This window comes from Acinonyx jubatus, chromosome E3 (assembly GCF_027475565.1).
Source record: "Acinonyx jubatus isolate Ajub_Pintada_27869175 chromosome E3, VMU_Ajub_asm_v1.0, whole genome shotgun sequence".
Lineage (NCBI taxonomy): Eukaryota > Metazoa > Chordata > Mammalia > Carnivora > Felidae > Acinonyx > Acinonyx jubatus.
The window spans coordinates 20,346,896-20,488,830 of record NC_069398.1 but is presented as its reverse complement, the minus strand read 5'-3'; the positions used below and the strand labels follow the sequence as shown (position 1 = coordinate 20,488,830).

The following is a 141,935-nucleotide window of genomic DNA, read 5'->3' as shown; positions in this document are numbered from 1 at the left end:
ATGTGGAATTTAAGAAACAAAACAAACAAGCAAAGGGGAAAAAAGAAGAGAGAGACAAAGCAAGAAACAGATTCTTAATTATACAGAACAAACTGATGGTTGCCAGAGGGAAGGAGACTGGGGGGATGGGTTAAGTAAGACTTGAGGGTTAAGAAGCTCACTTGTGATGAGCACAGGGTAACATATGGAAGTATTGAATTACTATATTGTACACCTGCAACTAATATAACACTGTATGGAATTAAAATAAAACTAACTGGAATTAAAATAAAATCTTAGAAAAATATCAGGCTTTGTTCATTTTGGGCTTTGAAAGAAAGTGTCTAGCTACATTGGACAGACTTCCCTGGACCAGAGTGTGCACCTATGGTGGGTCTTCTATATTGGATGGTAAGTCATCTCCTATCTAATTGAGTCTTCCAATCATGGGTCTTCCTTTGGAAGGTGACTAATGGATTAAATCAAAACCCAGAGATGGCTGATGAGGGAAATCAGAGAGGGAGAGAGAGAGAGAGAGAGAGAGAGAGAGAGAGAGAGAGAGAGAGAGATAAAGACCCCCAGAATAACAGAGTAGCTGACAGGCTATTAGAATTCCTTACAAGAAGTCTCCCAGTTTTCAGGTTGCCCAGCTCTTCCTTGTAAACTGAAAAAGCCATACGAAATCAGTCAGTCAAAAAGAAGGCATGGCCTTTCCCATTGCCAAGCCACTCTCCATGTAGGGGTGGGGAGAACACAAGGATACATCAGGAGCCAGGCTCTATGCATGCAACTATGCACATACTGTAAGGGCGGTGTTATTACTCCCATTTCACAGATGAGAAAACCAGGATTCAGAAAGAATAAACAGAAGTGGCAGATTTCAGATGTATACAGTTAACACCTTGAGTTATAAATACAGTATCTGTTTTTATATCATTCTCCTCCACCACTCTGTGAGCTAGTTGATGTGAAGACCAGTCCTACTTAACTTTGTGTTTCCAGCTCCTGACACAAAGCCTAGCACACAGTAGGCTTCTACTAAAGTCTGCATCTATTAGTCAGTAACTAATAACCCCATCACTAATTGACTAACTGACATTAGCTAATTATCATATATCCCAAACAGATATATAATCAAACCGAATACATACATCCAATTTCTAATAACCCGTGAGAATTTTCCCTTGGCCCTGCTGCAACTTCTAATGAATCCTGGGATCCCATGGAGCTGTCTAGAGACTCTCAGTAGAAGAAAATGCATTACCAAGAATGTCAGTCCACTGTGCTAGGACTTCCAACTTCATTTCAATGCATTGTATGCCTAAATTATTCAGGTCATGGAATAGTTAAGCAGATTTCTTTTTACCTAAAATTATCCCTCCTTCCACTCCCCACACACCACAGAGCCCATCAAAATTGTTGTATACAATTTGATTCTTTAGGGATTGTCCCCAGTGAGAAGTATGATTTTTTTAGGTCCCAAGAAGCAAAATGTTTCATGGCCATCTGATAGGTTGTGTTTTGTGCCTTGCTGGAAACCAATTGCCCAGCTGTTCCTTAGTGTTGGCTCATTGCTCCTCTATATCAGAGCTGATAGCTCTATTCCTTCACCATGGCCAAGAATTCCCAGAGTGCACCATTTTGTGTACTATAAATCATTAATATTTTAAACTAAATGCCTGTTGCTATAAAGGTCCAGTAAGTATGTTTATAATTTTTCTGGTTTTGTGACTTTTAAAGAAACCCAAAACCACAAATAAAAACTACTTTATTTTGTTTTGCTTTATGATCAGCTACTCTTAAAAGCAGAGATTGATGCCTCTGCATTAATTTATTAATTTAATAGAAAGTATTATCCCATATATTGGTTTATTTGGCCCTTGGAACAACCTGGGAAGTATTATTATCTCCATTTTACAAGTGAGAAGTCAGAGGTTGAAAGAGGTTTTATAATTTGCCCAAGGTCACACAGCTAATAACTGGCAAAGCCAGGACTAAATCTAGGTCTTTGAATAGCAAATAGCATTCTCTTTGCATTGGAAAGAACCTTAGTGATATTTAATTCTGAGCCCAAATGAGAAACTGTAGCTCAGAGAGGCTGAATGACCTTCTGGAGCTCATCTGTCTGGCAGATTTGCTCACAGCAGATGAGGAGCATTCAGTCTCCACTCTTCACATGCTACCTTAAGGATCCACCATGTTCAAAATCACACATATACCTCAAGGTATAGAAGTGATTTTATTATTAATCATTTAGTAATTAGGCTGAGTAAACTGAAAAATACTGGTCACATTCCTTTTTCACAAACCTCCAAGAGACTCTCCAAATAGCTGTGCTAAAATATTGTACTGAAGAATGCTTAAAAACAGGCTGAGAACATTTTTAGATGGTTCTGTGATATTCTTATGGTGCTCAAATAGTATGTATTTTTCTGTATTTGGCCAGTGAAATTGATGCTATAGGGATTCTGTGACTGCTATGCCTGGTGCCAAAGTAGATATGCCCTACGAGAGCAAAATCCATGGACATTCAGAAAAGGAGGGACCTAAAGAAACTTCTCTGATAGAAGTACAGTGAGTATTATTTTGGTGTATGCTATGGAAATTCAAGAAACATCGTATTACTCCATTTGTCCTAAATGTTCACTAAAGCACTTACTTTGTGCCAAGCACTGACCTAAGAACTTTAAATGTATCAGATAAATCCTATTTGCCCCTGTTGCTCCCTCTCTTGAGTCATACAACAATGTTGGATTATTTGGCAGGGGTTTGGGCAGTGTGGCTCCCCAGCCACTAAACTCTTTAGCTTCCACAACACCCATGCCCACTGCCAGCTCTCTGGGCAGGCTGGACTCTCTCTGGAATCACGTGGCAGTAAAGCACAGGTCCCAGACCCTAAATGAATCCAACCCTAGAGGCCATCCCCAATACTCCAAATCTTGAGTTTACCATTCTACTTCCTGCACCCTCAATGCAGTCTCTTGAACTGATTTGTACTCCCCCAGACAAAAGCCTTATGGCTCCTGGGTAAGGGCTCCTGGAGCTATAAATTTTATTCTCCACTTGGGTTGTCAAATTGAGCAAACATAAATATAGAATGTGCAGCTAAATTTGTATATAAGATAAACAACAAATAATTGCGGGGGGGGGGTGTACTTAGACTAAAGAATTATTACTAGTTTATCTGAAATACAAATTTAACTGAGCATCCCATATGTTATCTGGCAACCCTACCTGCACTCTCTCTTTCCCCAGCTTTGCAACATAAAAGCCATCAGGAACTCTCTAAGGATTGGGAGCCCAAACTCAGAACACAGAGGCTACTTGGATAGAGAAGCAAAGAATGTAAAAATATCTCACCTTTGTTTGAGTCTCCTATGGCAGTGAGACTAAAGCACAAATGAGTAGCTCAAGGATTACCCTGCCACTGAAGCAAGGTGATAGTTAACAGCAAGATTTTTAGAATACTGCCTCTGTGACAAGGCAAATTTGGGATTCAAACCTAGAGTAGATTCTTGGCATTCACAGGGTCCAGTCCTGAGGCCTTCACACGCACCCCCACCCCCAGGTTCATGAATATAATGTTGGTGTAGTTCAGTTGAAAATTTTAAGTCATCCTTCAGGCTCTTAATGATCCCTATATATTCAGGATTCGAGAGTCAATTATAAAATAGTCTTCTGGCTAAAAAATGATGAGATGCCTCTTAGCTTTTCCTAGATTTCAGTCACCAGATCTACCACTGACTTTCATTTCAGGCCATTTTTCATTAAGAAATACGTTCTGATATTGTACGGCTCATACATGAGTCTGGGTCTGGCCACAGCCAGCGAGTCCAGGGCTGAGGCATGAGCCGAGACCTCTCAGGCTGTGCAGACAAACGGAATTCAACCAGTAAGCAAAATGGGAACTCAGCTTATAGGAATTACAATCAACACCTCAAGAGGCAATAACGGATGACTTGGACATTGTGGTTTCACTTCCAAGTCTACACAAAGAACTAATGTGCCCAATTTGTTTGGATATGTTGAAGAACACCATGAAGAGCAAAGGAGTGTTTACATAGGTTTTGTGCAGACTGCATTACCACAGCCCTCGGAAGTGGCAATAAAGAACGTCCTACCTGTAGGAAAAGGCTAGTTTCTAAAAAATCACTAAGACCAGACTCAAACTTTGATGCACTCATCAGCAAAAGTTATCCAAGTTGTGATGAGTGTGAAGTTCATCAAGAGGGAGTATTAGCTGGGATCAACAAGCAGTAATCAGCAGGCACTCAGTCACAACACTGAGGAAGGACAGAAGATACAGGCCAGGAACAGACTACAGAGAGGCAAGAAACAACAGATTGAAGATAGTAGTGGAGCAGAAGACACTGGTGACAGTTCTCACTGTAGCAATGCTTCTGCACACAGTAATCAGGAAGCAGGACCTAGTACCAAACAGACCAAAACATCTGATGATTCCCAGCTTGAGCTTGATAAGAGCAGTGCAACAGTGGCAATTGATCCAGTAATGGATGGTGCCAGTGAAATTGAGTAAGTATTCAGGACTCCCCCCACACTAATGGAGAAAGATAATAGTGCACAGAGAAGATACCTAAAAACTTCAGGTGATGCCACTGTTGATCACTTAATCCAAGTCTCTGGCTGAGAGGTTAGATGTGGAAGAACTTCGAAACAAAGGAGAATCAAAGCAGGTGACCCTTGATACAGCCAGTGAGAAGAAGTAGACCATTTACATAGCAACAGCCAGCGGGCAGTTCACTGTATCAAATGGCTCTTTTTCTTTGGAATTGGTCAATGAATAATACTGGAAAGAGAACAAACACATGGGACTTTATTATGCACCCACAAAGGAGCTTTTACAAGTTGTATGTTTTCACAAACTGTGATTTCATCTGGAACACCCTTCTGACCCAGAAATTTTTCATAGTTCTGTATTCTTTTTTTTTTAAAATATTTTAAGTAATCTCTACACCCAACGTGGGGCTTGAACTCACAACCCTGAGATCAAGAGTAACATGCTCTATTGACTGAGCCAGCCAGGTGCCCCCACAGTTCTGTGCCTTAAGTGATGATTCAGTTGGCTATCCTTTTCCCTCCCCTCAAGATTTTTCTTAGGCTTACAGAATGTTAAGTAATATGTATTTTGACTTTTTTCCCTAGAGTCTTATATATTTATAGTTTCCTATATAAGCTGTAGTGTCTTCATGAAGACCAAGGCTCAAATTCACTGTGCCTAGGGGTGCCTGGGTGGCTGTCGGTTGAGCGTTCAACTTCCGCTCAGGTCATGATCTCACGGTGGCTTGTGAGTTTGAGCCCGGCGTCGGGCTCTGTGCTGACAGCTCAGAGCCTGGAACCTGCTTCATATTCTGGGTCTCCCTCTCTCTCTCTGCCCCTCTGCTGCTCATGCTGCCTCTCTCTGTCTCTCAAATATAAACGTTAAATTTTTTTTTAATTCACTGTGCCTAAAAAACAATTTTCATAAGATTATTATTTTCATGGTATTTTCTTTCATACTATCTCATTTTTTAAAAAGGTTCTTTATGAACTTAGTGTCCATTTGCCATGCAGTGTTATTTTTTTCCATTTTTTCTTTCTAATTTTGGAATTTCTGATCTTGGGAAAGAGAAATAAACAAAATGTCAAGTTCTATGACAACTTGGTTCATTTACAGATTTCACGGAAGAAAGGAAAATTAAATTGGTCTTATGTAGTCTTCAAGTTAGATTTAAAGAGGACTTTTTTTGTATTAGCTTTTTTGTTACTTCAGTCCCTTTATTATATGTATTTGATGCTTTTTCCTATTAAAATACCAGAGATATGGAGATATTTTGCACTTCATCCTTTTTTTTTTTTTAATGTTTATTATCTGAGAGAGAGAGAGAGAGAGACAGCAAGCAGGGGAGGGGCAGAGAGAGAGGGAGACACAGAATCAGAAGAAGGCTCTAGGCTCCAAGCTGCCAGCAGAGCCTGACACAGGGCTCGAACCCACAGACCATGAGATCATGACCTGAGCCGAAGGTGGCTGTCCAACTGACTGAGCCACCCAGGTGCCCTGCACTTTATTCTTTAATGAGAAGATATGTTCAAAGTTTCCCTTATTCTTTTCTTATTGGTAACCATGTAAGTTTCAAGAATAATGTGGCACATGGAACTAACAATTGGAAAAAAAAATAGTTTGTTTCTGTTTGAAAAGCGTATTCAGCATTTTGGGTGGTCCTGTAAGTTTAGAAATTTGGTGCTGTGCTAATCACACTCCAGAGAAGCAAGTTAATGGGGCTTGAGATTTGCCCTAGTGAAAGATAATTCTGTGGAAGAATGTCAGCAAGTTGGGTAAAGTCATTCTCCTTTTCTTAATTTAGTTTTATATTGAAGGACAGTGTTGGGCATTTGGCTTTATGAAGACAGATCAGAAATAAGATTGCCTGTATGTTATTTTTTCATCATTGTCCTGATTCCAGGTATGTTTCCAAGTTTATATTATCACAGTATTTATGAAGACTTGTTTGCATTGAGAAATTAACCCCAAAGGGTTTTTTTGTTTTGTTTTGTTTTTGTTTTTTCGCCAGAAGTGAGTAGTCCTCCAGTATCATTGCATTTAAATAACATATTTAGTCATTGTAAATATTTATTTGTCATTTTTGACAGATTGGGGCCAGCTTCATGTTTTAAGTCTTCAGCCCAATATGAAAACTTACTGGCTCATTAATTTTTTTAACGTATTATTGAAAATATTTAAAATCTGTTTTTATAGTTTTATTGGTAACCTGTGCCATGAAATTTGGTGACCACCAAAAATCAAGGGAAATTTTTCTATTCAATTCCTTTTCTGGTGTAATGTTAAATTATATGGATTATTATTTTTTAATTTTTTAATACTTATTTACTTTTTTGAGAGAGACAGAGCCTGAGGTGGGGAGGGGCAGAGAGAGAGGGAGACAGGGAGACACAGAATCCCAAGCAGGATCCAGGCCCTGAGACTGTCCGCACAGATCCCGACACGGAGCTTAAACTCACAACCCATGAGATCATGACCTGAGCTGAAGTTGACGCTTAACTGACTGAGCCACGCAGGCGCCCCTTAAGTTGTACAGATTATTAATGCATGTCCACTGAATATAACCCAGTTTTGTGATACAGCTGCTTAGATTTTATTGGTGACATTAGATTAGTGGATGCATTAAATAACTAAATTCCCATTGTGATCAACTGAGAAAAAAAAAAAAAGAAATACCACTTGACACCACTAGGATTACTATGACAAAAAAGACAATAACAAATGTTGGTGAAGAAGTGGAGGAATTGGAACCCTGACACATTGCTGGTGGGGATATAGAATGGTGCAACCATTCTGGAAAACAGTCTGACATTTTTTTCCTAAGGTTAAATATACGGTCACCACATGATGCAACAGTTTCATTCCTAGGTTATACCCAAGAGAATAAAAACATATGTCCACACAAAAATTTGCACATGAATGTTCATAGCAGCGTTTTGCATAGTAGACCAAAGGTGGAAATAAATCAAATGTCCATCAATGATAAGTGAATAAACAAAATGTGGTCTATCCATACAATGGACTATTATTCAGCCATAAAAGAAAAGAAATACTGGTATATGGCGCAACATGGATGAATCCTGAAAATGCTATGCCTAGTGAAGGAAGCCGATCACAAAAGACCACATATTGTACAATTTCATTCATTTGAAATGTTCAGATTAGGCAGATCTATACAGACAGAAAGTAAGTTAGTTAGAAAGTAAGTTAGCCTAAAGCACAGCACAGAGGAATGGGAAAAATAGGAGGAAAGGGACGGCAGGTTTCTTCATAGGGTAAGATGGTAGGTAAAAATTGATTGTGGCAAAGGATGTACAACTCTGGATATTCTAAAAACCACTGAATTGGACACTTTAAATAAGTGAATTGCATGGCATGTGAATTATAGCTCAGTAAAGCTGTTGTTAAAAAGCAGAGCAAATTTTTATTGTTTGTGACCCAGTTTTAAGAAGAGTAGAGAAAAACAAAAGAGCACTGAGATGTAATGCTGGGTGGCTAGTTAGCTAAGTCACTAGCTAAGTGGCTTCTGAAACTTACAACTAGTAAAATTACAACTCTGGAAGGCAGTCATTGCAGAGTCAAATTATGAATGCTAAATCCATTACAAATGCCGGCAGTCTACTTTCCTTCTGTGCCTTCTCGTGAAAACAGTTCAAAGCGCCTAAATAGCAAGTAGTGTGAAACAATAGCAGCTGTTTATTAAAGGCTATTTTTTTAAATGACATCTTCTTCAATAATGATACCTAGAATGTTCCATGCTAAAGAAGCTGTAATTTCACATTTGCTCAAGACTTGATTTGATTTAGCCCGTATGACACAAATCTTGGATAAAGCATGCAAACAACTTAATTTCATTTCCTCATTAACCAGAACTGATGAGGGAAAAATTAATGAGAGAACCAATGAGATGTTATAAGCTGTTCAAAGAATCCCCCGTACCACATATATATAAGATTATCAAGAATGATGAGATATAATTGGTTAAATCAACTACATGGGAGTCTCCTAAGTCTTAGCCTCACAAATCCAACTGAGTGGCTGTGGTGTTGCAAGGGCTGCTTAGCTGAAAAGGGACTGGTCTGACTTGAGATTTCTTTAATCTAGCTTCCTGTAGTTGGTAGGTTGGGAAAGACAGTATTATTTTCAAAAATCATTTAAGAATTTCACAAGACTAAAACTCAACCTTGACCTCATCTTACTTCACACTCCACATCCAGTCTGTTAGGAAGGAAATCCTGTTGATCTTAAAAAATTATCCAGGATCTGACCACTTCTCTGACCTTGGTCAGAACCACTATCATGTCCCACCCAGATATTGCTATGGTCTCCCTGCTTCTACCCAAATCTTCCTGCAGTCTCTTTTCAACTCGGCAGTCAGAGGATCCTTTTAAATCAGGAGACAGATTGTGTCACTTCTCTGCTCAGAACCCTCTTGGGATTTCCATCTGAAAGTGAAAGCCAAAGTCCTGGCATTGACCTCCAAGGGCTCACATGATCTGCACTGATCCCTGCTCGTCAACCCTCTAGACTTCTTCCCTACTTCTCTCTCACTCTCTCTGCTCCGTTGGCCACCTTCCTGAGCCTCAGACACACCTGACAGCTCTTAGGGCCTTTACTTTGTTCCTTCTGCCTGAAATGTTCTTCCCTCAGTTAGTCCGCTGGCTGGCTCCTTCACCTCCTGCAAGCCATTGCTTCATGTTCACTTTATTAAGCTTAACCCATTCTATTTTCTATTACTTTCTGTGCTCATTCCCACTATTAATTTCCAATTGCTGCTGTAACAAATTACCATTAAAAAGTTGCTTAAAAAAACACAAATTGATTATCTTACAGATCCGGGAGGTAAAAAATCCAAATTAAGTCTTATAGGACTAAAATCAAGGTGTCAGCAGGGCTGCATTCCTTCTGGAGTCTCCAAAGAGAATCTATTTCCTTGCTTTTCCCAGCTTCCCGAAGCCTCCTGCATTCCTGGACTCATGGCCTTTCCATCTTCAAAGTCAGCACCATGGCATTTTCAAATCTCCCTCACCCCGCTTCCATTGCCACATCTCCTTCTCCAACTCTGGCTCTCCTACCCTCCCTCTTTCCCTTAAAAGGACCCTTGATTACATTGGGTTGACCCAGATAGTCCAGGATAAACTCCTCATATAAAATCCTTCATCATATCTACAAAGTGCCTTTTGCTATTTAAGGTAATATATACACAGGTCTCAGACATTAGGACATGGGCATCTTTGGGAAGCCATGACTTTGTCTAGCATTAATGATTCTCTTACCTTACCCTAGTTTTTCTTTTTTCCAAAATACTTATCAACTTTAACATGCTTTACCTATCTACTAGATTTATTGTTGGTCTGCCATAATGTGAGCTCCATGAAGACATGAATCTTTGTGTCTTTTTTTTTTTTTAACTGATATACCTCTAGCAACTAGAATAGTCCCTGGCATATAGTGGATGTTCAATGAATATTTGTTGATTGAAAGAAAAGGAAGTACTCATCTAGATAAATCAAGAAGAGAAAATATCTTTGTTTATCTTTCCAAACATGTCAAACAGGAGAGGAAACAGAAGGAGCCTGTTCCACAGCAGCCAGCTTTCTGAACCGATTTGTAAACATGGAAACCTAGAGGTTCTCCACCTTCTCTGTGTACAAACATAACCTGAGAGACTTATTTACAAATTCAGGTTCTCTAGCCCCATCCTTCCCAAGTCCAGATTTAGATTTGTTAAGTCTTGAGTGGGGCTCAAGCCAACCCCACTGGGCTGAGGGCTATAATCCATGTTGGGCAAACATTGCTGGTGCCTCCTTGATAAACCTTCCAAAGCAGAGGTTCTCAACCTTTGCCTGCACAATGGAACTTCCTAAGGAGATTCATAAACTATCAATGCCTATACCCGATCCCCAGCAATTCTGTTACTTGGTCTGGGGTGCAGCACGGGCACTGGGATTTTTAAAGCTCCTGCTTATTTCTAATGTGCATCCGTGGTTGAGAACCACTGTTCTGTAATAATCAGACTCACTCATATTTTACATGGCTGCCCATGATAAAGACTATATTTCCAAGTCTTTCTTGCAGTTACATGAGGCCAAATGAGATTTGGACACACCAGGCAACCTTCCTCAAAAGATGGCACATACCCCTCCCTCCTCCTTTTTCTTTTCCCTCCCTCCTGCTACTTAGGATGCAGATGTTGCCCTCTTGAACAAGACCACATGAGTGGAGCCACTGGATGGAAGGAGCTTAGGCAACAAAAGCAAAAACAAATGGGACTACGTCAAACTTAATAACTTCTGTGCACCAAAGGAAACAATGAACAGAGTGAAAAGGCAACCTACAGAATGGGAGAAAATATTTGCAAATCATGTATCTGGTAAAAGAATATATGTCCAGAATGTATAAGGACCTTCTAAAACTCAACAATAGAAACAAAATAACCTGATTATTAAAAGGGCCAAAGGACTTGAATAGAATTTCTCTATTCTCTATTTCTCATTTGAAGAAATACAGATGGCCAACAAGCATATGAAAATTCATCATAAAAGAATTGCAGATCAGAACTACCATGAGATATCACTTCACACACATTAGGATGAAAATAATAGAAAATAACAAGTATTGGCAAGAATACAGGGAAGTTGGAGCCCTTGTGCACTAGTGAGAAAATGATGCAGCCATCATGAAAAGCAGTATGGAGGTTCCTCCAAAAAATTTGAAAAAGAATAACTAGGGCCACTTGGGTGACTCAGTTGGTTAAGCATCCAACTTTGGCTCAGGTCATGACCTTGTGGTCATGAGTTCAAGCCCCATGTCAGACTCTCTGCTGTCCATACAGAGCCAGCTTTATATCCTCAGTCTCCTTCTCTCTCTGCCCCTCCCCCCTCAAAAATAAATAAATTAAAAAAAAATAACCATATGGCCTAGAAACCCCACTTCTGGGTATATATCCCCAATGTCCATCAACAGAAAAATGGTAAAAAAAAAAAAAAAAAGAGAGAGAGATACCTACAATGGAAGATTATGCAGCTTAAAAAACAAGGGAATTCCCTTACATGCTACAACCTGGATGAACCCTGAGAGCAATATGCTAAGTGAAATAAGACAGTCACAAAAGCACAAATATTTTATGACTCCATTTATATAAAGTATCTAAAATAGTAAAAATCATAGAAACATTAAATACAAAGATAGCAGCCGGGGAAAGTGGGAGGAGGAATTAGTTTTTAATGGGTCTACAGTTTCAGCTTTGCAAGATGAAGTTTTAGATATCAGTATATATTTAACACTAATGAACTGTACACTTAACAGTGGTTAAGATGGTAAATTTAATGTCATGTGTTTTTTTTACCACATTTTTAGAAAGCTTTGAATCTGGTTTTCTGAATCATCCGTCACTACTGATGATTTCCTTTATTTTTGGCCTTATTCTCCTGGAATTCAATGTTTTTCTTCCATATGACACAGTCTCTATCATTAACCACCCCCCCACCCCCACCCCAGTGACACACATAGCAGTTCATAGGCAAGCCTAGTCAGCTCACTCTAGACCATCTCAGACTCCCTGGACCCCTGGTTCCTGCATGCTGGGTGAGAGGATGGGTACTGTCTGCAGCCCCCTCGTTTTCCCATGTCCAGCATCTCCTCCAGTGCCCACTTGTGAAGGTGATAGCTTCCTGGATTCCATTCTCCCTAGTTTGCTCTACCATTCCCTGACAAAGCTTCAACTGCTTGCTCCCTATCTGCTTCCAAATCCATCTCTGTAGCACCTCACTCATTTCCGGATGCCTTCGAGTCTTGTCCAGATAGATGCCATGCACCTGCAAGGTAACAGCCCACCAGACAGACTCATTGCATGCACCCAAAACAGATTTATTTTTTCTCATCAAGACTTCTTACTCTTTCCCCATCCACATCAAATCAGTCATCACAAACCTCATTGATTGTACCTTTCAAGGCTCTGTGGGTGCCCTCTTTTCAATTCCACTGTTATCATCTGGGCTCTTGCAACTGAAATTGCTGAATCCAGTGTGCGGCAATTATTAAAATCTTAGTAACTAGTACCTAGCTATTTTTTTCCCTTCCTCTTTCTCTCCCTCTCTTCTTCCTTCATTTTTCTCTTCCCATCCAATCCATTGTCATACTGCCACCAAAGTTATCTTTCTAAAAACCAGATTTGGTTGTTACTCCAAAATCTTTAGTGGATCTCTGTGGTCTCTGAGAAAAAGTCCAATCGTAACATTGTATACAAGTGCTGCCTCCACCTGGCCTGTCTACCTTCTTCGCTGATAAGAGAGGCAGTGCCTGTGCTAATAAACACAGCAGGCTCTAAAGTTGGACCAGACCCCAAATTTGACTCAGTTTTAATATCTATATGAACTTGGGCAAATCACTCATTACCCCTAAGTCTTAATCACCTCATCTGTAAAATGAGGATAACTATGACACCTACCTATGGTTTTGTGAGGATGAATGAAATATTGTGCTTGATGTTATTGTGATTATTATCATTATTCTCTTTCCAAAACATTCCAGCTGCACTTAACTCATACCCTGAACAAAATGTCTTTCCAGGGCTGTTTTTTCTTCCTGATTGGCTCCTTCCACCTCCATTCCATTTCCTCTCTGCCTCCATACCTCTTTCCGACCTTTCAAAATCCACCTTGTCTGTGGAGCTTTTTCTCACTTCCCCATAACTTGATTCTCTCCATCAAGTTTCCCATAGCACTTGATACATGCACTATTATTTGATCAGTTCTGAGTCACTGCCCATCAATAACATCTTGTCTCACTGTGAAGCATAAGACAGAGCTGGCTGAAAGTAATAAAAGACAACCTGAGAAAAAAGAGGGCGTAAACAGACAAATATTAGCACTTAATAGTTTTAAATTGTATGCAAAAAGTTACCAAAATCCAAAGGCTGATGGAAAAAACTTGGGGAGGAAAATGTTACCAGGAAATATAATACAAGTTTACTTTTTAATTATGTAAAGAGCTCCTAGCAAATTTGAGGAGCTTAAAGGCCGACAGGGTTTGGTTCGTAAATGGTGATACATCTGCAAATAAAACATTATGTGACCATGAAAAAGATTAAGGTGAATCAGTAGGTGTCAGCATAGATGTCCATGACATATTAAAGTGTGAAAATATGAAGTGAGATCTACTTTATGTGTCTGTATCTGGAAGAATATGCCCCAAATTGTTAACAGTTATTCTGTAAATAAGAATATGGACCTAAGGAGTGAAGGAAAACTTTCACATCTTCTTTCAAAAGTAACGACTTACTATTTTTTATAATTTTAAAAAATTAAGTAAATAAATAGACCATCAGGGGCCCCTGGGTGGGTCAGTTGGTTAAGCATCCAACTCCTGATTTCGGGTCAGGTCATGAGCTCACAGTCATGAGATTAAACCCTGTGTCGGGCTCCACCCTGGGCCTGGTGGATTTTCTTTTAAGAAAATAAGAAATCTTTTAAGATTTTCTCCCTCTCCCTCTGCCCCTCCCCTGTTTGTGCTCTCTTGCATGCTCGCTCTCTCTAAAAAATAAGTGAATAAACCATCAATCTGGCAAAAGATACATCAACTATAAATAAATGGGGGGATATGGACAGATGATTTAGAAAAGAAATAGAGATGATGAATGAATGCAAGGAAAAATATTGAATTTTGGCAAGTAAAAATAAAGTAGTGATGAAGTGTTTATTAAAAATAGTCAAACAAAGAATAACCTACTAAATTATACTTCATGCTGGCAAAGATGCATTGAAATGGACACTTTCTTGTGTTTTTTGTGACATTTAAATTTTATGTAAGTCCTTAGGGGTAAATATTGGCAATTTGTATCAAGGGCAACAAGAATGTTCATGTTTTATGGTTCACTCACTTCTGGATGTATCTCACTTCAGAGATAATTCAACCTAACGAAAGGTCATATGCACAAAGACAATGAAAATTTGGAAGCAATTTGAGATAGAGTGGTTAAATAAAATAAAGGACAGTTGTTGTTGGGAATTAAACAATCTATGCTATTTACAGGGATCTAGTAAGAGCTCAGTACCTGTTAGCTGCAGCTATTATTATTATTATTACTATTGCTATCATTATGACAATGGTACTCACTATACAAATTGTGTCATTAAAAATTATCATTGCAAAACTAAAAGGCAACTGATGGAATGGGAGAAGCTGTTTGCAAACAACATATTAGATAAAGGGTTACTGTCCAAAATCCACAAAGAAATTATCAAACTCAACACCCAAAAAACAAATAATCCAGTGTAGAAATGGGCAAAAGACATGAATAGACACTTCTCCAAAGAAGACATCTAGATGGCCAACCAACACATGAAAAAATGCTCCACATCACTCATCATCAGGGAAATATAAATCAAAACCACAATGAGATACCACCTCACACCTGTCAGAATAGCTAAAATTAACAACTCAGGCAACAACAGATGTTGGTGAGGATGTGGAGAAAGAGGATCTCTTTTGCACTGTTGTTGGGAATGCAGACTGGTGCAGCCATTCTGGAAAACAGTATGGAGGTTCCTCAAAAAATTAAAAATACAACTACCCTACGACCCAGCAATGGCACTACTAGATATTTATCTAAGGGATACAGGTATGCTGTTTCAAAGGGGCACATGCACCCCAATGTTTATAGCAGCGCTATTGACAATAGCCAAAGTATGGAAAGAGCCGAAATGTCCATTGATGGATGGATATATATATCTCACATCTTCTTTATACACACACACACACACACACACACACACACACACACAGAGAGTGGAGTATTACTCGGCAATCAAAAAGAATGAAATCTTGCCACTTGCAACTACGTGGATGGAACTAGAGAGTATTATGCTAAGCGAAAATTAGTCAATCAGAGAAAGACAAATATCATATGACCTCACTCATATGAGGACTTTAAGATACAAAACAGATGAACATAAGGGAAGGGAAACAAAAATAATATAAAAACAGGGAGGGGGACAAAACAGAAGAGACTCATAAATATGGAGAACAAACTGAGGATTACTGGAGGGGTTGTGGGGGGGGATGCGCTAAATGGGTAAGGGGCATTAGGGAATCTACTCCTGAAATAATTGTTGCACTACATGCTAACTAACTTGGATGTAAATTAAAAAAAAATAAATTATTTTAAAAAATTATCACTGTTGGGGCACCCAGACTCTTGATTTCAGCTCAGGTCATGATCAAGCCCCACCTTGGGCTCTGTGCTGAGCATGGAGCCTGCTTGAGATTCTCTCTCTCCCTCTCTCTCTCAGCCCCTTTCCCCCTCAAAATAAAATAAAATAAACATTTAAAACAAATCATCATTGTCAAGCCTATGGAGCAACAAGTGTCCTACAGTATAACTATGTAAAAACATATAATATTAAAACACTGAAAATAAATATACAAAATGGTTATGGATGTGTTAGAATACCAGAGTAAGGGTGATTCTTTATATTTTTCTCATGTGTTCCAAACTCTTGGTAATATTATTATATATACACTATAATTTAAAAACAAATTTTAAAAATTTCAGCCTATTATTCATCAAGCCTCGAGTCCATATTTTAAAAACCATATATATCTCCCAAAATTAATACTATCAAAATGTTCAGGAGCTAGTAAAGAAACGTTTAGAGCTATATTGAGTTTGTCACACATTCAAATGTGACACTCATAATATGAAGGATAAAGTTACTTTCTAAGAATTACACCAGTAAACATTAACACAATGAAAGATATCTATGAAAAAAAGCCTAGTACACTTTTCAAAATCTTAATTGAGGCTTAAGAAACACCTGAATCCAAATAAGGTTACTAAAAACAAGTTGTAATGTAGGTGAAAAAAAAAGCTATAGCTGAATTAACTTACTGAAAATTGAACAGAGACTAGAATAGCAGAGACGTGTGGGCTACGTTAGTGGTTCAAACTTGAGAAATGCACTGACATCTTGTGAAGGAAAAATTATGACCCTCAACTGTTGACCTATTTTATTTTTAATATGATGTTACTTAAATATATACAAATAGAAAACTAGGTATAAAATGCCTTATTCTTTTTTTGTACCAATATTTATGTATTTATTCACACATTTGATAAAAATGTCACAGGTAGAAGTGAAGTCATCACAATGACATAAGTAACTGTATAGACTGACCCAAAGTACGGAGTCAAGTTGCCAAAAATCAGAACATGAGCAGCACACAGTTCCTTTTTTTTTTTTTTTAATTTTTTTTTCAACATTTATTTATTTTTGGGACAGAGAGAGACAGAGCATGAACGGGGCAGGGGCAGAGAGAGAGGGAGACACAGAATCGGAAGCAGGCTCCAGGCTCTGAGCGGTCAGCCCAGAGCCTGACGCGGGGCTCGAACTCACGGACCGCGAGATCGTGACCTGGCTGAAGTCGGACGCTTAACCGACTGTGCCACCCAGGCGCCCCGAGCAGCACACAGTTCCTTAACACCTGTGCACTGACACACTCTTGTCCACATCCATCCATGCCACAACAGTCACAGGCACTAAGTTCAGATAACCCAGAGAACTTCTCCCTGGCTTCAAGTCCTGGGGATGAGAAGAGAGAAATGATCAATGAAAAGATGCTAGAACTGCTCAACACATCGCTCTGTTCTGCCAACGACTCAGAGAAGACAAGACATGAAACTCTGGAGCAGTTATTTCCTTATAAATGCCATATTCTTAGGGTGCCTGGGGGGGCTCAGTTGGTTAAGCGTTGAACTCTTTGATTTTGGCTCAAGTCATGATCTCATGGTTCGTGGGTTGAAGGCTGGCGTTGGGCTGTGTGCACACACCATGGAGCCTGCTTAGGATTCTCTCTCTCTGTCTCTCTCTCTGCAACTCCCTCTCTCTCAAAATAATAATTAAAAATTTTAAAAAGTTAATGACTTATTCTTATAGCTGCTTATACAGTTGTAAAACCAAAGGAGATTTTTAAATTAAATATAATTATATGGGGCACCTGGGTGGCTCAGTCGGTTAAGCATCTGACTCTTGATTTCAGCTCAGTTTGTGAGACTGGGCCCCATGTCAGGTTCTGTGATGACAGCAGGGAGCCTGCTTGGGATTCTCTCTCCCTCTCTCTCTGCCCCTCCGCACTCACGTGCTCTCTCTCAAAATAAATAAATACTTTAAATAATAATAACAAAATTAAATATAGCTATACCAGATAAGTAAGATTCAAATGCATAGCATTAATTTAATATGATGGGTAATGTTTTCTAAAAAGGAAATTCAAATTAAACCCACGAGATACCATTTCCTACCCACCAGAATGGCTAACATGAAAAACAATGACAAGGAAGTCTAGCAATTGAAACAATTGTTGGCAAGGAAGTGGAGAAACTGAAACAATCATACATTGATGGAAAATGTAAAATTGTGAAACACTTCGGAAAATGTGGCAGTTTCTCATAAAGTTAAATATCATGTACCATATGACCCAACAATTTCACTCCTAGGTACTTTCCAGAAGAGAAATGAAAATATATGTCCACAAAAAGACTTATACAAGTCTTTTTATTCATACCATCTTTATTCTTAATAGCCAAAGATCAGAAACAACCCAATGTCCTTTAACAGGTGAATGGATGAACCAAGCATGGTATATTTTCATACAGCAGACTCAGCAACAGAAAGCCAAAGAATACCAAAGCCTAATAGTGCAAAGTTAGCTCCTGACTGTCAGAAATGACTTTTTCTTTTTCATTAGTGTGCAATCAAATACACCACAGTAGCTATCAAAACCCAATGAATGCACACAAAAGCTTTTTTGCATGTTATTGTACATAAACTTTACCTTAAAAATATATAAATATAAATATTAAGAAGGAGTATTACAGACAGTGAATGGAGCTAATAAGCTGAACGTTTGTGTGATTGTCGCTTGAGGACAAGTAATGCTGGCAACTGAAGGGAAAATAGGTTGCAGAATTCAAAGCAGTTTTCCACCATTTGACAAGGACAGTGGTGGACATTAAAAGTTTGGAAACTGTAATGAGGACTCTTGGGCAAAACTCCATAGCAAAGTTTCAGGATAAATGAATGAAGCAAGTGATAATGAAAATAGTACAACTGAGTTCCTGGACAATGATGGCAAGAAAAATGAAAGACAGGGACAGAGAGTAAAGAAGTTAGAGAAGCATTCTTGTGTTTAATAGGAATGACAATGGCTATGTTAGTGTGATAGAATTATGTCACATGATAAAACACCTTGGAGAAAAGTTAACAGATGAGGAGGTTGATGAAATGATCAGGGAAGCAGATATTAATATTGATAGTCAAGTAAACTATGAAGAATTTGCATAAATGATGTCAGCAAAGTGAGAATATTGTACAAAATGTGTTGAAGTTTCTGTACAAAATTGTTTGCTTTTTTCTTTGTAAAAGCTTCTTCATACTATCAAAAGAATATAAATCCGTAGTCATTAGATTTAGTCCTCTGTGTTTTTCTTCCTTATTTTACTATTATTGTCCTATACCTTATTTTAGAAAGTGCATCAGGGGCGCCTGGGTGGCTCAGTCGGTTAAGCAGCCGACTCTTGGTTTTGGCTTAGGTCATGATCTCACGGTTCAAGAGTTACAGCCCCACATTGATGTCAACTCAGAGCCTGCTTGGGATTCTCTCTCTGGCTCTCTCTCTCCTCCTCCCCCTCTCTCTGCCCCGCTCCCAGGCTCACTCACACTCTTTCTCTCCCTCTCAAACTAAATAAACAAACTTAAAAAAAAATAGAAAGTGCATCAAGTAGCATGTGGCTTACTAAATTAATGGTTGTCAAACTTTTTGGGTTCAGCATCCCTTTATGTTTTAAAATTTTATTGAAGATTTTTAAGGCTTTCTATTTATATTAATTATATCTATTAAAATTTGCCATATTAGAACGTAACACAGAATTTTAAAACATTTATTTGTTTATTACAAAATAATAATAAACTCTTACATGTTGACATAAATATTTTTAAAATACTTCCTCTTCTAAAACCAAAAAAAATAGTGAGAAAAGTGGTCTCATTTTACATTTTTGCATATCTCTTTAATGTCTGGCTTGGTAAAAGACAGCTGGATTTTCTTTAAAAAAATTTTTTTTTAATGTTTATTTATTTTTGAGAGAAAGACATGGAATGTGAGTGGGGGAGGGGCAGAGAGGGAGACACAGAATTCCAAGCAGGCTCCAGGCTCTGAGCTGTCAACACAGCTCCATGTGGGGCTGGAATTCACAAACCCGGAGATCGTGACCTGAGCCAAGTCAGACATTCAACGATTAAGCCACCCACGCGCACCATCGTTACTTGCTTTTTAAGCTTTCTTTAATTCTTAAAGAAAATCTAGTTATGGCACTATTGACAAACAAGTTATATATTTGATTTCCAACCTAAAAAAAAATCACAATTAGTTTTGTAAGAAACTGCCATACTGTCTTCCAAAATGTACCATTTTGTATTCTCACCAGCAATGACTGAGAGTTCCTGTTACTCCACATCCTCACCAATGCTTGGTATTGTCAGTGTTTTGGAAATTTAGCCGTTCTAATAGGTGTGCAGTCGTGTGTCATTGTTTTCACTTGCAATTCTCTAATAATATATGATGTTGAGCATATTTTCACATGCATATTTGCCATCTGTGTAGCTTCTTTGGTGAGGTGTCTGTTCAGATCTTTTGCCATTTTTAAGCAGGCTGTTAGTTTTCTTACTGCTGAATTTAAAAGGTTCTTTTAACTGAGGAGGCTCAGTCAGTTGAGCATCCAACTTTGGCTCAGGTCCTGATCTCACGGTTCATGGGTTCAAGCCCAGCGTCTGGCTCTGTGCTGACAGCTCCAAGCCTGGAGTCTGCTTCTGATTCTGTGTTTCCCTCTCTTTCTGTCCCTCCCCCGCTCATGCTCTATCTCACTCTCAAAAATAAATAAACATTAAATTTTTTTTAATAAATAAAATTTCTTTATATATTTTGGACACCTGTCCTTTAGCAAATATCAAGTTTTGCAAAGATTTTCTCCCAGTCTGTGACATATTTTTTCATTTTCTCCACAGTGTCTTTCACAGAGCAGGAGCTTTTAATTTTAATGAAGTCCAACATCAATTCTTTCTTTCATGGATCATGCTTTTGGTGTTGTATCTAAAAAGTCAATGCCAAGCCCAAGGTTACCTAGATTTTTCATCTATATTATCTTCTAACAGTTTTGTAGTTTTGCCAGAGGTTAGGGGAAGAGAAGGACAAATCGTGGAATAGGGGGGACTTTTAGGGCAATGAAACTATGCTCTATGATACAGTAATGATGGGCACATGTCATTATACATTTGTGAAAACGCACAGACTGTACTTACACAAAGAGTGACCCCTAATGTGAACTACTGGACTTTAATGAATAAAAATGTATCAATATTGGTTCATCAGTTGAAACAAATGTGTGACACTAATACAAGGCGCAAATGTAGGGGAAACAGTGGGAGAAGTGGTATATAGAAACTTTCTGTACTTTTCCATCAATTTTCCATAAACCTAAAACACTTCTAAAACTAAAGTCTACTAATTGTTTAAATTATAACTAGCCCCCAAACTACCACAAAACAGGCAAGTATTACAAAATGAAATTATTAAGGGTGCTTGGCTGGTTCAGTCAGTGGAGCATGTGGCTCTTGATCTTGGGATTGTGGGTTCAAGCCTCACGTTGGGTGTAGGGTTACTTAAAAATAAAAAATCTTAAAAAAAAAGGAAATTCAAGTGAGGTTTTGTTTGTTCGTGATTATCAGAACTCATACTTTATCAACACTGTGCAGAGACAATTCTTGAAAGCCCAATTTGAAAGGATCAACTTTTTTTATCCTCATGAAATTGTCCTATTCACTTCCAGATATGATTAGGGTTGTGACATATTGAAATCTTCGTGAACATTATTAATCCAATTAATGTTGGCATTGGGAACAGAGAGTTTATTCATGAGGTATTTACTACTTCATCTGCTGTTATGAACTGTTGCCAGTGGCATTTACAAAGCAAAGGCCTCACACCAGAACTACTTGCAGTGAAAGGTGGCATCTGGGGCGCAGGTGTTGAGGTCAGCATGCTGGGCTATGAGTGCTGAATGGCACACGTTTGTCCATCATTTTCCTCTAGTCAGCTATTGGGAAACTTTGGTTCATCCAGCTTGATAGGATAGGATAACACTCAGCTTTCACTTGGCAAGAACCACAAATGCAGGAAAGGCCATGAAAGCACAGGATGGTGCTTGTGCTTAAGAGAATCTTGAGCTTAGGTGAAGTTTTGTAAAAGGAGAATTAAATTGTTAAAAACTCATCCTAATCTGTCCGGCCTTGATTGATGGAGACTGTCTCCTGGTCATTAAAGAGGTGTGTTCTTTTTTGGGATAGAGATCGATCATGAAGCTTGTTCATGGCTTCTTTCTGATCAGCAGCTTAGTCTTCTAAGAACCTTTACATTGGGACAGGAATCCTTGGAGAGTGGAACTGAGTTTTGAGGCTACTACCAGGGTAATGTCCCATTTATAAATTAATAAATGGACCATCTGGCTTAAAAACCAAGGAGTTCTTTTAGAAAGAATCTTCCCTAAGACCCTACCTATGTTGGGAACATGAAAGACTAGAGTTCCTTGACCTATAATATCGTTGGCCACATTCTGTACTGTGGAGACCTCATCAAGGTAGAGCACTGCCAAAGCACCAGCCCACTGTCTCTACGGGTCATAATGTGAGTCTGTGGCTGTCATTTCCCCCAGGAGATGCTAGATTCCAGCTCTCCCTTATGTTTTGTATCCTTCACAGCTCCTGGCATAAGGCCTTGCAGCATGGCAGGTTGCTGAGTCAATGTTGATCTACTGCAGCTCTGACTTCAGATTCCATCAGGGCAGTTTTTGTTTCAGAAAGTAAACAGGAGAAGAGTGGACCCAGCCTGGCACTGGCCAATTTAGCAGTTTAAAGGTATAAGCTCTTCAAAATGTGGGCAATTCCTCTGATTTTCTGGGTCTGTCTTTGCTCCCAGGGCCCCTCAGACGAAATAAATTCACTTCTCCCAAGGAACTCTCAAAAACACACTCCCTACTGAGGGTGGATCTGTCTATATTTCTAGGACTCATATCTGAAATCCTCCTTTAAATCCTTCCCCTCCCTAGGCTACCTCCCACCCATCTGCAGGGGTAGCAAACACGGATCTCAGTGGGGCAGACAGCCAGTTTGCATGAGGGAAGGAGGCCTGTTAACATGGGGGCTGGTGTGAATTGTGACGAACTGAAAGGCACTCATATTTGCAAGTTCTTAAAACTGTCCTGGTCAAATCAAATGCATGAACTGGAAGTCCAGTTCAGTCACCTATAGCCAATGTGGGATGTTTGATCCTCACCGTATGGTATAAACTGCTTAGGTGTGAACAAAAGGGCCTTTCCCAATCTGGCTTCCCACAGCTTGCCCTTCGAGTCCAGCCACTCCCACCTATGTCCCTACACTCTGCTTACATGACATACTTTTATGCATGCCCTCCCTGGTCACCTTTGCATGTGCATTCTTTTGTTCCCCAGCATTTATCAAACACTAAAATAGGTGCTGAGGAAACAAACGTGAACAAGAGTTTCTGACCTCATGGAGTTTACAGGGTCGTGAGAGACATATACATTAGATAATTACCAGCCTGTGATAAGGGATATGAGAGCAGTACAGGGTGTGACTGAAACGTACACAAAGAGCACCTTGCCAGATCAGGGAGAGCAGGTTTGGGAAGGCTTTTCAGAGGAGTAGATATTAGCTGCAGCTGAAGGGGAGCTGAAGAAGCAAGGATGAGGGCGAAAGGGTAAGGGAGGGTGTAGGGAGAGGGCTTCCTAGAAGAAGCAGCAGCACTTGTAAAGGTCCCTAAGGAAACTGACATTCCATGTGATTTGAGACTAAGGATGTGAGAAGGGTGGCCTAAGATAAAAGTGGGAAGGTGAGCAAAGTCCAGATCTTCCCAAGCTTTGTGGCCAAAAAAAGGAGTTCAGATTTTGTCCTAAGGGCAATGGGCAGCCACCAACAGTTTTTAGTCAAAGACGGTTTGGACCCAAATTTGCCTTTTAGAAGAATCACTCTGGCTTCAGTGTGGAGGACAGGCTGACGTAGCAAGCCTGGAGGTAAAGAGGACAATTACAGGGTCATCATAATAAACCAGCCAGAGATGATGGAGGAACAACACTGGGGTGGAAAGCATGGACCAGACTTGGGAGACAGAAGTGACATACCTCAGAGATTGATTATGAGATTAGGAGGAGGTGTCAATGACGAACGTGGAGTGCCCTGATCTAGTCATCCTTTCAGCTTAATTCTCTCATTAGCCCTCATGGACCTTCCAGGCACCTTTCTACCTGCTGCCCCAGCACTCTGTCCCACTGCTAGTTTAGCACAGCGTATTGTTTAATGGTGACAGGTTGTTTGTCCTATTTCCTTGTTATGTTGGGCAGGGACCCTGTGTCAGTCAGGGTCAAATTAGGAGATGGAAGCCATACAGTAATTTTAACAGCTTAAGTTTAATGTGTAGAATTACACATTACACAAGAAATTTCAGTAAAGACAACTCTAAAGAATATAGGATCAGCAGATATAAGGTTCATCGACCACCTCTGAGGCTGGGGTAGAGCACTAGGCCTGAGAACCAGACCCAGTTGGAGAGGACGTGGCTGTGGAAATTGGATGGCACAGTTGCTTGGTGCTGTGCCAATGGTAGTTGCTGGAAATCTGCCCTCCAGAATTTGCTGGAAACCTACCTTCTGAGGTCCCAAAGAAAGCCATTTCATAGAAAGGTGTCTCACTGGAGGCACCCTCCTACAAAGCCAACTAAAGGGTGTTGCAGGGGAAAACTGCTGGGTGCTGCTTACCACTATTACTACAGAAGCCAGGCTCTGGAAGAACTACATGAGCTGCAGAGTTGTGGCGCTGGAAAAGCCTTCTGTGTTGCAGGAGCTGGGCACTGAGGAATCCATACATACTTCTGGAACCACTGAAATACACCAGAATAAGAAGGAAAACTCCTTGCTCATGCAATCCCTCCCCAGAGCCCACAGCTGACAAAGCTTAACATTGTGTCATCTGACAAAGGAAAAATTACTTTTTAAAAAAGTTTATTGGGGTGCCTGGGTGGTTCAGTCGATGAAGCGTCCAACTCCGGCTCAGGTCATGATCTTGAGGTTCGTGAGTTTGAGCCCCACGTTGGGCTCTGTGTTGACAGCTCAGAGCCTGGAGCCTGCTTCAGATTCTGTGTCTCCCTCTCTCTCTGCCCCTCCCCCACTCACACTCCGTATCTTTCTCTCTCTGAAAAATAAGTAAACATTTTTTAGAAGTTTAGTTATTTATTTTGAGAGAGAGAGAGACAGAGAGAGACAGAGAGAGAGAGAGAGTGTGTAGGTGGGGGGAGGGCAGGGAGAGAGGTAGAGAGAGAATCCCAAGCAGGCTCTTGTGCAGTGCAGAGCCCAACGCAGGGCTTGATCCCATGAACCATGATATCATGATTTGAGCCAAGATCAAAAATTGGATGTCTAACTAAGCCACCCAGGCGCCCTGGAAAAATTACTTTTAAATGGCCCAGCTCTGTTTTTGCACAAGCAAGCAATGAAGAGTGAATTTGGAGCCAAGAGGCAATAAATTGGTAAGCAGCACAGACCCCTTCTTGTTTATCCTCGCTGCTGGAGTACCACAGGGGGCTAGAAATCAACATGTCAAGAAAAGTTCAGAATGAAGAAATGTAAATTCAAGTCCTTTGTCTGTTTTGAAATTTTGTTGTTGTTGTTGATGAGTTTCATCAACTCATCAGAAACATGATTTGCAAATATTTTCTCCCAGTACCATAGGTTGCTTTTTCATTCTCTTGAGAGTGTCCTTTGAAGTACAGAAGTTTTCAATTTTGATGAAGTTCAGTTTATCTATTTTTTCTTCTGTTGCTTGTGCTTTTAGGGTCATATCCAAGAAGTCATTGCCAAATCCAACTTTTCTCCTATGTTTGCTTCTAAGAGTTTTATAAAGTCAGGTCTCATGTTTAGGTGTTTGATTTATTTTAATTTTTGTATGTAATGTAAGGTAAGGGGTCAACTTCATTCTTTCGCATGTGAATATCCTGTTTATTTAGCACCATCTGTTAAAAAGTACTTAACCATAAATGCAAGGGCTTATTTCTGGGCTCTCCATTCTTTTCCATTGATCTATATGTCGGCCTTATTCTAGTACCACAGTTGTTAAAAAAATTTTTTTAATGTTTATTTATTTTTGAGAGGACGAGAGACAGAGTGTGAGCGGGGGAGGGGAAGAAAGAGAGGGAGACACAGAATCCGAAGCAGACTCCGGCTCTACACTGTCAGCACAGAGCCCAACACGTGGCTTGAACTCATGAACTTTGAGATTGTGACCTGAGCTGTAGTCGGACACTTAACCGACTGAGCCAACCAAGGGCCCCCACAGTTTGTTTTTTTTTTTTTTTTGAAGTTTTGCTTATTTATTTTGAGACAGAGAACAAGACAGTGCATGTGAGTGGGGGGAAGGGCACAGAGAGAAGGAGAGAGAGAATCCTGAGTGCAAAGCCAGATGTGGGGCACAAACCCATGAACCATGAGATCATGACCTGAGCCAAAACCAAGAGTCTGATGCTTAACCCACTGAGCCACCCAGGCATACCACCATACTATTCTGATTACTTTAGCTTTGTAGTTTGTTTTGAAACAAGGGAGTGGGCCTCCAAATATTTTTTTTTTCAAGATTGTTTTGGCTATTCAAGATCCCTTCATATTCCATATGAATTTTAGGATGGGATTTTTCTACATCTGAAATAAAAATTATTATGTTGTGATGGGGATTGCATCAAATCTGGAGATCACTTTGGGTAGTGTGGAAATCTTAATTTTTCTATTTATTTACACCTTCCTTAATTTTCAGCAATGTTTTGTAGTTTTCAGTGTACAATTCTTTTGACTTCTTGGTCAGATTTGTTCCTAAGTATTTTATTCTTTTTGAGGCTATTGTAAATGGAATGTTCTCAATTTCCTTTTTAGAATGCTACCATTGCTGATGAAAAATGTAACTGATTTTTCAATGTTGATTTTTGTATCCTGGGATTTTGCTAAATTTATTAGTTATAGTGTTTGTGTGTGTGTGTGTGTGTCTGTGGGGGGGGGCTCTTTAGACTTTTCTACATATAAAATCATGTTATCAGCAAACAGGGATAATTTTGGGGTGCCTGGGTGGCTCAGTTGGTTAAGCATCCAACTTTGGCTCAGCTCATGATCTCCCAGTTCGTGGGTTCAAGTCCTGCACTGGGCTCTGTGCTGACAGCTCAGAGTCTGGAGCCTGCTTTGGATTCTGTGTCTCCCTCTCTCTCTGCCCCTCCCCCATTCACACTCTGTCTCTCTCTCAAAAAAAATAAATAAATAAACATTAAAAAAAAGAATGTGTGGTTAATTTCAACATATTTGTGAATTTTCACATCTTCCTTCTGTTAATGATTTCTAGTATCATTCCATTGAAATCAGAAAAGAAATTATGTATGATTGCAAACTCTTTAAAGTTACTGGGGCAGCTAGGTAGCGTCTCACTTCAGCTAAGGTGATGATCTTGCGGTTTGTGGGTTCAAACCCCACATCAGGCTCTGTGCTGACAGCTCAGAGCCTGGACCCTGCTTCGGATTCTGGGTCTTCCTCTCTCTTCCTCTCTCTCTCTCAGAAATAAAGAAATATTTTAAAATAAAATAAAATAAAATAAAATAAAATAAAATAAAATAAAATAATTTAGACTTATTTTCTGGCTTAACATATAGTCTATCCTGGAGAACATTCCATGGGCACTTGAGAAAAATGTGTATTCTGCTTTTGTTGGTTCAACTGTTCTATGCATGTCTGTTAGGTTTAATTGGTTTATAGTGTTGTTCAAGTCTTCTATTTTATTACTGATCTTTTGTCTGATTGTTCTATCTATTATTGCAAGTGGTCACTGATATGTCCAACTATTGTAGAGCTGTTTATTTCTCCCTTCAATTCTTTCAATGTTTGTTTCATATACTTTGGATTTCTGGTATTTTGTACATGTATGTTTATAATTATGGTATCTTCTTGCGAAGTTATCATCAATATAATGCCCTTCTTTGTCACTTGCAACAATTATTGACATAAGGTCTGTTTTGTCTCATATTAGTTTAGCTACCTTAGCTCTCTTCTTCTGGTTACCATACGTGAAATCTCTTTTCCATTCTTTCATTTTCAACCTATTTGCGTCAGATCTGAAATGAATGTCTTGGGCTTTTCCTCCTGCTCCTCCAACCCCAGTGCCACTCCGGCTGTACCACGCTGGCTCAGAGCTCTCTGCTCCTGTTGAACTAGCACCACTGTTGTCTCTCTCCAGCTGTAGACATCATTATCTACCAGGACTTCATCAGCCATGATGAGATATTCTCCAACAACTACAAAATCCAGATCATGGACAGGCTATGCCTGGAAGTGGAGGGATCAGTAGGACAGAGGGTAACACTGATGACTGGTTCATTGGTGGAAATGCCTCTGATGAAGGCCCCAAAGGTGAAGGTACCAAAAGGACATTAACCACTGGTGTTGATGTTGTCATGAACCATCACTTGCAGGAAACCAGATTCACAAAAGAAGCATATAAGAAGTACATAAAAGATTACATGAAGTCAATCAACGGCAAACTTGAAGAACAGAGGCCAGAAAGACTAACAACTTTTATGAGAGGAACTGCAAAACAAATCAAGCACACCCTTGCTAATTTCAAAAACTACCAGTTCTTTATTGGTGAAAACATGAATCTAGATGGCATGGTTGCTCTGTTGGACTATTGTGAGAATGGTGTGACCTCATACCTGATTTTTTTAAATGATGGTTTAGAAATGGAAAAATGTTGGGGTGCCTGAGTGGCTCAGTTGGTTGAGTGTCCGACTTCAGCTCAGGTCATGATCTTCTGGTCTGTGAGTTCGAGCCCCACGTCAGGCTCTGTGCTGACAGCTCAGAGCCTGGAGTCTGCTTTGGATTCTGTGTCTCCTGCTCTCTGCTCCTGCCCTGCTCATGCTCTGTCTCTCTCTCTGTCTCAAAAATAAATAAACATTAAAATTAAAAAAAAAAAAGAAATGGAAAAATGTTAACAAATCTGGCTATGACTTTTCACCTGTTGTCATAACTGGCTTCTGCTTTTCATCCACACAAACCAGGATTTAGATGAATAGGATTGATGTCATCTTGAGCACTTCAATAATTTTGACTTCAATTTATTTGGAGCAGAGGCATTGTTTTTAAGGAAAAAAAAAACATGTCATGTAGGTTATCTAAAAATAAAATGCATTTAGGTGTGCCTGGGTGGCTCAGTCAGTTAAGGGTCCAACTTTGGCTCAGGTCATGATCTCCAGTCTGTGAGTTTTAGACCCACATCAGACTCTGTGCTGACAGCTCAGATCCTGGAGCCTGCTTCAGACTCTGTGTCTGCCTCTCTCACAGCCCATCCTCCATTCTCTCTCTCTCCTCTCAAAAATAAACGTTTAAAAAATTTTTAAATAAAATAAAATGCACAAAAACTCAAATGTAAAATAAGTATCTTGGGATGCCTGGCTAGCTCAGCTGTTGGAGCACGTGACTCTTGATGTTGGAGTCCTGAGCTCAAGCCCCACATTGGGTGTAGAGATCACTTTAAGTATTTTTAAATTTTATTTATTTATTTTGAAAGACAGAGAGAGTGTGAGCAGGGGAGGGGCAGAGAGAGAGAGAGAAAGAAAGAGAATCCCAAGTAGGCTCTGAACTGCCAGCAAGGAGCCCAACCCAGGGCTCAAACTCATGAGAATCAGATGCTTAACTGACTGAGCCACCCAGGTACCCTGGGATTACTTTATTCTTTTTTAATGTTTATTTATTTTTGAGAGACAGAGAGACAGAGCTTTTTTTCATCTGGGAATGTCTTATTTATGCCCTCATTTTTGCTGGATATAGAGTTCTCAGTTGACAGCTTTTTCTTGTAGCACTTTAAATATATAAATCCACTGCCTTTGGACCTCCAAAGTTCTTGCTAAGAAATTGGCTGCAAATTTTATTGAGCATCTCTTGCACATGATGAATAATTTTTCTCTTGCTGCTTTCAAGATTCCTTGTCTTTTCTTTTGACAGTTTGATTTTAATGTGTTTTGCTGTAGTCTCTTGGGTTTAATCCTATTTGGAATCCTTGAGTTTCTTGGACTTGTAGATCCATGTATTTCCTCAAATTTGTGAAGTTCTTGGTCATTATTTCTTCAAATGATCTCTGCCTCTTTCTTCCTCATTTCTCCTTCTGGAATATCCATAAAGCATATACTGATCTGTTTGATGATGCCCCATATGTTTCTTCATCTCTGTTCACTTTTCTTCATTTTTCTCCTCAGATTGGATAATTTCATGTCCTATCATCAAGTTCACTGATTCTTTCTCTGCCTGATCATATCTGCTATTGAGCCCCCTCTAATTTATTTTTAAATTGTTATTGTAATTTTTTTAGCTCAGGATATTTTTTGGTTCCTTTTTATAATTTCTACCTCTTTTTTGATATTCTCATTTTGTTCACATAAACTATTTATGGTTTCCTTTAGTTCTTTGTGTTTCTATTTAGCTCTTTCAGTGTACGTTTTAAATGTTTATTTATTTTGAAAGAAAGAGAGTGGTTGAGGGGCAGAGAGAGAGGGAGAGAGAATCTGAAGGAGGCTCCACACTAAATATTTATACATAATATATTTATTATTATTTAAATATAAATTATTAAATATTATTATTTATTTTTGTATAAATGACAGCACAGGTCCTGATGCAGGGCTTGATCTCATGAACTGTGAGATCATGACCTGAGCTGAGATCAAGAGTCAGATGCTTAACCAACTGAGCCACCCAGGCGTCCCTTTCAGTGTACTTAAAGATAACTTTTAAAAAGTCTTTGTCTAGTAAGTCTGATGCCTGTGCCTTTTCAGGGGTGGTTTCTGCCAATTTATTTTCTTTTTTTAAGTGGGTCATGTTTTCCTATTTCTTTGTATGTCTAGTAATTTTGTTGATGTTGAAAATTGGGCATTTGATGGGGCGCCTGGGTGGCTCAGTCGGTTAAGCATCCGACTTTGGCTCAGGTCATGATCTCACGGTCCGTGAGTTCGAGCCCTACATCAGGCTCTGTGCTGACAGCTCAGAGCCTGGAGCCTGCTTCGGATTCTGTGTCTCCCTCTCTCTGACCCTCCCCTGTTCATGCTCTGTCTCTCCCTGTCTCAAAAATAAATAAAAATGTTAAAAAAATTTTTTTTAATAAAAAAAAAAAAGAAAATTGGGCATTTGAAAGAATCCATCTATCCTAGTCTTTGCAGACTGGTTTTGTACTAGAGCATTATTTCAGTAGTTATCTGGCTCTTTTCTAGGCCTTGAGATCAGCTGGAGATGAAAGCTCAAGATCTTCTCATGTCTCTTCTGAGTATGTGTCTTCCCTTGGCTTGTGTGGCTTTACTAATTTCCTCATATACATAGCTACTTTTGAATGTCTTAATTTTCCAGTCTCATCCAGCTACTCTTTGGGGCTCTAGATGGTCTGTTGGATATCTCCACCTGTAATCTCTTCCCTCAGGCACCTGTGGGTATATAGTTCCTCTGCAGCTTTCCTGAGCAGTGCCTACCACTTTTCCACCTGAGCTTTGGAGTAGACAAAACAGATATCACTCTTTAGGCCCCCAGACAGGTTATAATGTTACAATTAAGTTCTATTCTGCTCTTCTCTCTCTGGTTTGAATCAGGGAATTGAGGGCTGAGCTGTTGCCTCCTTCAGACCAAGATTGTTGCTGTACATGAAACGTGTGGGGCACAGCAAGTAAAAACAGTACATGGCACAAAAACAGACACTCAGATCAATGGAACAGAATAGAGAACCCAGAAATAGACCCACAAATGTATGGCCAACTAATCTTTGACAAAGCAGGAAAGAACATCCAACGGAATAAAGACAGTCTCTTCAGCAAGTGGTGCTGGGAAAACTGGACAGTGACAGGCAGAAAAATGAACCTGGCCACTTTCTTACACCATACACAAAAATAAACTCAAAATGGGTGAAAGACCTAAATGTAAGACAGGAAGCCATCAAAATCCTGGAGGAGAAAGCAGGCAAAAACCTCTTTGACCTTGGCCGCAGCAACTTCTTACTCAACACATCTCCAGAGGCAAGGGAAACAAAAGCAAAACTGAACTACTGGGACCTCATCAAAATAAAAAGCTTCTCCACAGTGAAGGAAACGAGCAAAACTAAAAGGCAACTGACAGAATTGGAGAAGATATTTGCAAATGACATATCAGATAAAGGGTTAGTATCCAAAATCTACAAAGAACTTATCAAACTTAACGCCCAAAAAATAAATAACCCAGTGAAGGAATAGGCAAAAGACATAAATGGACACTTCTCCAAAGAAGACATCCAGATGGCCAAGCAGCACATGAAAAAATGCTCCACATCACTCATCATCAGGGAACTATAAATCAAAACCACAATACCACCTCACACCTGTCAGAATAGCTAAAATTAACAACTCAGGCAACAACAGATGTTGGCGAGGATGTGGAGAAAGAGGACCTCTTTTGCACTGCTGGTGGCAATGCAAACTGGTGCAGCCACTCTGGAAACTGGTATGGAGGTTCCTCAATAAATTAAAAATAGAACTACCCTACAAACCAGCAATGGCACTATTAGGTATTTATCCAAGGGATACAAGGATGCTGTTTCAAAGGGGCACATGCACCCCAATGTTCATAGCAACACTATCAACTATAGCCAAAGTATGGAAAGAGTCCAAATGTCCATCAATGGATGAATGGATAAAGAAGATGTGGTATACATACATATATATATATATATATATATATATATATATATACACACACACACACACACACAATGGAGTATTACTCGGCAATCAAAAAGAATGAAATCTTGCCACTTGCAGCTACGTGGATGGAACTAGAGGGTATTATGCTAAGCGAAATTAGTCAGAGAAAGACAAATATCATGACTTCACTCACATGAGGACTTTAAGACACAGAACAGATGAACACAAGGGAAGGGAAGCAAAAATAATATAAAAACAGGGAGGGGGACAAAACAGAAGAGACTCTTAAATATGGAGAACAAACAGAGGGTTGCTGGAAGGGTTGTGGGAGGGGGGATGGGCTAAATGGGTAAGGGCATTAAGGAATCTACTCCTGAAATGATTGTTGCACTATATGCTACCTAACTTGGATATAAATTTAAAAAATAAAATAAAATATAAAAGTAAACAGTACAGGGGCGCCTGGGTGGCTCAGTCGGTTGAAGCGTCCGACTTTGGCTCAGGTCATGATCTCGCAGTCTGTGGGTTCGAGACCTGTGTCAGGCTCTGTGCCGACGGCTTGGAGCCTGGAGCCTGTTTCAGATTCTGTGTCTCCCTCTCTCTCTGACCCTCCCCCGTTCATGCTCTGTCTCTCTCTCTCTCTCAAAAAAATAAATAAATGTTAAAAAAATTTAAAAAAAAACACAAAAAAAGTAAACAGTACAAAATTTCCTACTGTTTTGAATATGGCTTTTTCTTGATTGGGTATTTAATTGGTTACCGTAGATATTTGACTATTTACCAGAAATCCTATAGTATTATTTTAGCCACTTTCTGGATTTTTTGTATTTTTTAAAAATATCTTGTGTGGGGACAAGATTTTGGAGCCTCCTAGTTCACTATTTTGCTCAAGTGACTTCTGCTGACTTTATTTTGCTCTTTCCTCCAATACCACTTCCTCAGAAAGAACTTCTGTGTCTAAAATGTCTCATTCAGGAGGTTTGGGGAGAGATGCGCACCTGGCAAGGCCACGGAAGCTCTGCACACTTCCCGACACCTGGCCCTCTGCATCTCCTCATCTGTCTGTTCCTGAGTTATATCTTGTTACAATCAACCAGTGATGTAGACCTAGTCTAGGATCCCATGTTACATGCTTGTCATGGCTGCTTATTTTCCTCCTGTGTGGGGAAGGTCCTACATCTTTCCTGATCTTCTGTGTCCTGAATACTTGTGAAGAATAATGATTTCCCAATTCTGGAGAGTTCACATGAATGGAATCATACTCTCTGTGGCTTTCTGTACCACTTTAACTCAGTGTATGTTTTCAACGTAGTGTGTATCAAAACTTGTTTCATCTTGCATTCAAACAATATTCTGTCATATGGATAGAACACACCGTTTATCCATTCATCCATTGATGGACATGTGGACTGCCCTGCCTCTTTGCTACTGTCAATGCTTCTCTTAACAAGAAGATCAAAACATATGTAGGAATTAGGTTCCTTTATTTGATTTTTAAACATTTATTTTTATTTCATTTCATTACTATTTTTTCTTCCTCCCAAATGACAAGACAGAGGAATTCATCTCAAAATAAAGACCAGGAAGAAATGAAAGTAAGGGATTTAGTCAATGCAGACATAAGTAAGATGTCTGAATTAGAGTTTAAAACAATGATTATAAGGATACTAGCTGGCCTTGAAAAAAAGCATAGAAGACGCCAGAGCATCCATTTTACACAGATAAAAGAACGAAAATCTAGTCAGGCTGAAATTAAAAATACTATAACCAAGATGCAAACCCAAATGACGGCCATGAAAACGAGGATGGATGAGGCAGCGAATTAGTGATAGAGAAGATAAAATTATGGAAAACAATGAAGCTGAAAAGAAGAGAGAAACAGAGGTGAGGGATCATGAAGGCAGACTTAGGTAACTCAGCAATTTATTAAAATGTAGTAACATTCATATCATAGAAGTCCAAGAAGATGAAGTGAGAGAAAAAGGGGCAGAAGGTTTATGAGCAGATTATAGCTGAAGATGTCCCTAATCTGGGGAAAATCCAAGAAGCACAGAGAATTCCCATTAAATTAAACAAAAGCCAGCTATCACCAAGACATATCAAAGTCAAATTTACAAAATACACAGACAAGGAAAGAATCCTGGAAGCAACAAGGGAAAAAAAGTCATTAACCTACAAGGGAAGGCAGATCATGTTCTCAGCAGATCTGTCCAAAGAAACTGGCAGGTCAGTTGGACACCAGAGTGTCCAAATATATTTAGAGTGTCCAAATATTCAGTGTGTTGAATGGAAAAAAATATGTAGCCACGAATACTCTACCCAGAAAGACTTCTTTCAAAATAGAAGGAGAGATAAGGAGTTTCCCAGACAAACAAAAACTAAGGGAGTTTGTGACCACTAGCCCAGCACTACAAGAAATCTTAAGGGAGACACTTTGAGTGGTGAGAAAAAAAAAAAAAAAAAGACCCAAAGCAACAAAGACTAGAAAGGACCAGAAAGCATCATTAGAAACACCAAATCTACAGGTAACACAATGGCACTGTATTCATATCTTTCAATAATTACTCTGAATGTAAATGGACTAAATGCTCCAGTCAAAAGACACAGGTATCAGAATGGATTAAAAAAAAACAACACAAGATCGATCTATATACTGCCTACCAGACACTCATTTTATTTTTTCAAAAATATTTATTTATATTTGAGAGAGCATGAGCCCAGGAAGGGCAGAAAGAAAGAGGGAGACAGAGAATCCGAAGCAGGCTCCAGGTTCCGAGTGGTCAGTGCAGAGCCTGACATGGGGCTCGAACCTGTAAACTGTGAGATCATGACCTGAGCTGAAGTTGAATGCTTAACCAACTGAGCCACCCAAGCACCCCAGGAGACTTATTTTAGTTTAGTTTAGTTTAGTTTATTTTTAGCGTTTATTTATTTTTGAGACAGAGACAGAGCATGAACAGGGGAGGGGCAGAGAGAGAGGGAGACACAGAATCTGAAACAGGCTCCAGGCTCTGAGTGGTCAGCACAGAGCCCGACGCGGGGCTCAAACTCACGGAGCGTGAGATCATGACCTGAGCCGAAGTTGGACGCTTAACCGACCAAGCCACCCAGGCGCCCCAAGACTCATTTTAGACCTAAAGCCACCTGCAGATTGAAAGTGAGGGGATGGAGAAACATCTATCATGATAATGGATGTCAAAAGAAAGCCAGAGTAGCCATATTTATATCAGACAAACTAGATTTTAAAACAAAGTCTGTAACAAGAGATGAAGAAGGGCATTACATCATAATTAAGGGGTTTATCCTTCAAGAAAATCTAACAATTATAAATATTTATGCCCCCAACTTGGAAAACGCAAATATATAAATAAATTAATCATATAAAGAAATTCATTGAGAACAATACAATAATAGTAGGGGACTTTAATACCCACTTATAGCAATAGACAGATCACCTAAGCTGAAAATCAACAAGGACACAATGACTCTGAAGGATACACTAGACCGGATGGACTTAACAGATATATTCAGAACATTTCATCCTAAAGTAGCAGAATAAACATTCTCTTTGAGTGCATGTGGAACATTCCCCAGAATAGATCACATACTGAGTCACAAATCAGCCCTCAACAAGTACAAAACTATCAAGATCATACCATGCATAGTTTCAGGCCATAACACTATGAACTTGAAGTTGCCACAAGGAAAAAAAAAATTGGAAAGCCCTCAAATACATGGAGGTTAAAGAACACCCTAGTAAAAAATGAATGGGTTAACCAGGAAATTAAAGAATAAAAAAGTATGGAAGCAAGTGAAAATGAAAACACAACAGTCCAAACCCTTTGGGATGCAACAAAGGCAGTCCTAAGAGGAAAGTATATTGCAATTCAGCCCTACCTCAAGAAGCAAGAAAGGTCCCAAGTACACAACCTAAACTTACACCTAAAGGAGCTAGAAAAGGAAGGGCAAATAAAGCCTATAGCCAGCAGAAAGAGGGAAATAATAATGAATAGAACAGAAGTAAATGATATAGAAACAAACAAATGAACAAACAAAAACAGTAGACCAGATCAATGAAACTAAGAGCTAGTTCTTTGGAAGAATTAACAAAACTGATAAACCCCTAGCCAAACTTATCAAAAAGAACAGAGAAAGGACCCAAATAGATAAAATCATGACTGAAAGAGGAGCGATCACAACCAACACCACAGAACTACAAACAATTATTAGAGAATACTATGAAAAATTATATGCCAGCAAACTGGACAATCTAGAAAAAATGGACAAATTCCTAGAAACTCACAAATGACCAAAATGGACACAGGAAGAAATAAAAAAACTGAACACACTCATCCATAAATAGCAAAAAAACTGAATCAGTAATCAAAAATCTCCCAACAAACAACAGTCCTGGCCCAGATGACTTCCCAGGGGAATTCTACCAGACATTTAACAAAGAGTTAATACCTATTTTTCTCAAACAGTTCAAAAAAATAGAAATAGAAGGCAAACTTCCAAACTCATTCTATGGAACCAGCATTACCTTGATTTCAAAACCAGTAAAAGACACCACTAAAAAGGAGAGTTACAGGCTAATATCCCTAATAAACATGGATGCAAAAATTCTCAACAAGACATTAGCAAATTGAATTCAACAATTCAACAATAATTAATCATTGGGGTGCCTGGGTGGCTCAGTCGGTTAAGCATCTGACTCTTGATATCAGCTCAGGTCACAATCGCACTGTTTCGGAGTTCAAGTCCCGCATTGGGCTCTGCACTGATAGTGGGGAGCCAGATTAGGATACTCTCTCTCCTTCTCTTTCTGCCCCCTCCTGATCACTCACACATACACACTCTCTCTCTCCCTCAAAATAAATAAACTTAAAAAAAAATTATTCACCATGACCAAGTGGGATTTATTCCTGGGCTGCAGGGCTGGTTCCATATTCATAAATCAATCAACGTTATACACCACATTAAAAAGGATAAGAACCATATGATCCTGTCAACAAATGCAGAAAAAGCATTTGACAAAATACAGCATCCATTCTTTTTTTTTTTTCATTTTTATTTATTTATTTTGAGAGAGAGACATGAACAAGGAAGGGGCAGAGAGAGGGATGGAGAGAATCCCAAGCAGTCTCCACATTGTCAGCACAAATGCGGGGCTCAAATTCATAAACCGTGAGATCATGACTCAAACCAAAACCAAGAGTTGGATACTTAATTGACTGAGCCACCCAGGTGTCCCCAGCATCCATTCTTGAGGAAAAACACTCAACAGAGTAGGGATATATGGAACATACCTCACGTCACAAAGGCCATATACGAAAGACCCACAGCTAATATCATCCTCAATGGGGAAAAACAGAGAGCCTTTCCCCTATGGTCAGGAACAAGACAAGGATATCTACTCTCACCATTACTATTTAACAGTACTGGAAGTCTCAGCCTCAGCAATAAGACAACAACAACAACAAAAAGGCATCCAAACTGGCAAGAAATAAGTCAAACTTTCACTATTTGCAGATGACATGATATTATATGTAGAAAACCCAAGAGTCCACCAAAAATTTGCTAGAATGAATACATGAATTCAACGAAGTTGCAGGATATAAAATCAATGTGCAGAAATCTGTTGTATTTCTATATACAAATAACAAAGCAGTAGAAAAAGAAATCAAGCAATCGATCTCATTGCAATTGCATCAAAAACTGTAAGATACCTAGGAATAAACCTAACTAGGTTTAAAGGTAAAAGATCTATACTCTGGAAACTACATAAATGTTATGAAAGAAATTGAAGATGACACAAAGAAAGGGAAAGACATTCCATGCTCATGGATTGGAAGAACAAACATTGTTAAAATGTCTATACTACCAAAGCAATCTACACGTTTAATGCAATCCATATCAAAATACCACCAGCATTTTTTTGCAGAGCTAGAACAACCAATCCTAAAATTTTTATGAAAACACAAAAGACCCTGAATAGCCAAAACAATCTTGGAAAAGAAATCAAAACTGGAGACATCATAATTCCAGATTTCAAGCTGTAGTACAAAGCTGTAGTCATTAAGACAGTATGCTATTGGCACAAAAACAGACACATAGATCAATGGAACAGAATAGAAAACCCAGAAATGGACCCACTATATGGTCAACTAATCTTCAACAAAGCAGAAAAGAATATCCAATTGAAAAAAGATAGTCTCTTCAACAAATGATGTTGGGAAAACTGGACAACCACATGCAAAAAAATGAAACTAGACCACTTTCTTACACCATACACAAAAATAAATTCAAAATGGACGCAAGACCTAAATGTGAGACAGAACCCATCAAAGTCATAGAGGAGAACACAGGCAGCAACCTCTTTGATCCCAGCCAGAGCAACTTCTTACTAGGCACATCGCCAAAAGCAAGGGAAACAAAAGAAAACATGAACCAATGGGACTTCTTCAAGATAAAAACCTTCTGCGCAGCAAAGGAAACAATCAATAAAACTAAAAGGCAGCCTGCAGAATGGGAGAAGATATTTTCAAATGACATACCTGAGAAAGGTTAGTATCCAAAATCTATAAAGAACTTATCAAACTCAACACCCAAAAAACAAATAACCCAGTTAAGAAATGGGCAAAAGACATGAATAGACACTTTTGTAAAGACTTCCAGATGGCCAACAGACACATGAAAAGATGCTCAACATCACTCATCATCAGGGAAATACAAATCAAAATCACAATGAGATACCACCTCACATCTGTCAGAATAGCTAAAATTAACAACCCAAGAAACAACAGGTGTTGGCAAGGATGCAGAAAAAGGGGAACCCTTTTGCATTGCTGATCGAAATGCAAACTGGTGCAGTCATTCTGGAGAACAGTATGGAGGTTCCTCAAAAAATTAAAAATAGGACTACCTTACAATCTAGTAACTACACTATTAGGTATTTACCCAAAGGATATAAAAATACAGATTCAAAGAGGTACATGCACCCCAATGTTCATAATGGCATTATCAATAATAGCCAAATTATGGAGAGAGCCCAAGTGTCCATTAACTGATGGATGGACAAAGATATGATACACACACACACACACACATTGGAATATTACTCGGCCATCAGAAAAATGAAATCTTGCCATTTGCAATGACGTGGATGGAGCTAGAATGTATTATGCTAAGTGATATAAGTCAACCAGAGAAAGACAAATACCATATGATTTCACTTATATGTGTAATTTAACACACAAAATGGATGAATATAAGGGAAGGTGGGGGAGAGAAGAGAGGGAAACAAACCACAAGAGACTCTTGACAGACAGTGCACATGAGTGAGGGGCAGAGAGAGAGGGAGACAGAGAACCCCAAGCAGGCTCCGCACTGTCAGCATGGAGCCCGACATGGGACGTGAACTCATGAAACTGCGAGATTATGATGTAAGCCAAAACCAAGAGTTAAATGCTTAACTGATTGAATCACCCAGGCACCCCATATCAATAAGAGACTCTTACTGATAGAGAACAAACTACAGGTTGATGGAAGAAGGGTGAGCAGTGGGCTAAATGGGTAATGGGCATTAAAGAGGGCACTTGTTGGGATGAGCACTGGGTGTTGTGTAAGAGATGAATCACTGAATTCTACTCCTGAAACCAATATTGCACTGTATGTTAACTAAAATTTAAATTAAAAAAAGAAAAAAAAAACAATAAAATGTCACATTCATGACATTTTCATGCTTCATATTTCTTAATTGCACTTATCACTGAGAGATCATATATTACATATTTTTTATTTATCTGCCTTTTCTAGAATATAAATTGCAGAGGAGCAAGGAACTTTATCCTGCAAGTCTGAAATGATACCAGGCACATGGTACATGTAAATATATTTTGAATGAATAAATGAGGCTTAAATTATTATTCAAATTTTGCTCACTTTCATTAATAGTTTTTAATGGTCTTGGTGGTTTACACATCCATATTTATTTATTTACTTAACAGGCATTTATTTTATTTTATTTTTAAATGTTTTATTTATTTTTGGGAGAGAGAGAGTGTGAGCAGGGGAGGGGCAGAAAGAGAGGGGGACAGAAGATCCTAAGCAGGCTCTTCGTGGCAGCTGAGAGCCAGTGCAGGGCTTGAACCCACGAGCCGTGAGATCATGACCTGATCTGAAGTCAGACACTTAACCAACTGAGCACCTAGGTGCCCCTATCATGCATTTATTTTATACTGACCGTGAGCTAGAGATGGGGGTGGGGAAAATGTGTTTCTAATCTTACAGAGGAGTTAGACAAATGCACAAGTAATACAAAGGCATGAATAAGTGGGAAAGGGCAAGAAATGTTGAATATAAGGCATAGCCAGGTCTGAGTTTGTGATGAGTTTCACTTAAGTCTTATCAGAAGGATCTCAGAGACCTGGAGCAAGCTCTGCTATGGCCCAAATGCAGAAACAGAGAGTCATTCCACCACAGGCCTTGAGGAAGTGACTTAGGACTTGGCTGAATCTCCATTTCTCCTTCTGTCTTATGAGGTACTTTCAATAATTCATTAGAAAGTAACGAGATAGAGTTTTATAAACTCTATAAACTCTTGTTATGCTAACAAGAGGGATTTAAGTCTGCTCCTGAAACATGGTTGTTAGTTGTTTATCCCCTGGGTCTGAAGTCAAACCACTCAACAAGATACAAAGTTCACTTTAAAATCTTACTGCAATGATATCATCAGAATTAATTCAGAGTCCTGCGACAAGACAGCACGACAGATAGTGGCACCAGCTTTTAAATATCATCTCAGAAGCTAGGAAGGCAGGGATGTTTAGCAACCTGTGAACTGACAAACAAGGAATTCATATAAAGAGGCACAGTAAAATGAAAGAAACAATTACTTAGGGGTCTGAAGATCTCACCCTTAGTCTGGTTCTGCTTTTTACTAGTTATATAACCTTGGGGAAGTTGTTAAACTGTTTCCTCATCTGGAAAATTGGGACAGTAATAGCTCACACTGTTCTTATAAAGATCAAAAACATAATACATGGTTTTAAGATTATTGTCTCTAGAGTGAAATATACCACAAAAGACTCTTAACTATAATGGGTTAATGGAGGGAGATAGGTGGGGGGTGGGCTAAATGGGTGATGGGTGTTAAGGAGGGCACTTGCTGAGATGAGCATTTGGCGTTGCATGTAAGTGATCAATAACTGAATTCTACTCATGAAACTTAACAAAAAAAGTCTCTAAATCCATTCTCTACACTAAAAAGATCAAGGACTCCTTGGAGAAATGGTTGATTCCAGGTCTGGGGCATAGAGTGTACATGATGAGCCTGGATGGACATCTTGGTTTACCAGAAAACAAGGGCATTCTCCATGACTACTAGGTTAATGCCAAAAGAACACAGGAATCACAGGAAGGAGCTCCCACTGGCCAAAGATGGAACAATTTGAGAAATAAAAAATAATAAAAATGAAGTTGATCAAACACATTGACTGTGTTTTTATAAGATTCATGAGTTTGGGGCACCTGGTGGCTCAGTCGGTTAAGCATCCAACCTCGGCTCAGGTCATGATCTCACCATGGCTTGCGGATTTGAGCCCCACATTGGGCTCTGTGCTGACAGCTCAAAGCCTGGAGCCTGCTTCAGATTTTGTGTCTCCCTCTCTCTGCCCCTCCCCCACTCACAGTGTGTGTGTGTGTGTGTGTGTGTGTGTGTGTGTGTGTGTCTCAAAAGTAAATAAACATTTAAAAAAAAAAGATTCGTGATTTATTCTCAGGAGAAAAAAAACATAGAGTCCATTAGCATCCTGAAAATCCATCTTTAAAAGGGAATTATGGGTACCTGTCTGGCTCAGTTGGAAGAGCATGTGACTCTTAATCTTGGGGTCATGGGTTTGAGCCCCACAATGAATGTAGAGAATAAATAAATAAATAAATAAATAAATAAATAAATAAATAAACTTTTAAAAAAATAAAAGAGAATTAAACATTTGTTTTGCCTTTCTTGTCAAAATATATTTCAGGGTAACCAAATAGCCTAAGTCCATGAGAGAAAGACATCTAGCAAATAAATGTGGAAGAAATGATTGAATTATAAAATTATCATCTCATACCCCCTAGTGAAATAATAGCAAATGAACATAATAGCAAATAAAGTAATGAACTATGGATGAAATCATTGGATAAAAGTTTATGTGGAACTTCACAATTTCAGGGAAAGATTGTTACCATATGAGCCCATTGATCAGTCACAGCATCACTAAAGTTGGGACAATGAACTATTGTGGATCTCCTGTTGTGATACCAACACACATTACTTCCTAGGAACTTTTTCTTGCCCCCCAAATGGAATCTGAATATAAACAAACTTCTAGATTCAACCTCAATTTACAGGAAATATGGAAGAGAGAGGAACAAGTTAAATGACACCACAAAGAAGCAGACACATCCACAAAGTGGGACATTTTACAGGATAACTGACCCAAATTCTTCAACAAGTCAATGTCAGGGGAAAATGAAAAGGACAGGAAGACTGCCCTAGAATACGAGACTTCCAAGCAAACTTCATGTATAGATTTTGTATGTATTCTGAGGTCTTTTAGACAATCAGAGTAATTTGATTCTGGACTGCGTATTAGATAAAAACAGGACCAGTTGATTTTGTCAGGTGTGAAAATAACACTGAAGTTTATGTAAGAAAGGAGTCTAGTTTTTTAGAGCTGTATACTGAGAAATATAGAAGTAAAATGACATAAGATCTGCAGCAGAGGAAAACAAAGGGATATATAAAGCAAATATGACAAGGGGCACCTGGGTGGCTTGGTCAGTTAAGCGTCTGACTCTTGATTTTGGCTCAGGTCATGATCTCAAGATTGGTGAGTTCAAGTCTGCAGCGGGCTCTCACTGACCGAATGGAGCTGGCTTCGGATTCTCTCTCTTCCTCTCTGTCTCTCAAAATAAATAAACTTTTTTAAAAATGTGACAGGCCTTGACAATTGTTCAATCCGTGTGATGGGATATGGGAGTTCACTGTTCTATTCTTTGCACTTTTAAGAATCTCTTAGTATTTTCATAACACAAAATCTAAAGAGTTTTTTTTAAGATCATGTATGGGGGAGTAGTAAAAGGATAAATATTAGTTTCTTTCCCAACAGCAAATGTAAGACACGTGGGTGGAAGAGAAAAATCCCCTCGGTGTTTTATTAAAAACACTCTCCTGGGACTTGTTCATTTAAAGAACCACCAAAATTGCCCTGAGAGCGTGGTATGTAGGCCACGCCCCACCAGGGATACGACTTCAGAGTGCGGAAGAAAAAATTCAAATGGGCAACAAACAACAAGATCAAATATCTGGGAAGCACCCCCCCCCCCGCCAACTTTTTTTTTAAGTAGGGTATTATTTTGATCTATTAAAAAGAAAATCCCCCAGGGGATAGCTGCAATTTTTGTGGGAAGACAATTATCTGGGCTACTTAAAGGCGTTCTTCGCAACAACTCCCTGAGAGAAGCTTTTAGAGACACACTAATTAGGTAATTAGACCTGGGAGTCGCCCCAGAGTGTAATGACTCCCGCTCCGCGGTGCAGCGGCGCCCCTCCGCTAAGAGGCCGAAGTGGCCTTTTCCGGTGCAGTAACCCTGACGGATTCCTCTCTCCTTCGCCCCTCTCCTGGAGAACCCTTCCCCGCCCAGGGGATCCCAGCGCAAGGTGCACTGACTGGCCACACCCTCGGCTCGCGCTAAATACCCTGCACCGCCACTCCCTACTCCCGGCTCTCACCCCAAATTGCCGGCGCGAGGTTACCTCGTGTATTGTAGCCTAACTGCGGCACTTGAGTAACCGCGGATAATCCGAAATCGCGCGCAGTTCCGGGTCTTATAGCAAGCAGCGTGCCTTTTGCTTTAATAATCCCTCGCTTAAAGCAATTAATTCACACTCCTTATCAAAAACGGGTACGGTGGAAAAGAAAAACATCTAATGTATATATGGCCCTTCAAGCCATAAATACTTTCAACATTTTGATGAGTTTCCTTTCAATCTTTTATATAGACAGATCTTTAAAAAATACGCTACTGGGATACCAGAGATATTTCTTCAAAAGTGAATCTTTCACTTTACATTATTACTGAGCACTTTCTGATGTCATCAAACAGCCTAACAAAATGTTTACTGCTGATGAAAGTCCTCGAGAGGAACACACATTTTCTTTAAGTAGTCCCTTGTTGACACTTGTAGTTTTTCATTCTTGACCGACATAAAATGTTCGGTCGGATTTTGCCCCTCTCGCCGCGGCGGCGCACAGACCCAGATAGACGAAGTGGACACTGTGACGGGGGCTGGAAAGCAGAGAGCCAAGCGCGACCACTTCCCGGCTCTGTTAGGTCATCAATAAGCTCCGCCCCCGCAGGCACAGCCAATCGAAACGCGGGGCGGGGTCTCCCAGAAGCGCGCGCGTGCGCCGGCCGGCGGCCATGGGGGACGACAAGATGGGCCCGGCGTTTCTCAACGCCCGGGCTCGGGTCCGGCAGCCTCCAGCCGAGGCGTGGCCGCCCGTGAGCTCCGAGGACGAGCTCTACGATTGCCTGGATTATTACTACCTGCGCGACTTCCCGGCCTGCGGGGCCGGGCGCAGCAAAGGCCGAACGCGGTGCGAGCGGGAACTGCGCACCAACTGGCCAGTGCCCGGAGGCCACGAGCGCAAGATCGCGCAGAAGCTCCTCAACGGTCCGCGCAAGCGTCGCCAGCGCCAGCTGCAGCCCCGGGCGCGCACTCGCCTCGCCTGAGCACAGGTGCGTGCGGGCTGCACCTGGCCAGGACTCTGGGAAGCCCCGTGAGCGCCCTGGCCACCCGGGTGCCTCTCGCGTCCGCCCTCTGTGACTGCACCCGGGCAGAGTCGCCTCCTTCCGAGGCTGCTTCGCGTTAGCGAGTCGTAGCTGGACCCCCAAAACACCCACCTGATCTCTTGGCTGCAATTAGTGTAAAACTCTACCTTTTGGAATTTTATAGTTGGGAGAAGAAGGGTCTAGGAAACGCAGAAACATCTTAAAAATATAAGAATTTACTTCCAGTGCGTATGCATGGGCTAAAGACAATAATTTATTTCTTTTTTGTCAGTTTTCTGCAGGATACCCGAAGGCCCTGATAAAAGTATTTTCTCTGACTCCAGCTGTAACTGTGGTCGTAAGGGGGAGAATCCGTGTTGGTCAACATAACTTCTTTCCGACATCACTTAAGTTTACCGCTCCAGTATCTTTTCCTTACTGATTGTTAATTAAGTAACATCCAAGTGTCCAAGTGGGTATGCCTTTTTAGGGTTTTTAATTAAAAGCAAGAATGGCATTTTAACTCTTCTGGGTTTTGTTTTTTTTCAGTTGCTACGGTAACTCGTTCCAAATATACACATATTTGAGTTCATCTTAATGTGTAATAGGGGGAGAACAAAGAGAGGAATGTGTGCAAGATTTCAACCCCCGTGTCATAGATGCAGTGTGCAGGTTTAATATTTGTTTGCCAGAATAGGAATATTTTAAGTTGTAAGAGTGTGTACTGAACAGTTGCTAGATTCTCCACACTGCTGATCCCACAACAGTCCTTTCAAGTGGACGCTGCTGTCTCCCATTTTGTAGAGGGGATTCTGAGGCAGAGGAGTTCAAATCACTCTTCAGAGGTCATGCAGCTGGTTACAAAGAAGACCAGGTATAGCAGATACTCAAAAGCCTTCATTCATTCCACCATCACAGTTTTCCTCTATTGTACACAATATTCTGTGGTGCAGTACCACCCACAAACTTCAGCTCCAACGATGAGAGTTGAGATGTGGTTTAAAAAGTATGCAGAATACATCAGGGTGGTTCTCTTTCTCTTCAGTCTGCATTCCTTAGGCCTCTGCACCCAATGGTGAGTCCTTGGTTAGGAGAGAAGGATGGTGCGTACTGGAAGGAGCAACCTGAATTTTAATCTTCTGGCTGTTCATCGCTGTGGCATTCAGCACGCTTCTGAGGTAACTACTTTCAAGTTAACACCAAGCCTCGAGTTTCTCATTTGTGAAATGGAATGATACTGGATTACCTTACCACACTGGATTATAGATTAAATATATAAAACATCTCACACAAGTATGTAAGAGGTACTCAAGAAATAGTAACTATTTTTAAGTTTACAAAACAGAATCCTTTCTCCTTCCTCTCTGGTCAGTCTTCAATTCTTTCATTCACTACATTCATTCTTTTAAAATGTCTCCAGATGGTGTGCTGTAATAGGAATTCTGGCTTTGGAGTCAAACACCTGTGTGAACTTGGGCAAATTGCTTAAACTCCAAGTATCTGTTTCCTTATCCACAAGATGGGGATAAAACAGTACTTAAAGAGTTCTTGGGAGGTGTGGGGTGCCTGGGTGGCTCGATGGTCTGACAAAAGCGTCTGACTCAGGTCATGATCTCATGATTCATGGGTTTGGGCCTGTGTTGGTCTCTGCAGTGTCACTGCTTGGGATACTCTCTGTCTGCCCCTCCCCCATGTTCCCTTTCCTGTCTCTAAATAAATAAACTTTAAGAAATAGTTTTTGTGAGGTGTAAATAAAATAATACATGTAAAGCTCTTAGTGCATGGTATACAAAGGCACTCACATGATTGTTGTATATGTGCTGCCTGAGTGAGCATGGCACTCACATCATTAGTAGTATTCCCACTGTCACCGTCTTAGCCTTCGATTTTTTTTTCCTTACCCCTATTCTGCTGTGTCTCACGCACCATATGCAGATTAATCTTCCAAAGACCATTTTATTTATTTTCAAAAAAAAATTTTTAAATATTTATTTCTGAGACAGAGCATGAGTGGGGGAGGGGCAGAGAGAGAGGGAGACATAGAATCTGAAGGAGGCTCCAGGCTCTGAGCTGTCAGCACAGAGCCCGATGCAGGGCTCGAACTCACAGACTGAGATCATGACTAGAGCTGAAGTCGGACACCCAACCGACTGAGCCACCCAGGCACCCCTCCAAAGACCATTTTAAATATATAAAAACCCTCAATGACTGCTCTAATCCTGTAGGATAAAAAGCCTAGATTCCTTATATTGTCCTGGAAGTCATCTCTTGGATTTTCTTAAATTTTGTACCACAACTTCCAAAAACATACTCTGGATCTTGACACAGATCTTCTGTCCTCCATATTTGATTCTGCTTTATTTCAATCTGTGCTGTCCTACTTACCATGCCCTTTTCCCCTTTGTAATTTTAATCTTTCTAAAACAAATTCCACCTGTACTTAATTTTAAGTGCCACTTTCTCCCTGAATCTTTCATCCACAGTGAATAGCCATTCCTTTGAAATCCTTAGAACTTCATAACCACTTAACCTCCTAACCACTTGTTTATATAGTATTTTGTATTTTTAGATCAACAGTTAAAAATTCAGTAACTGGTTCATTCTTTTTTTGTCTGGTATGTGCAAGGCACTGTAATCATATGTCTTTGTTAGCCAAAGGAAAAACTACATTTAGAGCGTAAGGACCTTAATGTCTTAAACATCTCAGTTCCTACACAATTCTTGCTGTAAAGTACAGCATACCCAGACAGACACAAGCCATGTTAAAGCAACACTCTATTAGATGTTCTAACTAGATTTTGCTCACCTTAGATACTAGAACCTTTACAGTTTAAATATAGTAACTGTAGAAATTGTGTATTAGTTACCTATTGCTGTGTAATTACTCAAAAACTTAGTGACTTAAAGCAACATATCTCAGTTTCTGGGATTGCAGAATTCAGAAGTGGCTAACAAGGTGGTTCTAGCTTAGGGTCATGAGGTTGGAGAGTAATTAGGCTCCACTTTTTGAAGGGAGTGTCTAAGAATCTGTGGATGTATTTTAAACCACCATGGTATGTTTAATTAGTTTAAGGATGTTCATTTTAGACAAATTGGAAAATATGACCAAACAAACAAAAAAAAGGAAATCACTACCCAGTGGATAACATCACTACTTGAGTGTACATAACTCCAGCCTTTAAAAATACATGAACTTTCTCAATATAAACCTACTATGTATACTACTTTGTAATTGTTCTTTCCCTTGATACACTATGAAGATACTTTTCATGTCAGATATTCTTTCATAATACTTTAAATAGCTGCATAGCATTTCATGTGTATATATCATAACTTTATTTCTGTATTGTAGGATACTTATTAGTTTTCCCTACTTTATGGAATTTGTTAAATAAACATCTTTATAGCTAATTTCTTTCCACATTCATGAGTGTTTCTTGAATTCCTGGATTTCTGTGGAATTTCTGGAACAGATCTGCATAATTTTAAAACTTCTGGTATCTACAGCCTAATTTGGGTAAAATTTTATTGTAGTCATCAGGAGTCCATTCATCCAAATGTCAGTATCAAATATCTGTAACAATGCCTGCAAGAGTTCTTTGTTCAAATTTTGATCACTGTGAATTTGTTGAGAATGACTGAAATCACTATGGAATGAGAAGTTGTTACATACATTTTACTAAAGAGGGAACTTCAGCATATTTATCCTGGCCAACTACAAATGATATGTAGCAGAATTCTGAAATTTTTTTTCAATTCCTGTTTTTATTTTAATTTTTACATGTTCTTAATCTGTTTTTGAGTAGAGGTAATATATTAACTGTTTCAGAATCCAAAACATAGGAAATGTTTTCAGTAAAAGTCCCACCTTGTGCTACAGCCACCCAGTCCTACTTCCTGAAAGCAACTAACAGTGTTTAGTGTTAGCAGTGTTAACAGCTGCAGATAGTTTGTGCATATTAATAGTCTTTTCTCTCCATGTTACACAGCACAGTACATTCAATTCTGCCTCTTGCTTTTTTTCTCTTGACAGTTTCTCTTGGTATCTTTCGTACTAGTAATAACAGAGAGGCTTTTTTATTCCTTTTTATAGCTGCATATTGTGTGATGTGCCTTTTTTAAAAATCAGTATTATACTGACAAGAATTTAGGTTGTTTCCAATCCTTTACTATTACAAAATAACCTTGTACAAATACCTAATATTCTCTCCTCAATGTAAGAATTAACAACTTAGCCAGGTATGATTAAAATTGTCTCTGTTCTGGATACCTGTCTTAATTGTCCAAAATTATGCTTATTCAAGCTCTTCTGCTAGGATGTCCTTTATATAGGGCTCCTTTACTCCGTCTCTGCTTATGAATTATCCAAAGGCAAGTACAATGTCATATCATTTGTAAAGCTTTCATTATAGTTCTATGAAAATAAAACTTTTTCACGAAAGGTTACTGCATTATTTACCCTTCGGTTCCACAAACATTCTGCTGTTACTGGAAACAATGTGCTTTTACTGGAAAAACTACTAACCTCTGGTGGAAGAGGAAATTTTCTGTTTGACATCCTAGCAGAAATGGAGGGTCCACCTTTCCTTTTCTGCTCCATAAATCCCATCCCATCCCAAGGACCTTCCCATGAAGCCGTCCTTGAAATACCACTAACCAACTTTTCCACTACTGCAGAGGCCCTAAAACGTTACTGTTGTAAGTATGTCACATCGACAATCACTAAAACATACAACCGTGGGGCCTTCGCAATTGCTGTTCCCTCTACCTGGAATGCCATTACCCTTGATAAACATTTTGTTTGTTTCCCTGCTTCCTCAAGCAGTCTATTCAAATACTAACTCTTCCAAGAGTTCCTGCCCTCTCCAACCTCTAGCTCCCCATCTCACTCACCATACTTTGGCTTCATATCACCACTACCTGATTTATGTAGACGTTTCTGTCTCTCCTCAAACTTTAAATTCCACGAAGGTAGAGTCTTGTTTTATTTGGTGCTGTATCTTATCTGTAGAACCTAGCTAGCACTTGGAAATCATTCAGAACATTTTTATTAATAGTGAATGAATACTATCCCAATTATGGGCACAAGTTTTATGACGTAATGAAAAGGGTCTGAAACTATATAGTAATCCATAAATGTAAGGCATTATTACGATCTGATCTTAACTTGTTGCCTGAGTCCACAAAGAAGAGAAATACAAATAGAATAAACTCAGCTTTGTCGGTGTTGCCTAAAGTTTTCAGTTTCCTTCGTTCAGTTCACATTGTGTGCCCGCACTGTGCCTCAAAAAAATACCCAAATAAATAACCTTAATGCTGGGAAAAGTTAATTTGCCTAAGGTCCAGTTGCAGAACGCCAGATAATCTGCCTCGCTCTCAAGGCTGGATCTGTCTACCATATATTTGAAAGAAGTGCGACGGTCCTCATACCCTACAAAGCAAACAGCGGCTCAGACTAGCACCAAGCTGGAAGTACACTTGCAGAGTAACCTCAGGCACTTCCGGTCTCCTAAATGAACCTGGGGCGGAGCTCATGACGTTAACCGCGTACGACGACGCGCCGCCATGACGTCCTGCTCTTCCAGTGACCTTCAGGGCACGCGGAGACGTCGGCGATCAAGAGGCCTCTGCCTGGGCACTGATTGGTCGCGCGCGGAGGCCAAGCCCGCCCCCCGTTTTCCGCTCACCAGCTCGCAGAAGCTGCCGGGGTCTCCGCAGAGTCTTGCGTTTCTAGACGCCGAGCCGCCCTGCAGTTGCCATGCCGCGTGGAAGCCGGAGCCGTACCTCCCGCATGGCCCCTCCGGCCAGGTGAGACCACCTGGGGGGTGGTCTGGGGCCTTGCCGGCGCCGTGACGCACACGGAGGCCGCAGTAGGCCTCGCCGCCGCCTGGTGGAGGCTGGCGGAGGCTCGTGGAGGCCGCTGTAAATGCGGCGGTCTTGGTGCGTCTCCACCCGCCGCAAGCTGGTTGTCAATGGGCTTTGGCTAGGTATCCCGTTAGTGGCAAACTTTCTAATTTCGAGTGTCCGTGAGTTATTACTTAAAATACTGTAGAGCTCATTTGAAAAGTATTTTGAGTTTGTTTAAATAATCTCTACACCCAACATGGGACTCGAACTCAGGATCCCGGATATCAAGAATCACCCGCTCTTCCGACTGAGCCAGCCAAGTGCGCCTAAAGCTCATTTTAAGTTAAAATGGGCAAGTCCTCCAAAGAAGTGGATATTTGTAAGTGTAAACCGGCTGAAACTTTAAAAGTAGCAGAAAAAAAACAAAAAACAAAAACCATTGTTGGAGAAAGGTAGTAAAATCAGGAAAATGATCTCATTTCAATAAACTGGATAATCTTTGAGCACCAGCAATGAGCGTTCCAGGGACTCAGCCCAGTCAGGGACGTAGTTCCTAAAGCCTCACACGTACATGATGTTTTTTAGTTCATAAAATACTTTAAATTTTTTTTTAAGTTTATTTATTTTGAGAGAGAGCGAGCAGGGCAGGCGCAGTGAGAGGGAGAGAGAAAATCCCAAGTAGGCTCCGTGCTGCCAGCGCAGAGCCTGATGGGGCTTAATCCCACCACTGAAATCATGACCTGAGCAGAAGTTAGTGTCGGCCGCTTAATTGACTGAGCCACCAAGGCTCATTTTATAAAATACTTTTAAGATGTACTGCCAGTTATACTTTAACCTTAACACCAGTAACCTTAGGGATAGATGTTATTTCTGTTTTACAGAAATCAGGAAACTGGAGACTCAGAATAAGTGACTTGTCCAAGGTTATGCTACCAGTAAGTAGGAAAGCCAGGTCAGACCAGAGTTTTCCAGTGGCCAGTTTAGGACGTTTAGCACAGTACCACATTGCTTTCCAGCAGTAAGGTGGATTGTGTTCACACAGGATGCTAGGAGTGTAGGGAAGCAGTTCACTTAATGGAAAGAAGCTTCTCCCCAAAGGACAGAAAACCGCATTTTTGTAAAGTGATGCCAGATGCCACCTGATTGGAAGCAAAGTCATTAGCTTTTCTGACCTAGCCTTATTTGGTTGAAGAGCTCCCAAGGAAACTATCTAAAAATGTGCAGAGGGAATATAACATGTGAAGATTTTTAAAGCAGTGCAGGACATGTTAGTGAAAATGCTGAAAGCATCTCAATGTCCTACGGGTTGGGATACAATTGAAATTTTGGTGTAACAGTTCAGGCAAGTCACTCCTATTTACTGGTCTTCGATTTCCTAATCTGAAATGAAGGAATTAGATTGTATTATTTCCCCCATATGACTATTTGCATATGTTTACTAAGATGATACCAACTCAGTTACACTTAACCTCACTTGACTGTCCTAAAATTGCCAAGTCCCACATGTTCTCCCTCTCTTAATATTTTTTACCTAATACTACATGACATATTTTCCTTAATTGAGCCCTCAATAGTGTCATGAAGGCAGAGGTTTTTGTCTTTTAACAGGTCGATTCCCAGCACCTACAATGATACTTAACCCTAGTATCTGAGTGGGTGAATTCTCTAAGGACCTTTTAAACTCTTAATATTTTATGATTTTTATGAGGTATTGGAATAACTGTGTTCTGTAAAGCTACTCTAGGGTATACGAATACATAGAAATGCAAAAAGCAGGCAAAGATAGTTTATACTTGGTGATTATAACCTTAAAAGGTTAAAGAGACAAAATGATGTAAATAGTTCTGGGAATTGTGTTCCGTAAAGTTTTCTGGTTTGCATAGAGTATTTGTATTTAAGAATTAAAAATGAAGATCCTGAAGTTTATTTTCATTTACATTTGACTTTTGAACAATGTATGGTTTAGGGGCACTTACCTCCAGTACAGTTAAATCTGTGAATAAATTTGGACTCCCCAATAACCTAACTTCTGTTAGCCTACTGTTGACTGGAAGCCTCACCAAAAATATAAACAGTTGATTAACATTAACATGTATTTTGTGTGCTATATATATTATAATACTGTAATCTTACAATAAAGTAAGCTAGAGAAAAAATGTTACTAAGAAATCATGCAGTACTACACTGTAGTTATCAGAAAAAATCCACATATAAGTGGACGCGCAAGTTCAAACGTGTGTTGTTCAAGGGTCAAGGTACAGTTTCTTTAAGCTGACGATTTGAAACCTGGTAGGAAGTGTGAACTTCATACTTTGTGTTCTTTTCTTTCACAGCCGGGCACCTCAGATGAGAGCTGCACCCAGACCTGCGCCAGCTGCTCAGCCGCCAGCAGCAGCTCCACCATCTGCTGTTGGCTCACCTGCTGCTGCACCCCGGCAGCCAGGTCTGATGGCCCAGATGGCAACCACTGCAGCTGGCGTGGCTGTGGGCTCTGCCGTCGGGCACACGCTAGGTCATGCCATCACTGGGGGCTTCGGTGGAGGAAGTAATGCTGAGCCTTCAAGGCCTGACATCACTTACCAGGTAGGATTTTATGCATTTTGTTTTCCAGTGGTATATTATGAGAAAAACCAGTGCTGTTAACAGAAAACGGGTTATCAAAAGCCACATTGGCAGCTGAGTTAGTGCCTTCGGCCAGCAGCATCAAGTACTGTACAAATTGTATTTGTTCCCAGGGAGTAGAATAGCAGTTCAACCTGATCCATTGAAAAACAGCCATTTTCCCCTTATTTTAAGGAATTTGTCTTGGTGACTCTTACCTAATTCAGTCTCCATCTTAGTTAAGTATTTAAAAATCTCTTTAATAGCTCTGTGCTGTTTTCTGATCTTTTATCTGTTACTTGCCCACTGCCCCTCTTTTTTGAAGTATGTGAATTTTCTCCTCTGATGGGCTTGAATGTATACTCTGTTGTGTTTCTGGTATATTTGACACTCATCCATCTATTTTTCTGTAATAGTTCCACTTTGTCATTCATGAAACTTTTCACTGAACCCCCCCCCCCCCACTGGTATTTAGGTAGGCACATAACCATTTCACTTTATTTGCATGTTTGTTCTTGAATCTTTCTGATTATAACTGGAATTTTGTTAAAGCCCATTTGCTTTCTGCCTTAAAGTTTTTCACTTTCATTGTTATTAGATGGACACTTGAATTTGCATTCTGGTTCTAGTTATGGTTCCCCAGCTGACCTCAAAGACATTAGATACTGTTCTTTGTTCAGGTCTAGATCTAATTTCCTTTCTCAATGGTCCTGAATGTTATGCCTTTGCAGGAGCCTCAGGGAACCCAGCCAGCATACCAGCAGCAGTTTGGCCCCTGCCACTATGAGATGAAACAGTTCCTGGAGTGTGCCCAGAATCAGGGTGACCTTAAGCTTTGTGAAGGTTTCAGCGAGGTGCTGAAACAGTGCAGATTTGCAAATGGTAGGTGATGCATCAATCTGTGATTAAAACTGCATCTGCTCGGGGAGGGGAGGGTGGGTGATGGTATTGAGGAGGGCACCTTTTGGGATGAGCACTGGGTGTTGTATGGAAACCAATTTGACAATAAATTTCATATATTGAAAAAAAAAACTGCATCTGCTCAGTTCACAGCATGGTACTCCTGGACCCTAGAGAACTTTGGGAGTCTGTGTTTAATAAATTAATCTGACAAGTTAGAGGAGATTTGGTTTACATTATTCTAAAAATAATCTAACTCTTCCAACAAAGGACTAGTCCAGAGGTTTCTAGTCATAAGCTTTTACCAGTTATGTTCTGAATCTCATTCTTCCATAAGTGGGTATAGATTAGTGTGTCAGATCTTGTTCTGGTTATAGGATGTGAGTGATCTAGCCATAAAGCTGTGAATAGAAAATTACATTCCATTTTCACCGAAGTCCAAGAATGGACATAAAGACTCATGTGTTGTTGGCATTCCCCACACCTGATTTGAGAGAGAAGAGTCTTTTAAATCCCTCAGTGCAACTCTGATATTTGGGCTGTCTAGAATGTTGACAGTGAAATTGTTTTTACATAATTTCCTCCTATCAACCTAAGAATTCACCATCTATTAAAATGCTTATTTTCATTTTCAGGCATGAACTGATAACCTTGGGCTTTTATCCCTCTTTTTATCATTTGGAGGGCTTCTGCTTTGCTAAGAAGGTACAGCTATTGTTCTAACTTACCTTTTCTGTTTGCAGGATTAGCCTAATCAAGAAGTTCAAGTTGAAGATCTGGAAAATCATCTCCCATGACCAAGTTAATTTAGCATAAAAATATAACTGATAGTGAAGAAATAAAGTGTAAAACCACCAGTTAAACCTCTCCTCTATCATTAAATACAGCTTTCTTCAGAATTGGAATGAAAACAGGTGTTCTTACTGCATAGAAGTACATTGTGAGATAGTTTTGAGTTTGGAGCTGGGCAGATGTTCGTATGCCTCCTTAAACCAGCTTTTGTGACATTGTGAATTAATTAGAATAAAGTGATTTTCTCCCAGAATGTGGCGTCTTTTAAGTGACCTTTTAAGATGTGGTTTTGAAGATTATAAATTAGGTACAGTATATACGTGTTGAACATACGCATTTTGCAAAAGAACACAATTGTCTCAACATGTCTTTATTTACTTTGTAGTCTCAGTATTAAATAAGCATCCACCTGGGGCTCCTGGGTGGTTCACTTGGTTAAGCAACCGACTTCAGCTCAGGTCATGATCTCGTGGTCTGTGAGTTTAAGCCCCATGTCGGGATCTGCGCTGACCGTTCAGAGCCTGGAGCCCATTTCGGATTCTGTGTCTCCCTCTCTCTCAGCCCCTCCCCTACTCACACTCTGTCTCTCTTTACTTCAAAAATAAATGAACAACCACCAAAATAAATTAGCATCCACCTGGAGGACCTGACAGAATTCCCTGAGGAGCTTTTGTAGAAAAGTAGTTATGTAAGGAGTAGCTCACTAGTAAACAGTGCTCGTTAAAAGGGTTCTGGGGGCGGGGGGGGGGGGGGGTGGCCGAGTCAGTTTTAAGCATCTAACTCTTGCTTTCAGTGCAGTTTATGATCTCAGTTCGTGGGATTAAGCCCTGCGTCAGGCTCTGTGCTGACAGCATGGGGCCTGTCTGGGAATCTCTCCCTCTCTACCCCTCCCATGCATACTCTCAAAATAAATAAATAAACTAAAAAAAAAAAAAAAAGCTCCAGTTGGAAGGTCAATGTTTCTTAAACTGAGCAGTAACAGGAAACTGTTTAAAATAATACTTCTAATTGACTGAGTGATAAAGGAAATGTAGGAATAAACCCCATTACAAGTGCATTCCTGTGGCCAGGTCAGTACATGTCCTAACCGCTGATCTTTCCAATTAATTGGTCAGAGATGAAAACCATTGTCTTTTGCAGTCCCCCTGCAGATGTTTTTCTTGTGTAAGGTACTGTAGTTACCCTTTCTTGAAAGACTCAAGCTCATTGCAACTGCCCACTCCATGTTGCCTTAAGGAGATAGACTCAATCTGGGGTGCATCGTTTTTAAAAATGAACTGAGCTCTATTTCTCACAACTCAAAAATTCATTCGCTCGGAGTTGACCTCCAGTCTACATTGTGCTCTGCAGTTTTCCAACTTCCAAATACACCTTCTCAAGGCTGATTTTTTTTTCCCCATCTATAAGTTTCAGAGACCTGTGAGTAAAGTGGTATTGAGATTAGTCAATTGCTGCCTGCTGCCTGCTGCCTCCTGTTCTCAGCTGTGTTCTTAGAATGCCCTACTCTTCTTGAGTTCCTGAAAGTGACCAAGACCACCTTGCCTGAATTACCACAGACAGTTCACAACTGGCAAGACCCCAGCATATTTGCTTCTGGATTCATCTGTGGGCTCCTTTGTCCATTTTCCCTGGAAGTATGTGAGTTCATAGTGTTAATGCCCCTTATGTCCAAGGGCCGATGGCATATGGTGACTAGCCAAATAGTTTATTATTGAATCAGTGAACCAAAGGAAAATGAACCACTGACCTCAATAAAATGCAAGAGTCTGGCTGGCCTGGCCTCTCCCTTGTAGGAGCCAGGGCTACACAGAGATGGGCACAGGGAATAATCCACTAGATGCACTGGCCCTTTGCCCTGAGTTCAGAAGGGACTTTGTTAAGCATTGAAAGTATAAAGCACAAGTCCACTCTACAGCTTTGCATCAGGACCACAAAAAGAGGAGGTGGGAGCTTACAGTAAGTGAAAGGAGATTGAGGTGTTTTCATCATTGGAGCCAGATGTTGCATCTCAGTTAAGCAGAGGCCTTAATGCGTAGTAGACCCAAAGTCCTTCCCAGTGCCCATTTATATAGAAATCAAGCCATTTATATAGAAATCTTTTCACTCCCAGGAGTGAAAGAAATAGATGGTCAGCATGATTAAAGGAAAGAGCTCTTGGGCCCATACCTGGGGTTCATCTAGGCCTTCCTTACCTACTTCATGACCTTGAGTAAGTCACATTCTCTTTAAAATTGCCTTAATACCAGAGTTTTGGGGTCCAAGTGAGAATGTGCAAGTGCTTTGTGAAATGCTAATCAAATGGGTGCTTGTGGGCTCAGCCTCTGGGTGAAGCACTGTAGTAGCCCTCCCTTCATTTGGTATATTAGAATTAGGGGTTTGAAAAAAGGTAGCTTTAGGGGCACCTGGGTGGCTCAGTTGGTTAAGCATCCGACTTCGGCTCAGGTCATGATCTCTTGGTTGGGGGTTCGAGCCCCGCATTGGGCTCTGTGCTGACAGCTCAGAGCCTGGAGCCTGCTTTGGATTCTGTGTCTCCCTCTCTCTGCCCCCTCCCCGCTCACATTCTGTCTCTCTCTCAAAAATAAATAAACATTAAAAAAAATTTTTTTAATAAAAAAAAAGAAAAAAGGTAGCTTTAGAATGAGAGAGAGCAACATGTCAGTGTCAGCATGTTGCATACATTATTTCCAATTCTGTCAACCTCTTAAGGTAGAATCATACTGATGAGGGCCCTCACTCAAAGAGCCCAAAGGGGCACCCTGTCAGAGCTCATATGCTTTTCCTGGCACACGGACCTCCTCCCAAAAGACCACAGGCTGAAAACTAAACGGGTTAAGGATGAAATCATGGAGGCAGGTCAGAGATGAATTGCTGAAGGGGATGTTCCTTAACCTTTAAGGTCTGCATTCTGCAGGTCAGCCACAAAAGCCGTTCCTGAGTGGGCCCCTGTGGACACTGGGGCTACAGTGTGGGTGCGCCAGTTTCTCCTGGGGTTTCCTCAGGTCCCTGCTCTCAGCATATAGAGACACTGCTCCCAGAGAAGTGAATGTGTTCCCGTCAAGGCTGGCTTTATCTCCTCTGGGCCTGGAGGCCAAAGGAGCTCCAGAGGGAAGATTGGTCACCTCATGCTGTTCCTGCGTGCTCTCAGGCCACCAGAGTTTCCCTCACCGTCCAGCAGAGGTCACCTCCTGGTGAGACTTGGCCCCTGCTGAGTCTTGGCCTGCATCCCAGGTTTGCAGTTGTGATTTATTTCTGGCACATCAGGCTTCCGTCACCAAGTGGCAAAGCCCGGAGGCCGAGCAGCAAGATATCCTACTGTGGCCACGAGTGTCTGCTGAGGACCTGCTTCAGCCCTCAGTTGTCCCCTCTCCCCAAGGGGCTCTGAGACCTTTGGGATTCCTGTCACATTCACTCAAGGGCCTGAGAGGACCTAACAGTGAGTAGCTGGGCTGGTGATGGACAAAAGCCAGGCAACAGACAGAGAGGGAGAGGCTGTGGGCAGAGAAGATAGAAACATCCAGAGCCATTAGACCCACTTTTCCCTTCCGAAGGCAGCTGGATGCAGAGTGGCAGCATTGACTCTTGAAGCCCCCCTCAGGGTATTTGCCTACAGAAAGGGGGTTCTCTGTTATTGTATTTTCAGACTTTGTGTTTTGGGGAGGGATGTTTTGTTCCAAAAAGGACCAGGTTCTCTACTCCCATCTGGGGACCCTTTCCAAAGGAGTCTTGGGAAAGGTGGGGAGTCGGGGGTGGGAGGGCAGGTAGGGAGGTAGTGGACAGAAGCACAAATGTGGCTCAATCAGGCCTAGAGCAAGGGAGTGGTCCCCCTGCCCCACCCCAGGACAGGTGAATGCAGCCAGAAGTGTGTGAAGCTGGTCAGGCCAGGGAATGGAGCCCCCAGCTGGGATGGCTTCCTGGAACGGGTCCACCACATCCTCTGCCTGTAGAGGGCTGGGGGAAGGGAGAGAACTTGCACTACCCAGCTTTGGGAGGTGGGGGACACAGACACCATCTTGGGAACTTAAAAGGACCTGCAAGGAAATGGGCTTGTTTTTACAGGAACAGACATTTCTGTGCTCAGTTGGGGCTGCTGACTGGGAAGCCTGTGAGCAAGCAGCCCAGGCGCCTGCTGTTGGCAGAGATTGTTGTTATTCTAATTATTCCTCTGGTAACCAGGCACCCAGCAGTGGGGACACCAGGCTTCCTGGAACAGCTAGCCCTACTTGGCTGGTCAGCAAATTGGCCCATTTGATAGGCCAGGCCTTCCTGGGCCCAGAAAGGGCAGTAGAAGTGGGGCTAGAGGCAGCTTTGGCCCTGCTGAATGTTAACTTGTGCCCATTTTCTATCTGCCCTTCTTCCTGTTGGTAGATGATTTTCTCTGTTCCTCAAATCCTATATCTGAGGTAGGAGTTTAGTACTATGGTGGCCTCTATATTCCTCAGGCGCCTGGGTGGCTCAGTCGGTTGAGTGTCCAGCTTCGGCTCATCTCATGGTTCGTGGATTTGAGCCCTGTGTGAAGCTCTCTGCTGTCAGCGCCAAGCCCACTCGGATTCTCTGTCCCCACCCCACCTTACCCCTTGTACTTCCCCCACTCACACTCTCTCTCAAAAATAAATAAACATTTATATTCCTCAGGCAAAGCTGGCCAGCTCAGCTCCTGTGTCCAGGCCTGAGTATCCTGGCTTTGTACTGCCCCACACTGTGGCGGGACCACTCAGGGCTCACCGGCCATCATTTGGTAGGACATGGGGCATTCCGAGGATAGAACCGACCTGCCATCAGAACCCTGAGCCAAAGGGATACCTCCAACTGTTGACTCACATCCAGGGAGCAGCACTGGGCACGGCAGGGAGGAATGGCTGGGACACCCCAGAGATCAGGCTAATGGAGGAGGTGACACCACACACTGACAGGTGATAGCAGAAGCAGGGTCCATTAAGCTCTGCATCCCTCTGAGCACCTGGCAGAGTGCTTCTCAAAAAGCATGAGAGAAAGAAGAGAAAAGAAAGAAAGAGAGAAAGGAAGGAAGGAAGAAAGGAGGAAAGAAAGGTTAGGAAAGTCCTGGTTGAGAGCAGAATGAGTAAGGAAGGAACAGTGGGAAGCACTGGAAGTGTGTTCCGGAAGGAGGGCTGTTTTCATGGAAGGACAGTTACACTGGGGGAGGTGAAAGAGAGGCTCTAGGAGCCCCATATTGAGAAGATGAAATCATGAAGCTTCTCACCTTTCCGCAAGCACAGAGAACAAGCAGAGGAAAAGCAGGACTAGCCTCATCTCCTCAAAGAGAAGAGACAGCCCTTTAATTTGTCCTCTGCAAAGTTTCTCTGGGGTTCTTTCTAAAATCAAGGGTGTGCTGGCCTCCTCAGAGCTAACCCTGGGGCTGATGGCCCAACCTTCTGCCTCTGGCCTGGGCTTAGGCCTGGCCTGCTGTCAGCAGGGGGCGGCAACTTACAGCGAGAACATCCAGGGAGCCACAGGGTTGCCTGGGGTTCACAAAAGTTTGCAGCCAGCAGGAAGACGCAAGCTGGGCTCTTTCCAAAGGGTTTTTCAACTCACATTTATTTTGAACGTCCACTATAGGCCTGTTCTGTGCCAGGAGATACAAAGATGAGTGAGAAAGGGTTCCAGTCCTCAAAGAGCACATCCCTTAGATCAGGACAGCTGCCAGCTTCTTTCCATCTCTCCTCTCAGAGCCCCTCAGAATCACCCCGGAGGAGCTGAGCATGACCCTGGACGAGGCACTGCCAGACTCGTATTCAGCACAGGGCTTCTATGAGAACTATGAGCCCAAGGAGATCCTGGGCAGGTAAGGCCTAGACCTGCCCCAGGAAGTGCTGTCTTAGGCTCCAGCCAGTTCCATGGGCCCATGGGCCCATCCCCAAAGCACTGTCCACTTGGAGAAACCCTCAGTTTGGGGTCCTGCTCTCCTGAACCGGGACAAATGAGAAGGGTATATTACCTCTCCAGCGGAATTCTCCCAGTACTGTTGACAAGCACTTCCAAACCCACTTTGCACCAGGGTCAGAGATCAGGGGTCAGAGGGAAGGTGATGGCCCTCGATGCTGAGAAAGAGCACTAAACTAGGAATCAAGAGTCCTAAGACCAGGCTCGTTACTCATCAGCTCCAGACAAATCACCCTCCCTCTGCCATCTTCGTCCCCCCATCCCCAAAAGCTCCTAGGGAGTTGGTGGATAAGGCAAGACATCTCTGTTGTGCCTTGGACCTGGGATTCTCCCTGGGGTGAGGGGCCCCTGGACCACCTGTACTCTGCACCCCCAGAGGAGTTAGCAGTGTCGTCAGGCGCTGCATCCACAAGCCCACGTGCCAGGAGTATGCTGTGAAGATCATTGACATCACTGGTGGGGGCAGCTTCAGCTCTGCGGAGGTGCAGGAGCTGCGGGAGGCGACGCTGAAGGAGGTGGACATCCTGCGCAAGGTCTCGGGGCTCCCCAACATCAGTGAGTAGTGTCTCTGGGCCCCAGCAGGGTGCTCCACCATGATTCTGCTCTAATAACCCAAGTCAGGGAGTGCGCGCGGTCCCACCGTGCAGCCAGCCAGGATCCCCAGAGTGTCTCCTGCCCCGGAGACCCTGCCAGCCCAGCACCCTGAGGCTTGAGGTTCCCAGCCGCACCCTCACCACCCTGGAGACTCAGCTCTAAGCCTCCTCTTCCAGCCAGCCAGAGGTTTGCAAGCAGAACTGGCGGTGGTTGCGGGTCAGGGAATGGGGGTGTAAGGTCCCGGGCTGGCCCCTCCCTTAGCGGGACTCCTTTGAACACTGTTCTGATACCCCTTCCAGCTCTTGAAGTCAGTCGGAGCGGCTTTAGTACCCTCACCCCTGTGCCCCCCCGCTGCCTCTGCCCAGGCTCCTCTGCTACCTGAGACGAGTTAGTCATTTCCATTTCAGTACAGCTGAAGGACACATATGAGACCAACACTTTCTTCTTCTTGGTGTTTGATCTGTAAGTACCCAGTCCTGCAGCCAGCCACACCCTGGGGCCTGTCGGAGAACCTCCTAGTGTGGTCCCTACCCAGTGCTTCCTGGAGACCAACAGCCAGCTCCCTACACTGTGGAGGCCAAATAGGATCACCAATGCTTCAGGTCAATCAGCCCCGGGGTCAGGCTGCCAGGTCTCGAATCCTGGGGCCACCACTTATGAGCTAGATGGTTTCTTTAAGTATCCGTTTTCTCATGGGCATTACAGAAGTAATAATAGCACAGCAAATGGCACAATGTAAATGCTATTAATTATCAACTACAATGACGATGACGAAGGTAGTCATTCAATACTCATTCTGGACATTGAGGCTATAGCAATGAACAAGACAAAGTCCCCAACTTCATGTAATGATTTTCACAGAGAGTGAACAGAAAGCAATGATACATACACATAGTTATGTACATGTACAGATGCATAAAGCAGAGCAGGAGTTAGAGAGAGGTGGGGCTTCTTTAGATGGGGCTGTCAGGGAATGCTCTCCAGAAGGTGACCTCAGCAGAGGCCCAGATGAAGTGAGGGAGGGATCAGAACCAAGACCTGGAGAAGGACCCTTCCAGCCGAAGGACAGAAGGAAGAGCCAGAGCAAGGGCCCCACCGGATGGGCTTCATATATTCCAGGATTGGCAAGGAAACCAGGGTGGAGTGGGGCAAGCTTGTGGAGTTGGCAGAATGTGAGGCCAGTCTATACTGAAGACCGGATTTTGCAGGCATGTCAGCCATGGCAAGGACTTTGAAGGGATGAACACATCCCTCTTACTTTTGAAAAACATACTACTGACTATAAGGAGGCAAGAGTGGAAAGGAGGAGGCCAGCAGTATTGAGGCAAGAGGCCCACCAGGGAGGCAAGCAGTAAAGGATGTATTTGGGGTGTGGCTCAAAGACTGACATCATCGTTGTCGTCATCAGTGTCACTATTCCCCTGCTTCTGCACCAACAGGGCTACTGAGACAAGCTCCTTGTCACAGGGTCCACTGCCCACAGGGGGCCTTTCAGCTCTGAGAGCCTCTGTTTTCTCAAGAAAGGAAAAATGATAACAACCACTGTGCCCATCTCACCAGGCTCTAAGTATTGAAATCGACGACACAAAGTGCTCTGTGAACAATGTTTTCAGACTTATCATTTTTATCAGAAAGGCTTCTCAGGGAAGGGAACTGTCCAGCTCCTTGTCGCCCCACTCCATTGAGCCATCACTAAAGGCTCCATGAACCACCACCATTGTGTGGTGTCTTGATTCCTCCATACATAATAGCTAATTTTAGGGACTGGATTTACTTGAGAAAATTATTCAAGTAGGTTTTGTCTTGTTAGAATGTTTCATACTGTAGCCATGCTGAATATGTGTAGGGTTATTTTCTTCCAGACACAGTATAACCTGGCCTGTGTGTACAATTAAACTGCCAGGTCCATGAGGCAGCAGCCTGTTGTATCTTGCCCAGTCCCCAGTGTTTACTGGTTAATCTTTCTTATGTTGCTAACAGTGAGTTCTTCTAGTGTCTTTAAAATGGAATTAGAATAATAAAAACTGGATTCACACATGGCCTTTCTGGAACACAGTGCAGATATTGTACAGATAAGGCTCACCTCTGTAAATTCTAAGTTGTCTCCTCAAACAGAACCCCCCTCCCTGCCATACCAGCTAAGCTCAAGGGTTTTCTTGCCTCTATGACAGTGGCCAAATTCCTTTGTGTCCCAGGAATCCTGCTGCTTTCCCTGGAGGGGTGGGTGAGGAGAGCAGGATGTACCTTTCCTATTTAACCAGGGGAGACTTTCCCAGGGCCGCCCAAGACTTAACCAGCTGCAGCTGTCCCCAGCTCTGCTCGGTGACACTGCCCTGTAGAGCCCTTGTGGGCAGCTCAAATATCCCTAACCTTTGAAGAAGTTGCTTAGGGAAGCTATTTTTAATGCTGCCCTGAGTTGCCCTCCAGGGTACAACTAGATTGTTTTAGCAGCGACCTCTTTCTACATCATTCCAAGAAGTGGGAAGATTGAACTGTAATTCTTACTCCTAAAATAGGCAAACTTTGCTCTCACAGCACCTGCACTGTTGCCTCTACTGTCCATTCCTGGGAAAAATCAGGACACTCTTGTCCTGATCTGGATCTGGGGCCTTGGGCCAGTGGCTCAGGGTCCCTCTTTCACCTCCCAGCTCTGATTTTGGCCCTGATAGATCCCAGTCAGTGTGTCGCTTCCACAGGTGGGGGGACCTTCAGGCTGGTGCCATCCCACCCCCAGTGGGGGAGACACTCACCCTCGTGCTCTCCCACCCTTTCGGTTTCCACTGTTCTTCTAATCTGCCTAGACAACCCCTCTGCTCACTTCCCCAGCTTCTTCCTGCAGCCCTTGGTCCTTCATGGGGAGTGGTCCACTCTGTCTCTGGAGACATGAGGGGAGGAAACAGGTCTCTGGGAGTAGGGTAAGAAGGGGACGCTCTTGGGACCCATACAGATACAAACCCGCCATCCCCACAGGATGAAGAGAGGGGAGCTCTTTGATTACCTCACTGAGAAGGTCACTCTGAGTGAGAAGGAAACCAGGTGAGGATCCATTTGCCCCTATTGCCACTCCCTGCCCCAGAGTCCTAGTGATACTGGCACCAAGCTCTTGGAGTGAGAGCAGCATGCATTTGTCTGGGCTGGGGGCATGCACTGCTGGCTTTTGTAGCCTCCCTCCCTCTTTGGCTCAGCCTAGATGGTCTCAGCCTGTCCTCCCACACTGGCAGTCTGGTGGGTATATGGGCTTTGGTCTCCCTGCTTGCTACCGGGCCCTGCGGAATAGGAGATAAGAGTGACATGTGCCTGTCCCACCCCAGAAAGATCATGAGAGCCCTGCTGGAGGTAATCTGCAATTTGCACAAACTCAACATTGTGCATCGGGATCTGAAGCCTGAGAACATCCTCTTGGATGATGACATGAACATCAAACTCACAGACTTTGGTTTTTCCTGCCAGCTGGAGCCAGGAGAGAAGCTGCGAGGTCTGGTAACGTGGCCTTGGCCCATGTCAGGGGCTCAGGTCTCTCTCATCCACGCTCCCAGGAACAGAGATTGCCTGGATTTCTCCCCTGATTTCCGCTCCCAGAATAAAAATCCTACCATTTCAGGGCTAGGTGTCTCTTCAGGTAAGCCTCCTCCCAGGGCTGAGCCAGGTTCCCACTGCCTGAGTTCCAGGCCGGGATGGCTAGACGTGACCGAGGAAGCAACAGACCCAGCACCCAGGCCCTGCCCTTGGCTCTGAAGGTGGCCAGTGTTAGAAGAGTCCCAGCCCAAGCACCATTTTGCTTTTGTCTACATTTTTTTTTCTTTGGATCTTCCCCCTTCCAAGTGCCCCCTGCTGACCTGTCCTGAATGTAACTATTTCTGCAGAGGTCTGTGGGACCCCCGGTTACCTGGCCCCTGAGATCATTGAATGCTCCATGAATGATGACCACCCAGGTTATGGGAAGGAAGTGGACATGTAAGTATGTTGGGAAGTGACCCAGAAGGACAGGGATGCCCCCGTGGCTAAGAGCACCTGGCTGGGGAGGGGAGGAAATGGCAGGAGCTACAGCCAGTTCTCCTGCCTTCCTCCCTGTTCCACCTGATACCAGGTGGAGCACAGGCGTCATCATGTACACCCTGCTGGCTGGCTCCCCACCCTTCTGGCACCGGAAACAGATGCTGATGCTGAGGATGATCATGAGCGGCAACTACCAGTTTGGCTCACCTGAATGGGATGATTATTCAGACACAGTGAAGGACTTGGTGAGAGACCAATCCTTCTGGCTCCTCTGCTCAAGAGAGGGGGAGTCCACCACGGGGGAGAGAAGCATACCATGCTACAAAATGGAGGACCCTACTGGGAAAGACCTTATGTCTTCTGAAGTGCTGGAGGGGACCCTGCCTTGATGTTTTCAGCTCCCCCTTCCTTATTCTCTCAGGTTTCTCGCTTCTTGGTGGTGAACCCCCGGGGCCGCTGTTCAGCAGAAGAGGCCTTAGCACACCCGTTCTTCCAGCAGTATGTGGTGGAAGAAGTGCGTCACTTCAGCCCCCGGGGCAAGTTCAAGGTACTGAAGCTCCCCTCCCACCCAGGGCAGGACTCAAGTCCAAGCCCCTAAGTCCCCTTCCTTCCCCCAGGGACTCCTTTCACTCACAGGGTTTCCAGAGCACCTGCCCTTCCCCTCCCACCCATCCCTGTGATGGCTCCAGCTCAATTTCTGGCATCAGCCAGGACAGATGTCACCCATCTGGCTCCAAAAGCCCACATCTCTGCAGATGCCGGAGGGGTGGGAATGACAGGGGAACACTAGGAAAGGCCCAGCGGTAGGCACACAAGGCGTCCTAGCAATCACGCTCAGGGACTCCCTGCACTGGAAGGGGAAGGAGACAGGCCGGCAGGGACTGGGTCCAGCTTCTCAGTTCTGGCTTTCCCCAGGTGATTGCTGTAACAGTACTGGCTTCAGTGCGGATCTACTACCAGTACCGCCGGGTGAAGCCGGTGACCCGGGAGATCGTCATCCGTGACCCTTATGCCCTCCGTCCTCTGCGCCGACTCATCGATGCCTATGCTTTCCGCATCTATGGCCACTGGGTGAAGAAGGGGCAGCAGCAGAACCGGGCTGCCCTCTTTGAGAACACACCCAAAGCTGTGCTCCTCTCCCTGGCTGAGGAAGACTACTGAGGGGCCAGCAGGTGGGGTAGGTGGGGCGGGGGGCGGGCAAGGAGGGAAAGCCACAGAAACAGAAGTTGAAGGAGTGAGATCACGTCCAAGCCTCTGTCCAGAGCGCGGTACTTGGGCCTGGCCAGAACCCCTGCACCCAAGGCCCCTATCCCCTCAGAGGCTCTGCACAAGGGCAGGGCGCTCCCATCACATGTCATCACACGTTGGTGAGTGTGGTCAGGGCCTGTCCCCATAGAGGGGAACTGCTTCTCTACTTCCCAGCTGTAAGCACCACCTCAGGTTCTTCTCATGGGAGGCCCAGAGTTCCAGATGCTTGCGCGCCCTTCTCTTAGGGTCCCAGGGTGAGGATAAAAGAGAATAGTCTGAGATATACAATCACAAGAGGTTTTACTGACCTCACAACATCCAGTGGCACCATGGGAGCAGGTTCTTTTCTAGGGACATATGTTTAGAGGCATATGGGAGCCCTGATCTGATTAACAATAGAAAGGGAAGGTTCTGGTATTTGTCTGTCTGGAATATCATTTACTTTGTGACTCTCACAATACAGTTTTGTCTGGTAAATAATTTGGCTCCCCTAGACCCTTTTAAGACTGACATTGTGCTTTAAAGAGCCTGGTTACTGCATTCTATGTACGGTTAGCAGAAATTAGGTTCCTTCAGAGGCATGTGAAACACTACAAATGAGGTGAATGAAAGAAGTATTTTCCTTCTACAGCAATTTGCTTGGAAAACAAAGAGAAATGGGGAAATTCTGCCTTGAGAAAACAATGTTGGATCCCTGAATCAAACATTGATTTAAAATTTTTAACAAAGAGCCTTTCAGAGCACTCTGGCCCAATTGTTTGAGTACTGGGCCCTATACAGTTAATATCTGACCTCTAAGAGAAACACCCAGCTCTTGGCCACAATCAACAAGTTGGGCCCCTTCTCCAGGAGACAGTGGCACCCCTCCTCTGAGGTTAGAGTCCTCTCCTGGCCTGGTGAGAGATGCCTGCCACAGAGGAATGGAAGAGGGGTAGGAGGTCGTTCCTGAGGCTAAAGTTTAAGAGTCTGGAGTTTGGCGGTGTCTGGAACGTGGCCAGGGAGTGACACGGGCACCATGGGGCTCTTCTCTTTGGCTCTGCATAGCTGTTCACAACTCCCCAGGCAGTCGGCCTGCACTGGATGCACAACGGAAGCCAAGGTTGTCTGAGGCTGAATCTGGAGTGTTGCCCATCCTGGCACCAGAGAAGAGGAGAAAGAATAGACATTTGTTGAAAAGGGGTCTGGAGTCTTACTCCACTTTCCTGCTCTACCTCCTAGGGCCTGCTGTGGTCCAGGGTGCGGGAGGACATGGTCTAGAAAGAAGCCTGGGGTGAGGGTGCTCCTGGGGCAATGGGGAGAAGGGCCCCGGGACAGGGTGGAGGAAGTGTGAGTGAACAGCCCTGAGAATCTGCTCTGGAAGGCAGGAAGGGCAATGACTAGTAACTTTAGCTGCTGGTGGTTTAGAATAACTCAGTCAAAACAAACAAACAAACAAAAAATCCTGTCAGTAAGAAGCAAAATGTTGTAGTGCCAATGAGTACTTCATACTTTTTAATGAACTTTCACATATGCTCCTTCATTTGCCATTTCTCAATAGCTCTGGAAGGGAGGGTCTGTTCACCATTTTAGAGACCCAGCAGATACTAGAAAGATGTAAATATCCTGCCCAGAGCCAACTACTGCTTCATGGGCACAAGAGATTCAGTGGCAAACCCAGCTTCCTGGTTCCCAGGCTAATATCTTCTCCATTACTTTGTCCTAAAAAAAGGAGGTGAGAGAAAGTCTTGGGCCTCAATGTGTCAAAGAAACGTCTGCAAACCTGACTTCCCGAGGCCACAGAAACTGTGGTCTCTTTTCAATCCTTATGGAACCCGTAATGGGAGGAATCACAGGGAGATCAATCGAAATAAATGTACAGATGAGAGTGTAGAGACAGTCCCAGTAGGAGACTCAGGTGCTAGTACTAATCATCTGTGTGAAATGAGCAGGTCCCAGCACCTCCCTGAGCCTAATTTTCCTTGACGGTAAAACAAAATGGTTACAGAAAATGACTTTTCATGTGCTTTCCAGTTTGAAGGGTCAGTATTTCCATGACCCCAGGCCATAACCTATTTATGTGGCCATTCTACCCCCCTGTCTCCACACACCCAGTTAGGAGGACAAGAACAGAAAGAAAACCTTATGGTGTGGGACACAAAGTCTTTCTGGGTGCTGAGAGCTGGCAAGAAAAGGCACAAGTCGCCCTGGGCTCTTTTGCTTCTCATGGCAAGTGCTGCTTGTTCTCTTTTCTGTGCCCAACTCTGGGTGCAGACGGAGGTGTGGAAGCAGTGCCAACACCAGCTCTGGTGCTGTCTGTGCTCTGGGAGACCAGGACCTGACCCTCAGCCCCCAGATCCCAGGCTTCTTACCTGGTGGTGACCCGGGCCCGGTGGTTGGCGGAGCCATCAGCTGTGTCGATCCAGGATGCCCCCCGGAGGACACGCATGTCCTGGTCAGTGGCCGGGTACGGTGATGCCGTCCACTCCCACACGTTGCCCATGAGGTCATAGAGCCCTACAGCACAGCAGGGTAGGGGTCAGTCCCAGGCTGGCTAGTACCCGCCCCCCCCCCGCCCCCACTTATGAAGTCTTTAGGGGAGCAAATGCTTCTCTGGTGGTGTTTCTTTCTGCCTCATTGATCAACAGAATGATCCCACCAAACAATTTGTGAGTGTTGACAGCAATGTGAAAGGAAATCTTACCATAGTTATTCTGTGGGGGGAAAGCATTCACTGGGGAGACTCCATGGAAGCCATCCTCAGCTTTGTCACCCTTGGGGAACTTTCCCTGAGAAGGAGAAATTTAGACTAAAACATTTACCATTTACCATCCTGTTCCAAGGCAGGTGTCCCTGTCTACCCAGAGGAAAACCAAGGTCACTTGCTGTGTCATCTGGGGTGGGGTGAGGGGTATGGGGCAGTGTTCTGAGGTACCCATCCTGAGCTCCCAAACTAGTCACCTCATGTCCTCCACCATCACCTCCTGGCTGGATTAGGACGGGTATGCTTTCCCCTGTGCCCACAGGGGTCTAAAACAAGCCTACCCCACTCCCACTTTCTCCACTCTCAGCAGCTCCCGCTCCTCTGCCTTGGACCCCATGCGTTTCGGTGCCTTGGGAAGAAAGGCTCTCCTCCCCTCCTCTGTGGTCAGCACCACCTGCCATCTGCAGAACAACCAATGCCCACCCTGTGCTCTCCTGTAACACCTCTTCCCCTTCTACCACCAACAGGTGTAACTCTCCCTCGTCTGCCCTGACTCTATCCTCATCTGTTCTTACCACCAAAATTCCTGAAAAAAAGGACCCTATATTTGCTGATGCAATGTGTCCAATGTGTTCATTCTTCTCATTAAAACTGGGATTCATCTTCCACTGGTCTATGGAAGCTGCTCTTACTAAAGGGGAGATAGAAGGGGCAATAGCTACTACATGCTAGGGCTGCTACATTTATCGCTTTTAATTTAATACTTACAAGGTTGTGAGGCAAGTATTTTCTCCCTTTAAAAAACTGGCAACTGAGGCTCAAAATGGCTAACTTATCAAAGATTACAGTGAAGAAGTCAGATCTGTCTTTTTGCAAAGCTCTGATCCAAAGATCATCTAAGATCAGTTTACCCCTCAGGTCCTTTTTAATGCTACCCCCTGAAACGCTGACGCTGTACCACCTCACTCTCTAGAGTCTCCCTGGGAGATGACATTCTTGCCCAAGATGTATGCTGATGACTCCCAAACCACTTGCTCCGACCCAGACCTCTGTCCTAAGTTCCAGACTCGTATTTTTGACTTTCAGCATATAAATGACCCAAAGGCACCTTAAACTAAGCTGATCTTAGTTCAGTGATCAGTGATCTCAGTTCAGTGATCAAGTTCTAGCCTTCTGACCCCAAATGCATATCATCTATTCTGGATAATGGTACACCATCATCCTGTTGCCCAAGCTTAGATGCATGCTCGAACCCAACTCTCTTTCACCTCTCCACATCTGATTAATTACCAAACCCTGTCTATCTTCTCAGGCACGCCTCTTCCATTTGGCTTCCTCTCGATCCTGCTGCTACTTAATTCACATGTTCAAAATCCCTTGTGCCATTGCCACAGCCTCAAATTCAGAGACACCCCCCCCCCCCGCCACCATTGCAGCTGTACTTCGTTGGGTCCTGTGCAAATTAGCAACTAGCATACTCCCCAAATCAAAGATGCTTTTAGTCCCCTCTGTTGACTCCCCACTGCCTACAGGGTAAGATATAACCGTATCTTGGCACACCTGGTCCTTCATAATCTGCTTACAACCCACTGCCTACATCATCTCCTACACCCCCCATTTCACTGTGCTCCAGCCTCTCTGAATTTGTCCCGTCTCTGAACACACAGTACCCTTTCCTAATACAATGCTTACACTCATGTTGTTCCTTCAGCTGATAATGCCCTTTCCTACGCTTTTCACTTGGCAAATTCCAATCTCCATCAGGTTCAATGTCATCTTCTCTGTGAAGTCACCCCCAGCTCTCTCAGGCAGTCATTTACTCCTGCAACTCTTCAGTAGGTAGCCCTACCACACTGTCTTTTGCTTTACCAGTTTGGTAGTTTATCAGTCCCATTAGAACACAAAGCCCTCTGAGTCCCACAGCCCAATGTGCCGCCTAGCCTACAGCAGGTTTCGATCAAGGCTTTGAGAAGGAAGAGGGGTGAGGAATGTATGCCTTACCTGCCACAGGTTGGTGCGGTTTGGCTGGAACTGGTTTCCCCATGGATAAACCTGACCTGCCAAGAGAGCAAGGAGATAGCAGGGGTGGGAGAGGTGAAGGGTTGTGGAACAAGGGAAAGACAGAAATAGTGAGGGAACCAAAAGGAAGTCAGAAGGTGATGGGAAAAGAAGAGAGAGATTACTTTTATTTCCCAGGCCTGTCCCTTCCCCTCACTGTACTGCACTCAGAGCCCCTGGCCTCCTGATCTGCTCCAGGACAGTACAATCCCAATTGTGGTCCTGACTCATGCCAGTCTGTAAACTGTTACTGGATCATGTCTAGATTAAGTACAGAAATTGGGGGTAAGAATGAAGAAACTTGTCAACTAGACTTAAATTGGATAAACAAACAAGCAACCTTATTATTCACATTAATAATTTTGACTACTGTGATAGCTGGTGTTCATTCAAAGAGTAGCAGAGGTGTTGAACACGGGGAGTTGCTGCTTCCTGCTCCTAACTTTTTGTTTAGTTGGGATTGCAGAACAACAGAGTTATGAGCAAATAGTGATTCTTTAGTCCCTTTACACCTATGGAAAAGGCAGTCTAGGTAGTGCTTTTCTTTCCCCCTACGCTATGGTGTTCTGATCATTTACTGAAATGTAACATGTCTGGGTGCAATCTCCAAAAATGACAAATTTTCTGTCTGTTCCTTCATTCCAGTTTTCCACTTAGTAATTTTTATGGCATTGTACATTAGTATGGGTGTGAGATGGATGAGAATTGAAAACAGGAACAACTGGCCCTTTGCCACACAGTTTAGAAGACTGCTCTCGGGAGTATGGACCCTTCCCACCCTTCAAAGCCCCCCATGCAGGGTAGTATGGGAGAAGAATAAAGGGGAGTCGCGCTGCCGACTCTATACCCGTCAAGCCCCCTCGGGCAGCAAACTCCCACTCTTCCTCGGTGGGCAGCCGTTTCCCCCGCCAAGCACAGTAGGCACGAGCGTCATTCCAGCTCACGTGTACCACTGGGAGCTCCAGTCTCTCTCGGATGCCAGAGCCAGGACCTGCAGGCTGACAGCCAGGATGAAGTGAGACAGACTTCTGGGAGCTCATGGAAGTCTGAGGAAGGCGAGGCTTAAGGTGGCTGAGTTCAGCTTTTACCACTAGATGGAGCAAGGAAGTTGGAGGAGACAGCCTGGTGAGCGCGGAGAGGCCCAGAGTCAGAAACGGAAAAGTGGGATGGGCGATGGGAAAAAAGATCAGGGCACAGGAAATAGGGTTGCTTGGCTGTGTCCTCAAAATTTATGGTATCCTTTTTAATTCCATATTTCTAGATGGGCAACGGGTCTAGGGAAGCCAGGCCTCCAGAATAAGAGTCAACAGGGGCAGAAAACAAGGCAGAGGAACCAACCCTTACCTGTCTCCAGAATGCCCTTTCCACTGGAAGCCACCAGAGAACAGACTGCAAAAAAAGGAAAAGGCATGACTGCAAGATGCTCTGACCCAGCAAGGTCACCTTCCTGACTGACACACAGGAGGCAGAGCAGACACTTTAGGCTGAGACTCGGGTGGTCCAAGTGGGGCTGTTTCTGGAACCTTTAAAGCAGGACATCTCATGACCGTTATTGGAGGGGATGTTGAGATGTTCTCTTGTCAGTTCATGGAGTAACTTGAACCCTACATGTGACCAGATCACCAGACTTTTTACAAAGTCTCTCTAGGCAGAAACCAGCACAAGGTTAACGTCTCGGGAGTACGTGTTCATCTGACTCTTCCAGGGAGGATCTCTCTTGCTTCCTCCCTGCCTGCGGCTCTCAGGGGTGATTCTCTCTTGTGGCCCAGGTGACCCCATAACCCACAGGATTCTCTGTCCAGGGCCCACTCCTTCAGCTGAAAGCCCAGGTTCTCTCACCTCCATCTGATGGGCCACTTTGTTTCTAAGCTCATCCGAGACAAAGTCCTCAAAGACAAAACTCCACCCAAACTTCTCAGCCTCTGTCCGGTACTTTTTTTCCCTGACAAACTCCCTGAAAAGAGAGATATTTCACTTGGTTAAGCTGTTACAGTTCCAGGTCCCACTGTCCCCTCCTGCTCAAGAAAACCTCATATATCCTTCACCTTTAAGTCACACATCACAGAGTTTCCGTCAACAACAAGGAATTGACATTGAAGTCTGAGTAGGAGATTTTCCTTTAAAATCTGTTGCTGTATGTGTAATTCATGTAGAGTAAAATTCACTCTTTTAGTGCAGTTTTGTGAGTTTTGACAAAACCTATAGTCATTATCACAATCAAGATATAGAGCAAGTTTATCAACCACCTCCAAAAATTCCCTCATTGCCTCTGCAACCATTGCTGCTTTTTGTCCCTATAGTTTTGCCTTTCCCAGAATATAAATTCACATACATCAAATCATACAGTATATAGCTTTAGAGTCTGGCTTCTTCCATTTAGCATAATGCTTCTGAGAATCACCCACGTTGTTGCCAGTATTAGTTTGTTCCTCTGTTTACAGAGTACCATTTTATTGTGTGGAGGTTCTGTATTTTGCTTATCTATTCACCACTTGCAGGTCATTTGGGTTATCTCCAGCTTTTGGAGATTATGAATAAAACTGCTGAGAATATTTAAGGGTGGGGAACAGGTCTGTTTTCTGAAAGGTCTTCATCACATCCCCACTCTCACAACAATCATGCGAGGGAGGCAGAACGTGATTATCTCCATCTAACAAATGAAAAAAAACGGAATCAAATAAAAATGATGTACTGAAATTTTAGAATGGATTTTCACACAGTTTGGTATGGTTTAGCAAATTTTAGCACGTAAAATTTCCAGGGTAAGATGGGTTGTTTTCACTGGGCTAATAGTACCCCGTCTGTGCCAGCCCTCTGACATGAGGAGACATTGTTCACCCATGAAAGGGGCATTGAGAATGGAGGAGGTGATCAGATGTGGTAGCAACAGCTATTCACCAACCTCAGAGCATCTGAGTAGTTTGAAAATGTTTCACCAGAGAGGCAGAGACAAATCATGGGGGTTCTAAGCAAAGTTTAGGGGCTTGCCAGAGGTCTATCATAAAATAGGTCATTAAAAATAATAAATAAATAAATAAATAAATAAATGTATGTCATAATTTGAAATATAAAAGAACACACACTGTTCGTCTATCTAGCTAGCTATTTCTGGTTGTCATGATGTGGTGCAAACCTGATCAAAAGTGATTTCTCCTTCAATTTTAATAACTTTCCTGTTTAAAAATACTTTTAAAAAGCACATATAAGCATGGAGTGCTGGTTGGCTCAGTCAGTTAAGCGTCTGACTCTTGGTTTTGGCTCAAGTCATGATCTTACAGTTCGTGAGTTCGAACCCCGCACCAGCTGTATGCAGCCTGCTTGGAACTGTCTCTCTCCCCGCCTTTCTCTTCTTCTCCCTTGCACTCATTCTCTCTCTCACTCTCAATATAAATAAATACTTAACAAAAAAGCACATATGTGTAATGCATATTGTATTATAGAAAAATGAGAAAGCACAAGTATATGAAAAGAAAAAAAACTGAAATCATCCATTATCAGACCAACTGATATATATATATATATATATATATCCCTTACATAGTGTTCCCTGTCCTGCCCCCTTCCCCTCCCAGGAAGGATTTTTAAATACCTTTAATAAGGTGCTTCCCTGGAATTATTTTCATTTGGAAGTCACAAAAACATGGGCAAAATCTGTAAACTAACACAATGCTGCATCTCCCAGTTCTTTTTTTTTTTTAATTTTTTTAATGTTTATCTATGTTTGAGAGACAGAGAGAGACAGAGTGTGAGGGGCAGAGAGAGAGGGAGACACAGAATCCAAAGCAGGCTCCAGGCTCCAAGCTGTCAGCACAGAGCCCAACGCGGGACTCAAACTCACGAACTGTGAGACCATGACCTGAACGAAGTCGGACACTTAACTGACTGAGCCACCCAGGTGCCACAAATACACTAATAATTCTTATGCTTACTCTGTCTCCTGAGTAAATTTTTCCCCGTAAATTTTTATCTTAAAGAGTTTTAAGGCCACAATGCAACATATAAGTCATTTCCCACATTTGCTTTGTCTTCCTGTTCCCTCCTCTTCCTTTTCCCACTCCTCTCTCTCTCTATTCCCCCTGTATCATTTGAAGGTAAGTTACAGGTATCACCTGGATCATTCCCCACTTTAGCCTTTGCAAAACATACCACCTTGAGGAAAGTGAGGCGGCTCAACAAGGCTTCCTAGATTGAGTTGGAATCACAATGCTTGTCCTAAAACAATGCCAGTTCCATAAGTAAATATAAAGGATATTTAAAGACTCCCAGCTACTATGACCCTTCTCCCAATCCCTTTTCCCTGTGGAAGAGGTTTTTGTTAAGTGTTTGACTTCTGCCCCTATTTCTCAGTGTTATATCCAGTGTAATGGAAAATCCACTGGCTCAAGGGTCAGAGGGTTTGAGTTCCAGGTCCAGCTCTGCCGTAAACAGAGTCTCCAGACTTCAGATTCTTCACCTGAAAAATGGAGACAGCACTTATCCCATATTACTATTGCAAAGATGATATGTAATAGTGAACAAGCCAGTTTGCTTTTAGCTATCAGGAACGAAAATCAGAAAGAGCCTTTACCACTCTTAGAATACCTGATGTACCTGAAATCTTTGTTGGTGACAGGAAATACATCAATGGCAAAGGGTTTTACTGTCACCTCCCGGACAGGCCCTTCACCATCTCTGCCATCTGGTGAATTTGTTCCCATCTGGAATCTCCCACCTGGTAGCTGGACCATGCTAGTAGCCTGCCCATTCCCTGCAGAGAAAAAGGAGCATCATCAGTAATACATGAATATATATAAAACAAGTGACAATATTTGGATCATACGTAATATTCATAATGATGTAATGAAAAAAAAAGGCAGCTTAAAAATTTGGCTTTAAATTCTTGTTCTGCCACTTAATTTGTTGGGTGACCTTAGGCAAATAAGTCAGTCTGAGTTTTGGTTTCTTCACCTACAAGATGGAGATAACATCTAGCTATTTCATAGGTGTGGCTGTATAAATTAAAATTAACATGTGTGAAACGCTGTGAGTGCATTGTAATTATTCAACAAATGTTTATTTTCTTTCTTATTGCTCTATTACTGTACACAACTCTTTGTCCCAGCTAGGTAAATCTAGACACTATACCCTGAAATACATCTAGCACATCTCTACCCACACTTCTGCTCAAGTTGTTTCTCTGCCTCTTCCTCCCCATTTCTGAATGATTTTCACTATTATATCATATGCTCCAGAAAGAAAAGGACATTTATTTTGCCAGTGTATTCCTGGCATCTAGCATAAGAGCACGATAATTAGCAAATAACTGAATGAGGTCCTTCATATCTACTGTTCGAACACCTCAGAAAATCAGAATTAGAAATATCTTTATTATTTATTTTTTTAACTTTTTTTGTTGTTGTTGTTGAGAGACTGAGAGCATGAGTGGGGGAAGGGCAGAGAGAGAGAGGGAGACACAGAATCTAAAGCAGGCTCCAGGCTCTCAGCTGTCAGCACAGAGTCCAATACGGGGCTCGAACCCACGATCCGACTGAGCCACCCAGGCGCCTCAAAAGGATCTTTAATTCAACCCCCTTATTTAACAGGAAAAAACCAAGACCCAAAAAAGAGAAACCACTTAAAGAACTAGTTAGCAGGGACAGCACTAGATCCAGGTCTCCTTACTTCCAGGTCAGCACTATTTCCAACCTGCTACACTTGTCTTCACACTTTGGGGTGTTATGTTTCTGCCTAAGGATGTCTAAGTATTATAAGTTCCTCAATGGCCGAGTCTACCATTTTTTCATGTTTCCCTGTCTTTAGCCTTCTTATTCTCATTCTGACACACACTGATGATTTCATCTACTTCAAGGGAGAAAAAATTTTACAGGGAAATCTCAGATTAAAAGGGAATTAAGAAACAACATATAACTGCAATGTATGAACTCTGACATTAACTCAGTAAATAAACTATAACAAACACAGTAGATGAATTTGAACACTAACTGTATGTTTAAGGATATTAATGACAACTGTTAGTTTTTTAAGGTAGAGAAAGAGTATGGTGGGTTTTTTTCATGACTTCTTGTCTTTTTGGCTATTCATGCTGTGTATTTACAAATAAAATTGTGTCGTGTCTGGATCCACTTCAAAAAGGCCCCAGGGAAGGAGAAAGTGTGATATACCAAAATAGCAAGATTAGTTATAAACTGGCGCCTGTTTTTAAGCTGGGTTACCGGTTCATAGGAGGAGGTGTTTTTATATTCTTTTACACTATGTTTGAAAGATTCCAAAATAAATTAAAAGTGAAAAAGCAGTTAGATAGGATATGCGCATTAACCATCTTGCCAAGTTGGCTGCCTCTGGCTGCTCCAAGCCCATCCCGGAAGCGGGCGGAGGGGCCACGGTCTCTTTCCCGACCTGGCAGGGCACCCACCCCTTCCCTGATGTTTCCTGGGGCACACAGGGTCAGGGGACAGGCCAGCACACTGACCTAGCTCGAGCCACGGGCCAGACAGGAGCAGCGGCAGAATCAGCAGCGGTGGCGAGGGGCCCATGCCGGTAACACGAGAAGCACGCCGCACCGTAAAGCCCTTCTGCGCCTGCGCCCTGCGTGCACCGCTTCGGCCACCGTATCGCTCGCAACGCCTCCTTAGCGTTTCCCTCACAACCCCCTTTGGTCAAAAGGGCTTGGTTAGTTCCAGGCTGCGGCTGGGTATAGAACTTGTGGAGCCAGAGAAGAGATTAGTGTCCAGGGGCCCTGGCGTTCCACAAGCTCCTCCATTACACTGTGAACAGAACATTTCCACAGATTTTCTACCCATTTATATTCAAATTCCTTTTGGGCCCTGGAATACCATTTCAAGATCACAGAAAAGGTTTCAATTTAATATTTATTGCACACCGTAGGCAACTGCCAAGTCCTCAAAAACACAAAGCTTTGCAGCACACAACTTCACTCTCAAGGGCTGTGAATGAGATCTACCAACTATAAAAACAATTTTGTGGAAGTGGGTGGGAGAGAACAGTAACTTGGGTGAAAGACGACACTACAGAGTTTGGAATGGTCGCGCAGGTCTTTTAGCATAAGCACAGGTACAGACAGGGGTGTGAAAATATGGTCCATGTGAAAATCTCCTTTCCCTTAGCCCCCATGCCTTTAAGGGTGTTTTTCCCTCTGTCTCCTCTATTTCTAGTTTTCTCTCTTCATACTTTCAGTTTATTTATATATAATGATCAACTCCCTTGCCTCTACTTCACCCATCTTTCTGCCCAGTACAACTTTCCTGGGGAGCATTTTAGCAAAAGTACTTAAAAGCATTAAAAGTCCAAACAAATGATTCCAACAGTTTTACTCAGGAATTAATACTAAAGAAACAGGGATGCTTTCAAAATCTTAAGTTACTTTAAGTATTATTTATATTTGCATAAAAACCTACAAGCCTGACAGTGGAGAACTAGTAGATATATTAAAATACATCAATTAGAAGAAATTATTAAACCATTAAATTTGCTTTTCAAGGAACATTTAATAACAAGGTAGGTAACATACTTGTCTAACACGGTACTTTTAGATCATGGAAGCTAAAGCAAAACATCCTGTTCACTGGGTGAAAACAGCCTGCTTAATGGTGTACACTGCAGTGAAATTTAAAAAAATACTGTAATTATAATTTCAGAACTTCAAAATTTGAGTGTCAGTGTTCTTTTTTTCGTATGGGAAAGGAAAATGCTTTTGAAAATCATTTGAAGCTTGGACGAAAATTCCATGGCTATATTCTTAGGATCACTCTGTAGTCTTCATGATACAGATGACACAAGGGAAGCTTCAATTCAACCTTTTAGAGAAGACATTCCAGCTCGCATGATCTCATCAACCAGGAGAATGTTGGTGGCAATCACAGTGCTGAAAGGGGACGGAAAGATCAGATGGCTCAGATGTGACATATGAACCCCAAACTGTACAAATTATATCCAATTAAGTTTCTCCTTTCCCCTCAAAAATATAGAAGGCTAGTTTAGTTTTTATACTTTCAGCTGATTACATTTTTATGAAAACAAAAACAAAAAACCCCACGTAATTAAACATACCAAGAGTATGAGGATTCTCTAAAGGTTATTTTAGTTTTGGCTGTCTCAAACTTACCAGGAGTGAAGAAGCTGTTTCTTTACACAATAGTTATCCCATATGCCTACTTCAGCAGCTACCATTGGCTCACCTGTAAAGTAACCCAGTATTCTTAAAATCACACACAGAAAGTTGGAAGATCAGAATGCAAATAAAACAGAGTATTTTGTGATTTGCTCATCACTGATTATTCTCATTATCCAAAGTTCCTCAATTAGTCCAATTTTGCTCCAAACTACGATCTCTACTCAGAAGACATCCAGTAATAGTAATGTGCTATTTGGTTACCAAATGTTTGAACATCTCTATTTTTCCAGATGCATTCTTGTTTGTTCATATTAAAGTAGAGCACTTGTACTGGCCAAAATGGGCCTACCATTTCCCTCATTCCAGAAACCCTTTCTACTAATGTGAATGTATGATGCTGTTGACAGTAACAGGTCTTACAAATACTGCAGGATTCTGTTATCTTTCTTCCACTCTACTTTTCTCCAACATTCTTTCGTTTCCATTTTTTATCCTCCTTGATTTTACCTCACCTGAATCTAGTTCTCCCCCTACAAATAGCTGTGTTCTCTTACCTGTGTTCAAGTCCACACCTACAAGTTGACCTGATTCTGAATGTTCTGCTTGAACTTTAACTAGTGTTTCTTGAAGGTCAAAACCAGAATTCTGAGCAAGAACCTAAACAAACAAATTTAATCCTTTAAAAGACAGAACCCTAAGAAGTGATAAGAACCATAATTCCAATTAGTAAAAACAAAACAAAAAAAAAACCCCTTAAGATAGACCAGTATTTATGTTCATATCAGAGAATAACTAAATAGAACATTTGTTACTAACCAACTCATTAACCCACCCCAAGCCCAGCAATACACTGGTCATAAACTATATCCCTAAAATAGCATACAAGACAAAACAAAAGAGCAAGCTTGTACTCTAGTATAACTCCTACACTGCAAACTCTTAAAACAGTTTATCTCCTGCCATCTGAAACTTCAGTTATTCAACTCCCTTCCACAGGAACCAAATACATTTGGATAAGAGATACCCGGCTCTAGTTATGTTAGGGAGAAAATGAATAAAACTTGTTTACTCAAAGTCTACATTATAAAAACGCCATTATCAAAAAGCTTTCATCAGCTAAATCATTTTGATGTAGTTAAGAAAACTGTTCAAGTATTCATACCTTGGGAATAATGAGCAATGCATCAGCAAATGCTTGCACTCCAAGCTGGGCCCTGCCCTTTACACTGGGCTTATATTTAATCAAGGCTTCTGCCATTGCCACTTCCACTGCACCAGCACCTGGAACTACACAGCCTGTTGGGGGCGGGGGGACGGAGAGAAATGCTAAGTTGCAGAGAAAACAAAACTGTAGAATCATTTTTAAGAAAATTAAAACACACACACAAAAGCCATCCATTTCTTGAGAATTCGGCATAACCACCACAGTGTAAATACTACACTTGAAAGCATTACAAGCAACACATCAAATAGCAAAATGGCCCAATTTAACTAGTACTTGGAAGCTCTTGCAAGGTCTTAACATTAGTTCATTTATTTGTATCCACTTTTAATCATGATATGCTATAAAAAAGCCTCGCATACCATCACAGGCATTTTAAAGGGAAGACTTTACTTTTGCATGGTGTCTGGCTGTGTAAATTACTGATAAAAAGAACACAGTATTCAGCCATGCCTTTCACACTAGCAAAAGAATATACAATAAGGATCTTACCATCATCAATAGCATTTTTAACAGCCCTCAAGCCATCTCTTATTGCATCTTTGATTTGAGTGAGTGTGTGCTTATTTGGTCCTTTGACCAATAATGTGACAGAGCGAGGGTTGTTACATTTCTCAATAAAGGTGAATTTCTCTTCTCCCTATGTGAAAAAGATATTTTCAAAAACAGGATATGGTTATACAAAGAATGAAGAGGGGCTTATGGAAGAATAAGTAGTTTATTAATAAGAAAACAACATACCAATCACATTAAAGCAAATAAACTACTTCATATAAAAGAAATGTGACTTTTCCCATCAATGGCTTATCATTATTATACATAAGCATCAAAATGTATGTAAACAAATCAAAAATATGATTCTGGGTTTGAATGAATTCATGAACGAAACATCATTGTATTATCATCTTCAGAAAGAAAATACACTCACCAATGTATATTCATAGACAAGTCCTGCATGTCCCAAACAATCAGGATTTAGGTCATCAAAAGAATTTAGAGCTACTCCACCACAAGCAAGAGTCAGCCTGAAATATTGGAAGTGTTTTAAGGGAGACCTGTAAGTGGCTTTGTTATGTTTGAAGAGATTAATAATTTTTAGGAAGTGATCTTTCAGAATTACATACCGAAATTAGATATTCTGAAATGTATTTTAACTCAAGCCTTTCCATTCACCACCAACCAGCTAAAAACCAGTCTTTTCTCCTAACTCACCATTTAAACCAGGCTTTCAAAGTTAGGAAATACTCCTTTGATAAGAAATCTAAAAGCGAACAAGAGCTCTTTACTGTGGTGAGCTCTGAGGAAAAAGTAGTTCTTTGAAACCCCTTGATGCTGTCTCTCGACATGGTTACATACATACACGTTTCGTGGTTTAAAATTAAAACAAGCATATACCAAAGTTCACAGCAGCATTATTCACAAGAGCATTATTCACAACAGGACATTTGAGGAAGAAACTCAAATGTCCACTGATAAATGTATAAATAAAATGTGATATATTCATACAATGGAGTATTGTTCATCCTTGAAAGGGAAATGAGATTCTAACATATGCTATACAACATGGATGAACTTTGAAACTATCATGCTAAGTGAAGAAGCCAGACACAAAAGGACAAATACTGCATGATTCCCTTACAGGAGGTACTGAATTTAGAGACAAAGTAGAATAGTATTTACCAGGAGTGGGAGAAACAAAGTTATTATTTAAAGAGTAGAATTTCAGTTTGGGAAGATGGAAAAGTTCTAGAGATGAATGATGTAATGGCTGCACGATAACGTGAATGCAATTTAATGCCACTGGATTATAATTAGAAAAAATGAGTAAAATGTTAAGTTTTATATTATGCGTATTTTATCACAATAAAAAAAGGAAAAATGTAATTACAGGAGAAAAAGCAATCCCAGTTAACTTGCAAAATAAGTAAAATTTACATCACCAAGATAATCTGGTATCTGTACCTTTCCATATTTCTCCTTTTAGCCCTCCGCAGAGCTACTATGCCTTCTTTTGCAAGAGCATCTAAGGAAAAGGGGTCAATTCCCTGTGTCAAAAACAAGTTAGTTTTAATAGAAGTCACCTTAAAAATAACAATGAATGATACAGGCTCATTTATAAAGTAAAACTTCATTCTCACCTTTTGATTAATAACCACGAATCCTTTATCTGAATCACCACAGACTTTCTTTTTCAGTTCTATTATTTTTTTAACTCTATCTTCAATGAATTTTCTTTCAGCTTTTACAAGCTTCTCTCTCTCTTCTGCACTCTTGTAAAAAAAGCCAGAATTCACTTCTCTATTTAAAAAAAAGTTGGGGGTGGGAGGGAAATGTTTATTTTTTAAGAAGATAAACCAGCCGAAGAAATTGGGTTAGTCTTGAGATTTAACAAATAGTTAGTTAACTCCAGTCCTTATCCCTGGAATGTCTTCAGAAGTTATTTTCTATAATTCACCCAAACCCAACTGAGGCATTACTATCCTTAGAGTAATCTCACAAGTGACTTGCCCAAAATACAAGCTGCTCCACCTCTCCACTCCATTTGTAAGGGGCTATAGACTCACGTTTTTTCATATTCTAATGACACATTGCACGTGAGGATGTATGCATCTTCTACTCTTTTCTTCATATCAGGATGCCGCGCCCCATGGTCTAAAACAAGACCTCTGATTAAGCTGTTAAAATACATAATTTATAGTTATTGATTTCTAAATGATACATAACATATATTAATGAAATTCAAACACTGAGTTGAGACTGTATTGATAATTTTCACACAACTTTATGAGTTTTTGAACAAGACTTTTGGGTGAAACCAGGCAGGTTCAATTATGAAAAAACAATATCCAGAACATAACAGACATGACCCATTCAAACAAAAGTAACAACCCTTATCTTGTACAGGAAACTGCAGAGAAATAGTTGCAAATGGTTGGCTATCAAATTGTGATTACCTCCTTTAAAACATATTTCTCTTAAAGTTTGTTTATTCATTTTGAGAGAGAGAGAGCAGAGCATGTGTGTGCGGGGGGGGGGGGGGGGGGGGGGGGGGGCAGAGAGAGGAGAGTGATCATAACCTGAACTGAAACTAAGAGTTGAATGCTGAGCCACCCAGGTGCCCCTAAAAATATTTTTTACCTTGGTCATTGAAATATATATTTTAAATTCCCCACCAGTCTATTATGCTTTGTATCCCACAATTCAATAAATCACTGATGTAGCTCACTTTTCAGAATCATTCTGACTATAAACACATCATACCAGTAACTTCAAGAGGAAACACTACTGAGCAAACTAAATATTCACCTAGGAATACACACAGGAATTCAGAGACAAAAAAAAAAAAAAAAAAAAAAAAGAAGTCAAAACAGATGTACTGTAAAAAGTGTCTGTAAATTTGGAAACATACCATAAGGATTTCATAGCATCCTACCACCTACCTTGTATCAGTTTCAGATTTATGTTTCATCTCCATAATCTCAACCATGAAGAGGTCAATAGGTTCATCTTGTTTTTTAATGGCCAAAATGGAATCCACCACAGCCTACAATAGGAGCATAACCATTAGATGAATTTGATTTGCAGAAGTCCAGACACTTATGCTGCTTGTTCTTCAGAGAAGTGTAGTTTCTTTAAAATCTCTGAACTGATCTAAGCCCTTCTCTATGAGCTAACAGAATACATTATTTGTAAAGGATTGAAGTCATTTACATTCCTGACATCTCAATTTATAATTAGGTAAAGAATCACTGACATCCCCACTATTTTATTAAAAATATTGACGACACAAGTTTTTTTCATAATAAAATTTCCATTTTATAAACCTTTAATGGAAACTCTGATTATATCTTTATAACCTGGTCAGGTATACTATTATTTGATTTTCTCATTTTACATTTTAGGAACACACATCAGCTACTCTCACTACCACAAAAAGGAAACTACTTATTTCACATGGTATAACACTGTGAATGTTTTTTTTTTTTAATGTTAAAAAAAAAATTTTTCTTTTTGTTGCCTGGGGGGGGGGGGTGGGTGAGTGAAAGAAGGGTGGTGGGGGTGGGGTGGAGAGAGAGAATCCCAAGCAGACTCCCAATGTTGATGCACGGCTCCATCTTACAACCATGAGATCATAACCCGAGCCAAAATCTAGAGTTGGGACACTCAATGGACTGAGGCACCCAGGAGCTCTGACACAGTGAAGGTTTCAGATAGCATCCTGTAACCGAAACTAGGAAGTATATCAAGGGTCTTCAACACAGGTGTACTGTACCAAATGCCACATTTAACATACCTCTGTTAAGACATCAGCAAGTTCAGCATGCACTTTAGTACGTAGAGATGTTCTGGCCACATCTATAAGTGTTTCTCTGTCCATTTCTTTGCTTACTTTGACTTGTTCCAAAAACTGAAGTGCCTTTTCCTTTGCAGCTTCAAATCCTTCTGTTATTATTCTGGGATGAAGACCCTACAAACATATAATCATATAACCATCATCTCTAACACTGGAGTTCTTCAATTAGATGACAAAGTAAATTTTTAAAGGAATATTCTGGATCATTTATATGCTTTAATACAATAAAATGTGCTGACTTTCTGAATACATTTAAAAGGATAGATAGTCCTTTCAATGCAGAGGAAAAGAACAGACATTGCTGTAGCACAGAGTCAAAACCAAGGGAACTATAAAGCACACTTGGGTTTTCACTGTGCAAACCACAAGGAATAATGCCCCAAACTCAAAACTGTGCTCAGGGGAACCATTTATTCACATCTTTTACGAACAAAAACAGGGAGACCAAGGGTCTGATTTTCCTCTCTTCCCAGGAATTTCTTGGCATTAGATCACTACTATGGTTTGCTTTAACTTTCAAACTACTCAGGACTAAAAAAAAGTTGTGAATTCTTACTTAAATTTACATTTTAGTTGGCTTTTTCTTTATAAATATGCCTAGTCCTGAATATCCAGTTTCTAGATCTCAACTACCAATCTATGTTATAGACATATATAAATCATATGCAATGCCACTTGATCCAAAAAAAAAAAAAAATCCTGCAGGCCAAGGAAGGTTCTTTAATCTGTCCAGGATCACAATAAACTTGTATAAGACCAGGCTCTGGTTCCAAGATTTAAGCCCCCTGCTCTTTACATTCTACTATACTGCCTCAGCTACTATGAACACATAAATTTATATAAATAAAATTCAGATTATTTCATGTTTACATAACTATCACAGAAACACAAGAATCATGTATACTTCAGAAATGTAGAGATCCGCCTGTTTCAGTAGTTCTCCAATGATTAGGACATTGGAAGTGGTACCATCACCAGTTATGTCATCCTGGGCTGTTGCTACTTTGGCTATTAAGGAGGCTGTTGGGTGTTGAATTTGCTGGAAGTAGAAAAAGAAGAAAATTACTTAAATTCAAACAGTCCAAATAAATATACCTTAAAATATCTGAAGGGACTCCTTTAAGAGCATCTATTTGCATACATTGCCCAAATGTTCAGCTACATGCGGCGCTGATTTAAAACTCACCATTAACTATTTTACACATCAATTTATGGTAATAAAAACATTCACATATAGATTTGAGTGGATTATCTCCACTTTACTGATGAGGAAATCTGAGGCTTAGTTAAGGTTTATTGAAGGTGAGTTACAAGTAAGAAATAATTTCAAATCCATGCATGCTTCTTTATGACAAATCTATGGCTCTTGTGACAATAAACCAGGTTCCTTCTTTTTTCTTTTTTAATACATATTTTTTACGTTTGTTTATTTTTGAGAGAGACAGAATGCGAACAGGGGAGGGGCAGAGAGAGAAGGACACATAATCCACCGCAGGCTCCGCTCTGAGCTGTCAGCACAGAGCCCTATGTGGGGCTCAAATCCATGAACTGTGAGATCATGACCTGAGCCAAAGGTGGACACCTAACCAACTGAGCCATCCAGGCGCCCCTAAACCAGGTTCCTTCTAAAATTAAACCCCAGCAGCCTCCAGTTCAGTTGGAACGGAACAAATAATTAAAAAGAAAAAAAAGTTCCTTTAGCAAAGATCATCGGTGAATGCTACATCACCGAAGAAAGGTTTTGGGAGAACAGGATATTCATTATGTCTCCAACATCACCCACAGATTCTTAATTACAAAGGATCCAAACAATGCTCCTGTACTGCTTTTGATTTTTAAATCTCCTATTCTCCACTAACCTAGTGCAGCCTTTTGTCTCTGGGGACACTGACAGTTTGTCTGCTAGCACAGGTCACCACTTAGCCAACTAAAAACAAACTAAAACTAACCTTCTAGGTTAGCTAATCCTTACTGAAGATGTTTACAAATATCTGCAAACTGAAGGCATGGTACACTAATATCAAAACCCTAAATTTTATTCTGAATTCAAAACACAGGCAAGTCATTTCCTTTCTTGGATTTTAAGTGCCAGGTTTTGGAAACTTAGGGAAGAGTAAAACAATTGCTCCTCTCAACAGTCTTATATTCTAGGGTCAGTGAGACTTAAAAACGGTAAAGCAAAGAGTTTTGTCTCCCCTTCAGCTGGAGGTGGAGATGGACCAGACAGAAACTACGGTTTAATAAAGAGAAAAAATAGCATATGAATAATAACAACAACAACAACAACAACAACAACAATAATAATAATAATAAAGTATAGCCGTGTTATCACATTTTGCACCTACCTGGGTCAACTGCTTAGTTTTCCAAATTTTAATAAAGTTTAGTAACTACCATCCTTTAACCAAGGACTTACATGGCAAGAGTAGGGATTCAAAAATAAGTTATCAGACTCCCCAGGGTTCCTCCTGGCACTGTACTGTCAGTACTGTTACCGATAATATTCCTTTTCTACTTCCTCCAGACCTGCTGAGGGCTAATAGTGATTTCTCCTATTTTGAAAATGAACATGAAAAATCCTCTTGCAAATTACACGTAATACGGAAAACCAAGACATTTTTGACCTAGTATAGCAGTCTCTCACCATTTCATGAAGCAGCACATTGCCATCTTTAGTAAGCTTGATGTCTCCAGCACCAGAAACAAGCCTGTTCAATGGGCAGAAATGAACCACAGTGTGACTTTTTCAACGGACACCAAATTAAGAGTCCCATTCAAATCCGGCTTTACCCAGAACCTAGGGAGCTGGGGCCACGCGGCTGGTTCTCTCTACCCAGCAATAGGAATGATGCAGTGCCCACCCCCTCCCTTCAGAGAAACAGTCGGCCGAACCCTTAGGGTTGCTGGAGCCCAGGGCGCGGGGGAGCGCCGCGCACGCGGGCAGCTTTGTTCTCCGCAGAGACGGCATCGATTACAAGAGGAAACGGCCGGGGCAGGAAACAGGCGCGACCCGGGAGTATACGGGTAAGTAGGGCCGTAGCCGCGAGCAGAGGCCCAGGGGCGGCGAGCTCAAGGCCGTGGCCCCCGCCGCCATGCCCGCGACGGCGCGAGGTGCGTGGTGTCCGCCCTACCCTACCCGCCGGCCCCGCCTTACATCTTCATGGTGCCTTTAGGCCCCAAGTTGGTCCTCAGCACGTCCTGCAGTCCCCGGGCCGCGCTGATGTTGACCGCCAGCGCCGCCTGGGCTCTGGCTACCTCGGCCTTGGGGTTCAGGGTCTTCACGGCCGCCATAGCTAACCACCACAGGAAGAGGAGGAGACCCGGCGTGCGGAGTGCCTAAAGCCGGCTCAGTGTGGCCTGGAGGCGCTACCCGGGTCTTCTGGAAAAGTCGGGCGCGCCGGGACCGTCCCCAGCGTGCCCGCGCTGCTGCCATTGGGCCGCGAGTCGGCCAGCGCCGCTCATTGGCTCGCGGCGCCTGCGGTTCCGCCCCTCGCGGCCGGGCCCCGGCGCCATTGCTCACGAGAAGACCCTGTTCCCAGGCAGAAAGGGCTCGCAGCGTTCCGGTTTCGCCGCCGTCTTGGCCCAGCTTGGCCGTCCCGGGACCTGAGGACGGAGGCGGGGCGGGGAGCGCGGCCGCTCTTGCGCCAGGCTGGGCCTGTGGGCGGCGCGCCCCCCGGCATGATTGCAGTGTGGGCCGCTCTTTTCTGGAGGTCTCTGGCCGCCGGTGTAGGGTGGGCTTCTCCCTCCTCCACTCGCGCGGTTTGCCCTGCTTCCTCCCCTTGCTTCTCTGCTCCCCGTCACTAGCGTTTTCTTGACTTGATACTGTGTGCCTGTAGGGCTTCTAGGTGCTGTGGCGATACAGAAGCGAATCCGATAAGGGCCCTCGCCCAATGTTTTAAGCCTAGAGAAGATGAGATAGAATGCAAGGTAGAAAATGCTCGATGCCTTTTTACCAAGCTGCAGGATTGGTGCCATGCGAGAAGCATGTCAGTCCACCCTTTGGGCTCCGGAGACTGCTGAGGCCTCAGGCTCGCAAGGCAGGTTTTAAAACTTAAACTTGATGGAGTAGTGAGTCGTGTACGTTCTTTGAGAGGACTCCTTTTTAAGACAAAAAAAAAAAAAAAAAACACCCAACCCTGAAACATTTCTGCCCATTGTTTTCTAGTATCCAGTACCCCCCCCCATATTAGGTATTCAGTAATGTTTCATTTTTATAAGTAGTAACGAAACTTGTTAGAACTCAGAGGTGCCAAAGGGTATCTGGTGAAAAGTATGCCCTCCTCCCTCTAGTTCAACTTGCTTTATAGACAAGCACAATTACCATTATATACTCTGAATTTCCGAGAGGTTTTCTGAACTTACAAATTCATATGCATATAAATATAAGCATTTTCCCCACACAAAATGTCAATTTATAATACACACTGTTGGTGTATATTATACTTAAAGTATCTTGGTGATGGTACCATGGCAATAAGTATAGGGATTCCTCGTTGTTAGCAGCTGAATCATATTCTTTGTAAGACTGACAACATCAACTAGCCATCTACTGGTTGATATTTAGGTTGTTCCCAGTTTTCTGCTCCTGAAGCTGCAGTGAGTATCCTGGTATATAATGCTTTTAAGTGGGTTTGTATATTTGAGAATCATAAAAGCATATATATAAATTTGAGTAATAGCATTACACAGGAGACTTGTGTTTACTTGCATGCAGATTTATTTAACTAGTGTTGGAGATGTGTGGGGAGACATAAGCAGAGATGAAGATTGTGTAATTTCAGGCACGTGCTTGTAGGTAGGGAAAGGGAGTGGGTCTCCTGAGATAAAATTGAAGGGGGCACCAAACACTCAGTAATTGAGATCAACAGTATTTTAATGCGGTATTTTTTAAGTCACTATGAATGCAAGAAATCCACAATGAAGAAATACTGGAATCTTAATTAGGCATCTCCACTAACATCATACCAGGCCTTAGACAAAGTCTCAGCAAAACAGAAGAATCCACATGATCTCTGTAGAGGGAATCTATTTGTATGTGTCATTCTTCTAGTCTCCGTTATCACACTTTCAGACAAATTAATTATTTTCATTATATGATACAAAAGAGAACTTTAATATTTTTTATTTTTAATGTTTATTCATTTTTGAGAGAGAGGATCTGAATTGGGCTCTGTGCTGACAGCAGAGATGCTCCTAGAATAGGAGAACTTTAGAATGTCTTTGGAGAATTTCAAATGAGGTCATGTTGTGGGAGCAGATCCATTTCAATACTTCATGGAAGAAATGTCAACAGATGTTTAGCTATTTGATACAGGAGGGATTTCAATAAAGAATAAAATTTTAAGGAAAGAACTCTAGTGAGGCAAGGTGGTATATTAGAATCCTAGAGTCCAACAATTTGAGTTTGAATTCTAGTTTTGCAGTATTTACCAGTAGGTGACCTTGGACAAGTTACTAAGCTTTTTTGACTCTGTTTCCTAATCTATAAAGTAGGGGTAAGTGAGATCTTAGAGAAAATTAAATGCAATTGCACGTATAACATACTTTGTATTGTGCCAGACATGGAGGGTGTTAAGTAATTGCCACTTCTGCATTAATGTAATGTAATTAAACTATATAGTTTTCATAGCACCTTCACATATAGTGTTTCACTTGATCCTAATATGAATCCTTTGAAGTTTAGTAGATCAGTGTCATAAACCAGTTTCACCGATGATTAAATACACAGAGATTAAATGACCAACAAGGTCACTCTGTGTTATATGCAAAGAAGTCCGGAAATCTAGATTTCACCCTTGACTCCTTCCTTTGCCAGTCTCCCACATCTACTTACTCCCTGAACATTTTCATTTTCTAGATCCCCCTCTCTACACTCTATTCACTCTTCTCTATCCCCATTTACACCACTCAGGTTTAAGCCATGATCATTTCTTGTACAACTACTGTAGTGCCCTAAGTAATCTTTATTCCCCATGTTGCTAATGGAGCAATCTATCAAAAGTAAATCTACAAACCACAGCTCTGTCTATAATCCCTGTTATCCCCAGGACCTTAGACTGAAATCTAAATGCCTTAGTTTGCTTCCAGGATCAACCACGTCTTGTGCCTACCTCTCTCTCTTTCTTTCTGTCTCTCCCTCCCCTCTCCCCTCTGTCTCTTCTGTCCCCTCTCCCCTCTCTCCTCTCTCTTCTTTCTCACTCACTTCATGCTCTTATCATTCTGAACTTTTCAGTGCTTAGAACCTTCTACTTGCCTTCAGCCTGAAACACTCTTCAAGGACCACTAGTCTCATTTTCATCCCCATCCCAGTCCCCATCCAGTGGCTATAGAAATAAATAAAATCCCTAATCCTCAAGAAGCACGTGGCCTGGTTAGGGAGATAAACTGGTGAACAGGTAAATGACCATAAAGTGTAGAATGTTATAGTTAAGAGATGAATGAAGTGCTGTGAGCACAAAAGTATTAACTTTGAGCACCAAGGATGGTTTCTTGGAGGAGGTGTCTTTAATAGAATTTTGGAAGATTATACACAGATTATTTCTGAAGAAGATTTAGGAGAGTGATTCCAGGCTGAGCAACAGTGGGAGTGCCTGGCGCACCCAATGGAAGATGGATATGTAATATGGAGGGAAGAAGGTTGCAAGAGCTAAATCTGGAGAAGTAGCATGTTCTGTTATGTTTTGGTTAAGGCATCTGGGTCAGCAGTGGGAACCCAAAGAACTTGTGGTAAAGATTACTCTGGAGGTGAAATGGAGGATGAACTAAGAGAAGACTAAGGATAGGGTAGTCAGAAAAAGGGTATTGAAAAGCCCATGCAGAAGGTGATGAAGACATTTAATGACATAAAGAGGTATTCTTGATAAGAGGGAAAAACATGTTTTAAACAGCATGTATTATATGTTCTCATTTTTGTAACCACTCCCCACATGCAGCTATACAAAAACAAGGATATGCATCAAAATATTAACATTATATTAAAAAATTCAGAATATTTTCATTTTTGCAAACCTTCCCAAATTTATGTATCCACAAAAGGAGAACTATATACGTGAAAATATAAAATATATAAAGCATTTTTTAATTAAGTCCCTCAAGTGTGTGTGTGTGTTTGTGTGTGTAGAACCAGGAGAATATACATCAACATGTTTAACATTTTGTTTCCATGTTTGCCAATCTTATAGGTGAAAAATGGTATCTTAGATTTGTTTATTGAGAGTTGAGCATACATCTTATATGTAAGAGCCATTTGTAGTTCTTTGTGAACTGTCTATTCATGTCTTTTGACTGTTGTCTTTGGTTACTTGTGGATTTATAGGATCTCTTTATGTTTTCTGTGTTGCAATTTACTTTTCTCACTACTGTTTGTTCAGTATTTTGTATTTATGTCTTTTTTCCTATTAAAAATTCAAAAAATTCTTTGCATGCAGTCAGATATATCCTTTTTTCCCCCTTTTATGGGCATTTGGATTTTGTGCTATACTGTGTAAAAGAGGCCTTAACACTCTTAAAAAGTATTCTTGGGGTTCCTGGGTGGCTCAGTCAGTTAAGCATGTGGCTCTTGGTTTTGGCTCAGGTCATGATCTTGAGCTTTCGTAGGTTCAAGCCTCAAGTCAGGCTCTGTGCTAGCAGCTCATAGCCTGCTTGGGATTCTCTCTCTCCCTCTTTCTGCCCCTTCCCCACTCATACTATCTCTGCCTCTCAAAATAAATAAATAAACTTAAAAAAAAACAAACTATTCTTAAATTTCCTCCATGCTTTCTTTTTTATTTTTAAGGTTTTATTTTTCATTTTAATTTTTTTTTTTTTTTTTTTTTTTTTGAGAGAGAGACGAGAGAGACAGAGTACGAGTGGGGGAGGTGCAGAGAGAGAGGGAGAAATCCGAAGCAAGCTCTAGGCTCTGAGCTCTCAGCACTCAGAGTCTGATGCAGGGCTTGAATTTGTGAACCTCAAGATCATGACCTGAGCTGAAGTTGGACACTTAACTGACTGAGACACCCAGATGCCCCGATATTTTATATTTCATTTTAATCCTTGCTTCATTTGGAATTTATTTTGGTAAGGAATAAGATAATCTGTGGTGTTAAAAACGTACATTTGGGTTTTGTCCCTGGTTCCTGGCACAGAACTCCTAAACCATTTTTGAGTGATACGAGTATCTTTTGTTATCCATAATGATCCCTTTTAGAATAAGCCTGAGTCTGTGTGAATGATGTGAGTAAAGATGGGAACCCTAGATAGCCTCAGAATGGGAGCTGGTCACTAGAAAGACCAAACACACTGATTAGAGGGTGGGGACTCTCAGTCCCATGTCCCCATCCTCTGGGGAGTGGAGGTGGCAACAGATAATAGCCAGGGTGGGTGAACACATTGATATTGTGGTAGGGTAGTGTACCTAGAGGGTGTGGAAGCTCTGTGCTGCTTCCCCGATACCTTGTCTTGTGCATCTCTTCCATTTGCCTCTTCCTGAATTATAATAAACCATAAACTTAAAGGCAGTGATTTCCTGACTTCTGAGTCAGTCTCCAAAATGTTCAAACCTGAGGAAGGAATTGTGGAACCCATAAATTTACAGGTAAATCAAATAGAAGTGCAGGCAGCTTGGAGACCTAGGACTTGTAACTGGTACCTGAAGTGGAGGCAGTCTTCTGCGACTGAGCCCTTAACTGCAGGGTCTGTGCTAATTTTGGATAGAGTTAGAATTGAATTAAGTTACTGGACACCCAGTTGGTGTTGGAGAACCAAGAAAGTTGGTGTCTGAGAACTGAATTGGTTATTGGTGTTTGGAAAAAGATTACACAGAATCCAATTTAATTTTTTTCCGGAATAATTCATTTTCTACTATTAATATGTAGTACAGTTCTCAGACGTATGTGCTACATTCTCAGATGTATCTGGATCTACTTTGGTCTATATTCCATAGCTATGTCTTTGTAAGTAGCAACACCGTATTGTTTGATTTGTTGTAGTTTTATGTTTCAAAATTCGGTAGGGCTAGATCCTCTTCATCAATCTTTTTTTCAGAAGTTTTCTGGCTATATTGCATGTTTGTTTTTCTTTCCAAAGGAAGTACAGAATTATCTAGTTTTAAAAATATTGTTTGACCTTTGCTTTAAAAAAATCAACATGTTCAGTACTGCAAAAGAAAAAACAGTAAAAAATAAGCATGTATTACTTTTTAAATAAGACCTATTTTATAAGTGGGATAGTCAAATTAAAGCAGTGGACATACAGATCGCAAAAGGCCAGTGGCTACAGGCATTTTTGACATACAATTGAAAGAATTTTGAAACATGTGATTTCTAATTTAGGAGTCTGAAGAGGTCAAAGAATTCCCAGAAGTGGGACAGGTTTAGGATGAGTATGTGGAATAATAGTATATTGATTTGGGGTAATATTTTTTCTGTTATTGGCCATTCATTCTTTGAGTGTGTACTTTGTGGCAGAGTACTATGCTTGGGTTAAACATATGCACATGATAAGAGAAGACTCTTTCCTTTAGAGCCTTCCTAGTCTATTAGAGAGACAAACATACAACAGTATACACAATATACATGATATACTGAACAGCTATAATGGTATATTCTCAGTGTCATGCTACTAGGGAAGACTTCCAAAAGCAAATCTTTTAAAAAATATTTAAAAATATATTTACTTTTTCTTTTTTTTTTTTAATTTTTTTTCAACGTTTATTTATTTTTGGGACAGAGAGAGACAGAGCATGAACGGGGGAGGGGCAGAGAGAGAGGGAGACACAGAATTGGAAACAGGCTCCAGGCTCTGAGCCATCAGCTCAGAGCCTGACGCGGGGCTCGAACTCACGGACCGCGATATCGTGACCTGGCTAAAGTCGGATGCTTAACCGACTGCGCCACCCAGGCGCCCCTACTTTTTCTTATTACAAAGATAATACATAACAATTACAGAAAAAGTAGCAAAAACCGTTTTAAATAAATTCATAAACTTACTGCTCAGAGATAACCATTTGTGATGATAAATTTTATGTGTCACCTTGGCTGGGCCACGTTGGTGCCCAGATACTTGGTCAAATGTTATTCTGAAAATTTCTGTGATAGTGTTTTTTGGGTGAGGTTAACAATTTAAATTGGTGGACTTTGAGTAAAGCAGATGATTTTACATAATAGGGGTGTGCCTCATTCAATCAGTTGAAGGCCTTAATAAACTATAGCAGGAAGAAATTCTGCCAGTAGATTGCCTTTGGATGCAAACCGCAACTCTTCCTTGGGTCTCCAGTCTGCCAGTCTTTGCTGCATGTTTTGGACTTATCAAGCCTCCACAGTCATGAGAGCTACTTCCTTAAAGTAAATTTCTGTCTCTCTCAACAGTACATAGTGCCCTCACTTTAACAGTAGACACCCTGGGAGGCTATATCTATATATACATCGAGATACACACCTTGTTCGTTCTGTTTGGAGAATCCTGATTAATACAGATTTTGATACTGAGAGTGGTTCTAAAGGAGCAGAATCTTAAGGATGAATTCTCTAAATTGGTTCTGGGTTTTCTAGACTTGGCGGCTCTCTGATATGATTAGATTTAAAGACACTAATGATTCTGTTTCCAGTAGTAAAGAGAGTAAAAGTAATGATATAGTCTGTGACATGATACGAAAATAGAAATATGCAAAATGACCACTGGATATTCTTAAACACTTACAAGAGTCAAGGAACTGGATTACCATGTATGTGACACCTTCAAACATTTTTGTCAAACTAATGAGTATAATGAGATTGGTTGTTGCTCCTAATGTCACTGAATAAAGTGGGGGGAAAAAGAATGAGTTCAGGGATTCAAATTCCCAGCTCAAGCACTGTATAAACGATTGAAATCTTCTGTGTCTGTCCTGAAAAGATACTTAACTCTGGTAGCTGCAGAGCTGAGATTACTGAAAACCAAACCCAAAATCTCATCATGTGAGTAGCTGAATTACAATGCAAATTGAAAAGAGGGCATTGATGAGGAAGGAATGGGATCCTGATATTTGGAATGGGATGTATGAGAATACTCTGATGAAGATGGGGACATTGAGCCTGTAAATCCTGTTGCACTTTCTTTGCCAGTAGAAGCAGCTTGTCCACCCCTGTCTGAGGAGATACACCCTGCATTGCACTAGGAAACTGTAATAGTTTCCCCCAAGGCAGTTGTCTTGAAAGACACTGCTGATTGTCTTCAGGACCCACTCCTACCACCCCTCTTTGCTTCTAGAACTATAACTAGGTTAATATCCCAGGAGGCCCTGAAAGCACAAATAAGTTACATGAAGAAGCAGCCCAAATATGCATGGTCCCAACTCCTACTATTCTACCTTCTCTCTCTCAGCCTGCACCTGTGGCCTCAGAGGAAGTTCCTTGTGATCAGTTGACAGAGGAAGAGAAAACTTGGGCCTGGTTTACAAATGGTTCTGCAGGATATGCAGGCATTACCCAAAAGTGGGCAGCTGTGTATTACAGCCCCTTTCTGGGACATTCCCCAAGGGCAGTGATAAAGGGAGATCCTCTCCATGGGCAGAACTTCACATCTGGTTGTTCATTTTGCTTGGAAGAAGAAATAGGCATGATGAATGATTATATACCGACTCATGGGCTGTGGCTGATAGTTTGGCTGGACAGTCAGGGACTTGGAAGGAACATGATTAGAAAATTGGTGACAAGGAAGTCTGGGAAAGAGATACATAGCTTGACCTCTCTGGGTGAAAAATGTGAAGATATTTGTGTCCCTTATAAGTACTCACCGAAAGGTGACCTCAGCAGAAGAGAATTTTAATAAGTGGTTAGCAAATTGGCCTCTTTCTTTAGCCACCCCTGTTATTGCCCAGTGAGTTTATTTTATTTTTTAATATTATTTATTATTTTTGAGAGAGAAAGCACAAGGAGGGGTGGAGCAGAGAGAGAGGAAGACAGAGGATCTGAAGCAGGCTCTGCAGTGACAGCTGAGAGCCTGATGTGGGGCTTGAACCCATGAACCATGAGATAATGACCTGAGCCAAAGTCAATGCTTAACCAACTGAGTCACCAAAGTGCACCCCAATGAGTTTATTTTCAAAGTGGCCGTGGTATTAGGGATGGAGGTTATGATGGGATCAACAGTGTGGACTTGTATTCACGAAGGCTGACCTGGCTACAGCCACTGTCAAGTGCCCAGTCTGCCAGCAGCAGAGACCAACACTGAGTCTCTGATATGACACTATTCCTCAGGGTGATGAGCTAGCTACCTATGGCAAGTTGATTACATAGGACCACTTCTGTCATGGAAGGAGCAACATTTTGTTTTTATTGAATTGACACTTACTCTGGACATGGAATTGCCTTCCCTGCACACAATGCTTCTGCCAAAACTACCATCAGAATGCCTTATCCACCATCATGGTATCCCACACAGCATTGCTTCTGGTGAAGGAACTCACTTTACAGCAGATGAAGTGTAGCAGTGGCCCCATGCTCATGAAATTCACTGGTCTTACAATGTTCCCCACCATCCTGAGTAGCTAGCTTGGTAGAATGGCAGAATGGCCTTTCAGACTCAGTTACAGTGCCATCTAGCTGTCAGCTCAGAGCCGGACGTGGGGCTCGAACTCACAGGCCGCGATATCATGACCCGAGCCGAAGTCGGCAGCCCAACCGACTGAGCCATCCAGGTGTCCCTCTGCTCATTTTTTAATCAGATTTTTTTGACATAAGGTTTTGTAAGTTCTTTATATATTTTGGATATTAACCTCTTATGGGATGTATGATTTACAGTATCTTTTCCCATTCAGTGGGTTCCCTTTTCATTTAAATGAAATTTATTTTTAAATCCAGTAGCTTTTATTTATATATCTTTAAATATTTATTTTGTTATAATGTTTTGGTTATCTTTGGGAAGTTCAGCTGTCCATGTGTTGGGTCTCCCTTGCCTATCTTCTATAGCAATCATTTTCTCTTTAACTCTTTCATTATTTTATTATTTTTTCATTTACTTTTTTTTAGAGAGAGCGTGAGCAGGGGAGAGGGGAGAGGGAGAGAGAGAGAGAGAGAGAGAGAGAGAGAGAGAGAGAGAAAGAGAGAGAAAGAAGCGGGGCTCACCCAAAGCAGGGCTTGAGCTGACCAGATGTGGGACTCGAACTCAACAACCATGAGATCGTGACCTGAGCTGAAGTCAGATGCTTAACCGACTGAGCCACCAAGGCACCCCTCGTTGTGTTTTTAATATCAAGACAGAATGTATAGTCATTCTTGATTTTCATCTTTTCTGTGACTAACAGTTTTCTGGTGTGTGTATTTATGGGTAAGATTTGCTGACCTTTTCTACCATTTTAACAGTAATTTCATATGGAAGGTTGTAATAGTTTGTATAGCAGAATACCACAGACTGGATGGCTTAAACAATAGAAATTTATTTTCTCACTGTTCTGCAAGCTGGGAGTCCAAGACAAAGGTTTCAGCAGGTTTGGTTTCTTCTGAGGCCTCTTTTTGGCTTGCAGATGGCTGCTTTCTTGCAGTGTCCTCACATAGTCTTTGTTCTGTGTGCACTCACATTTCTGGTGTCTCTCCATGCATCCGATTTTCCTTTTTGTATCAGGAGCCCAGTTGGCTTGGATTAGAGTGCAACCTGAAGACCTCATTTTAACTTAACCACCTCTTGGAAAGCCTTAACTCTGTTGTCACATTCTGAGGTACTAGAGGTTAGAACTTAAACATATGAATTTGGGGGGTACACAATTTCAACTCATAACAAAGGTATTTGTCACTTTGTTCTTCTTTTTTACTTTTTTTAAAAAATTTTTTTTAACGTTTATTTATTTTTGAGACAGAGAGAGACAGAGCATGAATGCGGGAGAGTCAGAGAGAGAGGGAGACACAGAATCCGAAACAGGCTCCAGGCTCTGAGCTGTCAGCACAGAGCACGACGCGGGGCTCGAACTCACGGACGTGAGATCACGACCTGGGCCGAAGTCGGACGCCCAACCAACTGAGCCACCCAGGCGCCCCTCTTTCTTTTACTTTTTAATCCATTTTTAAATGAGTTGTATTTTCTAGGACCCATCATTTTCAAGGATCTCCTGTGGAGGAAGGGCAAGAGGGGCCACGGTGGGTTTCCAGGCTGCACAATGCCAACATTTTCAGCTGCCACAGTTAGACTGCCTCATTCAATATGGCACTTCTTTGTGCTTTTTGAGTAGCTCCTCTTCCTTTGCTTCTCTCTTCTAAACTGACCCCGTAGGGCTTCTGCTGTCAGACTTGTGTTCCCTGGCATCATCACTAGTCATCGCACACAAGGAACATAGTGCCTGCATTTCAGGTGAGCTCTTTATCTACTTTCTGAGATTAACACATCCGAGTTTCCAAGCCATTCTTTTTTTTTTTTTTAATTTTTATTCATTTTTGAGGGGAGGAGCAGAGAGAGAGGGGGACGGGATCTGAAGCGGGCTCTGCGCTGAAAGCAAGTGAGCCGGATGAGGGGCTTGAACTCACAAACCACAAGATCATGACCTGAACGAACCAAAGCTGAAGTCGGGTGCTCAACCAATTGAGCCACCCAGGCGCCCTTCAGCTTTATAGTAAGTCTTAAAGTATTCTTACTACTTTGTTCTTTTCCTTCAATATTGTGTTGGCTATTCTGGTCTTTTGCTTCTTCGTATAAACTTTAGAATCATTTAGTCTGTACCCACAAAATAACATGGTGGGATTTTGACTGAATCTATAGATAAATTGGGAGGGGCTGACATGTTGACAATAGTGAGACTTCATATATGTGAACATGGAATATTTATCTATTTATTTAGTACTTCTTTATCAGAGTTTTGTAGTTCTTCTCATATAGGTCTTGTACATATTTTGTTAGATTAATACCTAAACATTTCATTTTGGGGGAGTGCTAATGTAAATGGTATTTTTTAAAATTTCGAATTCTAGGGGCCTCTGGGTGGCTCCATAGGTTTAGTGTCCAACTCTTGATTTCAGCTCAGGTCATGATCTCAGGGTCATGCAATCAATGACCACATTGGGCTCCACAGCATGGAGACTGCTTAGGATTCTATCTGTTCGTCTCTCTCTCAAAAAATAAAAATAAAAATAAAAATAAAAATAAAAATAAAAATAAATATTCGCATTAAAAATAATAAAAATAATAAAATTTCAAGTTCTATTTGTTCATGCCTAGTATATAGGCAAGAAGTGACTTTTATATATTAACCTTGTATCCAGCAACCTTGCTATAACTACTTATTGGTTTGAGTTTTTTGGTTGTCAATTTTTGTCAGATTTTCTATTAGATAAACATGTCTAAACAAAGACAATTTTATTTCTTCCTTTCTAATCAGTATACCTTTTATATCCTTTTCTTATTTTATTGCATTAGTTAGGACTTCTAGTACAATGTTGAAAAGGAGTGGTGAGTAGTAACATCCTTGCCTTGTTCTTGATCTTAATGGGAAAGCTAGTTTCTCACACTGTGAAGTATGGTGTTAGCTATAGTTTGTTTGTTTGTTTGTAGATATTCTTTATCAAGCTTTGGAAGTTCTCTCCTATTCCTAGTTTACAAGAATTTTTATCATGAATGAGTATTGTTGCATTTTGTCAAATGCTTTTTCTGCATCTATTGATATCATCATGTGATTTTTATTCTTTAACCAGTTGATGTAATGATTACACTAATTGATTTTCAAATGTTGAACTAGTCTTGTATATCTTGGATAAATCCCATTTGGTTGTGGGATGTAATTCTTTTTATTGTTGCATTCGGTTTGCTAATATTTTGTTGAGGACTTTTGCATCTATGTTCATGAGAGATATTGTTCTATAATTGTCTTTTCTTCAAATGTCTTTGTTTTTGATATTAGGGTAATACCTCATAGAATGAGTGTGAAGTAAATATTACTACTTCTTCTATCCTCTAAAAGAGATTGCAGAGAGTTGGTACAATTTCTTCTCTAAATGTTTGGTGGAATTCACCAGTTATCCCATTTGGGCCTGGTCTTTGGTTTTAGATGGTTATCAGTTATTGATTCAATTTCCTTAATGGATATAGGCTGATTGAAGTGATCTTTTTGAAGAATTTTTTTTTTCATGTTTATTTATTTTGAGGGGCGGGGAGAAGGGCAGAGAGCTAGGGAGAGAGAGAATCCCAAGCAGGCAGAGAATCCCACTGTCAGCACAGAGCCTGACATGGGGCTCAATACCACAAACCTTGAGATCATGACCTGAGTCAAAATCAAAGAGTCAGATGCTTAACCAGATGAGCCACCCAGGCACCCCTTCAAATCATCTTTTTGTATGAGTTTTGCTAGATGTGTTTTTCTAAGAATTGGTCAGTTTCATCTAGTTATCAAATTTGTATGTGTAGAGTTGTTTATAATATTTCTATATTATCCTTTTAGTGTCCATGGGATTTCCCTCTTTCATTTCTGATATTTGCAATTTTTGTCCTTTCTCTCTCTCTCTCTTTTTAGTTAACCTGAGTAGAGTCTTAATAATTTTATTGATCTTTTCAAAGAATCAACTTTTGATTTTGTTGTTTTTCTCTATTAATTTCCTGTTTTCAATTTCATTGATTTCTGCTCTGATTTTTGTTTCTTCTCCTTATTGTGGGTCTAATTTGTTCTTCTTTTTCTAGTTTCTTAAAATAGAAACTTAGATTATTGATTTAAAAAATTTTTTTTAATGTTAATTTATTTTTGAGACAGAGAGAGACAGAGCATGAATGGGGGAGGGTCAGAGAGAGGGAGACACAGAATCTGAAACAGGTTCCAGGCTCTGAGCTGTCAGCACAGAGCCCGATGCGGGCCTCGAACTCACGGACTGTGAAATCATGACCTGAGCTGAAGTCGGCCGCTTAACTGACTGAGCCACCCAGGCGCCCCAGATTATTGATTTTTTAATCTTATTTTTCTATTCTAAAATATTCATTCAATACTATAAATTTCCCTGTAAGCACTGCTTTTACTGCATCCCATAAATTTTGATAAATTGTGTTTTCATTTTCATTTAGTACAAAATATTGAAAAATTTCTCTTGAGAATTCTTCTTTGACCCATATGTTGTTTAGAAGTGTGTTGTTTAAGTGCCAGATTTTTTGGGATTATCTTTGTTATCTTTGTTATTGATTTCTAGTTTAATTTCATTGTGGTCTGACATCATATGATTTCTATTGTTTCCAGTGCAGAATGTGGTCTGTCTTGGTGAATTTACACGTGAACTTAAGAAGAATGTTCTGCTGTTGTTGGGTAAAATAGCCTATAGGTATCAGTGATAGCTAATGGGTTGATGGTGTTACTGAGTTTAACTATGTCCTTATGTAACTTACTTCTTCATTTAGTAAATATCATGAACATCTTTATCAGTAGGTGCATTTTTATACCAGCATTATTGATGAGAGCATATTTCACTGACCATAAAATATATGATTTTTTTTAATCATTCTAACTCTTTGGAACTTTAAATATAATTCTGTAATGCTAAGTATATTCATATTGTTGTGGGTAATAGGTATCCAGAATTTTTCATCTTGTAAATCTGAAATTCTCTACCCAATAAATAACTGCAGAGCATAAGCATTTAATATTAATGAAGTCTGTTGTTATTTTTTCTTTTCTAGATTGTGCTTTTAATGTCATGCCTAAGAACTATTTGCCTAACCTTGGGTCATAAGATTTTCTCCTACATTTTTTTCTAAAAGTTTTGTAGTTTAGTGCTTTTATTTTATTTTATTTTATTTTATTTTATTTTATTTTATTTTTCTCTCAAGTTAGTTAACATACAGTATAGTCTTGCCTTCAGGAGTAGAACCCAGTGATTCATCACTTACATATAACATCCAGTGCTCATCCCAAGTGCCCTCTTTAATGCCCATCACCCATTTAACCTACCCCCCACATGTTCCTACCCCCACCAACTCTCAGTTTGTTATCTGTATTTAAGAGTCTCTTATGGTATGCCTCCATGTCTGTTTTTCCTTATTTTTCCTTCTCTTCGCCATGTTCGTCTGTTAAGTTTCTCAAATTCCATATATGAGTGAAATCATTTGATATCTATCTTTCTCTGACTGGCTTGTTTCTCATAGCGTAATACCCTCTAGTCCCATCCATGTTGTTGCAAATGGCAAGATTTCATTCTTTTTCACCGCTGAGTAGTATTCCATTGTGTATATATACCATATCTTCCTTATCCATTCATCAGTTGATGGACATTTGGGCTCTTTCCATAATTTGGCGATTGTTGATAGTGCTGCTATAAACATTGGGGTGCATGTGCCCCTTTGAATCAGCATTTTTGTATCCTTTGGATAAATTCCTAGTAGTGCAATTGCTGGGTCATAGGGTAGTTTTTTGTTTTGTTTTGTTTTGTTTTTATTTTAAGAAACCTCCACACTGTTTTCCAGAGTGTCTGCCCCAGTTTGCATTCCTATCAGCAGTGCAGTAGGGTTCCCCATTCTCCACATCCTTGCCCATATCTGTTGTTTCCTGAATTGTTAATTTTAGCTATTTTGACTGTTGTGAGGTGGTATCTCATTGTGGTTTTGATTTGTATTTCCCTGATGATGAGTGATGTTGAGCATTTTTTCATGTGTCTGTTAGACATCTAGATGTCTTCTTTGGAAAAATGTCTATTCATGTCTTCTGCCCTTTTCTTCACTGGATTATTTGTTTTTCTTGGGGGGGTTGTTGAGTTTGGTAAGTTCTTTACAGATTTTGGATACTAACTCTTTATCTCATATATCATTTGCAAATATCTTCTCCCATTCCATCAGTTGCCTTTTAGTTTTGTTGATTGTTTCCTTTGCTGTGCAGAAGCTTTTTATTTTGATGAAGTCCCAATATTTCATTTTTGCTTTTATTTCCCTTGCCTCTGGAGATATGTCAAGTAAGAAGTTGCTGTGGTTGAGGTCAAGGTGTTTGCTGCCCATTTTCCTCTGTAGGATTTTGATGGTTTCCTGTTTCACATTTAGGTCTTTCAAACATTTTGAATTTATTTGTGTGTACAGTGTAAGAAAGTGGTTCAGTTTCATTCTTCTGCATGTTACTGTCCAGTTCTCCCAGCACCATTTGCTGAAGACTGTCTTTTTTCCATTGGATACTCTTTCCTGCTTTGTTGAAGATTAGTTGGCCATACATTTGTGGGTCCACTTCTGGGTTCTCTATTCTATTCCATTGATCTGTGTGTCTGCTTTTGTGCCAATACCATACTCTCTTGATTACAGCTTTGTAATACAGGTTAAAGTCTGGTAGTGTGGTGCCTCCAACTTTGGTTTTCTTTTCAACATTATTTTGGCTATTTGGGTCTTTTTGTGGTTCTATACAACTTTTAGCTTCGAGAAGAATGCTGGTGCTATTTTGATAGGGATAGCATTGAATGTGTAGATTTCTTTGGGTAATACCGACATTTTAACAGTATTTGTTCTTCCAACCAATGAGCATGGAATGTTTTTCCATTTCTTTGTGTCTTCTTCAATTTATTTAATAAGATTTCTGTAGTTTTCAGCATATAGATCTTTTACCTCTTTGGTTAGGCTTATTCCTAGGTCTTTTATGGGTTTTGGTACAATTGTAAGTGGGATTGATTCCTTGATATCTTTTTCTGTTGCTTCATTATTGGTGTATAGAAATGCAACTGATTTCTGTACATTGATTTTATATCCTGAAGCTTTGATGAATTCATGTGTCAGCTCTAGCAGTTTTTTGGTAAAGTCTTTTGGATTTTCCATGTAGAGTATCATGTCATCTGTGAAGAATGAAAGCTTGACTTTTCCTTTGCCAATTTGGATACCTTTTATTATTATTATTTTTTGTCTGATTGCTGATGCTAGGACTTCCAACACTATGTTAAACAACACTGGTGAGAGTGGACATCCCCGTTGTATTCCTGACCTTAGGGGGAAAGCTCTCAGTTTCTCCCCATTAAGGATGAAATTAGCTGTGGGCCTTTCATATATGGCTTTTATGATGTTAAGGTATGTTTCTTCTATCCCAACTTTCTTGAAGATTTTTATGAAGAAACGATGCTATGTTTTGTCAAATGCTTTTTCTGCATCTGTTGACAGGATCATATGGCTCTTATTCTTCCTTCTGTTAATGTGACATATCTCATTGATTGGCTTGTGAATATTGAACTAGCCCTCCAGTTCACCTTGATCATGGTGAATAGTTCTTTTAATATACTGTTGAATTCAATTTGCTAGTATCTTGTTGAGAGTTTTTGCATCTAAGTTCATCAGGAATATTGATCTGTAATTCTTTTTAGTGAGGTCTTTGTCTGGTTTTTGAATCAAGGTAATGCTGGCTTCATAGAATGAGTCTGGAAGCTTTCCTTCTGTTTCTATTTTTGGAGTAGCTTGAAAAGAACAAGTATTAACTCTGCTTTGAATGTCTGGTAGAATTCCTCTGGAATGCCCTCTGTCCCAGGACTCTTATTTATTGGGAAATTTTTGATAACCAATTCAATTTCTTCACTGGTTATGGGTATGTTCAAATATGCTACTTCTTCCCATTTGAATTTTGGTAATGTGTGGGTGTCGAGGAATTTGTCCATTTCTTCCAGATTTTCCAGTTTGTTGGCATATAATTTTTCATAGTATTCTCTAATAATTGTTTGTATTTCTGTGGTGTTGGTTGTGATCTGTCCTCTTTCATTCGTGATTTTATCTATTTGGATCCTTTCTCTTTTCTTTTTGAGAAGTCTGACTAGGGGTTTATCAATTTTGTTTATTTTTTCAAAAAACTGGCTCTTAGATTCATTGATCTGTTCTACTCTTTTTTTTTTTTTTGGATTCTATATTGTTTTTTTCTGCTCTAATCTTTATTATTTCCCTTCTTTCTGGATTTGGGTTTTATTTGTTGCTGCTTTTCTAGTTCCTTTAGGTGTGAGGTTACATTCTGTATTTGAAATTTTTCTTGCTTATTGAGACAGGCCTGGATTGTGATGTATTTTCCTTTTAGGACTGCCTTTGCTGCATCTCAATGGGTTTGGACTGTTGTGTTTTCATTTTCATTTGCTTCCATATATTTTTTAATCTCTTTTTTTAATTTCCTGGTTGACCCATTATTCTTTAGTAGGATGTTTTTTAACCTCCATGTATTTGGGGGTTTTCCAAATTTTTTCTTGTAGTTGATTTCAAGTTTCATAGCGTTGTGATCTGAAAACATGCATGGTATGATCTCTATCTTTTTGTACTCATTGAGGGCCTTTTTGTGACCCAGTATATTATCTATTTTGGAGAATGTTCCATGTGCATTAGAGAAGAATGTGTATTCTGCTGCTTTAGAATGAAAAGTTCTGAATATATCTGAAGTCCATTTGGTCCAATGTGTCATCCAGAGCCGCTGTTTCCTTATTGATTTTCTGCCTAGATGATCTGTCCATTGCCATAAGTGTGGAGTATTAAAGTCACCTACAATTACAGTATTATTATCAATAAGTTTGTTTATGTTTGTGATTGATTTATATATTAGGAGGCATAAACATTTACAATTGTTAGCTCTTCTTGATGGACAGGTCCCTTAATTATGATATAATGCCCTTCTTCATCTTTTGTTAAAGTCTTTATTTTAAAATTGTGGTGGGGGGGGGGAGCGGGTTCCTGGGTGGCTCAGTTGTTTAAGTGCCCGACTTCAGTTCAGGTCATGATCTCATGGTTTATGAGTTTGAGCCCCATGTCGGGCTCTGTGCTGACACCTTGGAGCCTGGAGCCTGCTTTGGATTGTGTGTCTCCCTCTCTCTCTGCCCCTCCCCCGCTCGTGCTCTGTCTCTCAAAAAAATTTTTTTTTTACATTTATTATTTTTTTGTGAGAGACAGAGAGAGACAGAGCACGAGTGGGGGAGGGGCAGAGAGAGAAGGAGACACAGAATCCAAAGCAGGCTCCAGTCTCTGAGCAAGCTGTCAGCATAGAGCCTGACACGGGGCTCAAAGCCATGAACCGTGAGATCATGACCTGAGCCAAAGTTGGACATTCAACCAACTGAGCCACCCAGGTGCCCCTAAAGTCTTTGTTTTAAAATCTAGTTTGTCTGATATAAGTATGGCTACTCTGGCTTTCTTTTGATGTCCAGTAGCATGATAGATGGTTCTCCATTCCCTGACTTCCAATCTGCAGGTCTCCTCAGTTCTAAAATGAGTCTCTTATAGGCAGCATATAGATGGATCTCAGTTTTTTATCCATTCTGACATTCTGTGTCTTTTGATTGGGGCACTTAGTCCATTTACATTCAGAGTGATTATTGAAAGATATGGATTTAGTGCCATTGTGTTATCTGTAGATTTCAGGTTTGTGGTGATGTCACTGGTCCTTTTTTTTGCTGCTTTCCACTCACAGAGTCCCCCTTAGGATTTCTTGTGGGGCTGGTGTAGTGGTCATGAACTTCTTTTGTAAGGGTTAAATTGTGGTGTAGGGCTAACACGTAGTTTGAAAAATAACAGCTTTGTTCTGACACTGAAGGCCAAGAGATAACAGCCTTACTTTACTCTTGTAAATTATGCTTCATACTCTTGTAAATCAGGCTTCACCAATGAAGCAAACAAAAGCTCAAAGAAAAGAGCATCAGAGGCAAGGTCAAGGAGATCCACTGGTTGCAACTTAGCGGCAGAAAGTCTAAAATAATCACCTCATCTGTTTCTAACTGTTTCTAACTGTTTCTAACTCATCTGGGAACTGTTTCTAACTCGTCTGGGAACTGTTTCTCTGTTCTGTTCCCAGGTGATGATAAAACGATGTAATCGGCCATAAAAACACGGGGCGCCAGGGTGACGCAGTTGGTTAAGCGTCCGACTTCAGCCAGGTCACGATCTCGCGGTCCGGGAGTTCGAGCCCTGCGTCAGGCTCTGGGCTGATGGCTCAGAACCTGGAGCCTGTTTCCGATTCTGTGTCTCCCTCTCTCTCTGCCCCTCCCCCGTTCATGCTCTGTCTCTCTCTGTCCCAAAAATAAATAAACGTTGAAAAAAAAACCTCTGTACCCCGGCTGTTTGGGGCCGCACTCTTATCAAGAGTGTTGGTCCCGATCGGTCGGCCTTGCCTCTCATTGCAATAAACTTTGTTGTGACTGTCACTGGTGCCCGTAGCATTCTGTTTCAGGAGTCGTGTGGATGCAACACTTTAGTTTCTGTTTGTCTGGGAAAGCCTTTATTTCACTCTATTCTGAATGACAGCCTTGATGGATAAAGGATTCTTGGCTGCATATTTTTCCTATCCAGCACATTGACTATTTCCTGCCACTTCCTTCTGGCCTGCATAGTTTCAGTGGACAGGTCTGCTACTACCCTGATGTGCCTATCCTTGTAGGTTAAGGACCATGTGTCCCTAGCTTCTTTCAGAATTCTCTTTCTCTTTATATTTTGCCAGTTTCACTGTGATATGGCATGGTGTTGACCTGTTTTTGTTGATTTTGAAGGGGGTTCTCTGTGCCTCTTGGACTTGGATGTCTGTTTCTTTCCCCAGATTAGGGAAGTTCTCAGCTGTAATTTGTTCATATAAACGCTCTGTCCCTTTCTCTCACTCTTCTGGAATTCCTATGATATGGATATTGTTTCATTACATGGAATCACTTCACTTTCTAATTCTCCCCTTGTGATCTAGTAATTTCCTTTCCCTCTTTTTTTTTAGCTTCATCATTTTCCATAATTTTATCTTCTGTTTCACCTAGTCTCTCCTGTGCTTCTTCCATCCTTGCTGTCCCTGTATCTAGTTTATTTTGCATCTCGTTATAGTATTTCTTAATTCATTGTGACTAGTTCTTAGGTCTTTGGCCTCTGCAGCAAGAGATTCTCTGCTGCTTCCATGCTTTTTTTAAGCCCAGCTATTAGTCTTGTGACTGTTACTCTAAATTCTTGTTCAGATATATTGTTTATATATGTTTTGAGCAATTCTCTGGATGTGATTTCTTCCTGAAATTTCTTTTGAGGAGAATTCTTCTGTTTTGTCATTTTGGCTAAGTTTCTGTCTTTTGTGTGTGTGTGTGTGTGTTTTAATTTTTTTTTAACGTTTATTTATTTTTGAGACAGAGAGAGACAGAGCATGAACGGGGGAGGGGCAGAGAGAGAGGGAGACACAGAATCGGAAGCAGGCTCCAGGCTCTGAGCCATCAGCCCAGAACCTGGCGCAGGGCTCGAACTCACGGACCGCGAGATCGTGACCTGAGCTGAAGTTGGACGCTTAACCGACTGAGCCACCCAGGCACCCCTCTTTTGTGTGTTTTAATAGCTTGTTTTGTGTCCTGCACCTGTGAGTACTACTATATTAAAAAAGGTCATACACTGTCCAGGGCCTGGCACTTCAGGAAGTGTTTTTGGTGTATGTTGCATGCACTCAGTTGTTGCATTTGGGCTGCTGTATCCCACTGGTCAGTCCTCTGCAAAGCTCCTCCTTGATTGTAGTGGTGGAGTGTTTGGATCTTCAACCATGTGTGCTTTGATTTGTTTGTTGAAGTGACCCTGGAAAATAAGGAAAGGGGGGAGGGGAAACCTGATCCCTTGAAAAGAGAAAAGTGAAAGGGGAGAAAAGAAGACCGAAGAGAGAGTCAAAAAGACTCTATAAGGCTAAATCCAGAGAAAGAGAAAAGAAAAAAAGGAAGAAGAGATAGACAAGGTATAAAAAGAATAGTGTAAAAATGCCTGATCAAACAAATTTATATTTATCTATCTAATAAACAGTCAGATACTATGAACCTGATTCCAAAAGAAGAAAATAAGAGGGTAGAAAGAAAAAGCAAAGAAAAAGACAAACAGACAAACAAGCAAACAAAAACAAAAAAACAGTTGTCTGTTGGGGCCTGGGACCGGTGGCTGTGCTGATCTGGAGGAGAGGCTGGTTGTTGGGTCAGTGTCAGTCTTCCTCCAGCTGATAAGCAGTTGCCAGGGCACAGAGGGGTGGAGTTTGGTGTAAGTGGGTCCTGTTTCCACTGGGGGCTGCTGCATTGCTTTCTGAAGTCCCACTCTGAAGTGTTAGTGTTGGGGAGAAAAATGGTGAGACCCTAATCTCTCCTCCCCTGACCGGTGTCTCAAACCACACTGTTCAGGTAGCCCTCACAGAATAGCCTAGAAGTTCAGCTTGCCCTGCTTCACAGTCTCTCTCCTGCCTTCTAGGCACTTGGCTGGGATTCAAAACCTGAAGTCCTAAAGGACCCTGCACCATGTGGACCCTGCACTATCAGGACCCTGTTCTGGTGAAGTACAAGGCCTTTGGCTGGCACCTGCAGGGTCCTTTGCCCTTGGGGAGGCAATAAACCTTCTTCCCACAGTTCTGGAGAAAGGGGACTGTGCTCTCTCAGTGTGCCCCTGAGATCACTACCGTTCTCCGGGTGGCTCCCTCCTTCCCAGGAGTGTGCACACAGCTCTGGCTTTGCCAGAGCAAGTCCCACACTTTTGAAACCTCTGAGTTTTAGCTCCTAAGGCTGGTTGCAAAATAGAAACTGGCACTCTCTGTATTTCTCGTCCCCCAGTCCATGGTGTGGAGAGGTTTTTCTCCTGTGTTAACTCCATACCACAATTCCACAACCCCTCTCTTTCTCTCCCTTTTGTCTCTCCACAGAAGGGGTTCCCTCCCTTCTGTGCCGACATGGCCATTTGATCTCCCCCAGTTCACATGCACTCACCTCTATCCCGCCAAGCTGTCTCCCTCCAACTGTAGAGATCTTTCTGCCACTCCGCAGATCGATTTCTTGGGTGTTCCAAGCGTTCTGACCTCAATACAGCTGTGTTTGAGGGATGAGGAAAATCCTGGTTTCCCTACTTCTCCATCTTTTCTCTGCCCCTCTTCAGTGTTTGTATTTAGATTTATGGTCCATTCTGAGTTTGTTTGTATGTAGGTATCAATTATTTTTAAAGTTTATTCATTTTGAGAGAGGTTGCTTGTGCATGCATTCAAGCAAGTGGGGGAGGGGCAGAGAGAGAGGTAGAGAGAGAGAGTCTCAGGCAGGCTGTACACTGTCAGGCAGAACCCAATGCGGGGCTCGAACCCACCATGAGATCATGACTTGAGCCAAAGTCAGATGCTCAACTGACTGAGCCATCCAGGTGCCCCCTGAGTTAATTTTTATAGAAAGTGTAAACCGCAGGTCATGAAGATTCATTTGCTTTTTTTTGGAACTTATTAAATTCTGATTGTTCCAATACCATTTGTTAAAAAAGACATCCTTTCTCCACTGAATTGCCTTTAACACCTTTGTAAAAAAAATCAGTTGGTGATATTTGTTTGGGTCTGTTTGTGGATTCTATTCTGCACCCTTGATGTATGTGCTTTACTTTTTTTTTTAAGCTTATTTATTTGTTTTGAGAGAGGAGGAGAAGGGGTAGAGAGAGAGGGAGAGTGAATCTCAAGTAGGCCCTGTGCTGTCAGCATGGAGCCTAATGCCGGGCTCAGTCTCACAAACCATAAGATCCTGACCTGAGCTTAAGTCAAGAGTCAGACACTTAATGGGCTGAGCCACCTAGGTACCCCAGTGCCTGTCCTTTTCTAATACCATACTGTCTTGGTTACTGTAGCTTTAAAGTAAATCTTAAAATCAGGTACTGTGATTCCTCCAAATTTATCCGCTTTTTTTCTGAATTGTTATAATGAATCTAGGTTTTTTTGCCCATATTTAAATTTAGAATCAACTTGTCTATATCAATAAGAATATGCTGGGGATTTTATTGGAACTGCAAGAAGTTTAAAGATTTATTTCGAGAGACTTGATGTATTTTGTATATTGAGTATTATAATTCGTGAATATGGTATGTTTATTTATTTAGGTTTTTGAATTTTTATCAGTATTTAAAATTTTTCTGCCTAAGACCTGGACACATTTTATTAAATTTATTAAATTTATGCCTTAGTATTTCCTTTTCAAAAAGACTATTATAATTGGTTTTGTTTTTATTTTGTTTTTATTTTTTATTAAAAAAATTTTTTTACATTTATTCATTTTTGATAGAGACAGAGCATAAGTGGGGGAGGGGCAGAGAGAGAAGGAGACACAGAATCCGAAGCAGGCTCCAGGCTCTGAGCTGTCAGCACAAAGCCTGACGCGGGGCCCGAACCCACAAACCGCAAGACCTGTGACCCGAGCTGAAGCCTGATGCCCAACCAACTGAGCCACTCAGGCACCCCTAACTGGTTTTGTTTTTAAAATTTTTGTTTCAAATTCTTCATTGCTAGTACTCAGAAATATGTTGAATTTGTATGTTGACCATGTAACCTATTATCCTGTAACCTTACTAAACTTACTAGCTGTAAGAGATTAAGAAAAAAAAAAAAAACCTTGGGATTTTCCATGTAGATAATCATGTCATCTGAAAAAAAGGACAGTTTTATTCTTCTTCTTGCCTTACTGCACTGCCTAGGACTTCCAATATAATGTTGAATAGGAATGGTAGTGAGAGTGGACATCCTTGCCTTATTCCCATCTCAGGAAGAAAGCATTCACACTTTCCTAATTAAGTACAATGGTTTTATGTAGATATCTTTTATCAGATTGAGGAAGTTTCCTTCTGTGCTTAGTTTGCCAAGAGCTTTTATCATGAATGAATGTAGAATTTTGTTAAATGATTTTTCTACATCAATTAATAAGATCATGTGGTTTTTCTTTTTCAGACTGTTAATATAATGGGTTATATTGATTGATTTTCTAATGTTGAACAGGCTTGCATATTTGGAATTAATTCCACTTGGTCATGGTGTACAATTCTTTTTATACATTGCTGCATTTGATTTGCTCATATTTTTTTGAGAACTTTTGTGCCTAAGTTCCTGAGATACCTATCTATAACTTGCTTGCTTATTTGCTTTTCTTTTCTTGCTTCCCCCTTTTTGGGGGAAAACTACCCTTGTCTAGTTTTGGCATCAGGGTAATACAAGCCTCATTAAATGAGTTGGGAAGTATTTCCTCCTTTCTCGTTTTCTGGAAAACAGTGTGTAAAATACATGTTAATTCTTTCTTAAATGTTTGGTAGAATTCTCCAGTGAAATCATCTTGGCCTGGAATTTTTTTTTTCAAAAGTTCTATTGAAAAGGAACCCTGTTGGGGTGCCTGGGTGGCTCAGTCGGTTAAGCGTCCAACTTCGGCTCAGGTCATGATCTCGCAGTCCGTGAGTTCGAGCCCCACGTCAGGCTCTGTGCTGCCAGCTCAGAGCCGGGAGCCTGTTTCAGATTCTGTGTCTCCCTCCCTCTCTGACCCTCCCCCGTTTATGCTCTGTCTCTCTCTGTCTCAAAAATAAATAAACGTTAAAAAAAACAAGCCTGCAGATTAAATTTTTAAAATTAATATAGGAATATTCAGGTTATATATTTTATCTATTGGGTGAGTTTGGTAGCTTGTGGTTTTCAAAGGAATCGGTCCATTTCATCAAAGTTGAATTTATGTGTATAATATGTTCCAAATATTTCCCATCTTTTTAATGTCTGTAAGGTCTACTGTGGTATCTTTCATTCCTACATTGGAAATTTGTGTTTTTTCTTTCTCTCTCTCTCTCTTTTTGGTCAATATTGCTAGAAGTTTGTCAATTTTATTGATCTTTTCAAACACCAGATTTGGTTTTATAGATTTCCTCTATTTTTTGTTTTTAATTTCATTGACTTTTGCTCTAATATTTATTATTTCTTTTCTCTGCTTGGTTTGGGTTTGCTTTGCTCTTCTTTCTCTGTTCCCTCCGTCTCCACCCCTCCCCCTCCAGACTTAGTTCTTTATTGATCTATCTGCAAGCTCACTGATCTTTTCCTTTGTAGCCTCCTATATACTGTTAAACAAATCCAGTAAATTTTTATTTAGTATATTTTCTTTTTCAGTTCTATATTTTCTATTTATTTATTTATAATTTATTTATTTTTGAGATAGAGACAGAGTGTGAGTGGGAGAGGGGCAGAGAGAGAAGGAGACACAGAATCAGAAGCAGGCTCCAGTCTCTGAGCTGTCAGCACAGAGCCTGACCTGGGGGCTCGAACCCACAAACTGTGAGATAATGACCTGAGCTGAAGTGGAACGCTTAACCAACTGAGCCACCCAGGCACCCCAATTTATTTTTATTTTTTGATGTTTATTTATTTTTGAGAGAGAGGGAGAGCACATGTGGGGGAGGGGCAGAGAGTGAGAGGGAGACAGAGGATCCGAAGTAGGCTCTTTCCTGAGAGCAGAGAGCCTGATGTGGGGCTCGAAGCTGCAAACTGTGAGATGATGACCTGAGCCAAAGTTGGAGGCTTAACCAACTGAGCCACCTAGGTGCTCCCCCATTTTTTTTTAAGTTTATTTATTTATTTTGAGAGAGAGAGAGTGCATGAGTGCGAGTTAGGATGGGGCAGAGAGAATTCCAAGCAGGCTCTGCACTGTCTACATGGAGCCAGACTCTCAAACCCAGGAACCCTGAAACCACGGCCTGAGCTGAAATCAAGAGTCAGATGCTTAACTAACTGAGCCACCCAGATGCCCCTATATTTTTTGTTTAAAAAGCTTCCATTTCCTCCTGAGGTTTTTCATTTAGGCAACCAATTATGACAATGTTTTCCTTTAGGTCTTTGAATATATTTAGCTTCATTGCTTTAAAGCCTTGTATAGTAATTGTAACATCTCTGTTATCTTGGAGTCTATTCTATTGATTGCCTTTGCCCCCTTGATTGTGGGTTACATTTTCCTGTGTCTTAGAAAGTCTTAATTTTTGATTTTATATTGTATATTTTGGACATTTGGGGTTGGATATTTTAGGGACATAGGTTCCATTTTTTTCTAAAGAATGTTTACATTTGTTCTATCAGGAAATTAAAATACTGGCCGATTGCCTTGTACTTATGGTGTCTTGATATTATACTTTGTGAGGTCTCAGCAGGCCCTGGGAGGGCTTTACAAGGCACCTAGGAGACATACTGGAACCTGAGCCACTCTGGCTAAACTCCCCAGACCGAGCCAAACACCCATGTCCGTCCCACTATCTCCTCCCTTCTGACCTCTCAAACAAACCCTCTGAGGTCTTGGTCCCTTAGTTTCATTCTCAGCTCTCAGTTTTAGAGCAAATACTTTGTTCTGGGACATAATGTTTACTTCTAAACTGTGGTCCTTCTGGGGTTTTAGTGGAAGGCTTAAGATGTGGACCAAACCCCTCTACTTGGACAAGATTCTTATGACAAACTCTGCTCTGTGGTGGACTGCAGCTGAAATCTCTGTTCAGCTGTTTTTAGCCTTCCACCTGCAAATAACAGAGGGCTCAACTGCACTGGCTTAAATAAATAGGAGTTTATTCATTTTTTAAAAGAAATGTAAAGATGGATGGCTGCTGCTATTGGGAACCATGGTGCAATCATTTCATAGCTGGGTTGTTGTCATTCTTTCGGTTTTTCTTTGTGGCTGCGAGATGACTGCTGTATCTCCACTAATCTCATTACCATTAGAGGCTGGAAGAAATAGAAAGGGATTAGGCCAGCAATGTTGTTCTCTTCATATTAGGAAAGTAAAAGCCAGCAACCTACTCAGCATGTTTCTGTATGAATTTCACTACTCAAATCAGGAATACGTGGTCACCCTAAGTTGAAGGGAAACAGAAGATGGATTACAGGATTTCACAGTTGGCTGACTAGTTAGAAACTTCAGATAACTTAAAAAAAATTTTTTTTTAATGTTTATTTATTTTTGAGAGAGAAAGAGAGAGAGCGCAAGCAGGGGAGGGGCAGACACAAAATCTGAAGCAGGCTCCAGGCTCCAAGATGTCAGCATAGAGCCTGACACAGGGCTCGAACTCACAAACCGTGAGATCGTGACCTGAGCCGAAGTTGGATGCTTAACCAATTGAGCCACCCAGGCGCCCCTAGGTAACTTTTTTGATATTTAATCATGTATCTTAGTAATATGAGGCATTTATTTATTTTAAATTTTATTTTATTATTTATTTTTTTATTGCACTATAATTAACATATATTAGTTTTGGTGTACAACATAATGATTTGATATTTGTATATATTGTGAAATGATCACTAGAATAAATCTAGTTAATATCCATCACCATTACATAGTTACAGTTTTTTTATTATGATGAGAACTTTTAAGATCTTTTTAGCAACTTTCAAAAATGCAATTCAGTATTAACTATAGTTATAATATTATACATTACAGTGAGTTAATAGAAAATATATATTGGTTTCTTCCCTGGTTCCTGGCACAAGCTCCTAAAACCCTTGGTATTTCCTGAGTCACCAGGTTGGCTCAGTCGGTTAAGCGTCAGAGCCTGGAGCCTGGTTTGGGTGTCTCCCTCTCTCTTTGCCCCTCCCCCGTTCTCTCTCTCTCTCTCTCTCTCTCAAAAATAAACATTAAAAAAAAAACTAAAAAAAAAATCCTTGTTATTTCCTAAAATATAAGAACACCAGGAGCATCTCTTGTTCTAATATTGGTCTTCGACTTTTGTTTCTGACACAGAGCTCCTAAAACCCTAGTAATTTCCTGGGAGATGGGAGTGTCTTTTGTCCTAATGAATTAACTGAGTGGGCTTCTGGATGAGACCTAGTCACAGGAAAGACAAATCCATGATTCGAAGTTTGGAATTTTCAGCCTTGTCCCTCATTCTCTTGAGAAGAGAGAAGGGCTGAAAATGGTGTTAATGATCGATCATGCCTATGTATGAAAGCTCCATAAAATCCCCAAAGTACTGGGTTTGAAGAGCTTCCAGGTTGGTGAACAGATCCACACGGGGAGGGTGATATACCCAACTCTATAGGAACAGAAGCTCCTGTGCTTGGGACCCTCCCAGACTTCATTACACTATGTATCTCTTCATCTGGTTGTTCATCTGTATCCTGTAGTAAGCTGGTAAATGTTAGTGTTGAGTTCTGTGAGCTGCTTTAGCAAATTAATTAAACCTAAGGAGGCGGGGGTGGGGGGGGGAGTGGATGGCGGGCATTGGAACCTCTGATCTATAGCCAATTGGTCAGAAGCACAGACGATAACCCGAGCTTGCAGCTGGTATCTAAGTGTGTGTGGGGGGGGGGGAGGCAGGGGAGGGCAGCCTTGTGGGACTGAGTCCTTAACCTGTGGGATATTATGCTTTGAGAAGACAGTGTCAGAATTGAGTTAAATTATAGGGTGCCCAGCTAGTGTTGCAGAGATTGTTTGGTGTGGGGTAAAACTTCCGCATTTGATGACTAGAAGTCAAGTGTTTAGGGCAAGTAGTAAAAAACAACACAGGAGGAAAGAATTGGGTTTTTCCCTACATAGGAAGGAAAAAAAAAACCCAAAAAAACAACCCTGAGTTTTTTCTGTTTTGATTATATACCTATAACTTATTTATTTTATAACTGGATATTTGTACCTTTTGGCCACCTCCACCTATTTCACCCTTTCCCCACTCCTAAAGCATTTAGTTTTAATTGATTTGCAAATTATTAAAAAATTAATAAATGTTTTTAAACTAATCTCAACTACTATAAAATCAAATAAAGTAGAAAGGTAAATTTTTCACTCCTTTTACTCTCCTTGATTAATTGTTCCCCACAATTACTATTGACATACACAGAGTTTTTCTTCTTTCAGAAATGAGAATCAAACAATATATATTGTTCTGCAACCTGCTTCATTCACAGGACATATCATAGACCTATTTCCATGCTGTGACTTATTTTGAATGTTATTTTTAATGTTGACATTTAATTGTATTTTCTTTATATTATTTTAAAACATTTATATATTTTTATGTATCAGTATTTAATGTGTTGATAAAAATATTGTGTCTCATAAAATATATATATACACACAAATACAAAAATCTGTATACTCACTGCCATTAAGTAACTCTATAATCTCTTCTCAGTCTCATTTTCTTTCCTGTATCCAGAGGTAACTACCTTCCTGAATTTTATGTTGTAAGTTATCACTTATGATATTAAATGATACTCTCTTTTTTAAGTTTCTGTCAATGTCTGTATGTATACAGTATTGTTGTGAATATTCTTATATGTGATTCCTGCTACTTATGTGCAAGAGTTTCTTCTGGGTACATTTCTGAGGTGGAATTTCTGGGTCATAGAAAATGTGCATGTTCAATATCATATTGTTTCTAGAGTGATCCAATTTACTCTATTTTAGAAGCCTATTTTAGTAGCATTGAATTATTTTTTAAAAAGTACATGATTCTAACATAGTTAATCATCAGACAATATATTAGCTTATAAAAATGTGATCTATAGGAAACCTCTCAGGAACACTACTAAAATTACCTGAATTGCTTTTTACTAACCAATTATAATTAAAACTTTGCAAATAATTTGCTAATGTTTTTATTATATTGCATTGTATTTGGTTCACATGTGCTATTTAACATTATTCCAGAAGAAGAACAATGAAGCATAATGTAATGTATTTGTATAGTTATGCTTTGTCCAGCAACATTACTTCATGATTGTTACATGCATGTATCTAGGACCACCATTAGCTTCCTCTGGACTTTTTTTTTTCTTTTTTTTTTTAAATGTGGTTTTTGTCTACAACACTGCCCCCTCATGACCACAAGTGTTAGTACAGGTGTGAATGTGAGGTAGATAGAGACAGTAACTGACAGATTTTATTTATTCAGTACAAATATTTTATTTGAAATGTGTTTAATTTTAAACATCTATGAAGTATGAATAATAGCAGAAATTAATTCTACCTTTTTACATTATTGTACTTGGGTTTCTTTTCCCCTAGAAATACTCAACTACCATTTATACTTATATACAAATACTTGGTGTTTAAAAAAATTTTTTTTAATTTATGTTTATTTTTGAGAGAGAGAAAGAAAGAGTGCGAGCAGGGGAGGGACAGAGAGAGAGAGGGAGACACGGAATCAGAAGCAGACTCCAGGCTGGGAGCTGTCAGCACAGAGCCCCACGAGGGGCTCCAACTCAGGGACCTGGAGATTATGACCTGAGCCAAAGTCGGTCGCCCAACCCACTGAGCCACCCAGGCACCCCCCCTTTTTTTTTAATTTTTAAAAAATATATGTATTTTTGAGAGAGAGAGAGAGAGAGAGAGAGAGAGAACAAATATTTGGTGTTCAACATCTTGTTTCTTTTATTATACTTATTTCTAAATTACATACTACAAAATATAAACAGGTTCTTGACTAGATCGTTCTTTTAGGCCCCCTTATTTTGCCCTCTCTCATTAATTGTATCATTTTTTTACCTCATATTTCAACATTTATTTATTTTTGAGAGGCAGAGAGAGACAGCACAAGTGGGGTTGGGTTAGAGAGAGAATGAGACACAGAATCTGAAGCAGGCTCCAGGCTCTGGGCTGTCAGCACAGAGCCCCACGCGAACCCACAAACCGTGAGATCATGACCTCAGCCGAAGTCCGATGCTTAACCGACTGAGCCACCCAGGCGCCCCATTTTTTACCTCATATTTCAAAACATCAAAATTCCTTCTCCCCATCCTTCATCAGAACCATCTTTGGAGATCTGGGAGAAATTAAACCAGGTGTGCCCCAAACCTGTTTTGGCACAATGTTTCTTACAAATGAAATCTGAAAATACTGAACTTCAGGGGCACAACTGAGCAAAGAGCAGCAGCACTCTTGCTTCTGGATAGAATTGTGTTGAGAGGTTCTGTAGCAGCCGGCAGAGAAGTCGTGACAAAGTGTCCCGCTCCAGCAATATCGCCCCCTCTGCCTGAGTGACCCCTTGGAAGGAGTCTGCAGAACTGTCGGCATCTGAGGTTTCAGGCTGTGTTTGTTCTAAGGTGGGACCTCACTGCCCAGCTCCCGCGGGTTGAGCCAAAGGTTAATGTTTGGAGGTGCTCACCCCTTATTTATTGTAGTCAACTTAAAAGTAGCTCGGCAAGTGACACCTAGAAGAAAGTAAGATGACAAGGAAAAAAGAATGTAAAGACTCATTTTGTTACGATTTTTTATATTTTAGTTGCGAATATAAGTAGTTTTGCTTTTGATAATACACGTTTTTGGTTTAAAAAATTTTTTTTATGTTTATTCATTTTTGAAAGAGAGAGAGAGAGACAGAGCACAAGCAGGGGTGGGGCGGAGAGAGAGGGGGACACAGAATCTGAAGCAGGCTCCAGGCTCTGAGCGGTCAGCACAGAGCGGGACTCGGTGTTCGAACTCACGAACCGCGAGATCATGACCTGAGCTGAAGTCGGATGCTCAACCGACTGAGCCACCCAGGCGCCCCGATAATACATGTTTTTTAATTGAAATATAGTTGACTTATAATACGAATATAAGTCGTTACCGAAATTCTCTTGAGACCTACATTGCTACAAGAGCATAAGGTCAAACGCGGATTCAAAAAAGGTCCCGAAGGAGCTTTCATTAATTGCAAAATTAGCGCAGAGGTCCCCGGCTCTCTCACAACCCTCCTCCCAAGCGCCGGCGGCGCGGAGGGCCCCGAAGGTAGCCTCTTGCCCCTCCCGCGCAAAGTGGAGGTGGCGAGGCTCGAGGCTCTGCGGGAAAACGTCCACCTCGCGCTGCAAGTCTAGGGCCGCAGGCGCTGAGCCCCCGCAGGGAGGAGGGGCGGGCTCAGGGAGCCCCTCCCACGGGGCGGGGCCAAGGGCTTCTCCCCAGCACCGCTGTGCAGAGTCTGAATCTCCAGGGTCTCCAGTTTAGAAAAGCCTATGCAAAGCCTAGCAGAAGCCAAGGTGCTTATCAGCAGATCTCTTATGATTGTTTGGTAAAAGCTCTGCGGGTCTGCACAGGTCGCCTCCCTCGGAGCTCGGCGACTGAACGTCGGAGCCGGCCCTCGGCCCCCCTGCAGTCGGAAGGTTACAGCAGCGGGAGCCAGAGAGGCGGTGGCGGCGGCCCAGGAAGGAGCAGCAGCGCCCGGGTGAGTCTGGGCATGTGTTTATCTCTCCGTGTGCCCAACTTTATGATTTACCCGCCTTCCTTTTCCACATCCAGGGCCTCTGATTCTACGTGTGTTTTTCTTAATCGGCGTAGGTAAAATGGTTCATGGGATTTCAAGACTTTCTTTTCCTCAATTAACTTTTGAGTAGTTTTCCCTTGTTTTATGTCACTGTTAACCAAACGGCATGAATGAATGATGCAATCCTGCATAGGAGAGTCATCAGTACAAGATTAGGAAAATCTCCGAAATTTAGTGTTGCAGTGTTTGACTTTGTCATTTTCTCTCCCATCAGAATTAGAATTTTAAGTAAGTACCTACTTCAAGTTGGGAATTAAATAATTCATTCATTCATTAAACTTGTTTACTATGTTTTCTTTATAAGTGACTTGCATATTGTAGTTACTCCTTAAATATTTGACTGACCGGTATTGGAATGAGGATCGGGGAAGAAAATGATAAAATGCAGATTTCTAGATTTTATTACATCTACCTGGTAGGTTTTCAATATAATAATAGTGCTATCACTTTCATGTTGCTGAAATAAAGTAGTCAGGACGTTTTAAGTTTTCAGATAATTTGATTCATGCCTAATAATTTTTTAAAGTTAATGTTTTCTTGATATATAATTCAATGCAATAATATGCACCCACTTTAAGTGTACATTTTGATTAATTTTGACAATTGCATACACACTTTTAATCACCAGCACAATATAACACTGCTGTCACCCCTGAAAATTTCCTAAAACCTCTTTGCAGTCAGATCTCCCCACCCCTAGCCCTACTGACCTGATTTTTGTCATTGTAGCATTTGTTTGTATTTTCTAGTGTTTTGTATAAATGGAATTATGTTCTTTTGTGTCCGGCTTCTTTTGGTATAAAAGGTTTTTTATATTTATCCCCATTTTTGGCATGCAGCACTAATTCCTTCCTTTTTGTTGCTGAGTAGCATTCCATCGTAAGGATATACCACAATTTATTCATCCATTTATCTGTTGATGGACACTCTAGTTTGGGGCTTTCACGAATAAAGCGCTCTTTGATTGCTCTTGGATAAATCTCCAGGGTGGGATTGCTGAGTCTTATGGTAGGTATGTGTTTATTTTAAGAAACTTGCAAAATGTTTTCCAAAATGGTCGTACCATTTTCTATCCTTGCCAGCAGTGTATTAGAGAGTTCAGTTTTTCCAGGTCCTCACCAATACTTGGTGTGTGCAGTCTTTTTTGTTTTAGTCATTTGCCTTTTGAGTTTATCTGCATACCTTCTTTTTTGGGAGGTCTATTCAAATATTTTGTTCATATTTTATTATAAGTTGTTCGTGTTATTACTGTGTTGTAAGAGTTCTTTATTCTGGATACAAGTGCTTTGTCAAATATGTGTACTGTAAACATTTTCTCCCATTCTGTGGCTTGCCTTTTCCTTTTCTTTCTTTTTTTTTTTTCTATCATGAAAAAGCTTTTGAAGAGCTTTAATCTTGATGAAGTTCATTCTATCACGTTTTCCTTTCATTATTCATGTTTTTGGGGCGTTAAGAAAGTTTTGCCTACCTCAAAGCTGTTGTGTTAGCTAATTGCTGTATAACAAATTACCCCCAAACTTGGCAGCTTAAAACAACAAGTATTTATTTTCTCAGTTTCTGGGGGTTAAAATTCTGGGAGCAGCTTAGCTGGGTGGTTCTGGTTTAGGATTTTTTAAGCGGTCACAGTTGGCCAAGGTGAACTCACCTAATGTTGTATTGGAGAAGATCTGTTTCCTAGCCTGCTCACATAGTTGTTGGCAGGATTCAGTTCCTTGAGGGTTGTCCGACTGAGGGCCTCAGTTCCTTTCTGGCTGTTTGCTGGGGGCCCCTTAAGTTCTGCCACACAGGCCTCACCATAGGCCACCACCAATGTGGCAGCTGTCTTTCCTTAGAGTAAGGGAGAGGCTGGGGCATGATGGAAGCCACATTCCTTTTTGTTTTTGAAATTAACCAAAAAACTTGGATGAGAGAAAGGGAACACAACCTTTTTTGAGTTCAGTAAGGACTGTATTTTGAGCCTTCCCTTTCAATCTCTTTGCTTTTTCTTGACTCATTTCTTTTATCTTTTTTTTCTTCTGAGATTTAGCATTGTTGTCTACTTTTTAAAAAATGATGAGGCTATTTTTTTAATGTTTATTTATTTTGAGAGAGAGTGTGTGCAAGCGTGTGTGCATGAGAATGGGGGAGGGGCAGAGAGAGAGACAGTGCAGAACCTGACTCGGGGGCTCCATCCTACAAACTGAGATCATGACCAGAGCCAAAATCGAGAGTCGGATGCTCAACCGAGATACTTCTATTTACAGTTTTGATTATGAGGATTTTAATTCAAAATTGTTGACTTTGTTCCCTTGTTATTGGGCAGCCAGACTCTTCTGTGACTGTTCTTGGAATATTGGAGACTTTTGTCTCTTCGTTTTGAAGACAGCTGGGTCTGTTTTGTAGTCTGTTAATGTACCTAAGTCAGCTTCCCTGTGTTTGCATTTTGTTCTCTCAATAGATCCTCTTTTCTTCCCTTGCCTCTGTGTTCTGCTGATCTGGTGTAGGTGATTTCCTGTCAGACCTGAAGCTTTTGCAGAATCAAAGCCAGAGAAAAGTGTGTGTACTCCTCTGCAGTCCTGAAAGGAGGCAGAAGTCCAGCGTCTTGCAAGGGAAGCAGTCTTAAGGAACTTTGCATCTGACCCGTCTTTGTACCAGTCCTACCAGCTGGGAGAGTGAAGCTAGACAGTTTCTTTCTTCTCTTGAGTCTGAACCTTGATGTTCATTTCCTTCTTCTTTCTTTCTAGGCTCTTGCTCTTGCAGAACTCCCAAGATCTCATAAAGAAATTTGTAGTCAGAACTTTATGCTGCATTTTTATTCAGGAAAGAAGCAGGAAGAGAAGAGTGTCATTTCCTAGGAATCCAGCACTGGAGAAACGTGAGTCTGATTTGTTTTTTGTTGCCGTTAATTTGTTTATCAGTGATCAGTTTCCTCTTCACCGGAATAAAATTGTGCACTGTAATGTATGTGGGGTGCATAAAATCTCAGGTTCCCCAGAACAGCAGTTCCTTTTTTTTTTTTTTTTAAATCATAAATGCATTGGCCAGGAACCCTAGGCTTAGTTACTGGAGGATCTTTGACTCTTCACTGATCCAGAAGCTTCTCAGGATCCATTGGTGCATTGTTGCAGTGCCCAGAGGGCCTGAAACAGACTCACCCCTCCTACCAAAAGTGACATCCATTTAAGCCTAGTAAGTTTTGTTCTCCTGGATGTGCTTGACCTCCGTAACCTCTGTACCAACTTGTATTTGTTCTTACACAAGTGAAGGTAAGAGGTCAATCCTAACAAAAGAGTAAGTTTGGTGAAGGTGATCTTGGGTGCCTCTCATGGGATACATAGATGGAGAAGTTCAAACAGAGTTTTTGTGGAGAGGTTTTTCCCTCTTATCCAAAATCAGAGCTCCTAAGGCTGGCCCTGAAGGAAAGCATACTTTTGTACTTTTGGAGCTGGGGGTGAGAAGGGGTTGTCAGCAGAGGCTTCTTTACCATTGGCCCCATGTTTCCCCAAGATGGACCAGCTGGGGGTCAGGTGGACAGGAGACCTGTTCTGACCCGCAGAAGGGCAGTGGTTCATTGCTCAGGACTGGGCCTGGGAGCTGCCATGTCAAAGTACATACCCTTCTGCTAGGATTTCTTCCACCTCCACCCCTGTTCCCCTCCCCACAAAGGCCAGATGTGAGGGATCCAGAGTTCATTCTCTAGCAATGATTTTTTTGTGTGTAAAATTCTAATGTACACAATTTACTTTGAAGTACCTGAACTTAGCAGATTTTTCCTCCCTCTAGCTATGAGAAATTTGAATAAGTGTGAATTGTGAGCCACTCCTGGTGGAGACCATGAAAAAACAGGCAGCCAGAAGTGAACAAGGAGGCAGGGCATTTTACAGTGCTGGCCATTTGTTCTAAGGTCTAAGTAGGGAGCCAAATCTGTGTAATCCTAGGGGTTGGAGGGCATATCCCCTGACATGAGCATTCTGCGGGGCAAAGTTAAGGTTACATAATCCAGCTGCGTCTTCTAGGGAGGGCGTGGAGAAAGAATCAGCCTTCCAAGTAAATTCAATGTGACTTTTGTCTCAAACATCCTATTTTCTTTGTCTTTGGTACACAGTACAATCCAGGAAGCAGTTTTCGGCGCTTCTGAGTCATAAGTCAGGACTAGAGTTCATCTGGGGATATGGAAATCAGTCCTTACTTTATTTGAGGAAATGTGTGTTTCCTTTCATATCTGAGGCTGATGGTCTGGCTGAAGCTATTGCTATTATATCAGTGGTCAAGAAGAGGCTCAAGTCACTGGCTTTTCAAACACGAACAATAATGATTTGTCTGATCATCTCAGTGAGACTGGTAGCCTCTTGAACATGGTGCCCATTGTGTACTTCTCAGGTCATAGGCTTAGGCACAGGGTGGCAGTGTGGACTGGCTTTGGTCGTACAGGTTTTGAGCCTTCAGGAGCCGGTCAGTCATTCCCAGGAGTATTGCCTGTTCTTAGTGACATTGTACTGCCTCATACACAGTCTTAAAAGGTTCTTTGGCCTGTCCCATTTATCTCCTTTTAGCTCCTCTTATGTTATTTGTCTGTTCCTCGCTTTCCCTCTATTTGCATGTGATTGGTTCTCTTATGCTCGGTGGGATTGCACTGCATTAACTACCACTCCTCTGCTGATAGACTTCTGTCTTCTAGGCTTGTATAATGAGCCTGCCTAGCCATGTGATATGAATTGCATCGATTCCCTCTGGACCAGAGCCAAATGAGTGGTTACTGAGCCACAGAGAGAGTGGGATATGAAGCTCTTTGATGTTCCCGGGTTGGTGGAAATTTGATGATTTATGAAACCTGTTTCTATCTACTGGCCTCCCAAAGAATGTGCAGACTTTCTTCTTTCACTGTTAATGAATCATTACCCATTGTGTTGTCCAGCTAGCAGAACTTTGGTCTGAATTCTTGATGAAAATCTCTGACATTTCCTGAATCCACATAGGTTCTTATCAAATGTTTAACCTTATTTAGTTCTGCCTAATTTCTCTGCTTCTCAATTTATCCACCTCTTATTTATTCACCACCTTTTATGTTGTTTCTGTGCATTTGAGATCCAAGTTTTAGTTTTTTTAGCCATCACTTGGGAGCTGTGTGACCTTGGGTAAAGCATTTAAGTATCTTATACCTCTAGTTGTTAATTTGTGAAATGGACACATTAATATCGTTCTTGCAGAAAGGCATGGGATCTGACCCAGATGATGGCTTTGAGGTTTCTTCCAGCTTCAGAATATACGATGTCCATTCTGTTCTATTGGTTAGAGTATAGTCATTATTGCTGGTTAAGGATTTTGATTTGATTTGATTTGATTTAATTTTTATAAAGTTTTTATTTACTTTAAGAGAGTGAGAATGGGGGAGGGGCACAGGGAGAGGGAGAAAGAGAGAATCCCAAGCAGGCTCTGTATTGTCAGCACAGAACCCGATGCGGGACTCAAATTCATGAACTTGGAGATTATGACCTGAGCCAAAATCAAGAGCTGGACACGGGGCGCCTGGGTGGCTCAGTTGGTTAAGCGTCGGACTTCGGCTCAGGTCATGATCTTGCGGTTTGTGAGTTCGAGCCCCGCATTGGGCTCTGTGCTGACAACTCAGAGCCTGGAGCCTGCTTGAGATTCTGTGTCCCCCTCTTTCTCTGCCCCATCGCTGCTTGTGCTCTGTCTCTGTCTCTCAATAATAAGAGACAAACGTTTAAAAAAATTATAAAAAAAAAAAAAGCTGGATGCTCAACTAACTGAGCTACCCAGGTGCCCCTAATTTAATTTTTTTAAGTTTATTTATTTATTTTGAGAGAGAGAGAGAGATTGAGCAAGCATGAGCAGGGGAGAAGCAGAGAGAGAGAGAGAGAGAAAGGAGAAAGAGAATCCCAAGCAAGCTCTGTGTTGTCAGTGCAGAATATGACCTAGGGCTTGATCTCACGAACCGTGGATCATGATCTGAGCCAAAATCAAGAGTCAGACACATAACTGACAGAGCCACCCAGTCACCTCAAGGATTTTAATTTTAGGCTGATAGCACTCTAAGTTGGGATAGTTTTATTGAGGATAATAATCTACTCAATTCTTGCTGAGTACTCAATAACTTCTTAGATTCAACTCTATTTAATTCATGAAATATTTATTTTGCACCTGGTGGGTCCTGGAAACAGAAATGAAAGATAATTCAGTCAAGGTCCTTACCCTGAAGGAACTCCCATCCTAGGAGAGAAATGGGAGTGACTAATTAATTAATTCTCTGAAGGAATAGGAAGGAGATAGTGTAGTATAGGGAAGGTTATTTAATCTGCATCTTGAATAATAAATAGGAATTTGCCCACTGGACATGAGGACTTAGGTGATTTCAGACAGAGGGATTGGCATTTGCAAAGGCATAGAGGTTTAAAAAACTGACATTTAAGGAACAAGACATCTTCTGTATACCTTGAGCATAAGTTGTGTGTATATGTTTGTGTGTGTGTGTATTTCTTGGAAGAGAAAAGTAGTGGGGGATAGATTGGTGAAATAGATAGGATCTAAATCATGAAGGGCATAAATTAATTGAATAAGAGAGACATTAGGTTAATTTATATGCTAATTATGGGGACTGGATTAGCAAGGGCATCATTAGGTCTGATTTGATTAAGTCTTAACTTGATTTGATTCTAGATTCCTCAGAAGCCAAACCTGGGTACAGTCAGGTACAGTAGTATACTTAAAATTAAAATGTAATAGCCATGTTAAAAAAGTCTTTACCTTTTAGAAATATACACTGAAATATTTTGGATGAAATGATATGATGTGCTTTGAGATAATGAGGGAAGGTAGAAGTGTTTGGGCGTGATATTATGATTTATAATAAGAAACATATTTGCTCTTGTCCTCATCTCTGGCTCCCAGCTCTTAAAACCCTTGGAATGTCCTGTGATGAGAGTGATAAAGGTGTTTCTTCTTATGTTAGTGAGGTGACTTTTAGTCTGGTATTTCTTCCTGTGTTAATGAGGTGAATTTTGGACCTCACCTAAGGATGGGGCTATTTGCTATCAGAGCCAACCTTGGTGACCGGAGAGTTGGAACTTTGAGTCCCACCCTCCTGACCTCCAAGGAGCGGAGAAGGGCTGGTGATCTAGCTCAGTCATCAATGGCCAATGATTTAATCAGTCATGACTTCACAACAAATAAAAACCCAAAGGATGGAGTTTTGAAAGCTTCTGGGTTGGATTGGTGAACACATGGAGATGCAGGGAGAATGGGATGTTCAGAGAGGGCATGGAAGCTCTGTGCTTCTTCCCACAAACCCTGTCCTGTGCATCGCTTCCATCTGAGTTCTACCCTTTTATAATACACTGGTGAGCTAGTGAATAAAATATTTCTCTGAGTTCTCTGAGCCACTGTAGCAAATTAATCAAACCCAAAGAGGGGATTGTTGGAACCTCCAGTGTGTAGCAGTTGGTCAGAAGCATGGGTGACAACCTGTACTTGGCACTGGGGTCTTAAGTGTGTGTGTGTGTGTGTGTGTGTGTGTGTGTGTGTGTGTGCGTGTGGTGGGGAAGGTTCAGTCTTATGGGACTGAACCTATGGGATTTGACGCTATCTGTGGGATAAAGTCAGAATAGAGTTGAATTATAGGAGACATCATGCTGGTATCTAAGAATTGCTTCAATGTGTGGGAACGCACCCATGTTGGAATTGGGGTACAGAACCCTTGTTAGTGGGGTTGTTGATGAGGCATGATTTGCTATGATTGTTGAGGCAGGATGATGCATACATGGAATTCATGTATTCATTTTCTCTATTTTTGTATTTATTTGACATTCTGCACAATAAAAAGTTAAATAGTTGCGGGTATGTAATTCACAATTATATCATTTCATTTATTTATTCAACCTTCAGAAATTAATTTAGCATCTACTCAAAAGAAGCCTAAATTGGGGTCTTAGAAAATTTTCGATCTTAGTATAAAGAGCTTGCAATCCAGGAGTGGAGGTGACAGGCACATAAGTAAGTCTAAGACAAGTAGGAATATTATGAATTTCATATATTGAAAACAGGTCTACATTAAGTACTGTGGAAATTCTGGAGAGAAATCTTTTCCAGCCCGGAGGAATCTGGGAAGACCCTATAGTGAAGATGGTATTGAGCTTTATTTCTTCACTTAATTCAACAAATATTATTAAGCCCTACTATAGGTACTATAGGTACTGTTCTCAGTCCTAAGGATCCAGTAGTGAACAAAGCTGATAAAGAGCCTATTCTTATGAAATTTACATACTAATGAGGACAGATAGACAATACATAATAAACATAATAAGTACATTTTTTAAAGTTTATTTTGAGAGAGAGAGAGAAAAAGAGAGAGAATGAGTGGGGGAGGGGCAGAGAGCAGGGGGGGGGGGCAGAGGATATGAAGTGGGCTCTGTGCTGACAGTGAAGAGCCCCTTGTGAGGCTCAAACTCATGAACTGTGAGATCATGACCTGAGCTGAAGTCGGATGCTTAACCAACTGAGCCACCCAGATGCCCCATGAGTACATTTTATCATATGTTAGAAGATGATAGATGTTACAGAAAAAAGAAAACGTAAGGCATAGTGAGGGAGATTAGTAAGGTTGGGTTAAGGATAAGGAGAGGAGGTTGCAGTGATAAACAGGTGGTCAAGGGTTGGCTCATGGAAGAAGGTGATATTTGGGCAAACGCTTTTTTTTTAAAAAGTTTATTCATTTTTGAGAGGGAGAGAGACAGAGTGCGAGCAGGGGAGGGGCAGAGAGAGAGGGAGACACAGAATCCGAAGCAGGCTTCAGGCTCTGAGCTGTCAGCACAGAGCCCGATGCAGGGCTCGAACTCAGACTGTGAGATCATGACCTGAGCCAAAGTCAGACACTTAACCGACTGAGCCACCCAGGTGCCCCTGGGCAATCACTTTTTTTAAAGAGTCATTATTTTTTACTCTTGATAAGGGACTTAGCCAAGTGGGTATCTGAGTGAAGAGCATTCCCACCAAGGGCACATCTGGAGAAAGGCCCTGAGTGGGAAACCTGCCTAGTGTATTTCCAGAGCAGCAAGAGGACTGGTGTGGTTGGAGCAGAGTGAGCAAGGGGGAGGAGTAGGAAGTGAGGTCAGAGATGTAATAGGGGGGAGGCAGCGGTGGTGGTAGTGGTGCCAGGATGGGGGGGCTGACCTTATAGGTGATTGTAAGAACTTTGGCTTTTACTCTTAATAAAATGAGGAGCCATTGAAGGAATTTGAGCTAGAAGTAAGTGTGACATAATTTGGTTTATAGCTTACAACGATTACTTTGGCTGTTATGTTAAGAACAAAAAAACTGGGACGGGAGACCTTTTAGGAGGCTATTGGTGCAGTCTTGGCAAGAAATATTCGTAACCCAGGCTAGAGCAATAGCAGTGGATAGGGTGAGAAGTGGTCAGATTTTGGTTAGGCTTTCAGGGTGAAACCAACATAATTTCTTGAATGATGGGATATGGGTTTTGAGAGAAAGAAAAATGTCGAGGGTGACTGAAAAATGGAGTTGCCATCAGGGGAGAGAAGGAAGGTGCAAGAATAGCCGTTTTGGGGAGACAAGAAGATCAGGAGTTCAGTTTTAGACATGTTTACCAGACACCTGAATGAGGTCAGGAAGGTGGTTGGAGTTTGGAGTTTGGGAGAGAGGCCTGGGGTCCAGGTGTATATTTGGAAGTTACTGTCATAGAGATGACATTTAAAGCCACAAGCCCGGATGAATTCATTGAGAGAGTGGGTGGGTTAGAGAAGACCAGGGGTGGGCCATGGGTCGTTGCATTGGTAAGAGAACGGAAGAGAAGCAACCAGCAAAGGAGCCCAGTTCACAGGGGGGATGATATGTGAACCTGGGAAGTCAGTCCTCTGAGGTGAGAGATCTGCTTGAACAGGAGCATGATGATGGTAGAAAAAGAGATTATAGATAATTAATAGCATACATGTTTAGTATTCATGTATTTTTAAGTTTCCTGTTTAATGGAAACTTCATTCACATCGAGGCTGATGTTAGTTTAGTTTAATACTCTACTGTCTTACTGGATTCATTAATTTGCCTTCTCTTTCCCCTTCTTACTGGGTCTCCAGCGAAACTCCTGTTTCCTATTTGGTAAGGGTTCCCAACGGGCTGGCTCTAGTTTGCCAGCCCTTGGCTGAAAAGACTTTTTCCCCCACAGGTCAGCTTTGACCTGGATCATTCGTACAGATGCATTGGTTAGAAATCAGTTATGAAGTAGGTTGGCCAGTTCCTTTGAGTCTGTTTTTAGCCGGCATCTATTCTAAATATAGGTTATTTGCATCATCTGTGTGGCCTCGTACATGACATATTTGATGGGAGACTGGTCTAGGTGACTTCTAGGATCCCCTTCACCCTCAAGATTCCAGTCCAGTGATTTTCTTAAAAAGTAAAAAACCCGCAAAATTCCTTTTGAAACTCTGTCCCCCATAGATTCTGCAGCACAGTGGTCCTCGGGGCTCTTCCTGTGAGTGAGTCTTGATCTCTTTTCATTTTCCTTCCCAGGCTCCTGGTCTAACCTTTTCTGTTCCTTGTGGGCTCTGTCCTCAGCCCTCTTCTTTTCTCCTGCTCTCCACTCTCTGGTGACTTTCATCAGGCCATGCCCTCAATTACCACCTCTACTCTGGTGACTAACCGATGTGTAGTTTAGCTCTGACCTCTCTGTGGAGGAGGCAAAGGCCTTTCAAGGGTTTCCATTACCTAGATGTTAAAATCCAAACTCCTTAGCCTGGCTCAGGGCCCCCCTTTGTGCACCACCTGGTAGCTGGACTCTATTGGGAGGCTTCCAGTATGTTATCCATCATCTCTTTTTTTTTTTTTTTTTTTTTTTTGAGAGCAAGCTCATGCACGCGAACAGGGCAGAGGGGCAGAGAGAGAGAATCCCAAGCTGAGTGTGAAGCCTAATGCGGGACTTTATCCCACAACCTGGGATCATGACCTGAGCTAAAATCAAGTGTCAACCAACACTCAACCGACTGAGCCACCCAGGCACCCCTATCCATCATTCTTTCTCCTTGCCTTTGCCCCTACTCTTTTCTCTACCATCATTACTTCCTCTTCTTGCCTCTGTCTCCCTGCCCCCCATGCCCAGCACACACCAAGCTGATACCCTGCCCTTTGAGAACCTACTCAGGCCACTTACTCTTCATGATTCAGCTCCAATGACTATGTCCCTTGGAATCCCTATAACATAGGCAAGGTTAAAAGCATTTTCTCTGTGTGCCCACAGTATCTTATGCACATTTCCACTTTAGCACTTGGCCTTATTGCTATAATTATTAGGGCAAAAAGAGTTGAATATGGTTGAACATCAAATATATTTATAAGTTGGTATTTCACTAGACTGAGTTCCTGGGAGAAGAGTTTGGTCCCGCTCATTGAGACCTGACATTTAGAAGGTGCTTATTTTGTACTAAACAACAAGTAAGTCTGTTAGTCCATGTTTATGAGGGATACACCGACTTTGATATGAATCAAAGTATATTGGCATAAATGGGCAAAATTGGATCTTTTTTATGATTATAAGCCTTAAAGTATATTTATTTTTTTTCTCTTGTAGGAGAACAATTCTTCCAAGGATGGTCTCCCATTCAGAGTTGAGGAAACTTTTCTGTTCAGCTGATGCAGTATGCTTTGATGTTGATAGCACAGTCATCAGAGAAGAAGGAATTGATGAGCTAGCCAAATTCTGTGGAGTTGAGGATGCTGTGTCAGAAATGTAGGAACAGTATTTATTCACTTTATGAAATGATAAAAAATTGCAAAAGAGAGTGACGTTTCAACAACATGTAGGACCAGAGCCACATTTCTCTGATTTTTAGTCCCTGGCTATAAATCATGGGCAGTAAGCTGCTTCTTCCATCATTTACAACTGAATTCACTAGTGTACATTATCCAATCATCCATTTATACAAATATTTATGGAAAAAGGAAAGTTGCCCCTGACAAATAAATATGGGTGACATGCTCTTAGCTCGGTCAGAGGAACGATGACCATAACTAACCAAAGAAGATGACGGGGTGGGGGATCACCATGTGTCCAGTGCTTTGTGTCATGGTTGAAAGTGTGGCCTCTGTGGTTTGCTAGAAAGCTAGTTTTGGTTCAGAGTCTCTCAGTTTATGCCTGCAGTATTATTGCTGCCTACAGTCACCAGGTCACGGACCATTTCATGTTCAGCTGCATTTGATGTGAGACGTGGCTGCAAAATCTTAGTATGATTCTCAAACAAACCTTCCATATGTTTATTCCCAGGCCTCGCTCTCACGGCATCGTAGCATGCGTGTTGTATGGTGGAGCTCTCAGTAGCACCTTCCTCCTGGGTGGACTTTGGAGGAGCTAGGGAGGTTGGGCATGTAAACTCTGGGGACATCTGACTCGTCTGGCCTGACTGTTGGGTCTTCCTCCTAGGACACGGCGAGCCATGGGTGGGGCAGTGCCTTTCAAGGCTGCCCTCACAGAGCGCTTAGCGCTGATCCAGCCCTCCAGGGAACAGGTACAAAGGCTCATAGCAGAGCACCCCCCCCACCTGACTCCTGGCATAAGGTAAGAGGAGCCCCGGTCTGGGTTCTGTCAGCACCTGTGTTTGGGGGCATGTCCTCTTGAGAATCTCTCACCATTGCTCTAGTGCTCCCTTCTGTCTCGTTCTTTCAGCTCTTGCCTGTGGTCTTGTCTGGCTGGTTGGCTCTGCCCACGTCTGCCCACGTCTGCCCACGTCTGCCCTTCCTTGCTCCCTAGGGAGAGCCTAAGCTTCCTCTTCATTTTGCGTTTCTAGGTTCATGGGCTGAGGAGACTTGTGGGATGGTTTCCTAAGCAGTCCAGCCCTACCTATTAATTTCTAAGTGCATTCAGAAAAACATTCATAAAACATTATAATTCACCAGGCGATATACCTTATGTGATGTATTTGGGCAGATGGATTTGGGAGAAAAATATGTCTTTTAGTTTTCTCCTCATGTTTCATGTTTTTTCTTTTATATAATCAGGGTCTGGTATATTATATTTCTTTTTTGCAGGGAGCTGGTAAGTCACCTGCAAGAGCGAAATGTTCAGGTTTTCCTAATATCTGGTGGCTTTAGGAGCATTGTGGAGCATGTTGCTTCCAAGCTCAATATCCCGTCAACCAACGTATTTGCCAATAGGCTGAAATTCTACTTCAATGGTAAGACTTTAATGGTGTCATTTCCCTTTCTCATCAGTTTTAGTATCCAGTATCTTTTTTTTTTTTTTAAGGGTTTTTTGTTTGTTTAATACATCTGAAAAGAACGCATGTACAAAGAATTGAGACATGTGAAAGCATTGGTTCAACACTAATGAATCTACAAGAATTAGGATTTGGGGAAGGCGGAGAAGATTACCTAAACATTTTTAAAAATTGGGAACTGTAACCAAAATAAGCAGATAAAATCCCCATTAACACTTATGAAGAGTCTTCATAAGACTCCATAATTTTTTTTTACTAAACTAGAGAGCCTTAACTAGCTACTCTAGGGTTCCTCGTATGCAAAACACAAATAAGGGGATTCCCCTGACTGGTCCCCACGTTGTTAAATGTCCTCCCCACCCCCACCCGCACCCCCAGCTTCTTCATGAAGCAGGTCTGTCTCCATCCTCCAACTTGAAAGAGGATGTGCATCATTCCACAGACATCTGTCTTCTAGCACCACCCCTCACACTTCCTCCATCTACCAGGTCTCCGGCTGTGTTCTAGGAACACCGTATCATACGCTATTAAACTGGACATCTACGCTAAGCATGTAAGACAATGACTGACAGGGAAAAAAACGTTTTTTAATTACGTACTCAATCCATTTGGTGTATTTCAAAAGGTGCAATACTTTTCTTCACTTATCAGTGAACGAAGTTAGAAATTAACTTCAAAAAAAAAAATCAGCAAATGACAAACAAATTTCCTTGAAAGTCACAGTCACATATAGAGTGCCTCCTAGAAAAGAGGGGCAAGACAGGTTCCACCCGCTTTCATGAGTTTCATCAAGTACTAGACCTACTCAAGGGTGGAGAGAAAGGCAACTTTCAAAAAGGAGTATGTTATTAAATGAGGCGTTTACTATACTCCTTCCTAACAGCACCAGGTGGGGGACAAGTGTTCTAAACTAGATCTAGGAAGTGGAATGTGGAGTCAGTCCATCCTCCTCCCCTTAAGGGCTGTCCAATGGTTACTGAATTTAAAAAACATGACTAAATAAAAACAAACCCCACACACACTCCCCCCCCCCCCGCAAAAAAGAAAAAAACAAAAACAAAAAGAACAAAAACAAAAACAAAACCCTTAAATGTCCCAGATTATTCTCCAGAGTGGATGGAGCCCCGGGAACAGCTTCAACAGCCCAAATTAGTCTGTTACAGAGTCATCACAAGCATGCCTTGCTTTTAAACAAAAACAAAAACAAAACAAAAAAAAATTTTTTTTTTGAAACGACAGAACAAAAACTAGTACTAACCGCTTTTCTGACAATACACAATTACTCAAATTAACTAGTACTGAGAGGGGGAAGGGGACCATATCTATGGGCCTTGTCTCACATGAGTGCATGTGGGTAGGTGCAGGGCATTTGTCATTATTGCAAAAACGAATTTTAATTTTTAATCTTTAGTTTGATTTAACATTGCTTTTAGTACGATGCTGACACCAGCTGTGCAGAAAGGGCTCTGGAGATGTTCATAGCAGCACACATCTGCGGGTCTTCTTCGGTTCTGGAGGCTCCAGGGCAGCCAATATTGCTTCGTCAAATACATTCTTTAGGCCTTGCTGTGTGAGTGCAGAACACTCCACATACTTGACCGCCTTCAGGTCACGGGCCAGCTTTTCAGCAGTCTCTGGAGTGATAGGCTTCTGTTTGTTCTTGGCAAGTTTCTCAATCGTAGAGGGGTCATCTCGGAGATCAATTTGGGTCCCAACAAGCAAGAAAGGAGTCTTTGGACAGTGGTGAGTTATCTCAGGCACCCACTTCTCCTTCACATTTTCAAATGAGGATGGAGAGACCACTGAAAAACAGACTAGAAATACATCTGTTTGTGGATAACTCAGCGGTCGTAATCTGTCATAATCCTCTTGCCCTGCAGTATCAAAAAGTCCAAGAGTATATGGCTCTCCACCAATCATAACTGTGACCGCATAGTTGTCAAAAACAGTCAGTACATACTCCGATGGAAATTTTTTTGTTGTGTAGGATATCAGGAGACTGGTTTTACCAACGGCATCATCGCCCACAACAACACACTTAATTGTCTGCATTGCTGAAACAGTTTTGTATCCACTTTAAATATTTCAAATTCAATGATGACCTCAGCTTCTCCGCCGGGGCCTAGTATCCAGTATCTTATGTAGTGTCTGTTGGGATGCAACTTAAGCAAGGTGGCATCAGAGTTAAATACTGAGGCAAAGGATACTCTTGATTGAGGTCTTTTGCTCCGTGCAAAACAGACTTGGGCCATCATCTCTGCTAGCTTTAGTGTCCATATAATCATCTCTCTGTATATAAATGTCTGCACATTGATTCCCACATGACTTACTCTGTCTCGCATTATATTTCAGTTTTATGAGAGCTCTCATGTATTCAAATCAATCATAGGCTAAGGAAGGAGAGTTTACTAGTGAGTCACTGCTCTGTCGCTGCCTTGATGGGAAGGGGCAGAGAGGGAGAGAGAGGCAGAGAGAACCCTAAGCAGGCTCCAATGTGGGGCTCGATCCCAGAACCCTGAGATCATGACCTGGGACAAAATCAAGAGTTAGACGCTTAACTGACTGAGCCATCGAGGCGCCCCTCTGTCGCTCCTTTGAAAGTGCCTCCTGGCCCTTCTGTGTACCATCACAGCTGCAGCTGTAGTTTTCCATCATCGCATAATGTCTCTAGTTATGTCAAGGACTGGCTGACATCCTTAAAACCAAATAATATTAATTTAAAAATTTTAGATGTGTTAATAAAACATTTTGGATGGGTCTGAAGAGAGAGGGAGCGTGCTAATTTCTGTAAGAAATAAAATTGATCAAATATAAGTTGGAATTGCCTCTTAGATGAAATTATATATTAACTTTTAAAAATTTTAATATATTATCATTTCATGATGTTCTGCCATGTCAGCAAGGTTTGAGAATTACAACTATGAAAGCTTAGAGGATAAACCTGATTTACCCCAAGGCATTAATGATTTAAAGGAGTTACCTTAACAAGAAGTATTTGCAAGTGAGAAGCAAAGTTGTTTATGTGGGGCTGTGGTGTAGAAATCCAGGCCGGGTCACTTCACTGAGGGCCATTTTTAGCTTTCTCAGTGACATTTAAGTGAGGGTATCATCTATGCAAAAAGCTGGCCCTACTGATAGAATTCTGTGGATCATTAACACTGTTGTAACTGCTCTTTTAAGGTGAATATGCAGGTTTTGATGAGATGCAGCCAACAGCCGAATCTGGTGGGAAAGGAAAAGTTATTAAACTTTTAAAGGAAAAATTTCATTTTAAGAAAATTATCATGATTGGAGACGGAGCCACAGACATGGAAGCCTGTCCTCCTGCTGTAGGTATTAAGTGTACTAGTTTTCTCTGGTTGGGGTTCTGTTTTAAACAGCTGATTTAGAACTTGGTATGATTGCTTAGGTGAGATAAGAGAGAAGAACATCCAGGTGTCACTGTAAAACAACCAAAACAATTAAGACACCTTCAGTCTCAATATGTCAACTGACTTTTTGCAAACCTGAAAAAAACCATCTAGAACTTTACCACCCTGTTCCTGTGGTATGGCTGCCACCTCTTAGCCCCAGTGTGTGCTCAAGGTTTGGCTTCGATTCCCCAAATAATACCACAAATAATAATTCAGATCTTATAACTGTAATCAAAATTTTACTGTCTTTTTATATTTGATGAACTATTTCCTCATACAGTATCTTCTCCTTTTTACTGAGTAGGGAACTGAGGCTGGTGGAGGTTTGATAACGTGCCTGTATTAAAGCATTTTATTCTTCTGAATGAATGTTGTTTTCTGAGACTAGGAAACATGCTATACAGCAATGTGTCACTTTCATGCAGGACTTTGCCCTTATCAGCTCATACTAAATTAAGAAAACCTGAACCAAAAATGTAGTGGTGAGCTTTTTACTACCTAGTTTCCTGAGATCTAAAAATAGTTGTCTTTGTAAATGATTAACCCAAAGTGGTTAAAGAATCTTTGGATCCTTTTAACTTACTTGAGTCAATTCAAGATAAGAAGATGTCTTCAGATGATTTACAATCAAGGCTGAGGTTGACTAAGTCACGAATGCTGGACTAGTCCAATGAGGAGTATGTAGAAGTCACATATGCCCAGTTCTATCAGGGAGCTCCCCCTCCTGATGTCAAGAGGCGACAAAATTATAATTCCAGAGGACCCTTCCAGTCATTGGAAGATGACACGGCCTGACCGAGCCAAGGGAAAGTGTGTGCTGGCAGACGTGGTCAGAGGAATGTGTGATTTGAAGGAAGGGCAACGGCCACCGTGTGCAGGCCTGGAAGGATCCAAGAGAGAAGTGACCAGGCGGGGGCAGGAGGCAGGGAGGCAGCAGAACAGAGTGGGGATATTCTAGGCACAGACCTGGGCTGGTCAGTGCACAAGAACTGGCAAGAATGGGCTTTCTCTTCAGCAACTGCTGAAGACTTTATGTGTCAGGCACTTTGGTGTCCCTGTGAGGTCATGGGAAGCCCTGGAAGGCTGCTGGACAGAGAGGGAATGAGTTGGTGTGTTAGGACCCCGAGCGGGTGCTGGCATGCAGAAAGGAGGCTCAGTTAGGAGGCTGCACTTAACTGGAAGGTAAGAATCTCATTATGTTTCCCTCCTTATGTGGTATGAAAACCAAAGTTAAGAGAAAAGGCAAGTAAAAGAATTTTCAACTTCCAAATTATGTATGTAGTGTCTATATCCTGGCGGAAAAAGAGAAAATACTATGTTTTTAAATTTGTATTTATTTATTTGAGAGAGACAGAGTGAGTGGGAAGGGAAAGACAGAGAGGGAGAGAGAATTCCAAGCAGGCTCCACGCTGCCAGCGCAGAGCCTGATGTGGGGCTGGAACCCACGAAACTGTGAGATCGTGACCTGAGCTGAAACCGAGAGTCTGGTGCTTAACTGATTGAGCCACCCAGGTGCCCTGAGAAAATACTATTTTAAAAATGACTACAAGAAGGTGTCACTTGGTAGGAATTAAGGAAACAACATAACCTTCAATGATTTTAATGATGGAAAGTGGAGTGCTGGCAGCAGATCCTGGGACTGTCATCTGCTTCATCCCAGAAGGAGGTCTGTCAGGTTCACACAAGGCACCTGTCAGGAGGCGCCTGCGCTGGTCCTGATTCTAGGCCAGTGGGATCTCCACTGCACTACAGGCTTCTCTCCATTCTTCCCTCTTTGAGATCGCCCGGCCTAGTCGTGAATGCATCTAGTTTAGAACTCAGATGGGATTTTACCTTTGTAAGCAATTGTATTGGTTTTCAGAGGGCTTCAGTTCTCCTGGAAGCCTGCGGTGTCCCCTGGCCTGACTGGACTGACAGCGGTGTTGCCCTGACTCATTCAAGGACGCTCCCAGGGAGCTGGGGAGGCACCCCCTTGAGGCTAGGCTTAGCCTCTCTTTGCAGAGCAGTTCATTCTTTTCAAACACTTACTGCCCTAGGGTGCCGCTATATCTTTTTAAATTTCTTTTAACTCTCCTTTTTTCCCCTTTCTTAGGATGTTTTCATTGGATTTGGAGGAAATGTGATCAGACAACAAGTAAAAGACAACGCTGAATGGTACATCACTGATTTTGTAGAGCTTTTAGGAGAACTTGAAGAATAATATCAATTTTTATACAGTTTGTAACAACTTCGGTTAATTTTTAAAAGTTATACAGTTTGATACCATTTGCCTAAAATTGTCTATTACAACTTAATGTATAGATCTGGTACTCATTATCTGTACTTCAAGTAAACTATGGAAAACTGCTTTTTTTAACTGCAGTCCTAGTATTATTATGATCATTAATTACCTGGATAGTTTTATAATCTTAATTCTTTATGTATTTTCCTGTCTGTATTTTATTTGAAGCCTTTTAAAGGTGGATAGTAAATTAAACACCGTCACTGTTGGAAATATGGGTTAGGCAGCTTTAGGTGACTATTGGTTTTCCCTGTGGTAGGTAAATAAAAGTTATCCATGTATCAGAACAGATTTGTGGCATTGTCCATTCTGCCTGTGATGTATTTCAGTATCTAATATTTCAAGCACCTTTACGTTTTTGGGTAGAAACAACAGCCAGGCAAGGAACCAAGGGGTTGGAGACCCCGTTGATCACAGGGCATAGTGCTTGTCACCACTCAGCCCCCACCAGCCCTCCCACTGGGCAGAGGGCTGGATGCGCTTTTATTAGCTCTTGGAATTTGTCAAACAGGGAATGTTACAGAGGCTTAAAAGAAAATAGAGCCTTGGAGCGCCTGGGTGGCTCAGTTGGTTAAGCTTCCGACTTCCTCCGACTCACGTCATGATCTCATGGTTTGTGAGTTCAAGCCCCACATCGGGCTCTGTGCTGACAGCTCGGAGCCTGGAGCCTGCTTCGGATTCTGTGTCTCATTCTCTCTCTGCCCCTCCCGCACTTGTGCTCTCTCTCTCTCTCTGTCTCTCAAAAGCAAATAAATGTAAAAAATAAAATTAAAAAAAAAAATGGAGCCTTGGAGCGCCTGGGTGGCTCAGTTGGTTAAGCCTCTGACACTTGTTTTTGGCTCAGGACGTGATCTCACAGTTGTGGCATCGAGCTCTCCTTTGGGCTCTGTGCCTGGCGTGGAGCCTGCTGAAGATTCTCTCTCCTCTGCCCCTCTCCTGCTCACTTGTGTGTGTGCTCTCTCTCTCTGTCTCAAAAAAAAAAAAAAAAAAAAAACAACAACCTTAAACAAAAGTAGTGACCTTAAAAAATGGATATTTGATCATCGCATGAAATAAAAGAAGTAATTACACATTTTACTCATTCCAAATGAAGATCAGAGTTTTGCCTTAAATAAATTAAGAAATGCCTCCTAATAGCCTATATGCGCCATTTCTTTCTTAACAGATGACTTGGAAAGACGTGAAAGCCAGGTTTGCGTTTATTCAGGGCAGTACCAAGAAAGAGACATTTCAGAACATGCTTTGAAATTATGTGGTTATTGGGGAACCTGGGTGGCTCAGTTGGTTACACATCTGACTCTGGATTTCGGCTCAGGTCGTGATCTCACGGATTATGGGATCAAGCCCAGCATTGGGTTCTGTGCTGATGGTGTGGAGCCTGCTTGGGATTCTCTTGCCCTCTCTCTCTCTGCCTCTCCCCACCCATCAAAATAAATAAACATTAAAAACAATAGTATGTGGTTATATCCCCTCCCTGGTTGAAAATTGGGAGAGGATAAAGAGGTTTAGGAAGAAGCATGCAGTGGATAATGAAGTAGAAAAGGCCAGAATGGTTTAATATAGGAAATTATATGAGAAAAAAGTTATATTTCAAAACAATAATTTAAATTTATTTCGCCAAATAATCAGATATTATTTAGCCAAATAG

General features: G+C 41.4%; 7 protein-coding genes, 2 non-coding genes and 2 pseudogenes across 18 annotated transcripts; 6 read left to right on the top strand and 5 right to left on the bottom strand.

Annotated features, from left to right (window-relative positions):
* The first annotated feature begins 2,458 nt into the window (after window positions 1-2,458).
* On the top strand, window positions 2,459-4,868 carry LOC106972841 (E3 ubiquitin-protein ligase RING2-like; annotated as a pseudogene).
* Window positions 4,869-26,376: 21,508 nt separating this feature from the next.
* On the top strand, window positions 26,377-28,429 carry LOC128313703 (translationally-controlled tumor protein-like; annotated as a pseudogene).
* A 16,400-nt stretch (window positions 28,430-44,829) lies between these two features.
* NUPR2 (nuclear protein 2, transcriptional regulator) lies at window positions 44,830-45,740 on the top strand. The gene is made up of 2 exons (XM_027041830.2): window positions 44,830-45,184; window positions 45,510-45,740. Exon 1 carries the CDS (start codon window positions 44,867-44,869, stop codon window positions 45,176-45,178), a length of 312 nt encoding a protein of 103 aa, XP_026897631.1. The 5' UTR covers window positions 44,830-44,866; the 3' UTR covers window positions 45,179-45,184; window positions 45,510-45,740.
* A 5,125-nt stretch (window positions 45,741-50,865) lies between these two features.
* On the top strand, window positions 50,866-55,610 carry CHCHD2 (coiled-coil-helix-coiled-coil-helix domain containing 2). The gene is made up of 4 exons (XM_015069878.2): window positions 50,866-51,025; window positions 53,398-53,647; window positions 54,397-54,547; window positions 55,309-55,610. Exons 1-4 carry the CDS (start codon window positions 50,976-50,978, stop codon window positions 55,317-55,319), a joined length of 462 nt encoding a protein of 153 aa, XP_014925364.1. The 5' UTR covers window positions 50,866-50,975; the 3' UTR covers window positions 55,320-55,610.
* A 3,013-nt stretch (window positions 55,611-58,623) lies between these two features.
* Window positions 58,624-70,439, top strand: PHKG1 (phosphorylase kinase catalytic subunit gamma 1). The gene is made up of 10 exons (XM_027041821.2): window positions 58,624-58,790; window positions 61,053-61,157; window positions 61,632-61,810; window positions 62,257-62,311; window positions 64,820-64,885; window positions 65,161-65,324; window positions 65,713-65,803; window positions 65,937-66,090; window positions 66,267-66,392; window positions 66,761-70,439. Exons 2-10 carry the CDS (start codon window positions 61,075-61,077, stop codon window positions 67,004-67,006), a joined length of 1,164 nt encoding a protein of 387 aa, XP_026897622.1. The 5' UTR covers window positions 58,624-58,790; window positions 61,053-61,074; the 3' UTR covers window positions 67,007-70,439.
* On the bottom strand, window positions 67,377-78,459 carry SUMF2 (sulfatase modifying factor 2). Of its 3 annotated transcripts, none has more exons than XM_015069877.3 (9): window positions 78,301-78,458; window positions 76,422-76,578; window positions 73,671-73,785; window positions 73,176-73,220; window positions 72,679-72,829; window positions 71,775-71,830; window positions 69,774-69,858; window positions 69,442-69,586; window positions 67,377-68,226 (listed from the first exon to the last, which is right to left on the bottom strand). In XM_015069877.3, exons 1-9 carry the CDS (start codon window positions 78,362-78,364, stop codon window positions 68,142-68,144), a joined length of 903 nt encoding a protein of 300 aa, XP_014925363.1. In that variant the 5' UTR covers window positions 78,365-78,458; the 3' UTR covers window positions 67,377-68,141. The 3 variants fall into 3 exon arrangements, with proteins under 3 accessions (XP_014925363.1, XP_014925362.1, XP_053069656.1); XM_015069876.3 differs by having other exon boundaries at window positions 68,090-68,226; window positions 76,413-76,578; window positions 78,301-78,459; XM_053213681.1 differs by lacking the exons at window positions 76,422-76,578; window positions 78,301-78,458 and adding an exon at window positions 74,164-74,188 and having other exon boundaries at window positions 68,090-68,226.
* Window positions 78,460-78,681: 222 nt separating this feature from the next.
* Window positions 78,682-88,944, bottom strand: CCT6A (chaperonin containing TCP1 subunit 6A). The gene is made up of 14 exons (XM_027041819.2): window positions 88,693-88,944; window positions 88,183-88,246; window positions 86,443-86,577; window positions 85,479-85,652; window positions 84,625-84,728; window positions 83,749-83,859; window positions 83,323-83,482; window positions 83,147-83,229; window positions 82,113-82,209; window positions 81,677-81,824; window positions 81,125-81,258; window positions 80,517-80,619; window positions 79,954-80,026; window positions 78,682-79,713 (listed from the first exon to the last, which is right to left on the bottom strand). Exons 1-14 carry the CDS (start codon window positions 88,827-88,829, stop codon window positions 79,641-79,643), a joined length of 1,596 nt encoding a protein of 531 aa, XP_026897620.1. The 5' UTR covers window positions 88,830-88,944; the 3' UTR covers window positions 78,682-79,640.
* On the bottom strand, window positions 81,498-81,637 carry LOC113594610 (small nucleolar RNA SNORA15). Its single transcript, XR_003415013.1, has one exon. It is a non-coding gene; the product is annotated as a small nucleolar RNA SNORA15 (small nucleolar RNA).
* LOC113594611 (small nucleolar RNA SNORA22) lies at window positions 85,766-85,899 on the bottom strand. Its single transcript, XR_003415014.1, has one exon. It is a non-coding gene; the product is annotated as a small nucleolar RNA SNORA22 (small nucleolar RNA).
* Window positions 88,420-140,578, top strand: PSPH (phosphoserine phosphatase). 8 transcript variants are annotated; one of them, XM_053213682.1, is made up of 9 exons: window positions 88,420-88,562; window positions 121,156-121,283; window positions 124,106-124,236; window positions 126,040-126,163; window positions 132,952-133,110; window positions 133,801-133,935; window positions 134,406-134,551; window positions 137,774-137,922; window positions 140,099-140,578. In XM_053213682.1, the coding sequence occupies exons 4-9, from the start codon at window positions 126,141-126,143 to the stop codon at window positions 140,204-140,206; spliced, it is 720 nt and encodes a 239-aa protein (XP_053069657.1). In that variant the 5' UTR covers window positions 88,420-88,562; window positions 121,156-121,283; window positions 124,106-124,236; window positions 126,040-126,140; the 3' UTR covers window positions 140,207-140,578. The 8 variants fall into 8 exon arrangements, with proteins under 8 accessions (XP_053069657.1, XP_053069659.1, XP_014925358.1 ...); XM_027041824.2 differs by lacking the exon at window positions 88,420-88,562 and adding an exon at window positions 122,253-122,390 and having other exon boundaries at window positions 120,788-121,283; XM_015069872.3 differs by lacking the exon at window positions 88,420-88,562 and having other exon boundaries at window positions 120,771-121,283; window positions 137,774-137,926.
* LOC106972835 (cell division control protein 42 homolog) lies at window positions 134,606-136,728 on the bottom strand. The gene has a single exon (XM_053213685.1). The coding sequence runs from the start codon at window positions 136,643-136,645 to the stop codon at window positions 136,070-136,072; it is 576 nt and encodes a 191-aa protein (XP_053069660.1). The 5' UTR covers window positions 136,646-136,728; the 3' UTR covers window positions 134,606-136,069.
* Window positions 140,579-141,935: the final 1,357 nt, after the last annotated feature.

What these genes read in the sequence shown, in the direction of transcription:
- NUPR2 (XM_027041830.2), top strand. Translation starts at nt 44,867, where the DNA reads ATGGGGGACGACAAGATGGGCCCGGCGTTTCTCAACGCCCGGGCTCGG.
- CHCHD2 (XM_015069878.2), top strand. Translation starts at nt 50,976, where the DNA reads ATGCCGCGTGGAAGCCGGAGCCGTACCTCCCGCATGGCCCCTCCGGCC. An exon ending in CGCATGGCCCCTCCGGCCAG is followed by an intron (nt 51,026 to 53,397) that starts GTGAGACCACCT and finishes TTTCTTTCACAG; the next exon opens with CCGGGCACCTCAGATGAGAG. An exon ending in GGCCTGACATCACTTACCAG is followed by an intron (nt 53,648 to 54,396) that starts GTAGGATTTTAT and finishes ATGCCTTTGCAG; the next exon opens with GAGCCTCAGGGAACCCAGCC.
- PHKG1 (XM_027041821.2), top strand. Translation starts at nt 61,075, where the DNA reads ATGACCCTGGACGAGGCACTGCCAGACTCGTATTCAGCACAGGGCTTC. An exon ending in CTGAGTGAGAAGGAAACCAG is followed by an intron (nt 64,886 to 65,160) that starts GTGAGGATCCAT and finishes GTCCCACCCCAG; the next exon opens with AAAGATCATGAGAGCCCTGC. An exon ending in CAGACACAGTGAAGGACTTG is followed by an intron (nt 66,091 to 66,266) that starts GTGAGAGACCAA and finishes TTATTCTCTCAG; the next exon opens with GTTTCTCGCTTCTTGGTGGT.
- SUMF2 (XM_015069876.3), bottom strand. Translation starts at nt 78,364, where the DNA reads ATGGGCCCCTCGCCACCGCTGCTGATTCTGCCGCTGCTCCTGTCTGGC. An exon ending in AAAGATTTCAGGTACATCAG is followed by an intron (nt 73,786 to 76,412) that starts GTATTCTAAGAG and finishes CTCTCTTTTCAG; the next exon opens with GGAGTTTGTCAGGGAAAAAA. An exon ending in CGGGCCCGGGTCACCACCAG is followed by an intron (nt 68,227 to 69,441) that starts GTAAGAAGCCTG and finishes CTCTGGTGCCAG; the next exon opens with GATGGGCAACACTCCAGATT.
- CCT6A (XM_027041819.2), bottom strand. Translation starts at nt 88,829, where the DNA reads ATGGCGGCCGTGAAGACCCTGAACCCCAAGGCCGAGGTAGCCAGAGCC. An exon ending in TCATTAGAATATGAAAAAAC is followed by an intron (nt 83,483 to 83,748) that starts GTGAGTCTATAG and finishes TTTTTTAAATAG; the next exon opens with AGAAGTGAATTCTGGCTTTT. An exon ending in CATTGCTCATTATTCCCAAG is followed by an intron (nt 80,620 to 81,124) that starts GTATGAATACTT and finishes TTGTTTGTTTAG; the next exon opens with GTTCTTGCTCAGAATTCTGG.
- PSPH (XM_053213682.1), top strand. Translation starts at nt 126,141, where the DNA reads ATGAAGCTCTTTGATGTTCCCGG. An exon ending in AAGCTCTTTGATGTTCCCGG is followed by an intron (nt 126,164 to 132,951) that starts GTTGGTGGAAAT and finishes TTTCTCTTGTAG; the next exon opens with GAGAACAATTCTTCCAAGGA. An exon ending in CACCTGACTCCTGGCATAAG is followed by an intron (nt 133,936 to 134,405) that starts GTAAGAGGAGCC and finishes TCTTTTTTGCAG; the next exon opens with GGAGCTGGTAAGTCACCTGC.
- LOC106972835 (XM_053213685.1), bottom strand. Translation starts at nt 136,645, where the DNA reads ATGCAGACAATTAAGTGTGTTGTTGTGGGCGATGATGCCGTTGGTAAA.